Genomic DNA, 138132 nt, shown 5'->3' with positions numbered 1-138132 from the left:
TGTCGTTTGGGTAGATACTTAGGAGTGGAATTGCTGGATCCTATGGAAGCTCTATTTTTAGCAGATTGAGGAACCTCCACACAGCTTTCCACAGTGTTGGACCAGTTTGCACTCCCTCCAGCAGTGTAGTAGAGTTCCTTTTTCTCCTCATCCTTGCCAACATTTGTTGTTGCTCGTTTTTTTAATATGTGCCATTCTCACTCGTGTAATATGATATCTCACTGTGGTTTTGATTTGCATTTTCTGATTACAAGTGATGTTGAACATTTTTTCATATGCCTGTTGGCCACAAGTATTCCTAGTGGCTGCTGGAATGGTGAGATTTTTCCATAAGATTCTCAATTTGCTTTGCCCAGCTCCATTAGGTGAATCACTATGTATGGCTGTTATAGTCTTTCAAAATGTATTTCTAACATAATTAAACCTGAAAGTTGAAATTACACCTTCATCTGTGGGTTGCAAAATGGATGTGTTAGCAGGCATGAAAAGAACGCTATTAATCTCTTTGTACATCTCCCTTATAACTATTGGGTCACTGAGTACATTGTCAAGAAGTAGTAATATTGTAAAATGAACCTTTTTTTCTGAGTAGTATGCATCAACAGTGGGTTTACAATATCCAGTAAACTATGTTATAAACAAAAATGCTGTCATACAGGCTTTGATTTTCCCTTTATAGAGCATAGACAGAGAAAAATTTGCATCATTCTTAAAGAACCTAATATTTTCAAAATGGCGAATGAGTATTGGCTGCTGTAGGGGCAGGAATGGCCACAGAGCAGGTTTTCTGATCCAGCAGAGTGGGTAAAGGAGGAGTCAGAGTCCTCAGTGGCTTTTGCAGGTCTTTTATTGGGATTTAGCAGGCATATGGCAGGCAGGGGTGCTGTGGGGCAGGGAGGCTGGTAGTCCTCCTAGCCCCCAGCAAATCTTCACTCTATCTGGGCTCTCTCTGGCGTTCTCTCTGCTTCTCTTCTTCTCTCGGCTTCCATTCGTTCTTGGCTTCTGCTGGTGTCCCCGTGGTGCTGCCCTTATAAACTCAGTCTTTCAGCCCATGTGTACCCACTCCAGGTGCCTGCCATCAGGCATGCATTCAGGACCACAGGGTTCCCTCATCTATCCTAATGGCGGGAGTGCAGAAAAGCCTGATACTTTTTCCTTACCCTACAGCTGCATATTAAAATCACCAGCTGCATTAGCCCCTAACAAAGTCAGTCTGTTCTTTGAAGTCAGGCATTGATCTCTGCTCTCCATAAAATTTCTAGATAGCATCTTCTCCAATATAAGGCTATTTCATGTATGTTGACAATCTGTTCATCAACTAACTTTATCTTTTGTATAACATGCTTCATGCCCTATATTAGCATCACCTTGCATTTTTATGTTATGGAAATTGTTCTTTTCTTAAAACTCACAAACCAGTCCCTGCCAGCTTCAAATTTTTCTTCTCTCATTTTCTCACCTCTCTTAGAGTTCATTGACCTGGAGAGAGTTAGGACCTTGCTCTGGATTAGGCTTTGGCTTAAGGAAATATTGTGACTGGTTGATGTTCTATGAAGACTGCTAGGACTTTCTTCCTATCAGCAATAAGGCCATGTTGCTTTCTTATCATCTTGTGTTTACTGGAGAAGCACTTTTAATTTCTTTCAAGAAATTCCTTTGCATTCACAATTTGACTACCTGTTTGGCCAGAAGAGGTCTAGCTTTCAGGCTATTTTGGCTTCTGATAATAGCCCTTCCCCACATGAACACGTGGAGGCCATTGTAGAGTGATTAATTGGTCTAATTTCAATATTGTCGTGTCTCAGGGGATAGGGAGGTCTGCAGAGAAGGAAAGAGACAGGGAAAGGACTAATCAGTGGAACAGTCAGAATACACATTTGTCCAGTAAGTTTGCCATCTTGTACAATTGCAATTCCTAGAACCCCCAAACAATTACAATAGTAACATCAAAGATCACTCACTGATCACAGGTATAATAATAAAGTTTGTGTTACATTTTGGTAATTCTCACAGTATTTCAAAGACCCAAAGTGAGCACAAGGTATTGGAAAAATGGCACCGATAGACTTGCTGGGTGCATGGTTGCTGCAAACCTTCAATTTGTAAAAAAAAACTCACTATTGAGAAGTGTAGTGTAGGGTAAGGTAAAAAGTATCAGGCTTTTCTGCCCTCCTGCCATTAGGATTGATGATGGATCCTTGCAATCCTGAATGCATGTGGGCATATGTAGATGGAATTCACCTGGGCTAAGACTGGGGTGATAAGCGTGGCGTCACGGAGATGCCAGCAGAAGCAGAAGTAGAACCACAAGAGAAACAGAGACCACCAGAGAATGCTGGAGAGCCCACACAGCGTGATGACTTGCTGGGGGCTGGGAGGCCCGCCAGTACCTCTGCCTGCCGTGTGCCTGGTAAATCCCAATAAAAGCCTGCAAAAGCCACTGAGGGCTCCAGGACTCTCCTCCTTTAACCCGTCTGCTCAAATCATAGAAAACCTGCACTGTGCCCTTCCTGCTGCTACATGTAGTAAAGTGAAACATGTCAAAATAAGCTTGCCCATAGACTAAAATCTTCAGATTGACTTGAAATTCATAGATCAGTAGAGAGTTTTAAAACATACTGCCTTACTACTTTTAATTATAAACAGAGAGGGTGAGGGCCAAGGAAGCGGGACCTGCTAGTTCTACGTGGTATGAGTTTTTGTGAAACTTCAGTTACATTCCAAATATGTTGCTTTGCCACTTGATTATGGCTATCATTTTGCTTATCTTTTCAACTCTAAAATTAGGATAATTATACTCCATACTTCATTCCTCATTTGGGTGATGGGAAAATAAAACCAAAGAAGTAAATTGTAAAAGTTAAAAAAGAATGAATTTCGTTGTCATTGTTGCTACTTGTATGATATAAACAAGAACAAAAATACTTTCTCCATTTCTAAAGGAATCACATCTGTCTTTTATTGCAGTTGAATCAATTATGACAAGATCAAAGAAATTATAGTTACTGTGTCAGTATTACAAAATTGATATGTGAATTCAAATTTAGTTTCCTACAGCAAATGAATAAAGCAGATTTATAGTGCAAACTTCAGAGTTGTAGAAACAAATCAATTTTCTCAATTAGAATGCTATAGAATTTCTGATAAGCTGCAATCACTCATGATGATCAGATGCAGAATGTCTAAATTGGGAAATGACATTACCCAGTTGACTAATATCTGTAATCTTGGTATCACTGAGGTTCTCTCTCTCTTTTCTTATGGCAAAAAGTTCGTGGCTAGCACAGTGTTTTTTATCCTCAGAGCACTTGTGGTGGTAGAACAGTTCTTATTTTTTTTTAAAGATTTATTTATTCATGCATAAATAAAGGCCAGAGGTGGGGATGGTGAGCGGATTCACCAGACGCACAGTGGGGAACAAAATAGGCAGATTGACTGAGATAAACTGCTGAGGGGAGCAGTGGGCAAAACAGGAGAGGTCTGCTGCCCCATGTGGGTAGTTTCCTGGCCAGCCAGGGATCAAACTCGTGCTGCAGTGGCTGCACATAGCTTCACAGTCCTGTGCTTAACCCCTTATGCCACCAGGGAGGCCCAAAATACACATGGTTTTTACATATCTATTTTTTTTTACTCAACAATTCACACAGTTATGTATTAAGAAGTAAATTGATGTCATCATTTTAATGGTTACAACCTCTTCCATTGTGTACTAATATGTTATACATCAGTCTGGGTCCAATCAGAAGACAGTTTTAACAGGGGAAGCTTGTAGCATTGAACTGTTGTGTCCTTTGTTCATCATAATTATTTTTCTGTATTTCTCCCCTGAAAATGAGAAATTTGAATCTGTTTCATTTCCATATCCAACCCTTGCTTTCTCTCTGGCCTCATCTTCAGGGTGAAAAAGTGCATTTCATTTGGAAACATTTTTGTGCAAATAAATGAGTTTCTTGTTTGTATGCAAATGATTTTGCAAGTGTTAAAAATAAAGTAAAAAATTTCAACAAATTAATTAATGTGTGAAAGTTAATTAGTGAAAGTTACATGATCAAGCGGATGTGATACTGTTCCTTATTTCTGGAAGATTTATTATTCTACATGTTGGCTCATAATCATTGCTGAATTTTTTATTGTTTACAAGGTGCTAGCCATTATTCTAAGCTTTTTCTGTCTGTTCATTTAATTCTACAACAGCCTGCAGAGGGAAAGACTCCTGCTGCCGTGTGTCAAAGTGACCTGAGTGTAATGGTAGAGCTGGGATCCTTAGCACATGCAGTCTGGCTGAATCTACTCTTCTGACTTTAATGATTTTTTTTTTTTTTTTGCAGAGCATTGAGTTAACAGCTGTGGTGACAGGATTTCTCAAAGAGCCATATGAGCAAGTGGCAGCCAATATTGTGCACATGAGAAAAGCTGAGTGGGAGCCCATAATTATAACACTAATAGATGCATTGTGAGAGACCGCTTACTGAAGCCCTAAAGTGTGGGGGGAGGAAAAAGGAAACTCAGACCCCTTTCCCAATTCATTTTCAGGGTGAAAACTATATTGTATCCTTGCTAAGCCTGGATTGACTAAGGTAGTGAAATAGGGCTGCTCTGTTTAGACGATATTTTGGAAATACATTAAATGTAACACCTCATTCTCTGTGGACCAGCAGCTCCCTGTGGCCCAGGACCAAGTCAGTGATGAATAATCTCAGGTCTCCCCAGAGCTACTAAATCTGAGTTTGTACTTTACAACAACTGTAAGTGATGTATGTGCACAGAAAAATTTGAGAAGTACTGAACTAAAGTAAAAATATATAGCCAGCAATTGGATCTTTGACAGAGTTTAGCTAGGTGTGTGCGAGATACTCAGGCTGAGATAATAAAGACAACCTAAGCTGCCTGGAAGGGTAGAAATCCTGTACTAGCAGGGCCTCAGACCTCCTCTTCCACTGCCAAGTCCTGTAGCCACATGTCCTTTGATGAACTCATCACCTAAACATAAAGTTAAGGGAATGAATTGGGGAGGGATCCAGGAAGAGGGGCTTGAGGAATAGCTGAGCCATTCCAGGGAGTATTGCAGGTAGAGTGACAAGTAGGTGTGAAATCAGGAGCTTCTGATTGATGAGGATTTCTATATAGAATGTTAAAATATGGGGCTAGACCAATAGGCAGTGGCCAAATCTTGAATTATTTCATGTGCCATAGTGAAGAGTTTCAACTTTATTTTTTAAATGTAAGGCTTAAACCCTCGAGCTTTTTGAGGGTTGGAGGGATGAATTGCTTTGGGTCAAAATTACACATACTCATTGAAATAAAAAGTACGAAAAGCATATATGAAATCCCACTTCTAAGAAATAACCACTGCCAACATTTTCCAAGCATCCTTCTAGTGTTCTTTGTGCAAGTAAACATACACATAGCTTTACAGATCCTTTTTTTTTTTCCATTCAACAATGTCAAAGGCAGTTTTATGTTAACAAGTACCTATATGTCATTTTAATGGCCACCACATATGCCATTATATGCTAATATGTATCAGTCTGGGTCCAATCAGAAGACACATAGTAATTTAAACAGGGGAAGTTTGCAATTATTCAGCTATAAGAGAGTGACTATAAAGATAAGAAAATAAAATATTATACAAAACTGTAGTTTACAAATCAGTGCACCTACATTGACACATTACTCTCCCAAAGTCCATAGTTGACATTAAGCATGACTCAAGATGTTGTGCATTTTATGGGTTTTGACAAATGTATAATGACATGTATCTACCATTACAGTATCGTACAGTTTAACTCCTCTAAATGTCCTCTCTGTTCCACCTTCTTATTCTCCAACCCTGTTAAGTTTTAGTGCCATTATAGTATGAGATAGACCCCCTTTATGCATTGTACCACCGCCCTTCCCATTCTTCTCTGGTAATCACCATATGTTTTACAGTCTAAAAGTTATTTTTGTAGTATTTTTCTGGAGTTGTCTGATCTGGTTACTTATATTCCACATGTAAGTGACATCATCCTGAAGCAAAATAAGCACAAAACAAAAACAAGATTTCATCTTTTTAGTTGTTGAGTAGTATTTCATTGAGGATATATACAATAACTTCTTATACTAATCAAATATCATTGGGCATTTATGTTGATTCCACATCTTGGTTATTGTGAATAATGCTGCTGTGAACATATTGGGACATATAAAATTTTGAATTATGTTTTCGTATTCCTCAGGTTAATACCTAAGAATGATATTGCTGGATTATATAGCATTTCTATTTTTGGGTTTTTTTAAAAAAGATTTATTTTACTTATTTATGCATACAAGAATTGGGGTGTAGGCTAGAGGTGTGGGGGGAGGGGTGTGAGAGGATTCACTAGAGACAGAGTGGGGAGCAGAACAGGCAGATTAACTGAAATACACTGCCGAGGGGCGCATTAGGCAAAATAGGAGAGGTCTGCTGTGGGTCAGCTCCCTGGTTGGAGATCGAACTCATGCTGCAGTGGCTGTGAATAGTTTCATAGTGCTGCGAGTTAATCCCTTGCGCCACCAGGGAGGCCCACATTTCTAATTTTTAGTTTTTAAGGAATTTTCATACCATTTTCCATAGAGGCTGAACAAAATTACATTCCCACCAACAGTGAAATTAGTGTTCCTTTATAACACAGCTTCATTAACACTTGTTCCCAGTCTTTATTTGTTTTAAAGATTTTTTTTAAAACTTATTTTTGTGTACAAGAATTGGGGTACAGACCAGAGGTGGGAATGGCGGGGTGAGAGGATTCACCAGAGACAGAGTGTGGAGCAAAACAGGCATATCTGCTGAAATTCACTGCTGAGGGGAGCAGCTGGCTAGACAGGAGAGGTCTGTTGTGCCATATGTGGGTTAGCTCCCTGACTGGGGATGGATCTCAGGCCTTGTGGTAATAGTACTGAGACTTAACCCCTAGACCACCAGGGGGGCCCAAGTTCCCAGTCTTTTTTGATATGGGCCATTCTCACAGGGTGAGGTGATATCTCATTGTAATTTTGATTTCCACTTCTCTTATTTTTATTTATTTATAAATTTTTTTAAAAAATTTATAAATTTTATTTTTATATTCCCCATACAGTTGCAACCCCCTTATTTTGACCCCAATCCCTCTTCCCCCACCCCATAGTGTGTCTCTGGTTCATAGTTTGTTGCTTTTGATTTTTTCTTTCTTATAGTTATTCTTTTTCCTGGTCCCTTATTTAAGTTTTCTAGATTCCTGCTATGAGTGAGACCATCCGGTATTTTTCTTTTTATTTCTGGCTTATTTCGCTGAGCATGATCCCTTCCAGCGCCATCCATGTTGCTGCAAATTGCATGTGTTATCTTTTTTGAATGCTGAGTAATATTCCATGGTGTATATGTACCACATCTTCTTGATCCAGTCATCTATTTTTGGGCATTTGGACTGTTTCCAAAGCTTAGCTATTGTAAATAGTGCTGCTATAAACATAGGGGTGCAGGTGCTCTTTGGAGTTGATGTTTCTGTGTCCTTTGGGTAAATACCTAGGAGTGGAATTGCTGGATAATACAGAAGCTCTATGTTTAGTAGGTCAAGAAATCTCCACACAGCTCTCCATAGTGATTGGACCATTTTGCACTCCCACCAGCAGTGCAGGAGGGTTCCTTTTTCTCCACACCCTCGCCAACACTTGTTGTTGCTAGTTTTTTTAATATGTGCCATTCTCACTGGTGTAAGATGGTATCTCATTGTAGTTTTGATTTGCATTTCCCTGATTGCAAGTGATGTTAAACATTTTTTCATATGCCTGTTGGCCATTTGTATTTCCTCTTCGGAGAAGTTTCTTTTTAACTCTTCTGCCCATTTTTTGACAGGATTATTTTCTTTGTTTTTGTTGAGTCTCATCAGCTCTGTGTAGATTTTTATGATCAGTCCCTTATCATTAGTGTTGTGTGCAAAAATTTTCTCCCAGTCGGTGGGGTTTCTCTTTGTTTTGGTTATTGTCTCTTTTGCTGTGCAGAAGCTCTTTAATTTGATGTAGTCTCAGCTGTTTATCTTTGCCTTCACTATCACTGCTTTGGGGGATGTGTCACTTCTCTTATTTTAAATGATGTTGAGCAAGAAATGTTATTTTAAATAGAATCAATTGTGTGACTACCAGAAACTGTTCTGATCACTTTTCTGATATCAGGGGCAAAGTTGAGCTCTGGTTGCCCTCTATGAACCAGAATTTGTTCTTTATTTCTATGCTTTTAAGAATGACAGGGCCTCCCTGGTGGCGCAGCCGGTTGAGCACAGTGCTGTGAGGTTGTCCACAGCCTCTGCAGCTGGGGTTTGATCCCAGCCGGCTGGGGAGATACTCACATGGCACCACTGACCTCTCCTGTCTTGCCCCGTTGCTCCCCTCAGCAGTGTATTTCAGTATTTCAGTCAGTCTGCTTGTGCTGTTCCCCACTCTGTCTCTGGTGAATCCTCTCATACTCCTGCACATCTGGCCTGTATCCTGGTTCTTGTATGCATGAGTACATTAATCTTAAAAAAAAAAAAAAAAAGACAGAGAGAGTTTTCTATCTTGCCCCAGGGAATTTCTACTGTTGTTTCTCTGCTTAGAACTGTTTCTCCCAGGGCCTCCCCGGTGGCGCAGCGGTTGAGCGCTGGGTTGCAAAGCTGCCCGCAGCCTCTGCAGCACCGGTTCGATCCCCGGCTGCTCCCCGGCCACTGGAGGAGGGTCCCACATGGCGCGCAGATCTCTCCTGCCGCCCACTGCTCCCCTCAGCAGTGTGCTTCGGTCCTTCTGCCTGCTCTGCTCCCCGCTCTGGCTCTGGTGAATTCTCTCACCCTCCCGCGCTTCTGACTGTACCCAGTGCTTGTATAAATAAATAAATCTTTAAAAAAAAAAAAAAAGAACTGTTTCTCCCAATGTGGGTCACTGCCTAAATTATTTTATATTCCCACTCAGGTGTCTTCTTATAAGAAACCTTCCTCATCACCTATTAAAGCCCTATTTCCTGCTTTACCTTCCTCCATAGCATCTCCATGGTATAGATTCATTACTCTGTGGTCTTTCTCCCTCCAGGGGAGTGTGAGCTTGTCCACTGCTGGATTCCAAGGGTGAGAGTGTGACTGGCTCACAACATGGCTCCCAATACATTTTTGTTGCATGCATGGAGTTGGAATGTCTAAAAAGACTGGTTTTTAACTAGATAAAAATGCAAAGCATAAGTACTTGATTTTTTTTTGTTGTTTTGTATTTTGTTGTTCTTTGTTCTGCTTCAGGTTTATTTGTACAAATAATCCAGGAAGACACCAGTGCCCCACAGACAGCAGTCTCAGGGGGCTGTCAGTCCCTCACATGGGCAGACAGGGTTCTCTGTTCTGGAGCTTTTGTGGGGACCTGGGCACTGTTGGGAACCTGTGCTGTAGCCACAAACTTGACCTGGGTTTGAGCCTTGGTATTTGGTGGAGAGAACCCGAGGCGCTTGGCAATGTGGGTACTCGCACGTTTCCCGAGCTTAGGTGAGCCAGACAGGCAAGTCAAGAGAGCTTGCTGCTGCTGCCCTCTGGAATGTTATTCCTGACAGTCTCGGGCTTTACAAGGGCCTTGAGAGCCTCGGCATGTGCACTCATGGCCTTGAAATTGTTGGCCTGCCTCTTCTTTAGGCCCTTTTTGCACTTCTTGGCAAAGTGCATTTTCCTTAGGAACTTGGGGTCCACCCTTTTAAGACAGTTATATCTTTGTGCTTGGAGTTTCTTTATTTTTTTAAATTTTTATTTATATATGTTACATGTTCATTTTTTTACAATGTTTGATTTCTCCTCTTGGGTTTTGTCCCTATAAAATTAGCACCACCAAGATATCCATGAATGGGCCTCCCTGGTGGCACAGGCAATTGAGCCGAGCGCTGCGAAGATGTCTGCAGCCTCTACAGTGCCAGTTTGATCACGACTGGCTGGGGAGATGCCCACATGACATGGCAGACCTCTCCTGTCTCGCCTGCTCCCTTCAGCAGTGTATTTCAGTCAGTCTGCCTGTTCTGTTCCCTGCTCTGTCTCTGGTGAATCCTCTCACCCTCCCACATATCTGGCCTGTACCCCGGTTCTTGTATAAATAAATAAATCTTTAAAAACAAAAAGATATCGGCCTCCCCGGTGGCGCAGCGGTTGAGCGCTGGGTTGCGAAGCTGCCCGCAGCCTCTGCAGCGCCGGTTCGATCCCCGGCTGCTCCCCGGCCGCTCCCCGGCCACCGGAGGAGGGTCCCACATGACGCGCAGACCTCTCCTGCCGCCCGCTGCTCCCCTCAGCAGTGTCCTTCGGTCCTTCTGCCTGTTCTGCTCCCCGCTCTGGCTCTGGTGAATTCTCTCACCCTCCTGCGCTTCTGACTGTACCCAGTGCTTGTGTAAATAAATAAATAAATCTTTAAAAAAAAAAAAAAAAAAAAGATATCCGTGAGCCATCACCATAGACTCTTGTGCTCTTCTCTCCTGTTTTTACCCCTATCCTTTTCTCTCCCCTACTGAATGTCTCAGATTTATAGTTTGCCTGCAAGTTTTGTCTTTTTTTCCCCCTGATCCCTTGTATGGTTTTCCTATGTTCCTCCTATAAGTGAAACTGTCCAATATTTTTCTTTCCTTATTTCACTGAGCATAGTCCCTTACAGCTCCACCCATTTTGCTGCAAATGGCATAAGTTTATCTTTTTTGATTGCTGAGTAGTATTCCATGTAGTATAACACATCTTCTTGATCTAGTTAGCCATTTTGGGGCATTTAGGTTGTTTCCATATTTTAGCTATTGTAAATAGTGCTGCAATGAACACAGGAGTGCAAGTATCCTTTTGAATTAATGTTTTTGTGTCCTTTGGATAGATTCCTAGGAGTGGAATTGCTGGGTTGTATGGTAGATCAATTTTTAGTACTTTGAGCGTCTTCTACATGACTTTTGATAGTGGTTGAACCAGTTTATGTTCCCACCAACAATGTAAAAGAGTTCCTTTTTCTCCACATCCTCGCCAGCATTTGTTGTTTTTTTTTTTTTTAATGTGGACCATTCTCACTGCTGTGAGAGGTACCTCATTGTGGTTCTGATTTGCATTTCCCCGATTATAGTGATGTTGAACATTTTTCAAATGCCTTGTTGGCCATCTGCATTTCCTCTTTGTAGAAGTGTCTTTTTAGTTCTTCTGCCCACTTTTTGACTGGATTCTTTATTTTGTTTTTGTTGAGTTGTGTAAGCTCTTTGTAGATCATTGATATCAGTTCCTTAACGTTTTTGTGGAATGCAGATAGTTTTTCCTGTATTTGGGGTTTCTTGATACCATCTCTCCCATTTTTAGGATTTGTAATGCGTGGTGTGGTTCTTGGATTTGACTGCATCTACACAAAGTCCATGGCTCCCCAGACGCCTTGAGCTGGAAGAGCCAGTGTACTTGATTCTTTGGCTTACCATGAAAGATCATTTCTACCATTACAGTTAAATCTTTTAAAGTGGTTAGTTTTCCTAGGTCAGTAGATAATTACCCTCTCAAGACTGAGCGAGCTTTCAAAAGTGCAGGCTCTAAATTGTTTTGCCTATTTAACATCTCTGCTATTACATTATCATTTAGGAAACACAGTAAGGGGGCATGCCTTCATGCAGGGCCTAAGGGAACTCAAGCACTGAGACCTAAAAAACGAGGAATAGACTTGGTGCCAGTCCTAACTTGCCCCACATGAGCCAGAAGGCCTCAGCAAAGTCACTTAATCTCTGTGAGTTTTTTCAACACTAAAATTCAAATAAAAAAAATATGCAGAACGCACAAGTTTCAATTATGCTGATCAAAGGAAAAAGCAGTTCTGGAAGTGGGAGGTATGTAGGTGGAAAGGTGAGTCTCTGGCAGTGACAGTGCTACTCAGAAGTCTCAGGGTCCCAGAGGAGGTGGCAAGGCAGCAAAGATCAGACACATTCTATATGAAAAACATGAAAAAATCATGGAAGCCATGAGAAAGTTAAAGCCTGGAATGCAATTCAATGAAGTGACAACATGAGGTAATGAATGAAGATAAAGTCAGGCCAGGGGGCTGCTTGGGTTGGCTGACCAAGGGGCTCATGGTGGGACCATTGTAAGAAGCAGCATTGACCTTGCCTGTAAGTGGGTTGGATAAGCCCTCCAGTTAAGGTAAAATTTGCCCATCATTAGTATGGCTTAAGGGAGAAAATAAAATTGCATGGAAGACTGGGAAAAAAAGTATAAAATATGCCGGGAAAGCATCATGAAAAAACAAGGTGTTATAATTATGTTATAGTAATAATTGCTCATCAACTTTTGAGCATCTGGTATAACTGGGGGATTCTGCTAGGACTATGGGGAAGTCCTGTCTCAGCTCACAGGAATGCTTTCTGCTCACTTGGAAGAGTAGAGGGCAAAATGTACATTAAAAATTTGCTCTCTAGCTAATAATGCCTTAATTTCTAAAATATGTCTTAGAGACCAATGTAATTTTTTAAAGACTTGGCTGACTCAAAGTGTCTTCTGGTGTGTTAATTTACATCAGGGAAGATGATTAACCTCCTGCAATATACAATATACAGTCCCCATATGGCAGATATTTATCCGTTAGATACCATCCCTGTGTGAGTGTTTGTGCACATGTGTGTCCTTTTGGGTCTTATGCTGTTTTGAAAATTATGTTCGTAATACATGAATATTAAGATTATTTCCACTGGAAAAGAAACATAATATGGAAATACACCAAGGAAAAGAGGAAAGTCTTCTTTCTTTGCCCATCATGTTAGGTTTCTTTTAAAATATAAATGAAGGCCCCCCAGGTGGTGCAGGCAATTGAGCACATGCTGTGAAGCTGTCCACAGCCTCTGCAGTGCAGGTTCGATCCCAGCCCGCTGGCGAAAATCCCACATGGTGAAGCAGACCTCTCCTGTCTCGCCCGCTGCCCCCCTCAGCAGTGTATTTCTTCACTCTGCCTGTTCTGTTCCCTGCTCTGTCTCTGGTGAATCCTTTTACCCTCTCCACTCATCTGGCCTGTGCCCCAATTCTTGCATAAATAAATAAATAAATAAATAAATCTTAAAAAATATATAAATGAGGGCCTCCCCAGTGGTGCAGCGGTTGAGCACTGGGTTGCCAGGCTGCCTGCAGCCTCTGCAGCACCGGTTCGATCCCCGGCTGCTCCCCGGCCACTGGAGGAGGGTCCCACATGGCATGCAGGCCTCTCCTGCCGCCCGCTGCTCCCCTCAGCAGTGTACTTTGGTCCTTCTGCCTGCTCTGCTCCCTGCTCTGGCTCTGGTGAATTCTCTCACCCTCCCGCGCTTCTGACTGTACCCAGTGCTTGTATAAATAAATAATAAAAAATCTTAAAAAAAAAAACACTATAAAAAATATATAAATGAGTATCAACATGGGGGAAATAAACAATAAGAAAAGAAAAATTTTTAAACCGTGAAAGACTATTTGCAGATGTCTATGTAAATCAATTTGAAAACCTAGAGCAAGTTGATAATTTCCTAGGGAAATTTAGATTACCAACATTGAACCCATTACAGTTAAACCATGTAAAGAGACCAATTTCAAAAAAAAAGAATAGGAAATTATTAAGTTAACTACCCCAAGAGCTGCACCAGGTCCAGATAATTTCACAGGGTAATTCTACCAAACCGTTAATATACAGCACTAAAAAGGAAGGAAAACTTCCTAATTTCTTTTATGAATCATGTATGACACTGATATCTAAACTAGATACAGTACGAAGGGAAAAAACACAACTATTGACCAGTATTCCTCATGAGTAGTGATACAAAAATTCTAAATAAAATATTAGCAAAATAATCCAATACCACATTAAGAAATATACCATGGTCAAATGGGATTTATTCCAGAGATGTAAATCTGGTTTAATTTATGGAAATCACTTAAAATGAAGATTATGTTATCACCATAGATTGAGAAAGCCTTTGAATAAGTCATCATTTATTCATCAAAAACAGCCAAGAAGGTAGGAATTAGAGACTATTTTCTTAACTCCTAAAGTTAGTTTCTCATTTAATGGGCAAATGCTGCAAGCAAGTCTTCTAGGATTGGAAAAAAGATAAGGATGTGTACTATCCACTACTTGTCAACATCACACCAGAGGTATTAGCTAACACAATTACATAAGGGACATCAGCGACAGGCTTAGGAACAGGTGAGGAAGAAGTAAAACTATATTTGCAGATCATATGATTGTATTCCTGAAGACCCCAGAAAAATCAGTGATAAAATTAATAAAAACAATAAAAGAATTCAGGGAAGTGAAAACAGGAAGAAAAAAAATTAAGTGAAGTAATGGGATTAAGCATCAACATACAAAAAAAATAACAGCTTTACATACAAACAATAAGCAGACAACATCATTTACCATAGTAGCAAACAAGATCAACTATTTAGGATCAAAATTAACACTATAACAAGAGCTATATGAATAAAATGTTAAAACACTGCTGACAGATATGAAAATCTATTTTGGGACAGGATGACTGCATATTTTAAATATGGAAGTTCTCTCTAAGTTAATTTGAAAATTTAACACAATTCCAATAAAGATAACAGCAAGCTATTTTATAGCTTTATATTATATTTTAATATCAACTTCTCTAAAGTTGATATTAAAGTTAATTTAAAAAAACAGAAATGCAGGACTAGCCAAGAAAACACTGAAAAAGAGAGATTATGTGAGGGGACACTTTACTAGTGTTAATGAAAATAAAAGTCTTAACTATAGTTAGACAAAGAGTTTATTAGATAATCAAAGTAAGGATCTGAACCTGGGAAACAGTGCCACAGAATTTATTGAGAGTTCTACCTGTAGTCACCAGGCTCCATTTAGTTTATATAAGTGGGAACCGTCGTTAAGAGTGTAATTAATCTTGAAAGGACTGTAGGTTAGTTAATAGTATCCTACTAATGTAAATTTCCCAGTTTTGAAAATTGTCTATGGTTATAGCATTAGGGGAAGCTGAGGAAGGCACACAATGGAAACCCTCTGTACTATTTTTGCAAATTTTCTGCAAGGTCAAAATCAGTTCTGAATAAAAAGTGAAAATGAAGTTTATCACCAATGCAGTGAAACCATTTTCCAAATTTAATGTCTCACATATGGAAATGAGGAGGAATAAACTTAAACTGGAGTTGTATTTGTCATTACTACCGTAATTAAATGACAGTAATCAGGATGAAGTGTCACAGCAGAATGTGCATAGATACAAAATGTACTGTCTGCCTTTGGCACAAACTACTTGCTAGGGCATCTGACACGTCATGGATCTTAAGTCAGTGTAGTGGCAGGACAGGGGACAGAGCAGGTTTTTTATGATTCGAGCAGACCAGGTAAAGGAGAGTCCTGGAGCCCTTTGGTGGCTTTCTCAGGCTTTTATTGAGCTTTTACATGTAGAGCAGCAACCAGATACACGGCAGGCCTCTAAGCCCCAGCCAAGTCTTCATTCTGGGATTCTTTCTCCCCTTCCCTCGGTGCTGCCTCTTTTCTGCTTCTGCTTCTCTTGGCAGATATCTCAATACTGTTCCCATGGCCCACAGAAGTAAACAACATAACCTACAACAACTTAACAACTGCAGGTGCCCCATCAGGCAGTGCAATCCTAGTGGTGGGAGGGCAGAAAAGCCTGAAAACCATTTACCATACAGCTTGATATGAAGAGTTTTTTTTTCTTCTTTTTTTTCTTTTTTTTTCTTTAAATTTTATTTTTATATTCCCCATACAATTACAACCCTCTTATTTTGACCCCAATCCCTCCTTTCCCCACCCCCCACCCCCCCCTAGAGTGTCTCTGGTTCATAGTTGTTTGTTGATTTTTTCTTTCTTACAGTTATTCTTTTTCCTGGTCCCTTATTTAGGTTTTCTAGATTCCTGCTATGAGTGAGACCATCCGGTATTTTTCTTTTTATTTCTGGCTTATTTCGCTGAGCATGATCCCTTCCAGCTCCATCCATGTTGCTGCAAACTGCATGTGTTTATCTTTTTTGAATGCTGAGTAACATTCCATGGTGTATATGTACCACATCTTCTTGACCCAGTCATCTATTTTTGGGCATTTGGGCTGTTTCCAAAGCTTAGCTATTGTAAACAGTGCTGCTATAAACATAGGGGTGCAGGTGTTCTTTGGAATTGATGTTTCTGTGTCCTTTGGGAAAATACCTAGGAGTGGAATTGCTGGACCATATGGAAGCTCTATGTTTAGTAGGTCCAGAAATCTCCACACAGCTCTCCATAGTGGCTGGACCAGTTTGCACTCCCACCAACAGTGCAGGAGAGTTCGTTTTTCTCTACAACCTCGCCAACATTTGTTGTTGCTAGTTTTTTTAATATGTGCCATTCTCACTGGTGTAAGATGGTATCTCATTGTAGTTTTTTTTAATTTTTTTAATTTTATTTTTATATTCCCCAAACAATTACAACCCCCTTATTTTGACCCCAATCCCTCCTTTCCCCGCCCCCCCATCCCCCAATAGAGTGTCTCTGGTTCATAGTTGTTTGTTGATTTTGATATTTTCTTTCTTATCTATGGAGAGCTGTGTGGAGATTTCTTGACCTACTAAACATCAAACTTCCAAACTTCCAAATGATCCAGCAATTCCACTCCTAGGTATTTACCCAAAGGACACAGAAACATCAATGGGCGAGGGTCCCACATGGGGCACAGACCTCTCCTGCCGCCCGCTGCTCCCCTCAGCAGTGTACTTCGGTCCTTCTGCCTGCTCTGCTCTCCGCTCTGGCTCTGGTGAATTCTCTCACCCTCCCGCACTTCTGACTGTACCCAGTGCTTGTATAAATAAATAAATAAATCTTAAAAAAAAAATTGACTATTTAAAAAAAAATCTAACAGCTGAATGAAAAAAAGATGCTATAAAGTGTAAAGGAAGTAACTGATCAGAAGAAAATATTTACAGCTTACATAAGTGATGATAGATAAATTTGTTGACTATGCAAATATTTACACAAATCATTGAGAAAAGTGTCTTAATAGAAAAATACCAAACATACAAACAGGCAGGAAATTTTCTGAAGAAAAAAATGCCTGCAAACATATGAAAAGCTGTGCAAATGCAATATAATCTAGGAAATGATGGGTTTGTGGCATTTGGAGCCTTGGTGGATAGTGAGGCAGGTTCACATATAGAGGTGTGAAGTTATACTCCCAAAATATATACTTATGTACTCTAGTGGTGAATCAATAAAACTTTTTAAAAAGTTTATTTTAACCTGTATTGCCAGTAAAGGAATGGCTATCTGGCTAAGCCTATGAGTTAAAATTTTTGTAGCATCTACTCCAGTAATTTTTCAACCTAGCAATATTTCATTTAAGAGAAGTCACTGGATTTTGCTGCTGGGACATCATTGATGACTTTTTAAGATCAAACCTCATGGGAATTGTAGATGTGGCATCAAAAATGAGACTTAAGAAGTGAATGAACGGGGCCTCCCGGGTGGCACAAGGGGTTAAGCCACAACCTATGAAGCTGTCTGCAGCCTCTGCTGCATGAGTTAGATCCCTTGGCCAGTAACCCACATGGTGCAGCAGACCTCTCTTGCCTTGCCCGCTGCTCCCCTCAGCAGTGTATTTCATCAGTCTGCCTGTTCTGCTCCCCACTCTGTCTCTGGTGAGTCCTTTCACCCTTCACGCCTCTGGCCTGTACCCCAGCTCTTGTGTGCATAAATAAATAAATATTTAAAAAAAAAAGAAGTGAATGAATGAAAGGAGGTAAGAAGAACCAAGTGCCAGGTACAATGGAATGAAAATAGACAAGGAACAAAAGGCACAGTAATGAAGGGCTTAGTGCTGTTGACATGCTCAGCTGGCAACATCTGAAAATAAAGGGACTCCTGAATTAGATTGCAGTTAGAATTCACCATGAACTTGGGACTATTTGGGGCCCAGGCATTGGCTGTGTGTTAGGAAATTACTGGGTGAAGGTGAGGGCAAGGAGTCCTGGGTTGACTTCATTTTGCTAAAAAAAAAAAAAAAAAATTGTGGACAAGGGAAAGGAGAATTCTACATAGAAAACCAATACCAATCTTGAATCTGCAGATTTGGACTCAAGTTATAACAAATTCTTACTGATATCTTATTTTAGAAGACAAATTCCTTACCAATAGACTTCTGTAGCCCACCTGAGACAATTCTTTTCATTGAAGTATTGCAAAATAATTTACATATTGGCCTTTGTCCATCAGTTCTTAACACAGAGTCACTAAGACCCTTGTAAACATGCTTGCCAGAATATTTTACTCTACTATTTATTTGGTCTCTAACCCCAATTCCTGACACACACTATATAAATCACTTAGACTTCCTAAGTGGTAACTGTGTCTTTTTTATATTGTATAAAGACATGTGTGGTGGGCTTGTGGATGGGGGCTGGATATTAGAAATTCCAAGCTTGGAATTTCCAGCCTCATTCCCCATTCCTCAGAAAAGTAGTGTGAAAATAAAGGAAAAACACAGAATGGAATTTTCCCTACACAGATATATACAGACATGTTATAAGCTGGTTTTCTGGTTAGTCTGCCTCCCAAGGGTAGCTGGATAGATACACCAATTCCTGTTTTTATTCCTGCTGCATACTTAGCTCTCAACAAAGCTAATTCTGCAAGTCTTACCACAATTCTATCTAGGGCAGTATAGTGCTGCTGCCAGTCCTATAAATCTGACCTATCTGTTCTCTCCTTAACCTAAAACAGGTTATTACTGAACTAATAACATACTCTATTTGCAGGAAGCTGCAAGGGACTTTAATATAATTATTCTCTTTGTAATTGATCTTTGTTTTGTATCTGTCACTTATATGCACATCATAAAGCCTTTGCTTATATCCAAATATTTTCTTGGGTCTAAGGTGACAGTATGGATAATTTTATATTTGAAATGGAGGCCAAAGAGGGGGCGAATGTGTGCTTCTGGAAGTAGTTTGGAGCTTGGAGGTGTAGGGCTGACAGCCCTAAGACACAGTGATCATGTTACACACAGAACTGCACTATTTGGGCAAGTAGCAGGATGAGAACTCCAAGTACCAGCTTGTCACAATGACCAAGGACATAGCCAAGCTGGCCCTAAAGCCCATTTGCTGTGTGAATCTGAATGGAGGAATCTTGATGTTCAGCAGAGAGAGTCAGGGATGGGTTCATTATATGACCCATGAACCAGAACAAGGCATCTTGCTGTTTTGACATTCACTGACCAAGAAGCCAAAAAAGTGAAGCAGGGGAGCCATTTTTTAGCCCCAAGCTGTCCTCACTTGCTACTGTCTTTCTGATAACATTATTAGTTGCCGTCTAGTTTCTCACTTTGAGATTTAAAGGCTGTTCAATACACTGCTTTGCTGCTTGAGCAGAGCCAACAGCACCATGGCCCAGCCAGCTTAGTGCTCTGGGCTGCAGCCTTGGCTGAGTGTGACCGCATAAGCCATGGTTTGCTCTGCATTCAGAGAACACACTTGGCAGATGGAGGAAGCATCTGAGACCAAAACAAGCTGTGACAGGGATTGTGTAAATTTGCTATTGCTTTTTTTACTCTTCCAGGTGTTGTACTATGGTGATTTATGTTCCTATGTATTGGAAACTTTCCATTTTATTCAAGAAATCTGTTCCATGTTGAAAAGTCCTTGATTAAAGAGGAAGATTTTATAATTGAAAAAAGGGGTAATTTCAGCACTAGATATTGTGAACATAGTGTAAAATGTTCTGGAGTCCCCTTCCTAGTCCCTGCGCACCTCTAACAGGCTAGAGGGCAAAGTCATCTGCATAGACTTGAAGTGAGGCAACTATGGAAAAATCTGCTGCCTGAGAGAAAACCATCTTTTCAACCCCCACTAATGACCGAGGAGCTAAATAAAAAAGATCTAACAATTGGTATCCAGCCTACATACCTCCACAGTACATTCTTCGGAACAGAAGAGATTAAAACCCAGAGCATTTGTCTTCCTCTGGGAGTAGATAGCATCAGCATGTCTACAGGTCAAAATAATTTAGGACCAGAAGCACCTGCTATCAAGAACAATTACATTTTTTTCAGGACCTCAGATTTTTTTTAAAGATTTATTTATTTATGCATACAAGAGCTGGGGTACAGGCCAGAGATGTTGGGGGTGAGAGGATTCACCAGAGACAGAGTGGGGAACAGAATAGGTAGACTGACTGAAATACACTGCTGAGGGGAGCAGTGGGCAAGCCAAGAGAGGTCTTCTGTGCCATGTGGGTTGCTCCCTGGCCGGTTGGGGATCGAACTTGTGCTACAGAGGCTGTGGACTGCTTCATAGTGCGGTGTTTAACCCCTTGCGTCACCAGGGAGTTCCCCCAGGACCTCAAATTTTTAATTTTGTCCTTTCATCATTCATGTGAAATGTATTAGAGGAATAACCATTCATTGTTGTTGTTGCTCGATGTCTGTACTATTAGACAAATTTTATTTCAATCAATCCTTTGAATTGGGTTATGGGAAACAAAATTGCAAGCATAAACAAATAATTACATTTTTTACTTTAATTGCTAGTGTAGGTATCAAGTTCCCTGCCCCCAATACATGCAGCTGCCTTGGACTAGCTACTGGGAAGGTAGGATGGGAGCTAAGCTGTCAGATGACACTTTATAACACAGAAGGCAGGAGGGCTGAAAAAAGAGGCGACTTGCTTCCTGATACTTGGGGAAGGAGACTTAGGAGGAGATTTATGGAGGAGAGATACACAGAGACATTTGGAGGAACACTTCAGTGAGAGACATCGGGGAAGGCTTTCCTTGCCAGAGACAATGGCACGTTACCTTGATTTGTACCTTGATTTTGCTGCTTTTGCCCCTGGCCTGTCTTACCCCTTTCTTGTTCCCTCCAGAAGGTGCATTTATAAATGCATTACATTTGCTGCATTTTTTTGTTTTTCGGTAACCCTGCTTTAGACTGGCTCTGTTTGGCTGGGCATTTGCCCATGAGGGGAGGGGAAATTTTCACAGCTTTATTAGGTACAGTTTTTCTTTTTTTATTCCCCTAAAGATTTATTTATTTATTTATACAAGCACTGGGTACAGTAAGAAGCGCGGGAGGGTGAGAGAATTCACCAGAGCCAGAGCAGGGAGCAGAGCAGGCAGAAGGACCGAAGTACACTGCTGAGGGGAGCAGCGGGCAGCAGGAGAGGTCTGTGCCCCATGTGGGACACTCCTCCAATGGCCGGGGAGCAGCCGGGGATCAAACTGGCGCTGCGGAGGCTGTGGGCAGCTTTGCAACCCAGCGCTTAACCGCTGCGCCACCGGGGAGGTCCTACAGTTTTTCTTTTTTTCTGACTCTATGCACACTAATTCTATTAAATATCTTCACACTGAGAGTATGCTTTATTTGTGCACACAGATGGCTGGATCCCTTTCAGGTGAGAATCCCTTACTAGTTTGGGTTCCTGGGCACCCTTCATTCACACACTAATAAAAACACTAGCTTTGATGTGTTCTTTTCACAAGGAAACAAATACTTGTCTTTTGTGTACTCTATCTTGGCAGTGTCTTTTACTTGACCCAGTCTCTTTCACTTGACACCCACCAAGAGAAAGGGCCCATTGAGTTCAGTTATATTAACTCTCTGGCAGGTAGGGACCTTAGATGTGGTCCCATTCTAAGTCGTACAAATTGGGACACATACGAATTGCTTAAGCTAATATGCTTGCATGTGAAATTAGAAAAAACTGGCTCAAAAATCAAACAAAATGAGTGGGATGGGTATTTTAATGGTCCTGCAGTAACTTAAAACCCTACTTGAGACTAGAATTAAGGAAAGCTACAGAAGCTAGCTTAATACCTCAGACTACAGAACTCCTTCCTATATCCATTTAGTTACTCCTCTACTACACCCACCCTTTCAGGACTTCCAGAAGCAGATGTTTTCTTACTGTCTCCTCCCTTAACAAAACCAAAACAAAAGACACCAGGGCAGAAGGCACAGCCTCGCTGCTTCTGGCTTCTCAGAATTTCACCAGCTGCTTTGCATGCTTGTTTCTAAAAGATAAAGAATATGTAGAAGTGAGATCTGGCTGTGTTCTTTCATTCAATCTTCCTCTTGACATTTTGTTTTCAGTATCTCATGTTGTGCTGTGTTTTGTTGTATGTTTGTTTGTTTGTGTGTGTGTGTGTGTGTTATATGCGTAGCTTCAGGTTTGGCTATAAATCCAAGCTTTGGGAGGGATGATCATAGATGCCTCCTACTTCTCATGCATTGTTAAAGATTTCTAATTTGAATTTGGTTAAGGATCTTCTGCCTCAAGGTACTGATCTCTTCTGTTTCATAGGTAGGAAATGTAGGTTCCAAGTTCTTGCTATAGTCCCCTCCCCCGACCACATTTTCCCAGTCTTGAGGACCTAGAAAAGATGCTGTCACCTCTACACTGTGTCTTCTGTGTTGCTGTTATAAGAAGGAAAAAATCTTTGTTTATTCTATTTTAAATTTTTATATCATTGTTCATTTTTAAAATTTATTTTTTATTAATTTAAATTTTTTTTACTTCATTGTTCATTTTTAAACAATATTTGCTCCCCTCACCCCCTCAGGTTGAGTCCCCATAGAATTTCCTTCCCCAATGCACCCGTGCACCATCATCACAATCCCCTGTGCTCCTCCCTCCCTCCTTCTGATCCCTTTCCCTCCTCCTCCTCTGTAGTATGTCTCTGATTTATAACTGTCTGTTTTTGCTTTGTTGTGCTTTGTACTGTTATTATTTTTTTACACTGATGTCTTATTTGGTTCCCCTATAATCCTGGTATAAGTGTAACCATATGATATTTTTCTTTTTCCTTCTGGCTTATTTCACTGAGCATAATTCCTTCTAGCTCCATCCACACTGCTGCAAATGGCACGAGTTTATCTTTTTGATTGCTGAATAATATTCCATTGTGTATATATACCACATCTTCTTGATCCAGTCATCAGTTTGGGGGCATTTGGATTGTTTCCAGGTTTTATCTATTGTAAATAGTGCTGCAATAAACATAGGTGTATGGGCGTTCTTTTGAATCACGGCTTTTGTGTCCTTTGGGTAGATTCCTAGGAATGGAATTACCGGGTCATATGGTAGCTCCAAATTTAGTAGACTGAGGAAACTCCAGACAGCTTTCCATAGTGATTGGACCAGTTTGCACTCCCACCAGCAGTGCAGGAGAGTTCCTTTTTCACCACATCCCTGCCAACATTTGTTGTTGCTAGTTTTTTTGGTATGTGCCATTCTTACTGGTGTAAGGTGGTACCTCAATGTGTTTTTGATATGCATTTCCCTGATGATAAGGGATGTTGAACATTTTTTTCATATGCCTGTTGGCCATTTGCATTTCCTCTTTGGAGAAATATCTTTTAAGTTCTTCTGCCCATTTCTTGACTGGATTGTTTACTTTGTTTTTGTTGAGTCATGTGACTTCTTTGTATATTTTTGTGATCAGTCCCTTATCAGTTGTATGGAGTGCAAAGAATTTTTTCTAATCAGTGGGTTATCTCTTTGTTTCAGTTAATGTCTCTTTTGCTGTACAGAAGCTTTTCAGTTTGATGTAATCCCAGGTGTTTATCTTTTCCTTGATTTGCTTTGCTTTGGGTGATGAGTCTTTAAAGAAGTTACTGAGATGTATGTCTTGTAGTGTTTTACCTATATTTTCAAGAAGGAAAATTCTTAATATGCGATGTGGCTACTGCTAAGGAAATCTGGGAAGTCGAAAGCACAAATTTGGTGGGCATAGGTTATAATTCTGCCTCCAAGGCATAACTGAAATTGTTAATGTATGTTGAATCTTTTTTTCTTTTGTTGCATCTTATGCTGAGAATTCATCTTTACAACAAGCTTTACAAAAGCTATAAAGAAACCGTATTGGTTGAATTCTACTGAATTGGAAAACCTCTTACTTGCTTTCTGAATATATGAAAAGTTCAGAGAACTCTAAGTCTAAATTTCTTATTGGAAAGAGATTGAACTGGGGAAAAAAGTGGAAGGAAGGAATTACACAGAAGTATCTTGGTTAGTCTTAGGGAATTTGAAAGTACACATGAAAGTACAGATATCAGACTTAAAAAATCATCTCTCAACAAAGATTATGGCCTAGATTTTGCAAATTCTTATCAACAAACTGGGTCATTAATATCAAAGATGGCTTTAAAATTACAGTGGCCATGAGAGAACTCCTTTGAATTTCCAAAAATTTATGCTCCAAATTAAAAATCTCAGATTTAAAGAGAAAGGAAAAAAAAATCTGTTATTAGGAAGGTAGAGTCTCCCCGTATAATGCATTTTTTCTGCTTCCATCTTCTTTAAAATCAGTCATTCTTTTAATTGCATAGGCGAAGTATACTTTCTTATCTGAAAATAAGAGAAAGAACCATTTAAAAATTCAGCCAATGAAAATTCTTATGTCTTTACAAATATTGTTAGTCCAATTGATATGTTTGAAAAGCACACATGGGTGGTGGGTGCACATCGGTCACTATGCCTCATGACTGGGTGGAGGGGAGGGGACCCTAATGTTACCTAAATTAAAAAAAAGTGCATTAAAAAGTAATGCACATGACTGAAAATTTAAATGGAAACTAACATGTATGTACATACATGAGACATACATATATGTATATTTGTTTTACTTTGCCTTTGGGGGGCAATATTAGAATTAATTCACACATAACTAACTTATAAATGTACCTATACAAACTACTTTTTTTAAAAAAAGATTTATTTATTTATGCATTCAAGAACTGGGGTACAGGCCAGAGATGTGGGGGGGTTGAGAGGATTCACCAGAGACAGAGCGGGGAGCAGAACAGATGGATTGACTGAAATACACTGTTGAGGTGAGACAGGGGAGGTGTGCTCTGCCATGTGGGTCACCTCCCTGGCCAGGGATTGAACTCATGCTGCAGTGGCTGCGGATAGCTTTGTAATGCTGAGTCTTAACCTCTTCTGCCACCAGGGAGGCCCCTATACAAACTACTTTTAAGCTCAGAAATGTAATAGAAACTAGCTTAAAATTCAATGGTTTAATTTGAAACATGCATGCTTTTAGAATTATAATTGGGTTGTAATACTTTTGTTCTGTCTGTGTTGATTAACCGGAATTAACTTATGTTATCTTGTGAGGTTTGGTAAGTAATAGGAAGAAATAACAGGTCCATGACTGGGGTTCATTTGTGTTATGTCCAAGTCACCCAGCAATGTCAGCAAGTAGTTTCCTGGTCAGATAAACCTGTTAAAAGAAATAAACAGACAGAAATAGAATAAACCTTGCAGCAGGAAAGTTTTTAGAAAGAGAATGGTACAAGGCTACTAAAAAAGGATCATTTCAGACGAAATAAGTACTAGCTTAATTCAAGATTGATTGGGCTGGCGATTCCACAGTTGGAACACAGTGAATCCACAATCTCTTGGATATTGTCTTTTTTTTTTTTTTTTCATGTGAGCTAACATTGGGAAGAACACATTTCCTGGGGTCTCAGGCATCCCTGTGACTTTTAAAGTATTTTCTGCTTCACTTGTTAACTTTTTTTTTAAGATTTATTTATTTTATTTATTTATACAAGCACTGGGCAGAGTCAGAAGTGTGGGAGGGTGAGAGAATTCACCAGAGCCAGAGTGGGGAGCAGAACAGGCAAACTGAGGAAAACAGAGGCGCAGCGGTTGAGCGCTGGGTTGCGAAGCTGCCCGCAGCCTCTGCAGCGCCGGTTCAATCTCTGGCCGCTGGGCGAGGGTCCCACATGGCGCGCAGACCTCTCCTGCCACCCGCTGCTCCCCTCAGCAGTGTACTTCCTCAGTCTGCCTGTTCTGCTCCCTGCTCTGGCCCTGGTGAATGCTCTCACCCTCCTGCCCTTCTGACTATACCCAGTGCTTGTATTAAAAAAAAAAAAAAAGAATTTTGGGTCCATAAATAAAACATGTCTTATGTTAAAATCCATCACAAGTTAGCAACCATTTGTATGTGGCGGCCGTGGGTATGTGTTAAACATAATGCCAAATACTATGGATGGAAGTATATCTTAGTGCTTAACTTCATACTCAACCAGATGAGCGAAGGCAACCTGAAAACTCATTTCCAGGAAGTAAGAAAGGACTGAAGCGAGGCCCTAGGAAGGTGGGCGGGAAGTGGTGTGAGAGGAAACGACCAGAGTCTGAACTAGGGCTGTGCCAACAGGGATAGGAAGAAGGAATCAATTCAGAAGACTGCTGAAGACTGGATCTTCAGGATTTGGCAGTTCATTAAGTGTGGGGGAAAGAGGAGTGAAAAATGAAAACAATGGCTGTGCTTCTTTTCTTAAATTAAAAGCAAAAAGCTGCTTACATGAGAATAGGCAAATTTATAAGAGAACAAATATAAACAGAGGTTATGGGGGGACTGAGGGAAGGAACAATGGAATTCAGAGATTTTGTGTGGGATGATGAAAATGTTTTAGAAATGATTAGGGTTGTGATTGTATAGCAACTTAATGCTCTTGAATTGTACACTTAAAATGATTAAAACACTTAATGTTATATGTATTTTACCACAATAACAATGAGAAAAATAATTGAAAGGAAATACATTTTAGGTAGACCCTCTTTTTTAAAAAACATCTTTAATACAGAATCTTTAATACACCAAAAGTTAACGCATTCATAATTGCAGGATATATTAAAAGCTTAAAGAATTTCCATTATATGAAAATTACTTCATAATTTTCTGACATGTTTTATGTGAACTAACATGTATATTCACCAAATGCTATCATATTCAGTGCTAGATAAAATGTGGTAAAATGACTAGTTAAAATGTGGGAAAATGAGGGCCAATTTCACTTTTTTTAAAAAAAGATTTATTTATTTATACAAGAACTGGGGTACAGGCCAGACGTGTGGGAGGGTGAGAGGATTCACCAGAGACAGAGCAGGGAACAGAATAGGCAGACTAATCGAAATACACTACTGAGGGAAGCAGAGGGCGAGACAGGAGAGGTCTGCCACACCATGCGGGTATCTCGCCAGCCGGCTGGGATCAAACCTGCACTGCAGAGGCTACAGACAGCTTCACAGTGCTGCGCTCAACCACCTGTGCCAGCAGGGAGGCCCCCAGTTTCACTTTTAGAAGTTATTTACTGAGTTTTACTTTATCTCTTTTATTCCCACCAAGACAGAAACTAATTACATTTTTAAAAAGTTAGTTTAGTATAACTGAATTGCTTTAAATAAATTTGGATTTTCTGGTTTGTCATTATAAATGCAAATATGTAGCTACCTGAGTCTTTTTAAAACCCAGTATTGTGTACTGCATCCTTATGTAGGCAGTCAAAGGCTTTAGAGTTTCTACCATAAACACCATATTTCAAAGTTAAATAGTGATAGTGTCTATTCACACCTTTAAATTCTTTCTCCAAATAGAAGAAATAGTGTCCTATAATAAGCCATGATAATTTAAATGTCTTTTAATGAAATTCTTTGGTTTAATTTTGATTTTAAAGGTTTCTTCAAGAAAATGCCTTTCTCTTTTGCCTCTTCCTGTAAATTTTGTGAAATATTTCCATTTTCCCCTTGAAGCTTATATATGCCATAATTCTTTTCAATTAGTTTACTAAACCTGAGAAAGTTCTTACAACTCTAAATAATAGTAAAAATGTTGTTACTCTTACTTTTTTAAAATAGATTTATTTATTTATACTAGAACCGGGGTACAGGCCAGATGCGTGGGAGTGTGAGAGGATTCACCAGAGACAAAGCGGGGAGCACAACAGGCAGACTGACGAAACACACTGCTGAGGGGAGCAGCGGGCAAGACAGGAGAGGACTACTGTGCCATGTGGGTATCTCCCCGGCTGGCTGGGATCGAACCCATGCTGCAGAGGCTGCAGACAGCTTCACAGTGCAAAGCTCAATAGCGTCACCAGGGAGGCCCTGTTGTTACTTTTAAAATCCAGATACATAAAAAAGAAAGTAATATAAAGTCTCTTAAGTATCAAGCTTCCACTTCATGATTAACCATTAACTGGCTCCACCTGCATTTCTGGCAGCTTGGAAAATTGTCTCACATTCTTTTTTTTTTTTTTTTTTAAGATTTATTTATTGCATAAAAGAGCTGGGGTATAAGCCAGAGGTGTCGGGGGGGGGGGGGAGGGGTGAGAGGAGTCACCAGAGACAGAGTGGGGAGCAGAACAGGCAGATCTACTGAAATATACTGTTGAGGGGAGCAGAGTGTGAGACAGGAGAGGTCTGCTGTGCCATGTGGGTCAGTTCCCTGGCCAGAGATTGAACTTGTGCTGCAGTGGCTGTGGACAGCCTCACAGTGCTATTACTCAACCTCTTGCGCCTCCAGGGAAGCACCAGTTGTGTTATACTCTTAATAAAATTCTCTGCATCCCTCTGGGGTTGATAGGAGCATCAGAAACATCTGCTAATTGCTACTGGAAAAGTCAAACACCTTGACTCATTTCACCAAAGCTGCCGGGCACTGCCTCAGACCTGTGGAAACCTGTTCTTCCCTAACATTACTTTGTGCCTTACATAGTCCCAACACTCCCACAGTTTAGGGATCCTGACTCTCTTGATAGCCATCTCAAATAAACCCCTTTGTAAAGACAGTTTAGCTTTCTGGGTATGAGTGAAAGACCTGGCTTGCTTGTTTACAGTGTTGGCAGTATGGACAAAGACCATTTAAAAAGAATGAGGAGGACTCCCTGGTGGCACAAGGGGTTAAGCACCACACTATGAAGCAATCCGCAGACTCTGCAGCATGAGTTCGATCCCCTGCCGGCCAGGGAGAAACCCACATGGCGCAGCAGACCTCTCCTGTCTTTTCCGCTGCTCCCCTCAGCAGTGTGTTTCAATCAATCAGTCTGCCTGTTCTGTTCCCTATTCTGTCTCTGGTGAATCCTCTCACCCCCTGCATCTCTGGCAAAAATAAAAAGAATGAGCAATGTTATTTTTAGGAAATAATTTTTTTAATTTAGCATGTGCACTTTTGAAAATATCAGTGATTAAACTTACTTATAACATTCATACATGTTATGATTCAATCATGTTATGACTTCTAGCTAGAGGATTTTGAATTTTAATGCTTATTATAAATTTAATGCTGTAAGAGGTCAGACATTCCCACGGAGTTATTTTTACCATCAGAACCATTTAGGCGCAGTTTGGTAAGGCAGCCACAAACCTTGAGGGGTCAGCTATTGTTTTATGCATGTTAGGCTTAAAAAAACATGTAATCTATTACAATGTGCAAATTTGTGGAGGCAGAAAGATTTGTGGGGTCTCCCAGGTGGTGCAGCGGGTTGAACGCAGCCCTGTGAAGCTGTCCACAGCAACTGCAGTGCGGATTTGATTCCAGGCTCCCCAGGGAGATACCCACATGGCACAGCAGACCTCTCCTGTCTTGCCCACTGCTCCCCTCAGCAGTGTTTTCAGTCATCTGCCTTTTCTGCTCCCTGCTCTGTCTCTGGTGAATTTTCTCACCCTCCCGTGCCTCTGGCCTGTACCCAGTTCTTTCATAAATAAATAAATCTTTTTTAAAAAAAGAAAGAAAGATTTGTGGTTACCAGGTGTAGGGTAAGGTAAAAAGTACCAGGCTTTTCTGCCCTCCCACCGTTAGGATTGATGATGGATCCTTGTGGTCCTGAATGCATTCCAGGCGGGCACCTGGAATAGGGTGTGGGCATATGTAGATAGGATTCACCTGGGCTCATACTGGGCTTACAAGGGCAGCGTCACAGGAACACCAGCAGAACAGAACTATCAGAAGAAGAAGAAACACGAGAAGAAGCAGAGGACGAATGGAAGAGCAGAGCAGCCGAGAGAACCATGAGAGAAGCAGAGAGAATGTGAGAGAACGCTGGAGAGCCCAGAAAGAGTGAAGACTTGCTGGGGGCTAGGAGGCCCGCCAATTTCCTGGCCCCCCAGCACCCCTGCCTGCTGTGTACCTGGTAAATCCCAATAAAAGCCTGAAAAGCCGCTGAGGGTTCCAGGACTCCTCCTTTATCCGGCCTGCTGGATTAGAAAACCTGCTCTGTGTCCATTCCTGCCATTATACAAGGTGTAAGGTAAATGGAATCAATCAGGTTTTTTCCGCTCTCCCGCCATTAGCATTAATGATCAAAACTTGTGGTCTTACATGCAGGCTTGATGGCAGCTCCTGGAGTGTGGCATGTGTGTGTGTGTGAGTGGGCGCACCTGACTTGGAGACTGGTCATATAAGGGTGCCTGAAGAGGCTTGAGGGGCAGAGTGAAGTAGAACCAGAGAAGAGACCCTGAGAGAATGTCAGAGAGCATAGAAAGTAAAGACTTGCCAGGGGGCTGGGATGCTGCCAGCCTCCTGCCTGCCCTGCACCTGGTTGCCTCACTATAAATGGTGTAGAAAGATCATTAAAAGCCTGAAAAAGCCGCTGAGGGCTCCAGGACTCTCCTTTAACTGTCTGCCTGAATCAATAGAGAAACTGCTCCATGCCTTGCTGGTAACTACATAGGGCCTAGGAAGTGAGGGGGAGAATGAGGAGTAACTGCATCATGAGTATGGAGTTACTTTTTTGGAGTGATAAGACTCTTCTAGAACTAGGTATGGTGATAGCTACACAACATTGTGAATGTACTAAATGCCACTCAGCTGTTCACTGTCAAAGATTCAACAACAAATCTTGTTATAGGTTTGAGCTCCATTTGTGAGTTAATTATTCGGAATGAAAAATGGAAGTGAACTGATTAGTGCTTACCAGCACCAATCAGAAACTTAGGATTACCATTGAAAATTGTCCAATCAGGATTATAGGGTAGCGGGCCCTGAAAGAGGGTATAGGGCAGGGCAAGAGCCAGCTTGATTCATTCTGCTTCCTGCCTCCACAGAAGTAGGACTTGGCAGAAGACATCAGAAGACCTCAGAAGGAGAGGCATTGGGAAGAAGAAGCATCAAGCAGACAATCTTGGGATTCAGCAGACCTCCATAGACCTCCAGCAATCTATACCCCTTCATAGACTTTTGTGGAGAACCAGCCAATGCACTTGTTCCTGCCCTGCCTCTGAAACTGCAAGCAAAAACCACTGCTGGTCCAGCCCACTGTCTCAAAAAGAGTTGGTTGCTATTGGCTTCTGCCAATAGCTCACAAAGAGCTATTTGTTGTTGTTATAGGTCAACAACTCATGGAGAGCTATAACACTGGTGTCTCTCACATTGCCTCCTGGTGACCATTGATGGCCAGCCCCACTGACAAGTGCTTACCAGCACTATTCACAGGTGTGACAGGTGACTGACACTCTGTTTCTAGCCACCTTTGAGAGCTGTCCATCACTTCTGATAGTTCTGATCGCTCCTGGTGCTTCATTGTGCTCTGGTCTGGCTACTGGTGCTGACCAGTCCAGTCTTCAGATTAGTCTCCAGCTGTGGGCTGCTGCAGCATCACTTCAGTGACTCCATTTTGATCATCCCCATCTGCCACTGTGAGTTGGAACCTGGTTCACTGTTGACCTGGTGCACGTGTTCCCCCAGTTACAGGCCCTTATTCACAGGATAGCGCCATCTGGCACAAGTGGCCTTTGTTTGGGACAGTGGGACACGGCGGAAACTGGGGTGAGACAGTCAATCACTAGTCTTAGAAATGTTTTGTTTCCCCAATCTCCTGTTTGTTAAATAAACCCCATTGTTGTTCCCTGAGCCTGAGTGGTTTTGAAATTGCTAGTGCTCCCCCACCATGACACTGTTCTTTGGTGCCATTTTATTTTAAAGATTTATTTATTTATTTATTTATACAAGCACTGGGTACAGTCAGAAGCACGGGAGGGTGAGAGAATTCACCAGAGCCAGAGCGGGGAGCAGAGCAGGCAGAAGGACCAAAGTACACTGCTGAGGGGAGCAGCGGGAGGCAGGAGAGGTCTGCGTGCCTTTTGGTGCCATTTTAATAGAACCAGTGTTGCCATTTGGATGATTACCTTCAGTTGTGTTCCTAAGTGGGCAGTTACATTTCTGTTTCAGTTAAGATGTATTGGTTGCAAGTAACAAAAAAATAGGAAACCTAGTGTCTTTTGAAAACAGTGGACAGAAATGCAGTTGGGTCTCACAAAAGGCCAGAAGTCACTGTGAGGGAGATAAGTGTTAAGGGTTGAGCAATCAGGAAGTGCATTCCCAGCTCTCCCCTCTGTGGGGACTATGGGTTGGATTTCATCTTTGCTCTCACATTATCTTTCTTCACTTCTCTATCCACATGACAGATTGTTGCCCCCATAGCACCTCAACTTATCTGCCAACATTCTAGAAAAATAGCTGGCTCTCTCAAATCCATCCATCTTTAAATTCCACTTATTGGTATAGCCAGGGGAGTTGGGTCAGGCAGTATAAACAAGAACAAATTCAGATCACTAGGTTTGAAATTTTCTGAGGTATCTTCCAAGATGTCATCAGCTTTAGCTGTTTTCCAAGGCATAAGAAAATCATAGCGCAAATAACAGTTTATTCTGAATATGTAAAACATACACATATACTTTGGGAAAATTTCCCTTATTAGAAAATATTTCACATCCAATTATAAGAATGGGTGTGATTTTATGTATGTTTGTGTAGATGCATGTATCTACGTGGTCAAAGTTGATGTGTTAAATTGTGCCAAATTGTGTCAAATTCACTTAGGACCTCGATTTTGCATTCAAATGGAATGCTCTAAAATTATTTTTTTTCTTAATTTCTTTTCTGCGTGAAGTTCAGGAAACACTTAGAATGCATGTTCATACAAATATTTCTTCAACAGCATGGAGAGCTTAAATAAAAATTCTTTTTATTTTATTTACTTAAAGGGACAATTTGGGATTTTGGTAAAGACAGCTTTATTAAAGTACAACTTGCATACATACAAACAAAATTCTCCTGTCTTAAGTGCAAATTCAGTTTGATAAATTTACAAGTTGTACACCCATTCAATCTCGCTTTAGAGTTTTCCTTCAGCCCAGATGACACCTCTATGAAACTGCAGTCAATCCTGTTTCTACTTCCTGTCAAAGGCAACCTCTATTTTATGTCTCTTAGATTTGTAAAAGGGCATTTTTATACAACAAAAATTGTATAGTTTTTGTGGAGACCTCACAGAATTTTCCTATGAATAATGTCTAATTTTATGTGTGAGAGAAAAACAATATAGATATTTTATTGAACAAACTGTTTTTCAACTATTTTTTGGCCACCTGGGTTGTCCCATCTTTCCCTCGTCAACTCTGTCTTTTCTATCTTCCAGTTGCCCTCCCAACCTCTGGACTCCTGAGTAGGGGGCTACCATATGGTCAAGGAGACATGAATGAGTGCTTGGATTATTGCACAGAAGGGGAAACATTCAAAAATATGCATGGAATATTATAAAGCCATTAACAAAGGAAATTACAAAGCAGTTAACAGGTCTCCTCCTATACTTCCCCATCTCCCACTCCAGTGCAGGGGATCCAGCAGATGAAGCCTAGTTCTTAGGGGCAATATCCTAACCTGAAGTTCCAGGTATAAATACTCAAGAAATCCCTGTCACAGGAACTTCTCTTTTCTGCACTAGTGCCTTGCCTCCCTGCCATTGAGGCCTTGTTTTTCCTATGGAAGTTCCTCTTTCTAAATCCTATCAATAGGTGTCCCATACTTCTGCCACTGATCAAGAAACCCTCAGCTCTACACATAAGGCTTGGTCTTATCTAAGATCCACTCTTTTCACTTAGCAGTGTGAATCCTCAAGTATGAATTATTCAGTCTAGATTACAATACCACCCCAAGGGGACCTAGAGAATAAGGCTTGGTGGTGGCTCTGCACGTCCCACAGAACACATGGGCATGGGGAGTCAGGGCAGACAACCTTGCTCCAAGTTTCAAAAAGTAGTTTAGAGTAATTGTGAGTGACTTAAAATCTGCTACTCTTGATATCGTTCTACCATTGGTAATTGAGCACTGGACTGTCCAGGCTAAATACATAATCATGTTCATCACACCAATTCCCAAGAACAAACTTTAATTCTCAGAAGTAGTGCGATAAACCCATGAGGAGGAAGATAAGTATTTCCCTATTGACTCTTTTTTTTTCACATTTTATTTAAATTTTATTTTTTATATTCCTCATACAATTACAACCCCCTTATTTTGACCCCAAGCCCTCCTTTCCCCGCCCCCCACCCCCCTTAGAGTGTCTCTGGTTCATAGTTGTTTGTTGATTGTGATATTTTCTTTCTTATAGTTATTCTTTTTCCTGGTCCCTTATTTAAGCTTCCTATTGACTTTATTTACTTATTTATTTTTTCCCAGAAGACCTGGGGTATTGGCCAGATGTGTGGGGGTAGGGAGATGCGGGAATTCACCAGAGACAGAGTAGGGAGCAGAACAGGGGGATTTGCTGAGATACACTAATAAGGGGAGCAGTGGGCAAGATAGGAGAGGCCTGCTGTGCCATATGTGGGTTAGCTCCCTGGTCAGGGATCAAACACAAGCCACAGAAGTGACAGTGCTGAGACTTAACCCCTAGGCCAGCAGGGAGGCCCTTGACTCATAATTCATAAGCCGCTTCCTGATGAATGGAATTGGTACTGAGCATTATTTACTGTTAGGATATGAAGAGTGTGGGTTCTTTTCCCTCCTTCCCTCCCTTCTCTGCTCTCTACTTTCAAATTATAACTTCTCAGGTCTTTTAGGAAAGCAAAGCAATCCTAATGTTATCCCATAGACTCTCTTTTACTGGGTTCCCAGGTATAGCTATTATTTGACTTTGTTGAGGTTGTAAAATTAGTGCTTTTAAATTCTTGATCAAATTCAGGTCAGACTCTGCCTTGAGAAGGTCAGACTCTGACTTGGGAAGATGGGAGATAATGACTTCATCTTTCTAGTTAAAAGCACATAAATTATTATATGCTCTAAATCTACAAGCTCCTGCTTACTCTATTTACTAAGCAACACACAGCTAATGGTATTGTGTTAGTCCTGTTAAGTCATGGCTCCCAGATGTCACCAACATAATCTATTAAAGACAAAGTTGAGTTTATTGCTTTGTAAGGTAGAACCACGTCTCCTCCTGGTTTGTTGGTGTCATAACAGAGTTTCTAATTTTATAGGTTGTGGGTTGGCCCAATATTTGCATTTCTATCAAGTTTCCAGGAGATGCTGATGATATTGGTCCTAAGAATTAGGCTTCATCTCCTGAATCCCCTGCACTGGAGTGGAAGATGGAGAAGTGTAGGAGGAAACCTGTTAACTGCTTTGTAATTTCCTTGATTTGAAAGTGAAACACATCACTTATGATCACATTCATTGACAATAACTTGTCACATGACCCCAGTTACATATATGGAGAGGGCTAGGAAATGTATTCATTAGACTGAAAAAGAACAAACCTTTTGTGACCAGTTATCCCAAGCTTATCCTCTAACAACCAAATCTCTAAGGACAGCCTTCTTCACACATGTGGAACACACTCAAATCCTCCAAAGATTCCTATACTTAACTACATTCAGGTGATATATACATGGTCCTCTTTACAAAGCACAAAAGTGGCTTCCCATGGTTTAATATCTATAAACCAAGTCTGCTCCACAATATGCAATGGTGGAGCAGGGAAAGAATGAAACACCTATTCAGACAAGTAAACATGGAGACTTGCAGTAGTTCCTGGTCCCAGGCTATGGCAAAGGTCAGGCATTGAAATGGGGAGGGGAAGCAGTTCATAGAGTTTACTTCAATTTTGCTGTCTAGAAGGAACTTCCTTTGTCCTGGTTCTCCATGACACCTTATGGTCATGAATTCTTTGTGACTCTTAGTAGGCTTCTATCCTGTATTCATCCAGGCCCTTCAATAAGTCTATAGCAACATCTTGGGTAGAATTCAGAAGTCTAATTATTTCTCTGCCTTTCTGCCCCCCTATTGCTTTCATAATAGGGACTACATTAAAGACCTTTGATAAATAAGTGAGAACATAGCATTCTTGATTTGATTGTGGCCTTAGACATACATTTTGGTGCCCAAACCTCTTGTCTTTCATCACTTACAACCTACAAACAGTCAGCTTTTGCAATTGTTAGAAACTCCAAATGTTCGAGTTTTTTCTATTACTTTCATTTCTGCTTACAAATTGGCCAGTTCTTTCTTGAAGTTCATCTCTTTCTTGTAATAACTCCCTAAAAGCAGAAAGTAACATGCTATCTCATTAACTCTTTCCAACAATTTACCCCAAATCTACTGACTCAGTTGACCTCTGGTATTCTTTCTAATTTATCAGGTAGACAGTTTTGCCAAGTATCTCATGACTCTCTAACACGGATCTCTATCTACACAAACTTTGCTATCAGTTTCTTTACTACTTCTACCTGACAACTGACTCCACTTCATGTACTGTAAATTTTTGTCACATCAGCATCTGCGTATAATTAGTACTTCTGGTACTAATTTCTATATTATAATTTCTATATTATAATTCTTGTTGCTGTAACAAATGAATTATTATTTCTTTTTTTTTCCCCAAAGATCCACCTATCTATTTATACAAGCACTGGGTATAGTCAGAAGCGCGGGAGGGTGAGAGAATTCACCAGAGCCAGAGGGGTGAGCAGAGCAGGCAGACTGACGAGGTACACTGCTGAGGGGAGCAGCGGGCGGCAGGAGTCTGCACACCATGCGGGACCCTCACCCGGCGCAGCGATCGAACCGGTGGCAGAGGCTGCGGGCAGCCTCGCAACCCAGCGCTCAACCACTGCACCACTGGGGAGGCCCAACAAAGGAATTTTTAAAAAGCACAATAATTCAGATATGATAGGTGCTTATTTCTCACATACAGAAAGTTTGATGATGCTCTTAATGTTTGGCAGCTTCCTTCTTTGTGTTGATAGAGGGGCACTACCTCCTTCTAGGTTGTGGGTCAGCTATTTCCTAAGGCCTCAGTGTCATTTATTTGACTTTTTGCATCCCTCTCCTGTTAACATTATTGGTCTTTAAATAGCACATATAATTTCTATTCCCATTTCCTTACTGAAAACAAATCGTGTGGCTATGCCCAGATGTAAGAACTGAGAAAGCAATAGTTTCATTTGAGTGGTCATTTGTGGAAAGGAAGCACCAATCTCTGGAAGACATCTAGATGTGCCTTACCAGACCATCCTATCATTAGGGCCATCCCGTTGGACTCTAACTTGGAGTTGGTACTGTACAGTTAGGAGTGGCTTCAGGATAGTAGTGATACATTCTAGAGATAAAGGTAACAACATTGAAGAGTACTTCTTTCTCCATAAAAGATATCCGGGATGAGGCAGTGTTGTTCTATCAGCACTGACTCAGAACCTATTTGTTTTTCTGCTTTATTGTCCTTAAACCTTAGTTTTTATTTTTCAAAATGGATGCAGAATTCTAGATGTCACATTCACATTTCAGGCTGAAAGAGAGAAGGGTTGAAAAACTGAAGGGCGTGTCTTTGGAAGGGTTTTCCCTGAAATTCCACTTAATAACATTGCCACAACCACATCTAATTTTATTTTATTTTATTTATTTATTTTTAATGGTAACCTAGCACCAGTTCAGAAAGGTCACACTTCAGATACTTTACTTCAGCAACTTTTTTTTTTTTTAAAGATTTATTTATTTATACAAGCACTGGGATACAAGCCAGAGGCATGGGAGGGTGAGAGAATACACCAGAGACAGAGTAGGGAGCAGAACAGGCAGAAGGACCGAAATACACTGCTGAGGGGAAAAGCTGGTGAGACAGGAGAGGTCTGCCACGCCATGTGGGAATCTCCCTGGCCGGCCAGGAATCTAACCAGTACCGCGGAGTCTGTGGACAGCTTCATAGTGCTGAGGTCAACCCGTTGTGCTACCAGGTTGAGAGAATGGTAACTATGGCATTTTAGGTAGGCACAATGATTCCTCAACAACATAGGAACTTTTTATGAAGAAAGAAGAGGATAATAATAGTTACTTGAGCAATCAGTTATAAACGGTCACTCCTAATATAGAAAGAAGTGACATGTAGCTTCCTGCTACTTTTCTTCCTAATAATGGTTTAATGTGGCACCCTGGGTAATAAGCAAGGGACTGAGCTAATGCAAAAACAACAAATATTTTTAGAGTCTGCCCTTCTATAAGAGTCATTTCCCAATTTATAAACAGCCTAAATAGTTACCGATTGTCAACCCCATTTGTGTGTTAAATACATTGTCAGCCCCATTTGTGTGTTAAATGTGAAATACACATTTTCATAGCTATATCACACATAATCACTTATGAATTTAGTCATTTAGAAAATATTACCTTAACCCTTATGATATGCTCTGTAACTTTAAAGTTGCTGGAAAAGATGAAAAAGAAGCATAGGACCTAAGGACAGGGACAATCGCATTGGAGACATAAGATCAAATAATATTCTAAGATATTTCAAGAGACATAAAAGTTTTGCAACCACTTAAACCTGTCAATTCTGCTCAGAAAAATAAAACCTGAGGAAATTATCATGGTTGCATGCAAAGATTTAACTACGTAGATGGTCATTAAAGCATTACTTAGAAATAAAGCAAACTAAAACATTGCAATCACAGTAACAGGGGGATTGCTCAAGAAGTTATAGTGTTTCATGCAGCAAGTACAATGACATTATTCAAGAAATATATGAAAACAGAAATTATATGAAGCATCTTTGCTGATAACTATTGTATAAAGCTAGAAATTGATGACAAAAAGAAGCTCAGAAACATCCCAAACATATGGAGACCAAGCCAAAATGCTTTTGAATAATTCTTATGTCAAAGAAGAAGTTACAGAAGAAATAAAAATATTATCTGGAGAGGCAGCACCGCACACCCCAGCAGCAGCAGCCCATCAAGCCCTTTTCCTGAAACTGTTTCATCCAGGCTGTATGAACAAAGTTGGACTTAACAGGTCTGCCATCAAGGTAAACCATGGGGGCCTCCCCTGGTGGCACAGTGGTTGAGAGCTGGGCTTTGAAGCTGCCCACAGCCTCTGCAGCGACAGCTCAATCTCCAGCTACCGGCGAGGGTCCCACATGGCGTGCAGACCTCTCCTGCCACGCCTGCTGCTCCCCTCAGCAGTGTATTTCCTCAGTCTGTCTGTTCTGTTCCCTGCTCTGGTGAATTCTCTCACACTCCCGCACTTCTGACTGTACCCAGTGCTTGTATAAATAAAAAAATAAATCTTAAAAAAAAAAAAAGGTAAACCAAGGACAGCAGGAAGGCATGATCCCTGAGCCATCAAGGGAAGACAGGGACTCCCACAACCACCTTCTAGATTGGAGAGAGGGAGGGCCCCTAAATGGGTTTGTTAGGGAATTGCACACTGAGCAAAACTGCTGAAGGCTTCTGGCTCCTACCCACCTGTGCTTTGGAACCGAGTTGAACTAGGGCACAGGATCTGCCATCAAAGTGAACTTCAGGCACCACCCAGGAAAGCACAGCCTCTGTGCATTGTTGGAAAACAGGGACCCCACAATCCCCTTTGGGAAGTGAGAGAGGGACAACTCTGCAAATGAAGCCAGGGATCCCAAGATCCCCTTGTGGAACTGAGTAAATACAGAGGGAGGAAATCCTCAGACACATCACCCATCAACATACCCACAATATCTACCTTGTGGAGTTTTGGTGTAACAGTGCTGAGCTTGGTCTTGCCAGAAGGACCACTCCAAAGAGATGCCCAGCAAAACCAGTAGCACAGTGTGCCAACACACAGAACAAATTAGAAAACAAACATCAGGGAGAAGAAAAAATACAAGCAACCAAGTAAGCCCTCAGGGGAAGAAAAGAAACCACCGCAATAGAAAGAAAACCAACCACCACAACCCAAAAACAATGGCCTGGAAGAACTTCTCAGCCTGCCAGATAAAGAATTTAAAATAGCCATTATTAAAAAAACTAAGAGAAGATGAAAAGGAAAAGAATGATATGAGAAAAATAATCAATGATCAGAAGAATGAAATTGAGTCCCTAAAGAGGGAAGTGAAAGAAACACAGGAGATTAAAAGATTAATAGAGGAACTAAAGAATTCTGGGAAAAGCAATGAAACCAAAATAGACAAAATGGAAGAACAAGTAAGTACTCTCTAAGATACAGAGAGTAAAAAAAAAAAAAAAAAAAAAAAACAGAAAAGGAAAGAGAAGTATGAAGGAAAAAGAATGAAGAAACACTTTGACAACTATCTGACTCCAAGAGGAAAAGAAATATAAGAATAACAGGAATCCCAGAAGGAGAGGAGAGAGACATAGGAACAGAGAAACTATTCAAGGAGATAATCGAAGAGAACTTCCCAAACATGAAGAAGGAGATGAAAATAGACATACAAGAAGCAAGAAGAACACCAAACTTTCATGATGAAAGGAAAAACACAGCAAGACACATAATAGTAAAGCTCCCAAGAGTCCAAGACAAGGAAAAAATAATGAAGCTGACAAGAGGGAAGAAACGGATAACATATAAAGGAAAACCAATCAGGCTGACATCAGACTTCTCCAAAGAAACACTATGAGCAAGAAGAGAGTGGAGGGACATAGTCAACAAACTCTACGACAACAAATTCCAACCAAGAATGCTATGTCCTGCAAAGTTTTCTTAACTCTATGAAGAAAGAATAAGGACCTTCTCAGACAAACAGAAACTCCAGAATTTCATTACGACTGAGCCCTCACTCCAAAAAACAACATAAGTCCTAAGGCCAAAACCAACAGACAATGAATGAAATCAAAAGACAAACAAAAAGGCAAATACAGATGCCAACATATCAGTATTAACTCTAAATGTAAATGGACTAAACTCATCAATAAAAAGACACAGAGCCGCAGGCTGCATTAAGAAACAGAACCCAACCTTTTGCTCTCTTCAGGAAACACAGTGGGCTTATAGAACACGGCATCCCCCAAAATCTGAGTACACATTTTTCTCAAATGTACATGATTCATTCTCCAGGATTAATCACATATGGGACACAAGACAAACATCAACAGATAAACCAAGATCAAAATCATACCAATTCTGATGCCATGAAGGCATCAAACTAGAAATAAACCATGAAAAGAAAGCAAGGAACCCTCCTACATCATGGATATTGAAACCCACACTACTGGAGGGTCGTTAGATCAGTGAGGGGATAAAAGAAGAAATTAAAAAATACCTTCAGATGAGTGATAATGAGGACACAACTCTCCAGAACATATGGAACACAGCAGAAACAGTTAAAAGAAGAAAATATATAGCAATTCAGGTTCACATCAAGAAACAAGAAAGAACTCAAAGGAACAACCTAATCTCCCACCTAAAAGAACTAGAAAAACAACAACAAAACCCCCAAAAGCCAGTAGAAGAAAGGAAATAATAAAAATAAGAGAAGAAATAAATGAAATAAAAGTTAAGAAAACAATCCAAAAGATCAATGAAACTAAAAGTTATTTCTTCCAAAAAATAAACAAAATAGAAAAACCTCTAGCCAGTCTCACAACAACAACAACAAAAAACTACAAGACATATGAAAAGAAATAAAAGAAGACAAACAATGGATAAATATTCTGTGTTCATGGATCGAAAGGACAAACATTGTTATAGTGGCCATATTAGCTAAAGCAATTTACAGATTCAATGTAATACAGGTCAAAACCCCAACGGCTTTTTTTAAGGAAATAGAACAAACAATTCTAAAATTTATATGGAACCACAAAAGGCCCCAAGTAACAAAAACAATTCTGATAGAAAAGAAGAAAAATGGAGATATTATACTCTTTGATTTCAAACTCTACTACAAAACTATAGTAACCAAAACTTTATGTTACTGAAACAAAAATAGAAACCAATAACAATAGAATAGAGTCCAGAAATATAACCACATTTACACAGACTTGTTGATCTTTGACAAAGGGGCTATGACCATACAATGGAGGAAGGAAAGCCTCTTTAGTAAATGGTATTAGGAAACTTGGACAGCCCCAGGCAAAAAAAAGAAAAGAAAAGAAAAGTAACTAGATCATTACATAACTTCATACACAAATATTATTTCAAAATGGGTTACAGACAGATATTATGACTGAAAGCCACAAGATTTATAAGGGAAAGCACAAATGATATACTCCTGGAAATCAACCTGAGAGGTGAATTTTGGGATACAACTTAGAGACAAAGGAAACAAAAATAAGCAAATGGGACTTTATCAAACTAAAAAGCTTTTGTATTGAGAAAGAAATGACTACAAAATAAAAAGGCAGCAGTGTATGGGCTGGGAAAAGATATTTATATATCACATATCTGACTAGGGCTTAATTTTCAAAATATATTAAAAAACTCATACAATAACAAAAAATTAACAACTCAACTAAAAAAAATGGGCAAAAGATCTTAATAGACTCTTTTCCAAAGAAGATATTCAGATGGTTTACAGGCACATGAAAAATTATTCAGCATTACTTACTATAAAGGAAATGCACATAGAAACCACAATGGCCTATATGAGAATGGCCTATATAAAAAAGAATGGAAGCAACAATTGTTGGAGAGTATGTGGAGAAAAAGAGCACTCGTTCACTTTTGGGGGTTGGTAGAGATGATTTTGGAAAAGAAGGTGGAAATATGTAATTTTGCGTGGCCTCTGTGGAAATAGTGTGGATATTTCTCAAAAAAAAAAAAGGAAATACTTTATGATCCAACAAAACTGCTTCTAGGTATTTACCCAGAGAACACAAAAAACATTAATACCAAAAGATTTATACACTGTCATGTTCATAGCAGTATGATTCACAATAGTCAATTCATGGAGAGATGACTGAATAAAGATATTGTGGAATATACACTTAATGGAAAATTACTCAGCTACTTAGAAAGATGAAATAATGCCTTTTGGGATATAATGGGTGGAAGTTGAGATAATTATGTTAAGTGAAAGTTGTCAGAAAATGAAAGACGGTGACTGGATGATTTTACTCATTTGTGGAATATAAATAACTAAAGAAAGCAGACTGGTAAAATACAACAATAAAAAATAATTCTTAGACTGTGTAAAATATGGTGATGGGGGTAGGGGATGAGAAGGGAGAAAATGGACGAGGGAAGGCTGCTGGGTATTGATTGGCACTGGATCTTTGGTGGAGAGTTTGTGAAGCATATATACATATGAAAGTGTAAAGTTGTAGTCCCAAAATTATGTAGTTGTGTAAAAGATTCACAAGTCAATTAAACTGAAAAAAATAAAGTAACCAGGACTGTGGAGACATTCAGGTAAGGCATATTACACTAATTGATTTTCATAATAATACTCTGGAGTGATCAAAAAAGAGAAATGCCATTAAGTTTAGGAAGGGACCAAAACTTTAATGTTGTTTAGGGACCAAAACAAAAGGTGTAGTTTACATATAATATGTGAAAAATAACCAGGGGTACATATGTTATTCTCCTAATATTGTAAATACATGTATCACCAGAGAGAAGTATAAGATATACACCAAAGTGTTGGTATTGTTATTTCTAGGATTGTGTTAGTTTTATGTTTTACTTGCTTGTCTCTATTTTATGATTTTCGGGAACAAACGTGCCTCATGTGGAATAAGAGCAATAAAGTTGAAATGAATGTGGTGACATTGGGCAAGGCATTTTTAAATATATCCATGTACAAAGTTAAAGCTTTTTTAAAAACCCTTAAAATGAGGGCCCTCCCCTGGTGGTGCAGTGGTTGAGTGCTGGGCTGCGAGGCTGCCAGCAGCCTCTTGCAGCAGCCTCTAGCAGCGCCGGTTTGTTCCCCTGTGAGGGTCAAAACAAAACCAAAAAAAAAACTCTTAAAATGAAACCAAAAAATGATGTCACTTAAGCCCCTGATAAAGAATGCATATTAATGATTTGTTCAGTTGAAAACATACATTTTAGTGAAAAGGATGTACCTTTTGCAATTTCAATATCATGTAAGCCATCCCCCTTTTCTCTGAGAACTGTCTCTCATATGATGGAGACCCCAATCCATTTTGTTACTGTTGGATTGTATCAGCTGGTTGGACTACCTGACCCAAACTGGCTAATCAAATTCTGCCTCTTAGTACTTTTTTTTACTGAAATAATACTGCATTATAACATTATATAAGCTTTTCAAGTATGCATCATTAAACATCAAAAAATGTACACATCACATGAATTTAATCACTAAAAGTCTAATTCTACCTTTTAGTAATCTTCAGTTGAGATTTGCAAATGTCAGTCTGTTTCTGCGGGAAACTTGAACAGCATAAATAGCCAAGTGGCTGTCTACAATTGTATACATTTAGCCATATACATGGAGAAGCAAAGAAGAGTGTCTATGTAGACAAGAGAATGAAGGACATCTGAAGAGAAAGGATATGTGTCTGCAGGGAGTTTTGATGTCTAGTGCTAGCTTTTAATTCTGACTTTGGAGTCCATTAGACACCTGTGTTCGTTTTAATAGTTCTGTCTTTGTTCTCTAAACTGAACTGACAGGTGTATTCGTATTTGTAACTCTAGTTTTGTTATAGGACAGGGAGAGGGGCAGCCCAAACCCCGCAAACCTGCCTATTCTAAATGGGTTCTGCCATCCGCCGCAACAACACAAAACATAGGAGACTTTAATGGGAAGGAACTTTAATAAAACTAGGAAACAATACAGGTAAGGCAAAGAGTCTAGTTTCTAAATGAAGCATCCAGAGTTACCCGTCCCCTCGTGGGTAAAAGTCCATCCAAATGGGATTGGCCCAGAACAAGGCCCCAAAGCCTGCCATGAGTCTAAAGCATCTTCCAGTGGGGACCCACAGAAAAGGGTCACAAACAACCGGACAAGCCCGGAAGGAAAAGAGCAAAATCAACATCAAGATAAAAGCTGCCATTGTCACCTCCTCATGGGTCTCACCCACATCTGTGTCACCTAGTCCACGACCAAAAGACAAGCGCAGTTTCTTCACGTGTCTCTAGGCTCCATGCGCCTCCTCCAGGTCTCCTTCTGGCTCCATCCAGCTTCCTTCCTCAGTCTCCTCTGCAGCTTCTCCTCTTCCTGCTCAGCTCCACCCTTCCTTGGGTGGGGCAGGGAACCTGGAACCTCCCCCTTTCCTGGGGACCACCCTGTTACAGTTTGATTACCTTTTTGAAACTAAAAGACCTATTTCTAAGGAAAAAAAGCAATACTATCATTGCTTATTATGAGGTATTTGGGCATTTATGGCAGTAGATATGGCAAATCAATTCTAAAAATTGTTTCCTTATTTTTTTGACTTGATGGAATTCTCATGGACAAGGTCCATGAAAAATATTTTGGAGAAGTGTCTTTTGGATAAAAAAAATGTATATAGTCTGTGCAAATAATTTCCCCTAGATTTCTGTCTTTGTAAGAGGAATTTTTTGGAACCCAAGTTTGAGTTTATTGCCAAATACAACATTGAGAAAATAATTTTTTAATGGTAAAATGTCTTTTTGCCAATCTCAAAATAATCAGTCATTTTAATCTTAGTTCATCTGCCTCTATTTGTATAACTATATGTGTACTTTTAATCAAAGACAAATCATTTAAAAGGACTTGTGTTCTGCTTAATCTCCCAAAGTAATTAGAAGATTTTATCTAGTAGCTATCCAGCAGCTTCCAGTGTTCTTATTAATAGTGATTTCAAAGTGAAAACAAATCTTGCTTTTTAAATTCAGACTTTGTTACCTTGAAACTTTAAAATACATTTAAAATGACATAACATCTCAACTATAGATCTTTATCAGAGGAGGTTTATGTTTTCAACAGTTGGAAAGACTATTGAGATAGTATTGTATATATTGTGAGGTGGGTTTTATAACTCTCAGTGTTAGTTTAGACTATATGTGGGCTGTTGACTATGTCTGGGGCAGAACAAAGACATGAAAATAGGACCCACACACTTGAGTTTCCTAGTTGCATTAAAATGGAGCCAAACAAGTAGATCTTGATGACCTCATCTGTGCTCCTGGAATCACCCTCAGCCCACTTCACACATTCTTGGCATGCTTTTCATTCTCTTGTGGCAGAGAACAAGTGGAGTTGCCGGGTTACTGTTGATGAAGAGTAATTTTTAGAAGCAGAAATTCAGTGTCCTGGTTCTGAATGATACATCTTGCACTCTGGGGCATGTAATGTTAACAATAACTATTAGTTGATGTTTAATCTGTTTGACCTTGCTTAACCAATAATTTGCATGTTCATGATGTATATATCACTTTTTCCTGTCTTTCAGTGATAAAATAGATGGGTTATATTTCCCTTCCGTGATTCAGAAGTATATGGTACAATCATTTGGAATTAAATCACAGTAACAGAATGTTTACTAAGTGAAATGACAGATGCACTTTGAGCTTTCCACATTAACAATTTATTAAAGTATCAAATAGGCTTAACCCCTGAAGTCTGAGCATTTTGAATATGAGAAATGGGACTAAGAAATGTTGGGGCTCTATTTTCAGTTCTCTCTCTGTTCAGCAGATCTAAGAGTTATAATCCATAGACAGTTTTCAGTCATATTCCAAGGATTTATGGGGTTATATGAATTTGTACATACTTCGAGTTTCCTCATCTGTAAAATGGGAGAAATATCTATCTCACAGAGTTGCTGACAGTAGAAAGTGAAGCATCCATCCATATATGTATATCAGATATATGCCATTAGTACAGTAGGTGTAGGGTAAGTGAAAAAGTATCAAGGCTTTTCTGCCCTCCCACCATTAGCATTGATAATGGATCCTTGCTGTCCTAAATGCATGCCTGATGGCAGGCACCTGGAATAGGGTGTGGACATATATAGATGGGATTCACCTGGGCTAATACCTGGGCTTCTAAGGGCAGCGTCACGGGGATGCCAGCAGAAGCAGAGGCCACGAGAGACCCGCCAGAGAGCCCAGAAAGAGTGAAGACTTGCTGGGGGCTGGGAGGCCTGCCAACACCCCCTCCCTGCCCATGTACCTGGTAAATCCTAATAAAAGCCTGCAAAAGCCACCGAGGGCTCCAGGACACTCTCCTCCTTTACCCTATGCTCGGGTCATTCCTCCCACTACTGTAGGTCTTCAGGAATATCAGCTATGTACTATTTAAAAGATACTTTCATTTAGCTCAATGTTCAAAAGTTATAAATTGTATCTTTTGAAATCTTCACTTTTATTTCTTCCTTTTCTTGAAGTTAACCTATGCATAAGAAAGTAACTGTTTCTTGTGCATATTGCTAGAGATATTTTGTATAGCTGAAAGCAAAAAAATCTTCCTCACTTTACTCTAATGAAATGTTATTCCATGTTTTCCTTTTATAATAAAATGTATCAGAAATTGTTCTTATCAGTGAAATTTATTTTACAATCGTGACTAAATTAATGTAGGCATATTTGTATCAGAGAGGAGGAACTACTTAGCTGTTGTGCATTTGTGTTCTGATGATCAATGGCAACCTTTTACTGAGCATTCATTCGTTCATTTATTCATTCAACAAATACTTATTGAAGACCTACCACAAATCAGGCTAGGCTCTGGCAATACAGTAAAGAACCAAATAGTCGCTTCTGTTACAGTCTGGGCTACATGAGGTTGCCTCATCCTCTGCTGAGGACTGCTTCCAGGTCTCCGCGGGCCCTGGGTGGGAGGCTGTCAGGCTCGGGCTCGCTCCATCGTCTTGATCCCTGTCGTGTATTGGGGTCCCCGAGTGAGGGCCAACAGGCGAAGTCTGGAATGGCCAGAACCCTCCGGGGCGCTCGGGGTCCCTCCGGACGCCTGGAAAGAGGCAGCACAGGAGTAGGGGTGAACGAGCTGGGTCGGCGGGGAGTGAGGGCGGGTTTCCTCGGGGCGACTTTGGGCATTCGACCCCAGGTTGGGAGCGAACACAGGTCTGCGTCCGCATCGCCCCAGCACCGAGGAGCAGTACACCGGGACCGCCGCAGCACTTCCTCTGCCCTCCGCTTTATAAGGCGGGTCACTGAGGCCCGGGGGAGGCGATACGGGGGCGCGGACAGGGTCAATTTACAGCGAGTCCAAGAGCTGCAGGCGGAGGCCAATTGAGAAACGAGGCACCTCTCGGGGATCGACTGGGAACTCGTGAGAGCGGGCAGGCCTCGGCCGGGGAGCGCGAGCGGCGGGAGCCAGGGGCGAGTCCGGCAGCCGGGGTGTCAGACCTTTAAACTCCCGGCGCGCGGGAACCGCCGCCCAACAGCTAGAGGCCGGCGGCGGGGGCGGGCGCGCGACCCCGCGGCCCAACGACCGCCCTCGGCCCCGCCCCGCCACGGCGCCCCTCCAATCAGCAGCTCTTCTCCGCCCGTCCCCGCCCCCGCCCCCGCCCCCTCCCCTCCGCTCCCCTCCGAGGGTCCGCAGGGGCGGGGCTCCGCGCGGGTGTGTCTGGCCGGGCCCCTAGTCCGGCGCTTCCCGGGAGCTTCGAATGCAGTTGGCTCCCCCGGCAGAAAAAAATACAAGCGTGGCGGCCAATAGCCTGGCGGAAAGGACGCGCGCTCAGGCCCGGCCCCGCCCCATTCGGCTAGAAAGAAGCTCGGGGCAGGCCATTGGCTCGCGCCGCCCGTCACTCGCCGCGGCGGCCAGCGGGCGGGGGCCTCGCGGTGATTGGTTCCGCCCAGGCGCGAAATGTAACGCGGGAAAAGTCGGAGCAGAGACCTCAGCGGCAGGTTGTTATTTTCGGGGGCTCGGCGCCGCGCGTCCAGCTTTGCTGTCACCTCCGAGGCAGTCCGCCCTCTGGTAGCCGCCGCCGCACCCTGTGTTGGGAAGCACAAAGAGCGCAGGGCGGGCTCGACCCGGGGTTGGGGTCCGGCCCTGGCCTCCGGTGCCGGCCGAACCGCTCCGCTCAGCTCCTTCGCTGGCCGCGGCGCAGGAGGATTCCGGGAAACGTCCGCCCGCCATGAGCCGGCGGGACTGAGGGCCGGCGACTCGGAGCGGCGCGGACGTGCGGAGCGAAGCGCCAGACCGGGCTCTGGAAGTGCGGCCCGCAGCCGCGAGAGCCGCGGATCGGGGCCGGGCGATGATCCGGGGCGTAGAGGCGCCGATGGCGGACAACCCGCCGCCGCCGCCGCCGGTCATCTTCTGCCACGACTCCCCGAAGCGGGTGCTGGTGTCGGTCATCAGGACGACCCCGATCAAGCCCACGTGCGGCGGCGCGGGGGAGCCGGAGCCGCCGCCGCCGCTCATCCCCACCAGCCCCGGCTTCAGCGACTTCATGGTGTACCCGTGGCGCTGGGGCGAGAACGCGCACAACGTGACGCTCAGCCCGGGGGCCGCGGGGGGCGCCGCTTCGGCCGCTTTGCCCGCCGCCGCCGCCGCCGAGCACCCCGGGCTTAGGGGTCGGGGCGCGCCCCCGCCCGCCGCGTCTGTGGCCGCCGCCTCGGGAGGTGAGGACGAGGAGGAAGCGAGCAGCCCGGACAGCGGCCACCTCAAGGTGAGCGGGCGGGGCGCGGAGCCGCTGGGCCCGTTAACGGCGCCGCCCGGGAGCCGGCAGCGCCCGCGGACTCGGCGGGCTGGGCGGGGCCGAGTTTGAAACGCGAGGTCGCTGGGCCGGGCGGGGGCGGGTGACAGGACGCTGACGTCACTGCCGCGCGCCAAAAAGTGTCCCTCCCCCCCGCCCCCGCGAGGGTAGGGCGGCGCGGCGGTCTGGTGAAGCCGGCCGGGTGTCCGCGCTGCTGACCCGCGACGTCCGCCCGGCAGGTGCCGTGGGCAGGAGCGCAGCCCCGCGGGGAAGGGGAGGTGGGGCCCGTGTGCGTTGCCGCGGCTCCGTACCCGCCTCGAGCGGTTCTCTGGGTGCCGGAAGGGAGCAAGCACCAGTGCGGTTTCTGCTCCCTCCCTACAGGTAGCCTGGCTCTGCTAATCACGCCCGGCGGAGATAGCTGGCGAGCTACCTGGAGGGGCTTCGGGAACTTTTCCCCAGCGGCAGTTGAACCCTCCTTGTCTTGCATTTATCTCGCGTACGACTTTGCTAGGTACTCAGCACAGGGTAACGCTGTTACCACTAACCTCGAATTACTCGCAGTCTCGAACTGTTTAGAACTGGGATGGATGTGACTAGCTGGTTCAAAACTACGTTTCACACACCAGGCAACTGACACATAAGGGCCACCCCCAAGGTCATCGCCAGGTAGTGGGAGAGCTGGGACTGTGGTAGATTTTCTGTGGCTTCTAGTCCCGAAATATGCGGTTGGGGGTGGGGGTGGGGGGCCGGGGGAGTACATGTCTGGTGGCACATACTTATCTCTGTAGTTTCTAAGCCCCAGGAGAATCGGGCCGTTTTTTCTGCAGGTACACTACTCGACTTTAATATTTTAGACTGTATAAATGCTGAAATATAATGCTCAGCAAATATTTGTGCAGTGAATGAAAGGTGCTAATGTAAAGTTCTATTCAGCTTTTATTTCTTAAGTGACTTTATTAGACAAGAGGCTTACTAAAGATAAAATATGTAAATCACCTAGTGGATGAGTGCATCTGTGCTGGCAAAATACTGTATTTGTAAATTGAAACAAGTTTGGTCATTTTCCATGCAATCTCAAAGGTGTTGAAACTCCTCGTTTGAACCCTGATTAAATTGATATATTTTATGTTACTAATGGCATTGTTATTAAAGAGCCAAAAAGTTGTAAAGCTGCTTTGTCACACTTCAACTGCTGAAGCAGCACCTCATTGCAAATTTGAAATAACAAGCAATACAAATATTCATAATGTTGCTGAGAGAATTTTGAAGGGAACAACCACTGTTCATTGTCTCTGGGTAGCACTAAGTAAGATGACTGGGTAGCTTAAATATTAAGTGAATTGACTTACACTTAGCTGTTCATCAGTGCAGCAATTTATAGCTACCCAAAATGCATTCATTTAGCTTCCACATCTTTAGGGTGGAAAGTCTGAAATCTACTTTTAAAGGATTACCTAGTTTGTTTTAAAGAATTACCTAGTTTGATTTGTCCTTGTACTGTCCTTGTACTCCCTATGGTTAGGGAGACCTGGCTTGCTTTGTTTTGATTCTAAAGTACTTGTAGTTCTTTATCTACATGTGCATCATGGGTGAATCATGCTAAGTCTGCTCATTTTTAGGGAAGATGGGATCTAAGTTCGTAATATAGCTGGTGCCAGTAACATGACCTCACTCATGCCCCTGTTATACAAGTCAGAGGCAATAACAACTGTTGGTTTAGGAGCATTTGTGTTCATTTACAGTCTATTTATTGACACTGTTCCCAGGGGAGTTTTGTCATCTAAGTCCTCACACCCGCTGTCTGCTTACACTTGATTTCATATTTGTTCCTGTCCAACACTGCCTCCTCTGCCTGTGGGGAGAATATTCATCAGATACCACCTTATTTGATCCTTCACCACAAGATTGTTTGGCACTATTGGGGTATAATTATATGTTAGCTTGTGGAATTCTTGAGGGGAGGAAGCAGATCTAATTTACCTTCACTGTAGAATATTTCAAACCTTCCCACTTAAGTCCTTGTGCCCTTACATTCTTTTTTTTTTTTTAAAAAAGATTTATTTATTTATACAAGCACTGGGTACAGTCAGAAGCGTGGGAGGGTGAGAGTATTCACCAGAGCCAGAGCGGGGAACAGAACAGACAGACTGAAGAAATACACTGCTGAGGGGAGCAGCGGGGCACAGCAGGAGAGATCTGTTGTGCCATGTGGGACCCTCACCAGCGGCCAGGGATCCAACCAGGTGCTGGGTGCTGCAGAGGCTGCGGGCAGCTTCGTAGCCCTGCGCTCAACCACTGTGCCACCAGGGGAGGCCTTTGCCCTTACATTCTTTTTTTTTTTAAAGATTTATTTATTTATTTTATACAAGAACCGGGGTACGGGCCAGATGCGCGGGAGGGTGAGAGGATTCACCAGAGACAGAGGCAGGAAAAGACCAGGCAGACTGACGAAATACACTGCTGAGGGGAGCAGCGGGCAAGACAGGAGAGGTCTGCTGTGCCACGTGGGCCCCTCGCAGGCTGGTATCGAACTGGCACTGCAGAGGCTGCGGACAGCTTCACATTGTGGCACTCAACCACCTGCACCACCAGGGGAGGCCCTTGCCCTTACATTCTTGACTGTACATCCATGAGGTTGATTCTCCACTGTGGGATGAACTTGTGTGTTCTGGCTTCTCTGTGCATAGCCTCAGAGAACCATTTTACTCTTCAGGACCTGGTAATTGCCTACCCTATTTCCCCTTTTTATCACTTGAACACTTGAAGCATCTAAGTTTCACATAGTTTTCTAAAACCTGATTTGACCACATATGTTAGCATAGTATCCACTGTTTATTTTGCCAGATTTATGTTAAATGGTGGGAATTCTTTCATTTAATCTTGATAAATGAGGAATTAGAGAGAAAATTCCCCAAATTAAGTTTAATTGAACTCATATGGTGAGTGGCAGAACAAATGGCAACCTTTCAGAACCCTTGCCTCTTTATACCTAAATATTACTCCTGTATATATCATCCATGAATTGATTTTAGGAGTTTATTTTTACCTTTTTTTTTTTTTTAAAGATTTTATTTATTTATTTATACAAGCACTGGGTACAGTCAGAAGCACAGGAGGGTGAGAGAATTCACCAGAGCCAGAGCGGGGAGCAGAACAGGCAGACTGACGAAATACACTGCTGAGGTGAGCAGCGGGCATGGAAGGAGAGGTCTGCGCGCCATGTGGGACCCTCACCGGCGGCCAGGGATTGAACCGGCGCTGCAGAGGCTGTGGGCAGCTTTGTAGCCCAGCGCTCAACCACTGCGCCACCAGGGAGGCCCTATTTTTACTTTTTAAATATTAAGCTGATGCAAGTAAACTTAGGATATTCACACTATACCTACCTACTTTTCAATTGAGATGCTTTATATGGGCACATGCAATACAATAAGTTCAGAGTAAGACTTGGAAAGTTATTCAAGGTAGGGCATAGACATAGGAAGCAAATATATGAGCCATAGAAATTTTGGATCAAAATATGAAATTGAAAAGGGAAATAATGATCAATTACATTTTTTCATTTTATCAAAATACATACACCTCCCTCTGAGACCTGTTTTTCTTTTCTTTCCATAAAGAATTTCCAGGATTTTTAGTTAACACATGAATCCCATGTTTAAATATAACTTTTTCTAAAGCCTAGGTAAATGTGTGCATTATTCTATGTGAATTGAGAAGTAAAACAAGTTTTATATAATAACTTAAAATAACTGTCAAAACTTACTAGTATTGAAAACTCAAATAAAAGTAGTATTATTTCTAGTGGCTTTATTTCCTAGCAGTTGCCAAATAACAATAAAATGTTAGAATTTCTGTTAGCTTTACATTTTCTTTTGAATCATTGCGCAGTTCTTGACAAAATTTGTCTCTCATACTATAGGTATACTTGGTTACTGATGAGTAGTTGCTCTGTAATTGTCAAAATGCACCTGGATACATAGCATTATTGCTAAGGCCCAAATGAAAAGCATACTCTTTAACACTGTTTATTTTTATATGTAAGGTTAAAAGATACCCTTTATTTGTTTAAGGCATTAGCTGATTACCTGCCTTACATGAGTTGAAAGAATATACTTAGTGAAACATTACCTGTATCTGACTAGGATGTTGGGCTATACTGTATTTTTAGTTCTCTATTTCTTGTTTGGAAAATGTAAATGTATTGTTTGTAACTGAGACAAGGTCTTAAGAGTTGGCTGGGAAACAGCTAAAAGATTAACTTAAAAAAAGCTCTCCTGCTATTAACCTTGTTTGTTAATTGTTTTTACCAGAACTCAAGAAAATAGTAATGGACAATCTTAAACTTTTTATGTTAAAATACTAATAAGTTCTTTAAAAAATAGAGTCAATAATGTTTTCATGGATTCAAAACAATATTAGGAACAGACTCCTTTATGACAGAAGAGTTGTATCACTAAAATTTTTCATTAACCTGATTTCATGTTCCCTTTCTTAACAGAATCACCTGTTACTTCTATGGCTCATAGATTTTTTTTTAAGATTTATTTTTATTCATACAAGTCCTGGGGTACAGGCCACATGCGCAGGAGGGTGAGAGGATTAACCAGAGACAGAGTGGGAAACAGAATGGGCAGACTAACTGAAATACACTGCTGAGGAGAGCAGCAGGCGAGAAAGGAGAGGTCGGTCACGCCATGTGGGATTCTCGCTGGCTGGCGAGAATCAAACCCGCACTGCAGAGGCTGCTAACAGCTTCACAGTGCGGCACTCAACTGCCTGCGCCACCAGGCAGGCCCAGATGTTTTATTTATTTACTTAATTATTTATTGTTTTAATCATAAGAATGAAAACAATTATTCACAATAGGACCATAACCAGCAAGAACCAAGACAATTTTTGCCACGCAATAAGTGATGGCACTGAATTCTTTAATTTTACTCCTGACTAGATCCCTCTTTGCTAACTCTGGGTCAACAATTTTAGCTAACTGGTTGGTGAGAATTGTAGGCAGGGAGTAAAGATGGGGAAGATGAAAATATTTAGCCACCACCAATAATTGCCGCAAGTTGACATGCAAATTTGGATTTAAATATAAATAAGTTAAAATTCAGCTGGATCCTTGCCAATTCATAGTTTCATTATAAATATTAACAATGTGCGTCAGTTAGTTCACTTAGGCTGATACATGCTGTAGAATGAAAGCTCAAAATTTTAGTTTTAACCTAAATATGTACAATGTTACATGACCTGTTAGAATTGATGGCAGGTATGCTCCTTGTCTTGTTTTGCACACACATATGGGTCTTTGCAGAAAGAAGAGTTGGTAGAACCATGTGAAGGCTGTTAAAGCTTTTGGTCAGAAGTCACACATGTAATTTCTACTTACATTTTATTGGCGAAAGCAAGTCATATGGCCAAGTTGACCTCATCAGGATCCACAATGAGGAGAGGAGCAGTGAATATTTTTTGCAATGATATAAAAACACATAAGAAAAATTACCAACATAACCATTCTTCAGTGTTAAGTGTGTGCACGTTGAGGGCAGGAGGGCAAGTAAATCACTCCTACTGCTTTCAGTTGCCTTTCTCTTGATTCATTGTTCCCTGAGTTGCTATAAATCTGGTTTTGTGACAAAGCTGATCCTGACAGTCTGTGGAGGTATGGGCCTTTGGCGCTACCTACTTCGCCATTTTTGCTGATGTCACTCAAGAAAGACTTAAAAATATATTTATTATGAATTTTTGCATTTATAAGTAGAGTCCAAAACATTACATTAATGTTTATATATTGTTAACAGGATGGGATCCGACGTGGTAGACCCAGAGCAGATACTGTCCGGGATTTAATAAATGAAGGAGAGCATTCATCTAGCAGAATTCGTTGTAATATCTGTAATAGGGTATTTCCACGAGAGAAATCACTCCAGGCCCACAAAAGGACTCATACAGGTAAGTTGAGAAAATTTTAGAGAATGCCAGAAATAATACTTAATTGAAAGTTGATTTGATACTTGGGCTCATAAATTTTTTGCCTTATATTTGCCATATTTCCTTATTGTGAAGTTTTCTTTGTTTTTTTTTTTTTTAATAGAGGCATGTTTATTTATTTGTTTGTTTGTTTGTTTGTTTTGTTTGTACATGCACTGGGTACAGTCAGAAGCGCGGGAGGGTGAGAGAATTCACCAGAGCCAGAGTGGGGAGCAGAGCAGGCAGAAGGACCGAAGTACATTGCTGAGGGGAGCAGCGGGTGGCAGGAGAGGTCTGCGGACCATGTGGGACCCCCCCTCCGGTGGCCGGGGAGCAGCCGGGGATTGAACCGGCGCCTCAGAGGCCGCGGGCAGCTTCGCAACCCAGCGCTCAACTGCTGCGCCACTGGAGAGGCCCTTGTTTTGTTTTTTAATGGGCACTGTGTAGTCAACTTCTTTTTTGGTGGGGAGGGATTGTTTTCTGAACACAGTTACTATGTGACTTCTAAAGTTAGCATGGCAATTAATATAGTTGTTACAGAAGTATTGTTAAATCTACTTCTGCCTTCTGTCTACCTGAATTTTACTTGATACGACCGTAAGTTGTTTGTGTAATTGTTAAAACTAATTGTAGGACAAATAATAAAATAGTAATCGTCAAGTTTTTAATAGAATTTCTAGAATCCTCAGTGTACGACAGTGTTTTACCCTGTTGTTAAATCTAAGGTGAGAAATAATTTTTCAGAACTAAATGTATTATAGATAGTTATAATAATAATCCTACAAATATAGTTAATAATTCCTTAGATTATATACATCTGTATTTGTATAGAGTTGAATTTTAAATGCCATATAGAGAGCTAAATAATATATAGAGGGCTTTTGTTCTTTTCAAAGAGAAAGTTAGCCCCAGGAAACAATCATTATATTCTTTAAGTTTTTGAAAAAAAATTCATACAATTTTTCATAACTAAACCCCTGAAAAGGGTAAAGTTTTAATTGGGAACCCTAAAAAATAAAGTGACCAAGAGGTTTTGACTTTTAGGTGCCATTCAATAAAACTATTACTTGATGAAATGCCTGATTTTGAATTTTAAAAAAATTTTTCAATCTAATTAAATGCAAAGATAGCCACATAACTGGTTTGCAAGACACATAGTGCGTGTTGCTAGTATAAAGGTTGAATCCGTGGTCTAATGAAAAGATCCCTGAGTTCCTGTCACAATCTACTAGGTGTCACTGGATACAACCAGTCCTTGTCCTACTGTACTGTATCCAGGGAACAAGCCCAAGATTGCCATGGTATAGTTAGTTAAGTTCTAATATTATATGCTTTGTAAAAAGCTTTCCTTTTACTGTTTTAAATATCTCCTATCATATCCAGAGTCATTAATTTCTGTCCAACTATCAAAGTCATTTTTAAATCATGAGAAAATTCAAGAAGAACTTGTTACTTAATTCTTTGAGTCATATGGGAAACAACAGTGCATAATTATTGAACAAAGAATGTTTTATCAAGAAATACTGAGTTTGATTACAATTGTACAACATGTTTGAACACTTTCTTCAGCCTAGCACTGTGAGGTACTTAAAGGGAGTTGGCAGTAGAAACATCTGCAAGAGTAAGTACAGCTTTTAGCGTAGGCTTTTACTTTGTTTAAGAATTGAAATGGGGTAGAAGGCATTATGAATCTTTGTATAAGGAGAGCACCATGTTACATAGACAACATAGTGGAGGCACAGGCACAGTGCTCAATTACTTGGAGGTCATGGGAGATAGGAGGATTTGCTCTGAGAGCCTGAGGGATTGGAAGGATTTATTTTTTATTTTTATTATTTTTAAAAGATTTATTTATTTATGCATATAAGAACTGGGGTGTAAACCAGAGGTGCTGGTGATGAGAGGATTCACCAGAGAGAGTGGGGAGCAGGACAGGCAGATCTACTGAAATACACTGCTGAGGGGAGCAGGGGGCAAGTTAGGAGAGGTCTGCTGCACCATGTGGGTTAGCTCCCTGGTGGGCCTGGGATGGAACTCATGCTGCACTGCCTGATGATAGCTTGATAGTGCTGTGTCTTTAACCCCTGCGCCACCAGGGAGGCCTGGATTGGAAGGATTTAAATGAACAGAAAAGATAGGATTTTTAAGGAGTAGTATAAGATCAGGAACTGCCTTATGACTGGAATGAATCTCTAGGAGGGAAATAAAGATAAAAACTGCCCCCAGCCTTGTTACTATAGTGCAGATTTTAGAAGATCATTTAAAGGTCAGCAGATAATTTTGTGTTGTTTCAGTATAGTAGGGTTTGGGATGACTTAAAGGGTAGTTGGTATGATAAAAGCTGTAGTTGTGTGCCAGCCACTCCAGAAGTGCTGTGACAGGGAGACTGGAGACTAAACAGGATGATGCTGGAGGGTTTGTTCTTGGTGGGAGGGACTGCCAGTCTGATAGGGGGGAGCTGCAGTGGGAAAGCAGGAATGGGAGACATCTTAATGAGAGCTAGTGGTTTAGATTATGAGGATAAAAAAAATATTGACAAAAAAATATCACTCAAGGATTTGAACCTGAGTACCTAAAAGCTCAAAGCCTAAAGAAAATATCATTGTGGTGATAAGTGGACAGCTGCTTGCTGTCATTGAAGTGCTGTCATTAGCATTTCCCCTTACTGCTCTGTGGAGGCTGTGCTGTGTTTTATTGTTGTTTGGAGTCATGACCCATTGGCAGGTTAATTCACTTCTCCCGCCACCCCTTCCTCTGCTTACATATTATCTCAGAAATGATATATTACATCTGTCTACTTAGGTGAGAGGCCCTATCTGTGTGACTATCCAGATTGTGGAAAAGCCTTTGTTCAAAGCGGACAGCTCAAAACACATCAGCGTCTTCACACCGGAGAGAAGCCTTTTGTTTGTTCAGAAAATGGTATGGTGATAGTGTTTAGAGTTACGTTTCTGGGCTGTTGGGAGTTAGAAGTTAACATATCTTTAGCTTGAGTTTTGGGGAAGGAGAGATGAATTTTGAATTTTATAAAATACTGTGAGCTTTAATTCTTGCTAATTGTGACCCAAATTTAATTTCTGGGAAATGGCCATTTTTTAAAAAAGAAGGTATGCTTTTTAGATGAAACTCTTAAAGGGCAATTAAAATGCTATATCCATATGTAGGCAGTAGGGTAGTAGGAAAATCTATGAGTAAATATAGCTTTTGGAGTAGGCTTTTATTATATTTTTAAACTTATTAACAATTATCTTGAAGGAAGTATCTAAGTTTCAGTAAAAGGGAGGAGAATTTTAGCACTGCCACTGTTAAGTAATTTCTTATCACTTTTCTTAAGTGCTTTTCTTAATCTCTTAACAGTTTCTTAAAATGTCTTGTGCACATTTTTACACAGTTATTGGCAATTCGGTGCAGTTTTGTTGCTCTGTGGCTGTCTTGATTATTGTCAATTGCTACAAATGTAACATCTAGGGCCTCCCTGGTGGCATAGGGGGTTAAGCACAGCTGTGAAGCTCTCCGCAGCCTTTGCAAAGCTGTCCGCAGCCTCTGCAGGTTCGATCCCAGCCAGCCAGAGAGATAACCCCGTGGCGTGGCAGACCTCTCCTATCTCGCCTGCTGCTCTCCTCAGGCAGTCTGCCTGCCTGTTCTTTTCCTCATTCTGTCTTTGGTGAATCCTCTCACCCTCTGCACATCTGGCCTATACCCCTGTTCTTGTATGCATGAATAAATAAATCTTTAAAAAAGAAACAAATGTAACATCTAACAAATTTGGTTAAGCATCTACAAAAGAATGGCCTCACTCTTGAATATTGAATCATTTGTTTTTAAAATTTGCTTCTTAATCAACAGTGATGAGGGCATGTTTTCCTAATTAAAGCTTTTGGGGATTTTTTTTTTTTCTATTTCCAATTTATTTTTTTTTAAAGATTTATTTATTTATGCATACAAGAGCTGGGGTACAGGCCAGAGATGAGGGGAGTGAGAGGATTTACCAGAGACAGAGCAGGGAACAGAACAGGCAGACTGATTGAAACACACTGCTGAAGGGAGCAGTGGGCGAGACAGGAGAGGTCTGTGGCTTTCTCTCTGGCCAGCCGGGGATTGAACTCGTGCTGCAGAGGCTGCGGACCACTTCAGAGTGTGGTGCTTAACCCCTTGTGCCACCAGGGAGGCCCATTTGGGGATTTTTTTTTTTTTTGACATTTTAAAATAACAGATTTATAAGGAAAAGGAGAAAGGCAAAAAGAGAGACACCTGCATAGTCACAGGTGGGTAGGGAGGGGGTATTTATGATGGATTCCAAGAATTGAATTTCTGAGTCAGGGTTTGAATATTTTTATGATTTTTGCTAATAAGACACTTTCTAGTGGGTTTGAATGCATTTACATTTCGATGACCATGAGGGTCAAAGAACCATCTTCTGATCCCCCTCACTAGCATTGACCATACTGTTGTTAGGCTTTTTTTTTCCTCCTCCAAGATTATAGAATATTAAGTCTTATTGTTTGAATTTACTTTTCTTGGATGCCACTGAAGCTGAATGTTGCCCATGTCTGCGGATGTCCAGATTCTGATAAAGGTTCCCTCTGTGTTTTGAAGGCTGCTTGAGCAGATTTACTCATGCTAACCGCCACTGTCCGAAGCACCCGTATGCCCGACTGAAGCGGGAGGAGCCCACAGATGCTCTCAGTAAGCACCAGGCTGCAGACAACCAGGCTGCTGCAGAGTGGCTGGCAAAGTAAGGCTGTCCCTGGACTCCCTTGCAGAACACTGCCTGGTGTGTGGGTTGATGTTGAGGACTTTGACAGTTTTCTCATTTTAAATAAGTTGCTTGTATATATACAATAAACTTGAAGGTATACTTTATTTCCTTAAACCACAGGATAGTTAGGAGTAATAATAAGATTATGTGTGATAGAAAACTACTATATGATATTAGTCTGAGTGCTCAGATAATATTTTTTTAAGCAAGAATTTTTCCCATTTTTTTAAAAGAGTATATTTTTCTATTTCATTTGTCATTAATGCAACCCTTCTTCATTTTCTTTAGAGTTAAATATGTGCTAATGTTACAAGGGTTAGAGGCTAGATAGAGGCTTTATTTTATTTCTAAAATAAAGTGCCAAAATGCACCCAGTTTAATGGGAAGTATTTTCTTTTTTTAATGGCAAGTACAAAAAATTTCTCTAAGACTATTTTGATTTAAGGATTTTTGTATGTAAGCCAGTAGCAGTCATTTGTGTCATTCCTTACTTCATGGGCTTCTTCTGTAGTTAGAAGAAATTCTAGAATGCCTAATGGCACTGCTGTACCTCTGCCTGTCTGGCAATGCACCTGTGTCCAACCACTTGGGTTTCTTGCTTCGCAACACCACTAGCACTGTGTCTCCAGACCTTTGTGCTCATTGCTTAGTCTTTGAGCTTCCCTCTTCATTTAGCTATTCTGCTCATTTCTTCATTTCTCACTCAGGTTAAACATCACTTCAGAGAGTTCTTCCTTAAGCTGCTCAGTACCCCCTCCCCCCAAAACAAGGTTACACCCACTTTATAGATACTCTTAAAACACTGTATTTTCTCTTTCAAAGCCACTGCCACACACTTCAAAGTCTATCTTCCCTACTGTACTATAAGCTCTACAAGGTGGGGTTTATGTTTATCTTACTCATTACATCACTTCCTCTTTCTCTATTCCCTTTGCCACATTCTAATTTTGCTCAAGCCAGAAACTTTTTGGTCATCCTTGTCTTTATCTTCTCTTATCTGCTCAGAATTCTACTTCCGGGCCTCCCCGGTGGTACAGTGGTTGAGCGCTGGGTTGTGAAGCTCTCTGCGGCACTGGTTCGATCCCCAGCTGCTCCCCGGCCACCGGAGGAGGGTCCTGCATGGTGCACAGACCTCTCCTGCCGCCCGCTGCTCCCCTCAGCAGTATACTTCGGTCCTTCTGCCTGCTCTGCACCCTGCTCTGGCTCTGGTGAATTCTCTCACCCTCCGGCGCTTCTGATTGTACCCAGTGCTTGTATAAATAAATAAATAAATCTTAAAAAAAAAAAAAAAGAATTCTACTTTCTTACGAACTCTCAAATTCAGCCACTTGAACCCTCTCAATGCATTTTTAACTCTGTTGCCAGAGGGGTCTTTCCAAAATGCTGATACCATCCTCCATATTAAGTTGAAACCTTTTGCTGTAGCATTCAAAGCCCTTCATTACTTGCTCCCTGCTGACCTTGTTAAACTTGTCTTTTGCCATTTTCCTTTTCTAGTTGTTTTTTAAGTAATATTAAACTACTTGCATTTTTTTTTAAATCTCTGAGTATTGCCAGACCTTACCCTCTTTGAGAAACCTGGATTTCCTGAAATCTAGTATACTAGAAATCTAATATAATTTCTATAATATAATCTAATAATTTCTATAATATAATCTAATATAATTTCTAATCTAGAAATCTAATATATTTCTTTGTATGTAATTTTTTTTGTATGTAATTTTAAAAACCAACTTTACTGAGATATAATTGATGCAAAAGCCTGTATATATTTAAAATGTACATTTTGATAGGTTTTGACATGTATACACCTATGAAACCATCACCAAATCAAGCTAGTGAACATATCTACCATGGAAGCTGAACAAGGACTCATTGTTTGATGCACATAGAAGCCAATGATTATGGCACTGACTTTTGGGGGAAGGAAAAGTTAGTTGTACTGTGAGGTTGAGCAGCAAAGAGATAGGAGGCAAGGCTCAAATCTGTCTCCTTCATAGGCGCGCTAGGCCTAGTTTTATAAGAACATGAAGGGGGAAAAGCTAGAAATGTAAAAGTTATAACCTTGGCAAAGTCTGATTGGATAGTTACACATCCATGCATATGGAAAGGGTGTCTGGATTTTTGGGGTTTTTTTTTTGATGGATTCCTTACTTCTAAGTGATGGATGACCTATTCCTTTTGAAAATTGTCTAGCTGTCCCTTTTTACTGATTTACTGTTGTGTGGGGACAGTCTCTTAGTTCTGGCTGGCTTGGAAATTGGATTATATGATTCACATAGAAGCATCATGCTCTTACCTCTGTAAAAGCAAGCTCGAAAGGTAGTTAAACACAAATAATGATTCAGGGGGATAGTTTCCTCTTTTCCCTTTGTAGTCATCACTCCCATCAGCCTCTGTGTCCTCTTCCTCCCTAAACAACACGATCTGCTTCTGTTGATATAAACTAATTTGCTTTTGCTACAGTTTTATACAAATGGGGTCATATAGCATGTACTTCTATTTGTGTGGCTTTTTCTTAAGGTAATTATTTTGAGATTCATCCACATTGTTGAGAGTGTATCAACAGTTCATACTGTTTTACTGATGGGTAGTAATCCATTCTGTGAATACACTTCAACTTATTAGTTTATCTGTTGATGGGCAGTTGGGTTGTTTTGGGCTTTTACAAATAAATCTATCGTGAAATACTAATTTATGAACCCTTTGTATGGACATTTTTGTATATGATGCTACTGTAATTTATGTAGGCATTTCTTTAGTTTAAAAAACTGGCGGCACATTTGTATTTTCTCCTGTGAATTATCAGTTGGATAAGTAATAGAATAATGGCACTCTTAATATTTTGCATAAGCTCTAAGTATTACAGATGTTAATCCATGTCATATTTTGTGAGTTTAAAGTTTACTCTGTCAGAAATCACCATCTCTCTGTAGGGATAAATATGTTTCTAGTGATTATTTCTATATTTTTCTCTGGTTCATTTCACATAATTCTTACGGCATTTTCATCTTCGCACAATGTATGCATTTTCGTTATGGTTATATTCCCCATACAATTGCACCCCCTCCCTTATTTTGACTCTAGTCCTTCCTCTCTCCGCTCCTCCCTCCCTCTCCCCCAACCCCGTTGTGTGTCTCTGGTTTATAGTTGCTTATTGATTTTGATTTTTACTTTGTATTGATTAGTCTTTTTCTGGTCTCTTATTTAAGTTTTCTAAATTCCTGCTATGAGTGAGACCATCCGGTATTTTTCTTTTTCTTTCTGGCTTATTTCGCTGAGCATGATCCCTTCTAGCTCCATTCATGTTGCTGCAAACTGCATGTGTTTATCTTTTTTGATTGCTGAGTAATACTCCATTGTGTATATGTACCACATCTTCTTGATCCAGTCATCTATTTTTGGGCATTTGGGTTGTTTCCATATCTTAGCTATTGTAAATAGTGCTGCTATAAACATAGGCATGCAGGTGCCCTTTGGAATTAATATTTCTGTGTCCTTTGGGTAAATACCTAGGAGTGGAATTGCTGGATCATATGGAAGCTCTATGTTTAGTAGGTCAAGAAATCTCCACACAGCTCTACACAGTGGTTGGACCAGTTTGCACTCCCACCAGCAGTGCAGGAGAGTTCCTTTTTCTCCACAACCTTGCCAACATTTGTTGTTGCTAGTTTTTTTAATATTCACATAAGATTTTTAAGACAGTTAAAACTTAATGACAAACACAAGTTTAGAGTGGTATGCATGAGACCCAGAACAGCTTTTTAATTTTAGAAATTGAGCCATTCCCTCAACTTCTGAAGCTTGAGTTTTTCCACTGTTATCAGAAATACATGATTAATATATTAATATAATAATAATTTTGTAAATCAAAACACATAAAATAATACTGTAGAAAAGAACCTTTTTATTTAAAGAAAATACATTTGAGAATGTCATCTACATTATGAATAATGCCTATGTATTTATACAGGTATTGGGAAACAAGAGAACAGCGGACCCCCACCTCGAAAGGAAAGCTCGTTCAGAAGGCAGATCAGGAGCAGCAGGACCCTCTGGAATACCTTCAGTCTGACGAGGAGGATGACGAAAAGAGTGGTGCCCAGCGCCGGCTTCAGGAGCAGCGGGAGCGCCTGCATGGAGCCCTCGCTCTCATGGAGCTGGCCAACCTGGCAGCGACTCTCCGCCAGTAGCCTGAACACTGACTCTTCCACTGTACAGAAGTACTGCCCAGCATACTTAAAAAGTAGACCCTTGGGCATAAGCTAAGCACCTTATTTGCTTATCATAGGCTGCTATTCTGTAGAAAATTTATAAAGAATGTTATTGCCCCAGAATATGGGGTGAGAGAGAATTGCACTTTTTTATATGGTAATAAATTTGTTGTAAAGTTTAAAATATTTTGTAAATATGGGACTGCTAGTACAGGGTAGTACTACATATTGTGGGAAGCTAGATTTTGCAAGTTTAATGCATTCATTGGAAGCAGTTCTCACAGGAAGCACTTTCTGAATAAGACACTTGTTTCAAAAAAACAGAATGGTACCTTTAGCCAAAGAAGATTAAAATAGATTATTTATAAGATCATTTTAAAACAATGTATATTAGTATAATAAACAATACTGTAAACACTGAAGCAAATAAGAAAGTATAAGATATGTAAGATATATATTTTTAAATCACAAAATGGTATGCCTAATATGACTAGAGAAATGGAAATCTGTTTTGAAAGATGTTGTAAGTTGTGGACTTTGGAAGAAAATAGATACTTGAGGGTTTTGATAAGATGCATAATAGTTTAACATTTTAAAAATTGGACTAAAATCAGTCTTATTTTGTCTTTCTGAGGCTTTATAAAACTCACTATGATGTTAAGGTTTGAAAAGCATTTCTCATCCCTGACATGTTAACTTGGGAACTTTTGCACATTTCATATTTCTCATTTGCTGAAGTTGAGTGATTAATCTTGCAAAGTCTAGGTGACTTGGTAATTGGTATTTTGTTTTAGTATTATGGGCCCTGTAATGAGATTTGGCACTTGGATGTTTTAATAAAAGGGACAGCTACAGGGTTGTTTCATAGTGAACTATTTTAGATCTATTGTTAGCAAACACTAAATTTTAATTGTACTGCTTGTTTAGAATTGTTAGCAAGTGGAAGCCTCCTATTTATATTTTCAGTGCATAAAGCCACCTTCTTGCTTTACTTCCGAATAACATGCTAAGCTATTTTGTGGTCACTAAGTTTAGCTATCAGTTAAACACTGCGGAAAATGTTAGCTGCTCAAACAAGTAGGCTTTTGGAATAGTTTTAACTGCAAGTATGTTAACTTGTTTGGTGGTTTTAAACCATTTTTCCAAATAGATGAAGTGTTTTAAATCCCACTTTATGTACTGAAGCATGAATAGAAAATCACGAACTGAGCAGTTCACCTCCTTTATGTAGACATGACCATCCATCATTTTAACTTTTATATTTTAAGCAGAAACTGAATAACATGCATAACATGGTAATTTTGTAGATTGCTTAATTGAAGTAAATCTCAGAATAACAGAGGGACATATGGGCTCTTCAGTGCCTTTTTTCTCTTTTTTGCATTGAACTAGTATCCTACAGGTATAGTTTAAACATTATCCAAAATACAGGCTTCTTTATCCAAAAATCCCAATGTGTTCCAGTACATAAATATTTTAAAATATGTAGCCATGGGGAATGGGACATATGTAAATGTCTTCAAAAGGAGCAAAAAATGATAGTAATAAATGATGTGTATGATGAGGACATACTTTAAAAATGTAATTCCTCTGTATAGTAAATTACAAATCTTGAGGGGATTTTTTTTTTTGTAATAAGAAAATTTATATTTGTAATGGTCTATTTGTTTGTAATCTGGTATATAGAATTTTAACCTGGAGCACTTAATAAGCACAGTAAGAGAGACTATAGCATCTAAATTTACTTGGTGTTTGTGTTTTTCTAGAATTTTTTCCTCTCAAATATGATTTAAATGAATTAAAAAACAATGCTCATCAGTCTTGGGAAATTTAAACTTTGATGAATTTTAAGAAAGAAGGGCAGTAACAATATAAAAAATACAAATATAGTTCACAGATAATAAAAGTTAAGTCCTTCAAAAGTGAGGGATTTTGTTTCTCCAGTCAGCTTTTGTCAGCTGTAATAGTTATATTCAAAAACATTTTTTATTTGTATAATTGGAAGTTTAATAAATTACTACAACTATTTTCTATAGAAATATTTAAAATGTTTTTTTTGGACATAAGCTATATCTTGGACAAAATACATTGGCATCTAAAATTTGAAGTGTGTTAAGACTGCTTTTTGTTTTAAAAATGTGGTTTACATTCAAATTTTTGAAGTGTTTTATGCTTCATATGGCTAAGTTGTAGTTTGGCAGAGTTGACAGCAGGAATAAACATGCTGTAATTTTAAAAGATGCTTTGAATAAAAATTTATTTTCCTTTACAGTTTAAAGTACATGTTTATTCTTGAACCTTTATAAATTGATTTCCTATCAAAAATGTTACCATCATATAAAGAAATTAAGAAGATAGAAATGTTGCCTGTAGTCCCACATTCTTCAACCATTATTATTGGTGCATTTTACTTTTCATTTCAGTCTCATTTCAGGCCTTTTTTTTGCATAGTTGGAACCAGAATGTGAATTCCTTTTTCTTACTTAAAAAGCATGCCCTTTTAGATTATAGACATTCATTTTAACTTTCTCATCTGTTCATTTTTGCAGTGTGAAAAATGCACTGGTGTAAGTATTAAACTATTGCTGATCTTACGCCAGGCTTTAGGGTAATTAGGAACTGGGACTTCATCCCACTTAAATACATTCAGGATGTATTGAATCTGGGGTCACCTCCCCAAGAATTCACTCAGGGCCTGTTCACTTTTATGAGTTGAGCAAATTGGTCTAATTTTTTCTTTAGTTTGGTAGGTTTTTTTGTTGTGTATTTGCAATGTCAAGAATTTTGCAAGAAATTTTTTTGTGTGAGTTCTGATTTAAACAGTAAGGACTTGAGATTTTGACAGACCTTTAAGGGTCTGGAAATATATATATAGAAGCAAGTGCAAATTTGGTTAAGGCTATCATTAAAACTGACTTCAAAATACTCTTTCATGGTCAAAACTTGTTTGGGGGCTCATTAGCAAAAATCTTTTAAATTGCCAAAATGATTGTAAGTTCGATTTTTTGGTTCAACCTAATTGAATTCATTTTCTATTTTAAAATGGTCTTGCTTGTGTGGTTTTGTTTTTGTTTTTTCTTTCTTTTTTGGTACTAATGTGTCAAAATTTCTGCTTATTTTTTTATTAATCAGTGCTGAAAACATTCTTGATTTTTCAGTGCCTACATTAGAAAAGCTGTTGTATAGTATGGTATACTTAAATCCAAACATCCATTTAACTTGAAATCTCCAGCTTTTCTAAGATAAAATTTGAGACATTTAAAGACTATTTAGAATGAAAGTATGGGACACTTGAAAAAATAGAGCAGGCAGGCTCTGGTCAGAGCAGGCAATTCTGGTCTACTTCCCTTCAATCACAGTGAACAACAAACACTGAGGCTTGCTTACTATCCATCTAGAGAAGTCGGCCCTCGGGTAAGGGGAGAACCTGCCCTAAAGTAGTCTCAGGCAAGAAGAGCCTTGAGACTGCACCCGTGTTATCCCTTGCCTCTCCACTCCTCGGTGTCAAAGAAGATAAGTAAAGACATGAGTTCACAGACGAGCTTGTACAGGACCGTTCTTGGATGCACTTTTTATAGTAGTCCTAAAGTAGAAGCAATTAAGATCCCATCAGCTGGTGAATGTAGAAACACATTGTGATACAATTAAATGGGTGAGTCACAAAAATGAACAATGAAAAAAAGCCTTAATAGCACATACATAAAATATATGAAAAGGCAAATCTAATTTACAGTAACGTACATCAGAGTTCCATGGTACTGTGGAATTTGACCTCCGCCGGGCACAAAGGGCAATTTTGGGGGTACAGGAAATGGTACATGTTTTGAGCGGTTGTATTTGTCCAAGCTTTGAACTGTGGACTCGTAAAATCTGTCTTGTATTCTGCGCAAATTACACGTTAAAAACAACCACCCCCACGCCCACAAGATAGCAGGGGGAAAGCAGCCTAACAAACCCTGAGAGTTAACTGAAGTGTTTTCTCTCCAAGAGCTCAGTCTGGGCGCAAGTCAGCCTTACTCTATTCCCAACCCCGTTCCTATATTCCCTTTAGGGTCAGAAGGAGGTGCTAGGATCCGTGGTATTTCTGCGAGCCAGCTCCAGTCGCACCGGATCCTCGGTGCCCGCAGCTTTCGGGGCCTCCGGGGACTGGGGTGGGGGGCCCGCGGGCTGGTGGGGTTGGCGCCCAGGCCCTTCCTGTTTGGGCCGCGCCCTCCACCGCCGGGACCCGGGGCGGGGACGCATCCGGCGGGGCAGGGCCGAGCGAGGCTGCGGCGGGCGGCGGAACATGACGGCCGGCTGCCAGGCCGAGGGCCCCGGCGGGGTCCCCGCCTCCGCGCGAGCGCCCTTGCCGGCGGCCCAGCTGCTGTCGGCCTTCTTCTACGGGACCTGCTCCTTCCTCCTCGTGCTGGTCAACAAGACGCTGCTGACCACCTACGGGTGAGCCGGCCGCCGGGGCTCCGGGCGGGGGCGGTGGGCAGCGCCCGTTCGCTCCGCGGCGACCTGTCCCGGCACCTTCCGCCTCTGCGCCCTGCGCGGGTCGGGGCTGGCCCGACCCCCGAGGCCCGGGCTGGGCCGCCGCGGAGCTGCCACAGCCCTCTGCGCGCTTCCACCGCGCCCGGGGCCGCGGGCGGACGGGAGCCCCGAGCTGGGCGCCTCGGGGACGCCGGGGCCCACGTGGATGGCCGAGCGCCACGTTTACCAGCACTGCAAAGGGCCGGAACCCCCGCAGGCTTCTAAAAACCCAGTCACAGTTTACCAGAGTCGTTCTACTTGGCGAGAAAGCAGCCACACCGCACCCCTACCGCCACCGCAGGACGCCCGCCTGGCTGTGCTTGCGGAGCCCATCCCCATGCCCGCAGATACCCTGGTGAACAGAGACAAGTGACCGAATGTGTACTCCAAAGATGATCTGGGCTTTATACACCAGTCTAGATGTTTAACAAGCACACGAGTCCTGATCGTATACGTTTGTTTGTATGGTTTCATTCTAAAATTACCAGCGGATTCATGGATAACTGAAGAAAACAATCACAAGTTCAGATGATGCGCTTTTTCTAGTGAGTGCATAGTAAACCAGCAAGAATGTGGTTCCTTGAGCCTATTCCTAAGGGCTAGAAAACCCTGCTTAATTCTGCTTTCCTGTAGCATCATTGAAAGTGCTGTGGACTTAGACCCATTTCCACCATTTCATCTTCTATAGTTCTCTTGGGCCAGTCTCAGACTAAGCAGTTTTGTCAGATGTAAGAGTTGGATAATTATAACTCTGTTAATTCTCTCCCGGAGTTTTTCTCTAGCTGTCATAGATGAGGCTCTTTGTGAAGTATACTGAATGTAAAAATAAGAATTTTATAATGAACCCAAAGAGATCTCAGACTATTTCCAGGCTTCTTATTTTATTCTTGAGAATTAGCTCTACCTCCATTAGGTATTTACTGAGCACCTACTATGTGCCAAGCCCATCACAGACACTAGAAGAGAGGCTGTGAACTATACAAAGGCTCTGAGCCAGTGATTTCACATCAGTGGTGGAGACAGAAAATAAACAAGTAGGTTCCTGAATAAGCAAGGTGATTGCAGTGGTGTCTTGTGAGAATGCCTGGGTGTGGAGTAGTTGGTGCTGGAGCATGTTAGGCAGAAGGGAATGTACTGAGGAGAGCATGAGGTTGGACTGCTGGGGGAACAGAGAGAAAGTTACTATGGCTGAAACTGAATAAGCAAATGGAAGAAGATAAGAGACAGTTGGGGGGGGCAGTGTGGGGGTATAGGCAGGGAAGACAGGATCAGATCCTTCATTTAATAATATTTATTAAGCATCAATTATATGCCAGGCACTAGTCTAGGCTCATGGGAGACAGAAACGAATTAGGCAGATCAACATCCCAAACATCATTACATTCAGTCTTCTGGAGCTTGCATGGAGTTTTCTGCTGTATCAATAAATAAAGCAAAGAATTTATTTTATGTCAGATGCAACTATGTGGTCAGGAGGAAAAAAAAAGGCAGGAAGAGAGTGTCAATGTGGAACAGAGCTTACAATTCCAGTGTGATCACTGAAGTCTCACCTTTATTTTTTATTTTTTAAGATAGATTTATTTATTTATTTATTTATTTATTTATTTATTTATTTATTTATATGAGCACTGGGTACAGTCAGAAGTGCGGGAGGGTGAGAGAATTCATCAGAGCCAGAGCGGGGAGCAGAGCAGGCAGAAGGACCGAAGTACACTGCTGAGGGGAGCAGCGGGCGGCAGGAGAGGCCTGCATGCCATGTGGGACCCTCCTCCAGTGGCCGGGGAGCAGCCGGGGATTGAACTGGTGCTGCAGAGGCTGCGGGCAGCTTCGCAAACCAGCGCTCAACCACTGCGCCACCTGGGAGGCCCTGAAGTCTCACTTTTGAGGTCACCTCTGAGTGAAGTAAGGGAGATGGAGGAAGAACATGCCAGGCATGGCACTAAATGGGGAATGGCATTAAGTGGGACCCCAAGGTAAACAGATTGCTAGATTATATAGGGCCCTTTGGACCACCTGGAGGTGCCCTGAAGGAGATGGGAGTCACTGGAAGGAGAGAAGCAGAGGAGTGACATGGTCTAAATCACCCTGTCTTGAGAGCAGATACTAGGGGACTAGGGTCAAAACAGAGAGACCACGACAAATAGTTTAAATATTAGCCCACATGCAAGCCTTTCCTTGGAAGGATTTAGCAGGGGGAGTCACGCGCCATAATTTGTGCCATTAAAAAGATTTCTTTGGCTGGTAATCGGGTGGAGAATTGATGGTAATGGAAACAGGGATGGAATTAGGAAACACAATATTCTAGATAATTCTAGGATGGTTGGTCTGGACTGAAGGGGTTGTAGCAGATATGGAGGGAAAGTATAGATGTGGGATATTTTTTGGTGATACTATGACTGTTGATATTCTTTTTTTCCCCCCAAAGATTGATTTATTCATGTATACAAGAACTGGGGTGCAGGCCAGAGGTGCGGGAGGGTGAGAGGATTCACCAGAGACAGAGTGGGGAACAGAACAGGCAGACTGACTGAAATACACTGCTGAGGAGAGCAGCGGGCGAGACAGGAGAGGTCTGCCACACCATGTGGGTAGCTCCCTGGCTGGCTGGGATCGAACCCACGCTGCAGAGGCTGCGGACAGCTTCGCAGAGCTGTGCTCAACTGCCTGCACCACCAGGTTGGCCCGACTTTTGATATTCTTTAAGAGATTTTTACCAGTGTATTGCAGTGTGTTTGCTGGTGTCCATGGGAACCACAAAAACTTCCTCAAGGAAATGAGAATGAGCATATAAACCAGGATCATTTAGCACATACAATGCAAGCTAATGAAAGAAAAAGAAAATTCAAATAACCCCCAAAAAGAAAAAATAAGCGAATGCCATTAATGGTCTTGTTTGGGAGTGTCTAGCAGTTATGGCAAATGAAGCTTGAAGATAAGTCTACTTTCTTTAGTAGATAAGACTTATCTTGAGATAAGTCAACTCACTTGAGTGAGTGCTGTGCTCACTGGCCATAGCAGTCATATCACCTCTTCTTGGAAGCAGGGTCCAGAAACACTGGTTATGTGGTAGGCAGGTGGAGGGCAGTGTCCAACAAGGAAGAATTATTATACAGGACATCTCAGGTCCTAGCCAGTCTATCTTTAAAATTCTGAGTTCCATCATTGAAAGAGCAAATCAAGTTTTTGCCTTAGTAAGAAAGACCTTTAGAACTCATAAGTGAACACATTTCCGTAATGTAATATTTTATACAATTGGAGAACCCTGTTCAAATAACATTGTTTATTTTTGCATCTGCAAATGTTGTAAGAGCACATTTTTGAGGGAGGAAGTTTGGAGTGATTTGGTTACAACAATAAACCACAGAAATCTGACCCAGCATTAGTTATTTGAGGATGGGTTGTTGTGTTGTAGGAAGAAGGAAGGACCTTACTATGATTACCTAATTTACAGAATCTTGAGAATGTAACTCTGGGGTGTTTTCGCTCTTCCATTTTGAGCAGATTGTTTCTTGATGGGGTTACAAGACTGATGAGTGATCTTAGTTATTTGTTAGTTTTAATTCATTGTAATGCTAGATTTACCTGGATTGGCAAAGAGATCTTTGAAGGTCTTGCCGTGTAAGGGAAAAACAAGGTAAACCTGCTTCTTTGCCAATTGGTTACCCCTGGGCTCCTCAGATTGAGATTCATGAGGGTTGTCCGAGTTTGTTTTTGTTGCCATTTTGATACTGTTCCCTGTGTCATGCAAGAATTTACTAATGATGCTTAATAAAAACATAGAACTTAGTTGTATACAGTTCAACAAGTATTGTCAGTATTTGCTGTGTGAGTCTATTTTTTTATGCCTCCCAAGGCTTTGGGATACTTTGACACAGTGGTTTCCAATCTACTTTGGCAGTATGAATTGCTTGAAAAGGTTTTTATAAACATGATTCAGTCTCCAGTGGTGGAGACTGGAAATTTAAAACAGAAACAACTCCTGGTTTTCTTTTACTGTGATGAAAACCTGCTTGCTCCTGAAGACACCTCTCTCCCTGACCACTAGGATGGACCTGGACTTTAGCCTCACCCTGCCCTGGTGAGGCCAGGAGGTGGCTTCAGACCTCCTCACATCATCACAGTGCCCCTGCTCTGTGCAGACTCTGGACTTCACCCCTCCCTTACTGGTTTCCTGTAGGGGCTCCTGAGCCTCTGTGACTCCTTCAGTGAAGGCTTCAGTCTTCCCACCGGGACTCACTTGAGCTGCTGGGAACCTCATGGTCTCTCTCCTGGGACTTGGCTCAGCCCTGCCTCCTGTGGTCACTGCAAGGGCCACATCCATCTTTGCTCCACTCTGACCAGGGGGTGTTCATGCCCTGGACCACCTTTGGATTTTTTTGCTCCAGTCTGCCTTCAGGACATCCCTTCCCTCTTGGACCAGGGGAGAGCCACTGACCTACCTTTCCCACCTTGTGTGATGCTCACCAGACATGGCCCACCACCTTCATCCTTCCTTTAGCACCTGAGCTGCTCTGACTATTGTGGGAGAAAAACCACTTCTGAGCAGGCAGGGTTGACTTTAAAATTGATGACTACAGGCCTCAGTTGGCAGCCCTGACTACCTACTAGTTTCTTTTGGGGCTTGCTTTTCTGGTCTCAGAAATGACTTGTGCCTTCATCTAAACCCCTCTCCCTGTATCCTCCAACCTCCTTCTCTTATACTTGATTGAGAAAATAGAAACTATCAAATTGTAACAGGGTAGTCTCCATAGAAAGGGGAGGTTCCAGATCCCCTGCTGTAACTGAGAAGGGTAGCTGAACATTGAGGGGAAGCTAGGAAGGACTTGGGGAAAAAGAAAGGAAAGAAGAGGACCAGGAGAAGGCCTGGAGAAGCAGGCAGAGCAGACAGACTTGTGAAGAGGCTGCACTTGCTCGTGGCCTTGGACTTTCACCAGGGGCTTGAGGGACATGGAAGGAGACACTTGAAAGAGACATGGGTGAGAGACCTGTAGGGAGGCTGACAATGGCAGCCTTTGTCTTGACTTCAGTTTTGCTTTTGCTTTTTTCTGTCCATACTTGTCTGGCCCCTTCTTTCACTTTGCTATGGTCCCCGCTTGAAGGTGCCTTAGATCTGTGGTGAGCTTTTGGGCCTCAGTGGTTCTGTTTTGGGCCAACTCTGTTTGGCTGGGCATTTACCCGTGAGGGGATGGGTAATATTGGTTGTTTCATGGGGAAACTATTTTAACTACATTCTCTTCTCTCTATTGCACACCAACTGTATTAAAGTCCTTTTCTATTGAAGGTTTTATGTACTCAAAGTATGTTTGTTTTTATGCAGTGAATGGCAAGAACCCATTTAGAGCAAGCAGGTTTGGGGGTTCTGGAGTGTTCCTCATCCTGCCCACTAACAAAATAAGGCCCCTCCATATCCTTCTGCTCAAGTGGAGGGACTACTTTGTTTCCTCCAGTAATCAGGGCTCTGCTTCTCTCTCCAATATCCTTTTCCATTCTAGGCAACATTTCTCCATCAGCTTTAAAACAAGTTTGGGTGTCTCAGGCAAAACTAACTCTCCCTTAACTCTACCTGGACTCTCATTTCCCTGTTCCTTTCAGAGTTGTGTGCATACACTTTCTACACTTCTTGGCTCCTCTCCTATATTAAGAATTCAGTGAAAAGAATTAGGGGTTGTTTAAATACACAAATGTACAAAGACAACAATAACAATTATCTGTCCATAACTAGACTCGATATCTTGAAATATTTTTTTTTCAAGAAAAATCATTGTGTTGTGATCATTATGAGGAATTCACACAAAAACTGTTATTGGGTTAAATGTTTTAAACTACTATAATTAACATTAGGGAATAATTACAGACATCTTTTTAGATAGATGGATGGATTGGAGATATATATATATACACACATATGTTGAAATGCCTTTGTATTAATCGGTTCATATTACGTATGCTAATTATTTACTAATTTATTTAAAAAACAAGTGGGGGGAAGGGATTTCTATTTAATTTTTTCTTTTTGAGGCTAACCTAGGTCCCTCAACAACTTTTTATTATGAAAGTTTTCAAGCATATAGAAAAATGGAAAACAAAGTACAAGGAACACCCCACTAAGATGTAGTGGTTAACATTTTGCTATTTTTGTCCTTCACCCCACCATTGGAAATCAGTTGCAGAGGTGCTCCTGTGCTCTGAAATATGTGATCGTGCTCCCCTGAAATAGGGATATTATTCAACATACTGTCAGCTAAAAGAATTGTTACATTTTGAAGAAATTTCACTACAAGAGCTTAAAAATCCCTCTAAGATTAAGAGATCACAAAAAACATTAAGGAGTTTATTTTGTGAACATGCTTCAACTGTTGATAGTGTGATCTTCCTGCTCTGAAAGTTGAGGATTCTTGCATACTTGTACACTTTACCCTGTCTTCCCTCCCCTCTTCTTTTGTAATGTTGCATCCAGTTGTGTAATTATACTTGTATTGTTGTTGGAATCTGTTCTTGTTTAAATGCATACAGTAATCAGCAACAGCCCTTTTACCACAATGTCTCCATCCCTGAGCTCACTATGTTGATTTGACTCCTAATTTGTGGATTCCATTGTCAGGCAGTTTTTTATGGCAAGTTCATGGCTGTGACTTTAATCATGTTGAGATTTTCCTCTACCAGTGTGCAGATGTGAAGATTGTTTGTTTTCTCCCCCGTCATGTCAAGCAAACGAATTTGTCTTTTATTCTTCGGATCATTTCCTTTTCTCTTTATTGAGTTTGGCATAACAGGCACAGCAGTTAACTCTGTATGGTGGTGTTTATATTTCGTATATATTTATCTTTTCGACTTTATCCTTTTCTTCTGCATTCTCTGAAATTACCTACAGTGTTGGTAATTCAGTTTTAGCAGTGGCCATTTAGTTCTGTGCTGTTTCTAAATTAGTCATGGGAGTTAAGTTGCTTGGTCCTCAGTTAGTGTCTTTAGATCTGTATGTGCCCTTTTCATCTCCTCCAACTGTTTTGTCATCTCAATTTTGAGCTCTTGTTTTATTGGTGTCTTCTTTATTAAGGTGTTCTGTAGCTGGAAGCAATTATGAAGATTATCTTCTATTATATTTTCTTCTAGGGCAGACTCTGTTTACTTTTTTGTAAACTTTCAGTTGTTCTTTTACAATGTGTTGATATTGTCTTATTTATTTTATTTTGTTTTTTTTTTTTTTGGTGTCATAGGTTGTATTCTCTGGGAAGCAGACTGACGTGTGGAGGAAGTATCTTGGGGCAGGCTCTTGGAAATCCGTTCTGGTCAGGGGGTGAGGTGGGCAGGGTTAGGCAGAGAGGAGTTGAGCTGTGCTGCAGTCACAACACAGCCTGATCTAGGGGCTGTGGAGCTGGAAACTGCAGAGTTGTTCTGAACTGGGGGCAGTTAATATCCCCAAGGAAACCAGTGATTGAAATACAGCTGCTCTCTGGGTGGGAGGGGTGCTATTGGCAAGGCAATGAGGAAACCTCTAGGAGGGGGTAGGTGGGTGGTACAACCTGGCTTCCACGAGAGTTAACTTTATTCTCACACTGGTACCAGATTGAAGGCTGAGAAATTTTTTTGTGATATCTCCCTCCCTATTTTTTAGTAGCTTGAGATAATGACTGGTGCCGGGGACCAGCCTCCGGCAAAACGTCTTGTCAGGGGTTCCTGAAAGGATGAGACGGCCTAGGCGAAAACGAAAGAACTGAAAACTTAAGGGCTGAGGGGAAGGGGAATGAGGTAGAATGAGGAGACACTGACACTTGGTGAGGTGCTAGTATCTTCTGCCGAGAGACTCAGCAGGTCTTTATTTATTCATTATTAGTAATAATAATAAGAAAATACATTATCAAGTGTAAAGCATAAACAATTAGTATATTATGTTTCCCATAGACTACTGGCCCCTACAGGTCTCAGCTAGACGGCAGCTCTCAAGGTTAACAGATAATAAACCAAACCTAACATTAAAGCTACTTATTTTTTCATTTAGACAATTATTGAAAATAGTGAATAACCGCCAGTGCATCCCTATCAGCTAAAGCCTAAGCATCAAAGGACTATTCTATTCACATGACCTTCAGCCGGAGACCAGCTGCTGCTCAGCTATCAGAACTTTTTCTACCTAGAAATTCTTTAACTCAAATAGCTTCATATTAAAAACTTTCCCAAGAAACTTCAAGAGAAAACAAAATAGAAGGACCTACTACAATTGTGCTGAATTGCTTGTCAGGCATGCACAACAAACCATCTTCCATTGTCAAGTGGGCCAAATTGTTTAATAATTAGTTTCTAATTTTCCATGCCGTTTATTTGCAATATACTGATGCATATAATATAGTGCCTAATATACTTTTTTGGGAAATTTTTTCTTATTTATGACCAAGAACAAAAAGTGAAGGAATGTTAAATCTTCATCCTCACGGTGTGAGGCACAAGGAATCTTCAGCCCCACGGTGTGAGGCCCTTTAGCTTCGGCCCCACGGTGTGAGGCCCTTTGGGCTTCGCTGCTTGCCAGTGTCTTATCTGGCTGGGGCATCAAGGCCTCCTGCAGCACCTCCCCCTTTTTTGTTTTTAGTCATCATCTGTATAGTTTTTAATTCAACACGTGACTGATTGATAGCATGGAAAAGCAATTTAATAAAAAATGGGAAGAGTATCAATATAATTATGGTGACAAGCAAAACAATACCTAAAGTAATAAATGATGGGAACCAGGTGGCCTTAGTGGTATAATGTTGCAAGGAAGCCAGGAAGGAAGCGGCAACTTCTGCAGGTGTGGATGAGGGGGCATGAGCTAAACTAATTGCCTTAATATCTTTCTGCAGAGCAGTAAGGTCCAGGGAAACGTTTGTATTATTCCAAACACCCAGTAAATGATTTTTGACATTATTCCAAGAAATAGAAGAAGAGTTATAAACATGTGGAGTGACACAAATCTATTTGTAATCAGAATGACATTTGGTAGTCAAATGCGTTTTTATGTGTTGAATTTGATTGCCAATATGTAAAAGTGATTCCTCAAGAACATTTAAACGAGCTTCAAACTTATTATCAACGTGGTCTTGGATAATCAAAGCATGTGTGATGTTACGAGACAAATCATTAACATGGGAGGCAGTATGAACTTGTTGTACGAGAGCAGTAGTAGAAACAGCAACAGAACTAATAATAGCAATAAGTGCCGTAATACCCAGTATAAGCGCCGCTACAAACCTTTTGGAGCGACGCAGTCCCTGTCCCACAAGCTGAAGAGTATACAGTCCAATGTCATCATACCACGGCTGTTGTAAGCTTACAGGGAGCATGACATAAGGAGGCTGATGTAAGATAACAAAAGTAGCTTTAGACAATGAGCTAACAGAGGTAATACAGTTGGTGAGAATACAGCCAGTACAATTAACATGAAAAGTATGGTGATGATAAGTAATGGTTAAATGTCCGGGGCCCTCAATGAGGAGGGCATGAGGGGGGCCCACACAAGCCCGCACGGTGACAGCATGAATAGAATGTCCAGGTCGGCGAAAAAGCACAGGTGAAGTGGCGGCAAGGAGGCGAAATAAGTCCGGGTATGCACGGGAACCATTCGAAGTGTTGATGATGTAGGTGGGAGTAATCCATCCCGCTGAATACCATCGAGTGATAGGTTCAAGGGGTGGGATGAGGCGATTTGACCGGTTGTAGATGAGCGCATCCTGCAGAAGAAACCTATAATCCTTGGGGACATTAGTGGCAGATGTAACTGCTCCAAAAACTGAAAAATCATAAATAGAAAGATTAGTCTGGTAAGGCTGGAAACGAATTCCTGCAGAGGGAAACCTACAATTATGCCAGGTGGGAAATCTGTGATTTGTGTTAATAATATTCTGGGAATTATCTGAGTTATAAATTGAACAGGCTGGGAGAGTGGAGGATACTGAAACTCGAGTTATGTTTTCATTAGTGCTGCGAGGACCAAGGAGAGATATAAGTAGTACCCATAAATCACGGTTAAGTCCGGAGGAGGAAGGCTTTGAAGTTGCTGTCAAAAAATATTTATCGTTAATAGGTAGGCAGCCAGGTAGTTGAGACTTCATATAGATAGGATTGGATGTAAAACACATAGGAGGTGAATCCATGTGTCCCTGAAAAGAAAAGTTATTAGTGCTTTTAAATAAAACAAAAGAGTCTGAATCTCCACCTAGTAAATCAGAATAATTAGTGTACACACGGGGCGAGGGAAATCCCCAAGGAGTGGGATGGAAAAAGGGGGGATCTGGGATGTAAGCCCAATAAGAAACAGAAGGCATGAGAGGAGTAGGAGAAGTTGGGGATATTTTACATGATAAGATTGCTAGCATGGCAAGGAACATGGTTTCTGGGGTGATGTGTGTGTTTTGCTGTACAAGTAGTTGTCGAGCGTTGGAGGCCAGGTTTCTGAGCAGATCCCAATTATCATGATGAGATGTCTCACGGACCCGAAGATGGTGCAGAGAAGAGGACAATCTTTCAACGGGGGATCTGGAGCGATGGCTTCTTGGTGATGAGGGATAGGGTCCCGGAGGACTGTGCCTATTTATTCTAGGGCAACGGTTGTTCGACCGGGGGCGTGTCCGTGAAGGCTCTTGAGACATGATGTCGGATCAGTCTGTCAGGAATCCAAACTGGGCTGTCCGAATCCTGTGGAAAGATACAAGCATAGCCTCTCCCATTTGCTAATAACACATCAGGGCCTTTCCATGTTCCGGAAAGGAGATCTTTCCACATCACTTGAGGTTTAGGGGCCAGTTGGTCAGGATCCCAATGTCTATTAATTGGTGACATTCCTTGAGAATCACAATTTAAATAATTGATGACAAACATTGCATGAGTTAAAATATGATGAGCTGAACTATGTTTAAAATCAGATTGTTGTAGTTTATATATCTGAGACTTTAAAGTCTGGTGGGCTCTTTCAACAATAGCTTGCCCTTGTGGATTATAAGGAATTCCTGTAGAATGAGCAATTTGAAATGAAGCACAAAATTTCTTAAAGGCAGAGGATGTATATACAGGAGCATTGTCAGTTTTAATAGCACGAGGTTTGCCTACGTAGGCAAAACAAAACATTAGGTGTTGAGAGACATCTTTAAAAGCTTCTCCTGTCCGGGCAGTAGCCATAATAACATGAGAAAATGTATCTATGGAAACATGGACAAAAGTGAGTCTCCCAAAACTAGTAACATGAGTGACATCCATTTGCCAGAGATCATTTGGTCTGAGGCCTCGTGGGTTCACCCCCATCGGAAGTGAAGGGTGAGTGGTGGGGCAAACCGAGCATTTGCGAACAATTTCTCGGGCTGTTTCTCGAGTTAGATGAAACTGTTTCCGCAATGAAGCGGCATTTTGGTGATGAAGGGCATGATCATTAATTGCCTCCTGTACTGTGAATACTGCTGCTCGAGTCAACAAATCGGCCAGTTCATTCCCACGAGCTAGAGGACCTGGTAATTTAGAATGACCACGAATATGGCCAACATACACTCTGGATGTCCTAGATCTTATTAAAGTTTGCAGCTCCAATAACTGTGGAGCAATGGTAGTTTTAGCATCAGCAATTATAGCAGTCTCAATATCAGGAAATAATCTGGTCACATATTGGGAATCAGTAAAAAGGTTAAATGGCTGATTTTGTAAAATTTTAAATACTGTGAGAACTGTAAATAATTCAGTTTTTTGGGCTGAGGTTTCTGTTGTCTGGATGGACTCTGGTTTGTCATTGATAACGAAAGCAGCTCTACCGTTGGAGGAGCCATCCGTAAACACAAGTGCAGCAGGTTCTGGCAAAGGCACAGCACTAACAATGGTTGGAAAAATAAAAGCCTGTTTCTTAAAGAAATGAAGCACAGGATCGGGAGGCAAATGATGCCCCAGCCAGATAAGACACTGGCAAGCAGCGAAGCCCAAAGGGCCTCACACCGTGGGGCCGAAGCTAAAGGGCCTCACACCGTGGGGCTGAAGATTCCTTGTGCCTCACACCGTGAGGATGAAGATTTAACATTCCTTCACTTTTTGTTCTTGGTCATAAATAAGAAAAAATTTCCCAAAAAAGTATATTAGGCACTATATTATATGCATCAGTATATTGCAAATAAACGGCATGGAAAATTAGAAACTAATTATTAAACAATTTGGCCCACTTGACAATGGAAGATGGTTTGTTGTGCATGCCTGACAAGCAATTCAGCACAATTGTAGTAGGTCCTTCTATTTTGTTTTCTCTTGAAGTTTCTTGGGAAAGTTTTTAATATGAAGCTATTTGAGTTAAAGAATTTCTAGGTAGAAAAAGTTCTGATAGCTGAGCAGCAGCTGGTCTCCGGCTGAAGGTCATGTGAATAGAATAGTCCTTTGATGCTTAGGCTTTAGCTGATAGGGATGCACTGGCGGTTATTCACTATTTTCAATAATTGTCTAAATGAAAAAATAAGTAGCTTTAATGTTAGGTTTGGTTTATTATCTGTTAACCTTGAGAGCTGCCGTCTAGCTGAGACCTGTAGGGGCCAGTAGTCTATGGGAAACATAATATACTAATTGTTTATGCTTTACACTTGATAATGTATTTTCTTATTATTATTACTAATAATGAATAAATAAAGACCTGCTGAGTCTCTCGGCAGAAGATACTAGCACCTCACCAAGTGTCAGTGTCTCCTCATTCTACCTCATTCCCCTTCCCCTCAGCCCTTAAGTTTTCAGTTCTTTCGTTTTCGCCTAGGCCGTCTCATCCTTTCAGGAACCCCTGACAAGACGTTTTGCCGGAGGCTGGTCCCCGGCAGACTGGAACCAACGGACAACAAGTAAGCCGGAGGAGGTGTAATGCTGCCTTGTTTAGTATGTGTGAGGTAGGGTCAGGAGTCAGTATCCAAACTAGCCAGTGTCATTTGTTGAAAGACTCTGCTCCTTCTCCCCTTCTCCTTACCACTACTCTGCAGTGTACCTGTCTCCATACCCTCTTCCATTGTCCTGTTTGGACTATGGTTTTACAAAAAAACACAGTGTCTCATTCATTGTAGCTTTAAAGTGAACCCTAGCATCCAATAGTCCTTCCTCCAATTTTGTTCTTCTTCAAGGTAATCATGGGTAATTATTGCTCTATGTTTTCCATTCAGTTTTTGATCAGGTTTTCAGTTTCTGTAAAATACTTGCTGGTATTTTTACAGAGATTACATTGATTTTATAGATCAGTTTGAAGATAATGAACCTCATTACAATACTGAGTTTCCAATCCATCAACTTTATTTAGGACTTCTTTCATTTTTTAGATATTGATTTCATTAAATTTGTTCCTGGGTATATTATTTTAACAAATAGTATAATGAATTGCTCTGTATCCATTATCTGGTTTCAACACCCTTTTTGCTCTTCTCCCCTACCTTTTATATTCCTCCTCCACTCAGTTCCACCATTTTCCCCTAGATTGTATTGAAACAAATTAAAATTATATCATCATATGTACTTTGACCTGCACTTATGAAAGATATGGATTCTTTTCTTTTAAATAACATTACCCCAATACAATTTTATACTTAGAAAAGTAAAAAATAATTCCTTAATATTATAAACTATGTACTTAGTGTTATTTGATGTTTTTGTTGGTATTATAAATGATATCTTTAAAATAATTTAAAATAAGTAATATCTTTAAAGTGAATAAATCTTCACTTTACTTGATTCTTGCTGGCATATAGATACAAATGATTTTTTCATGTACTCATCTTTTATCCAGTAAACTTGCTAGAGTTATTTATTAATTCTAATAATTTAACCCAGATAATTTTTGGCTTTCTACATATACCATCATGTTTTCTACTGATATAAAGACAGTCTGCTTCAAACAGCAGTAGGAAATTACTAAGCTTAGCAATGATCCCTTTTAAAAAGGAAAGGACATGAAAAATCAACAAATTTGATATTGTTTTCATTGTCTAAGAGTGTAAATTGCCCAAGACTTTAAAATAACTTTATCATTGTATAATATAGATTTTTTCAAATTTTTATCAGTTGCTAAAAATACTTGTTTTTCTGTGTTCTTTGTAGCTTCCCGTCACCGATTTGTCTTGGAATTGGACAGGTAAGTGGAAAAAAAATTAAGCTCTAAATAAGCATCAGTATATATGAGAAAAATGTGCTGTCTTTGTTTAAGACTTATTCTACAAATGTATTCTGCTGGCAGACACAGGGGTATCATGGATTTTTTTGTGAAATAAGGTGAAATAGTGAGGTACACTTTATTTCATTCTGTGATTTAGGAATAGCTATATTTATAGGGAAAAATGACTACTTATTTTAACTTTCCTAATTGAATTTAATTACTGTCAAGCATGGGCCCAGCAGACTCAAAACCTACGATGGCTGTTGGGTAAAAGTGCATGGGTAGGGGCTGGTGGATGGCAGGGAGCATGGTTACCCCCATCCTGGAAGTGTGCACTGGGTACTTGGTTTAAGCAATTGTGTGTGAGAGGAAAAGGTTTGGGGAGATGAGACAGCACCTGCTATGCCCTTATTATAGAATTTCAGAAAGTTTTCAAGAGAAGTAGGGAATTTTAATTTTTACATCAAATCTAAATTTAAAATTTATTTATGCATACAAGAATTGGGGTATAGACCAGAGGTGCTGGGGTGTGAGAGGATTCACCAGGGACAGAGCGGGGAGCACAACAGGCAGATCTACTGAAATACACTGCTGAGGGGAACAGCGGGCGAGACAGGAGAGGTCTGCTGTGCCATGTGGGTATCTCCCTGGCCAGGGATCAAACTCATGCTCCAGTGACTGGCCATAGCTCGATAACACTGAGACTTAACACCTTGTGTCACCAGGGAGACCCAAAAATCTAATTTGTAAATGCTGGTGCTGGATTGAGATTTCTAGATAACTCTTATAGGCTAAGCAAAGAATGTTTGCAGTTTGCTTCCTGCAGATTTGTTTTCAAGTGTAAGGATGAGCTTGGATAAGTTGTCAGATGAACTTCATTTGACCTTTATTCTGAAATTCCCCATTAATACTAATTTGCCCCTTGTTTATTATTCTGGTGATATGCTGATGATTTCCAGTAGAAAAGTGGTAACAGGCATGGTTAAGTTTAATTTATGGGGAGAAAATTTAAAATTATGAAAATTAACTAAATTTAAATTGTGCATCTTGAAATAGCTGCCATTTGTATGGTTAAACATGATTTTTATTAAGTGTTCTGCTAATAAGTCCCTCTTAGCAACATCATTTTAGAGAAATGAAGGAACAAGGAAACTGTATTTCCTTAAGGTCAAAAAATATATGATCTTTATATACTAGTGTGAAACTCTGTAGAAATAAGTACTTTCAATATCAGAGAATATTTGATAATGTGTCCTTGGTAATCTGTAAGGCAAGTAAATTTACTGGTGTGTACTCAGTAAAGGTAAAGACTTTTTGATTGGCAATTTGTTTGGGGAAGAGACCAGCAGACCTAATTTTAAAAGTTTGAATTCAGAATATTTTAGATAAGTGCTAGTACATTTCTGAAAGAGTTATAATGCAAACCATAAATACAAACTGCAATTATAATCTGGAATGGACTCTAGTTATGTAGAGTCTATCCTAAGCATTAAGTTTTTAAACTCATTAGAGTCAAAATTTAGGATTGTAATAATGTTGAAGTCCTTAAATTTTTGCATTCTAACATGAAAAAAATTAAGTAAGTTCTAACATTTTCATTGGAAGATGATATTCAATTGTTTATTTTGGGATGATAATCTGGAGTATTTTTAATATCCCTGCTCTGCTCCAGATTAATAGGATTTGAATGAGATTTAAAAAAAAAATTTTTAAAGTTTTTTTAAGATTTATTTTTTATTTATACAAGAACAGGGGTACAGGCCAGATGTGCTGGAGGGTGAGAGGACTCACCGGAGACAGAGTGGGGCACAGAACAGGCAGACTGACGAAATATACTGCTGAGGGGAGCAGCGGGTGAGACAGGAGAGGTCTCCTTGCCATGTGGGTTGCTCCAAGGCCGCGGGGATCAAACCTGGGTTGCAGAGGCTGTGGACAGCTTCATAGCACTGCGCTCAACTGCCTGTGCCACCAGGGAGGCCCAGGATTTTTTTTATAATACTGGCTAGTATGCAATAAATTCCTTTCAAAGTTTTTCTCTTAATTTATTTTCTGTATTACAGAAATACTGGACTTTTCAAAAAGTATGTTTATGTGTGGTATTTCCTCCCCCCTTCCACTTCCATACCCACTCTATGGGGTAAGGTAACCGTATGTGGGAGTATGGTTCAGGAACAGTGATTGACCTCACTTATTGTATGGTCACCTTTGGGAACATTGTTCTGTTTTCTATGATCGTTCCTTTAGCCCCTTGAGATAATATGTATGTGTATGTCTGTTATACCTGTGGTTTTAATAGAATCCATACAGTGGCAAGAAAAGTGTTAATACTCCAAGAAATCATTTTTTAGACCCTAGAAAAGTGAATTTTGGGGATGTATTTTTTTTGATGGATCTGTTTTCTTTAGGTGATGTCTTTGTGCCTGAAGCCACCTTCCCAGATATTTCGCTGAGGTTTCTCTCTCCCCTTTTCTTTAGATGGCAGCTACCATAATGATACTGTATGTGTCCAAGCTAAATAAAATAATTCACTTCCCTGATTTTGATAAGAACATTCCTGTAAAGGTAGGTAATGAAAGTACATACAGTTGTGATGGAATATATGAAAATGCTTTAGAATGACAAATTGATCTTAGAGTACAAGGTCTGTTTTCATATACACTATGAAACTGTACTGTGAAACTTTTGTCTAGGGTAGAAACTTCTTAAGGAATATTTTATATCATTGTAAGCATTTTAAAATTGTGAAATGTGATCTATGTATAGGGAAAATATATAATACACAAATGTATACTTGAATAAATAATCAACCCTGTAACTATTACCTAGGTCATCAGATGGAATCACAAAATCTCATTCATTATTCTGATTATTAATATAATAAACATTGATAAGTAATTTTCTTTATTTCCTTGTAATTTTTCTAAATTTGTATGCATCCCTGAATAATATAATATAATTTGGGGGGGGGGCTACAAAAATAAAAAGTACTGCGCTGAACATATTTATACTTGGATTTCAGGTAGTATTATCATGACAAAATAGATTGTTTTGTTTCTTAAACAACGGAAGTTAATTTTTTCATAGTGCTGGAGGCAGGAAATCCAAGATGGAGGCGTCCGCAGGCTTGGCTTCTGATGCCAGTTCTCTCTCTGGCTTGCAGACAGTGGCCTTTCACTGTATGAGCACATGCTTTTTCACTGTGGAAACACAGCCCTGGTATCTCTTTCTCTTCTTATAAAGACACTCGTCATTTGAAATAGGCCCCACTCTTTTGTCATTTAGCCTTATTTACCTACTTTTACTCCCTATATCTAATTATAGCCCCATTAGGGGTTAGGGCTTCAAAATAGGAATTTTGAGAGGACACATCCAGTCCCAAACAACACAGTGTGAATGAGTTTCTTGGGGGTAGGGGGGTAGCAAGAAGTGGAACCTCTGCCTCTTAGGGCGTGCTTATCTTCAACTTGAGTATATCATGTCAAGCTGTTTCCAAAGTGATTGCACCAGTTCACACACCTGACAAAACTGCATAAAGTGTCTGTGTTGCTCTAGATTCTTGCCAGTCCTTGGTGTGCCACTCACTTTAAACCTTACTAATTTGGGGAGTATGTAATGACATCTTTTAGCTTTAATTTGCATTTCTGGTTACTAATGAGGTTGAGAGTCTTTTCACTTTTTTAGTGCCCATTTGGATATGCCCTTTTTTGAAGTACCTCTTAAAACTTTGGCCCACTTTTTTTTTTTTTTATTGACTTGATGTCTTTTTCTTACTAATTTGCATAGGAGTTTAAAAAATATATTAATGATAGTCCTCTTTTCAGTTAATACAGTATTATAAATGCATTTTCCCTCTCTGTGTGGTACCTTTTTCTTTTCTTTTTCATTAATGTGTAAAGTCATGAGCTGCATAATAATGTTTTGGTCAACAGCAGCATATACATGGTGGCCCTTATAGGTAATAGTGTGTAACAGGCTATGTCATCTAGGTTTGCATAATTACACTCTGTGATATTCCTCCAATCATGAAGGAACCTAACAAATTATTTCTCAGAATGTAGTCCCATCATTAAGTGATGCATGTCTGTATTCCTTATCATAAACAGGAATTTTAACTTTTTATTTCCTTTTTATTTTTATTCCTTTTATTTCCTATTTATTTTAATTCCTTTTCATTGGAAATTAGTCAAAATTTTCAGTCTCTTCCTTTATAATTATTGTTTTACCTACTTAGAAAATCCTTTTTTATTCTGTGGTCAGAAAGATATTTTTCTAGATGTGTTAGGCTTTTAATCTTCTTGGATTTCATTTTGCGTATGGTGTGAGATAATGTTTTAATTTTATATTTCCCCCCAAATTCTCCAAGACTTTTCCTTTGTCCATTAGTGTTTTCTGTACCATTACCACCCAATCTTAATTATTTCATGCTTCATGAAAAGTCTTACTATCTAATAGAGCAAGTCTTTCTTCTTAGTTCTTGGTTCTTTACATTCCTCTATGACTAGAAACAGCTTTTCAAATTCCAGAAAAAATAATGATCTTTTAGGATTATTTGTGATTGCGTTGAAGTTTTAAAGCATTTTGAGATGAATTAACATCTTTCAAGTGTTTAATCTTTCAATCCATGAGCATGGTACACATACTCTTTAATTGCCCTCAGTAAAATTTTATAAGGTTTCTTTTTATAGTTCTAACATTTTTTGTTAGATTTGTTCTGAGGTACCTTTTTTCTTGCTGTTGTGCTTTAAAAAATGACATTATTTGAAAAACAATGTCCATGTTTTATACTGTTTTTATATCTGCAAAAGTGTGGAATATTAATTATAATTTAATTGTAGTTACTTTTGGATTATCTATATTCATAATCAGTTCATCTGCAAAAAATGACAGTTTGTTTTGATTTGCCAACATTCTTCTATTTCTTTTACTTGCTTACTGCATAGCATAGGACCTCCAGTTCAGTGTTGATTGAAATGGTACTACTGGGTTGTAGGCTTAATGTCCTTGATATCTATGTTGGTTAAAAAGTTTAGTTATCACATTGTAGGGTAAGGAAAAATGTCAGGCTTTTCTGCCCTCCTGCCATTAGAATAGATGACGGATCCTTGTGGTCCTGAATGCATGCCTGATGGCGGGCACCTGGAATAGGGTGTGGGCATAGGTAGATGGGATTCACCTGGGCTGAGACTGGGCTTTTAAGGGCGGTGTCATGGGGACGCCAGCAGAAGCAGAAAGAGAAGCTGAGAAAGAAGTAGCAGAAGCCAAGAGAGAAGCAAGAGCTGCAGAAGCCGAGAGAAGGCTGGAGAGCCCAGAGTGAAGACCTGCTGGGGTCTGGGAGGCCTGCCAGCCTACCAGCCCCCCAGCACCCCTGCCTGCCATATACCTGGTAATCCCAATAATAAAACTGCAAAACCACTGAGGACACCAATTCCTCCTTTACCCGGTCTGCTGGATCATAGAAAACCTGCACCATGTCCATTCCTGTCCTTACACACATGACCTTTGATCTCAAAGGGAAACTTAACATTTCACCATTAAGTATGTTATTTGCTGTAGGTTTTATTGTAGATACTTTTTATCCATATTCCAGGTGACTTGTTGCATAGCTTAGTGATTCAGAACATTAATCATTGTATTTCTCAGAGGTACTATGATTACGGAATTTGGGGAGGACTCATCTAGGCAGTTCTAACTTAAGGCTCTCAGGTAGTTGCCCACAGACACCGGCAGAGCAGAAACAATGACAGCAGATTAGTGCAAATGGGAGCTGCTCACACATCTCTATTCAGTAACCTCAGGCTTCTCTGTGTGTTTCCCCATGTAGACTAGTTTGACTTTTTTTTTTTACAAAATGACAAAGGAGGAGAAGAATGATTACACGGTAGCTGAAATCTTCTAAGAGTGAGCGATTCAAAAAGCAAGGCCCAAACTCTGTTGCCTTCTATGACTTATCTTGGGAGGTCACATAACATCATTTCAATTGTATTCTATTTGTTGAAAACAATCCCATCCAATTTTAAGGAGGGGGGGAGTGTCAAAGTCACATTTGAAGAGAATGTGGAATAGGAGATATTGTTATAGCCATCATCTGTGAATTTTTCTCTTTCTCTTGGTTATTTCTGTCCAATTTTTTGTTTTCTTTTGATTTATTTATTTTGAGGCTGTTTTATTAGGAGCCTAAAAATTTGATTATTAGTTAATTCTTCATGGTAGATTATAAAGTCTTTACTTACATGATATGAACCTCTTCTGATTCAGTTCATCCAGTGTTAACCTGGGTGTGATAGCAGGTATACCTAACTTACAAGTGCTGAAGTTGATTGTGAAGTACCCTCCCCCTCAGCAGTGTAAAGTCTTTCACCTATTTACCCCTCCTCTCTTCTTTTATGCTCTTGTCAACAGGTACTTTAATACTTTACCTTCATTTAAACCTTATAATACATTAAAATTTTTTTAAAAAGGAATGTTTGATTACATTTTCACACATATTGCTTCTTTTGTTTTTCTTTCCTTTTTTCATATCACATTTTCCATTTTCCTCCTAATTAAAATATCTACTTCCTTTATTTTTTCCTTATTTTTAAATTTTTAAAAAATGTATATATATTTTACATCATTGTTCATTTTTAAACAATGCTTACTTACCCCACTCAGGTGTAGTCCCCCTAGAATTTCCTTCCCCAAGGTACCCGTGCGCCTCTCCCCCTCCCTCCGATTCCTCTCCCTCCCTCTTCCCTGCAGGATGTCTTTCAGAATGTATGGATACTCTACTGATGGTGAATTTCTTTAGTGCTAGTTTGAAAAAGTCTGAAATTTCCCCTTGGCTTTGAGAAGTATTCTTGTTGGTAGAATTCCAGTTTGGCAGAAGGTTGAAGACGTAGTTCTGTCGTCCTCTGGCATTCATTGTTTCTCTCTGGGATTTTGTTTTCACTTCACTTTTAGTCTGGGGATTCTTCACTATTTTCTCATTTCTTTCATGCTTTTATGCTATAAGTTATTTTACCTAGCACTTTAAGTTGTTTTCCACAGAGAGACTAGGGCAAATAATCTAGTGTACTTTTACTGGAAACCACAAGTCATTATTGGTCTTATTTTGATTATATATGTGGAAATGGAGGCAACTGATTCTTTCAATGCCTTAAAATCCTGAAAGTTCTAATTTCACCCACGGTGTTACTGTCGAATCAGGTGTAGGTTGTTAATCTGAATGTTGACAATAAGGGGAAGGTCCTGAATCTCTTGGCCTCTCTTATATGTTTGGTTTATTTTTGAGTAAGTCTCCAGATAATAAAATTGTGTAACTTTTTTTTTTCTTGCACATGACACTGAATACTTCAAAATCCTTTTAAGGATCGTAGTTGCACGCTTAATGTCCTTGATATCTACGGTCTGTTATGCTGGTTAAAAAGTTCTTATAAAATATACATTAAAATATATAACATTATAATATATGATAATAGATATTGTTTTCTTATGAAATTTACTTATGGAAGACTAGATCTTACATTTTGTTTGGTTTCTTTTGTATGTTCTGAATATTTCTGCTGACAATTAGAAAATAATTCAGGAGCTCATAAACCTAGTTTAAGTACTTCTGGTACATTATTTGGCCTTGGTAGATATTTAATCATTTGGGGCCTTTAAAACAAATAAAGTAACTCCCAAAAGTGTGCCACTATATACAACTATTTATGTGACACCTACCTTGTGACATGCAAGTGAGAGACAAAAACTTTTGCCTTTGTTTAGAAAGTGACATGTTCATGTTAACAGAAATTTTTTTTTTTGTAAAGATTTTATTTATTTATACAAGCACTGGGTATAGTCAGAAGCACGGGAGGGTGAGAGAATTCACCAGTGTCAGAGGGGAAAGCAGAGCAGGCAGAATGACGAAGTATACTGCTGAGGGGAGCAGCAGGCAGCAGTGGACCCTCGCACCATGTGGGACACTCACGCCATGTGGGACCCTCCTCCGGTGGCTGGGGATTGAACCAGTGCTATAGAGGCTGCGGGCAGCTTAGCAACCCAGAGCTCAACCGCTGCGCCACCTGGGGAGGCCCATGTTAACAGAAATTTGCACACCTTTCACCAACCTTCTGAGTCTCATGCATACACTATAAATATCCATCCTCAACTCACTACCCCAGCCAGGGGTCTCCACTCAAGAGAGGTGCTTGTTCAGAACCTTACTTAATCTACTAATATGGTTAGGGTCATCAATTCCATTTCTATCCAGTTTCTCCTAGCCTATGATTATGAATATCACTGTCCATCTGACTATTTTGATCATATGGAGAAACTCATGGGTATGTTTTGGATGCTTGAAAATTTGCAGTCATTTCAGGAAATGGAACTCTGATTTATTTACTGATGGGGAGTTCATATTATTTTGCTTTATATATGAAGAGATATCCATTATTGAAGTTCTAACCAAATATTCTTTCTTTTTTTTCATTGAAGCTGTTTCCTCTGCCTCTCCTCTACGTTGGAAACCATATAAGTGGATTATCAAGCACAAGAAAATTAAGGTAGAGTGGATGATATTGGTTGATGATTCTTCACTTGTTTGCTTCTGGTGATATAAAGACCAAGTTTCATTTTCATGATGTCACTTGAGTTCCATGTAAAAGACAATAATTAATAATTCACAAAAATAAGGTAGAATTTAGAATTTGATAAAGTGTTTAGAAATGTAAAAAAGCTAATATTTTTTCCCTGATATTCAAGATTGAACATTGAATATGCAATAAACAAGTTATGGTTTATCCAGAGAGTTTCATCCATTTCAACATAGTTCTGTACAACTTTTGATATTGTTACAGTTTTAATAAAATCAGGGAGCATTATTAGATCTGGTCTAGTTCAAGGTGGTGCAGGGAAAAGCAAATGACAGATGCTCTTTTCATGTGATATATGCCTCTGAAATTTGCATTTGCATTCATTATGGGGTCTGTAAAAAATGAAAATGAAAGTGTAGGAAAGACCAAGCCATCTCCCAAATCAGAAAACATTCTGAGAAATATGTAGCCTAATGAATACACATGAATAAATACTTAAATAGTGAGAAAATTAAGTCTGTGCAAAGGGAGACAAAGCAGAGGAAAACCTGTTTGTAAAGTGGGAAAATGGAGACAACAAGGAGAAGACCCAGGTGGGAAATTAGGCTATTACCTTTTACTCCTGTTTGGATAGGAAGGTAGTGGTTGAGAAAAACAAAATGTAAAATATTATTTTTAGGTATATATTTTAGTTGGTTTGTTTTCTTCTTGGATAGGACTGTCAAATTTTCTTAATTGCCTCAAATTTATTTTGAAGCTTCCTGTGGTAGATGCTACTGCTGTGTCACCTTGCATCCCCCTGGCCTGTATCTCTGTTCATCCATAGCTGTGGGGTACAGCTTTCATTCACAGGGACAACTTCTCACCTCTCACATTGGGATTTCTGCCTCTCAGATGAGGGCTTTGTTTTTTTAGCCATTTTAGAAACATCTTTATTATGAGTGTCCTCAAACACTTTTCTACCTGCATTGCAGAATAGGTATTACTTCTATTCACTAAAGTAACTCTGTTTTGAATGTAGTAAGTAAGTTGTGTTCTTAGAAACATTTTTATTGCTTCTTTAGGTGCCTATCAGATGTGGTAATATTTAGTCTTCTTAGGTGACATGGGGATTTTCTGGGAGAAGAGAACCAGCAAATGAAATTGAGGGGGAAGAAAAAAGGATCACTTTTACATGATCTAAGTGTCATATGCTCCTCTCCTCATATTTTCCATAAAGTGTTACCTCTAATGACTTGATCAGATTCAATTTTTCATGCAAGATTTATTGGTGATATTTGCTTCTTTCTGCTGCAACATGGTGTAAATGTTGTACCTCCCTCTGAATGGCATTAAATGGATCAATTTCACTTTTTAAAATAGTTTTGGGCTTCCCTGCTGGCCTAGGGGTTAAGTTTCAGTGCTATGGTGACAGCTTAAGTTCAATCTCTGACCAGGGAGTTAACCCACATATGGCACAGCAGACCTCTCCTGTCTTGCCTGCTGCTCCCTTTAGCAGTGTATTTCAGTAAATGCACCTGCTTAGTTCTTCCATGCAAAAATAAATGAAACCTTTAAAAAATTTTTCTATTTTCTGTGGAGGTTCAGCAGTAATAGGGATTGCACAAATGGTAAAATTCTGAGTCTTCCTTTATCTTACAATTTCTGTTACACATGGACTCTTGGATAGTCAAATTTTTCCTAATATATTTTTTAAGAGAGAGAAAACATATGGCAATATATTAGTATCAATAAAATCTAACTGGTGGATAAAAAAATAAATACATTTCTAGTTTCTTCTTTCTTTCTGGTTACTTCTCCCTTCCTTCTCTTTTTTCCTACTTTTTCTGCCACTAAACACACTGCTTAGTCAATGTTGAATTTTTTGGGTAAATATCAATTGACATTTTTTTTTATATTAGTTTTTTTCCACCATCCCCGTAATTTCACCCTCTCTCTCCCCTCCCATCTTAACCTCAGAAACCTCACTTCACTTATTAGTATCAGCTAATTTTTGTAAGTATTTTGAATCATTGATGCACCTATTATGCATGTTCATATTTGTTTTTGTCATACTGATTTGTTTTACTGCACAAACTCCTATTGTGCTATAAATGATAACATTATTGTTTTTCCTTACGTCTGACCAGTATTTCAGTGCGTGTATACACCACATCTTCTTGTTCAGTCTTCTATCACCAGGCACATAGGTTGTTTACACAACTGTTGTAAATAATGCCGGAGTAGACGTTGTAGAACTTAAAATGATTTTGGCTGGTTGTTTTGCATTCTTTGGATAGATACTTGAGAATGGGATTGCTGGGTCATAGGCTATACTTTCATTTTGTTTTTTTAAGGTATAGTCTGATCATTTTCCAAAACGACTGAGCCAGTTTACATTCCAACCAACAATGCATTAGGGTTCTTCTCTCTTCTCATCCTCTCCAGCACTTGATGTTGGGAGTCTTCTAAATGTTGCCATTCTCATAGGTGTGAGATGATGTCTCATTGTGGTTTTGACCAGTATTCTCTCTTATTAAAAGTGACGGTGAGCATTTTCCCATATATCTGTTGGCATTGTAGATATTCTCTTTTGGTGAATTGTCTGTTCAGATCTGCTGCCCATTTATTAATTGGGTTGTTTGTGTTTTTGTTGTTATTGTTAAATCGAATGCTTTTTGTATGTCTAGTATACTAACCCCTTGTTTGTTGTGTAATGTGTGAATATTTTCTCCCATTTTGCAGGATGTCTTTTTAACCTTCTTGTATTTTCTTTCACTGTGTAAAATTTTTAACTTGAGGTAATCCCAATTATTTATTTGAGCTTTTTAACAAATATTTTATTTTATATAATTCTTACATCATTTTTCATTTTTGCACAATGTATGCATTTTCATTTTGGTTATATTCCCCATACAAATACACCCCCCCCTTATTTTGACCCTAATCCTTCCTCTCTCTGCCCACCCCCCCCCCAGTAGTGTGTCTCTGGTTTATAGTAGTTGCTTGTTGATTTTGATTTTTCTTTTTTATAGTTAGTCTTTTTCCTAGAAAACCTAAATAAGGGACCAGGAAAAAGACCAATTGTTTGAGTTTCATTTCCCTTGCTGTAGGGGTCAAGTCTTCAAAGACATCTTTATCACTGATGTCCTGGAATGTATTGCTAATGTTTTCTTATGTATATTTTATTGTTGCAGGTCTTAAATCTAAGTCTTTAATCTGTTTTGAAATTATTTGTATGCATAGAGTTAGACAATAATCTAACATCAATCATTCTTTTATATGTGACTGTCCAGTTTCCCCAACATTGTTAAAGAGACTCTATTCATTGTTTAGCTGTAACTCTTTTATAATAAATTATTGATATATGCATGGATTTAATTCTGGGCTTTTGGTTCTGTTCCATTGATTCATGTGTTCATTTTTATTCAAATGTCCTATTAATTACTATTGTTTTATAGTATAAACTCAGGTAACATGTAGTAATACTCATCTGAAGTTTTGATCTGTGGCTTTCTTTTATTGTGCTGTCTTTAATTTTGCTGTTAGAGAAATGTTGGCATCATAGAATGATTTAAGGAGCTTTCCTTCTTTTTAGATTTTCAGAAATAATTTGAGGAAGATGGACATAAGTTCTTTAAAGGTTTGACAGAATTCAGTTGTAAAATTGTTTGGCCTGGGCTTTACTTTTTGGGAACCTTTTTGTTACTCTTTCAGTTTCCATTATTGTGATCAGTTGATTCAACTCTTCTATTTATTTCAGGTGTGGTCTTGATAAACCATATTGTTTTAGAAATTTTCCATTTCTTTAAATTTATCAAATATTTTGGCACATCATTGGTCGTAGTAATCTCCGATCCTTTTAGTTTCTATATCATCTGTGGTAATTTCCCCTCTTTCATTTCTTATTCTGTTTATTAATGTTTTCTCTCTTCTTTGTAAGTTTAGCTAAAGGTTTACCTACTTTATCTTCTTGAAAAACCAACTCCTAATTTCACTTATCTTTTGTTGTTTTGTCCTTTTGATCTCCATATTGTTTTTTGTGCCCTTGTTATAGCCTTCTTTCTACTAAAGTTTGGTTTTATTTGTTCCTTTTTTACAAGTTGCTTTTGGTTTAATATTGTTTATTTGGGGTTTTTCTTACTTAATGTGGGCCGGTGCTGCAATTATCTTGTCTCTCAAGACCAGTTTTACTAGTATCCCATGAATTCTGACAGCTTGTGTCCTTAGTTTCATGGTATTTTTTGATTTGTTTTAATTTCATCTTTTAGTGATATCAAATTGATCTTTTTCACTTGTTAATGATGCTAAAGGGTTAGTCTGGTCCCTTCAGTAGAAATTTGCCCATCAATCTGTCACCTTACTGTTTTGGCATCCATGATGATGATCACCTAAATCCATTGCTTCATTACAAATTACAGAATGGTGATTTTCTAATAATATTACCCCCTTTGCATGTACTATTGACCCTGGAACAATGCAGGGGTTAGAGATGCTGACCTCCTGTACAGTAAAAAATTCACATATATGTTTTGACTTGCTGAAAACTTAATTACTAATAGCCTGCTATTGACCTGCAGCTTTATAACATAAAAAAGGTGTTGATTAACGCATACTTTATAGTTACATGTTATATACTGTATTCTTAAATTAAGCTAGAGAAAATAAAATGTCATCAAGAAAATCATAAGGAAGGGCCTCCCCAGTGGCCAGCGGGTTGAGCGCAGCACTATGAAGTTGTCTGCAGCCTCTTCAGCATGGGTTCTATTCCCAGCTAGCCAGGGAGATACCCACATGGCGCAGCAGACCTCTCCTGTCATGCCTGCTGCTCCCCTCAGCAGTGTTCTGTCCATCTGTCTGTTCTGCTCACTGTCTCTGGTGAATTTTTTTCACCCTCCCATGCCTCTGGCCTGTACCCCAGTTCTTATATAAATAAAACAAATCTTAAAAAAATCATAAGGAATAAAAAAAATATGCTTTCAGTAAGTACTGTAGTATATCAATGTGAGGTTGTAGAGGCAGGACTGGACACGGGGCAGGTTTTCTAGGATCCAGCAGACCAGGTAAAGGAGGAGTCAGAGTCCTTAGTGGCTTTTTGCAGGTCTTTTTAGATTACCAGGTACAGGGCAGGCAGGGGCGCTGGGGGGCTGGCTCCCAGCCCCCAGCCGGTCTTCACTCTGGGCTCTCCGGCCTTCTCTCAGCTTCTGCTTCTCTTGCTTCTCTCTCGGCTTCTCTTTTGGCTTCTCCTGGCGTCCCCGTGACGCCGCCCTTAAAAGCCCAGTCTTAGCCCAGGTGAATCCCATCTACCTATGCCCACACCCTACTCCAGGTGCCCGCTATCAGGCATGCATTCAGGACCGCAAGGATCCATCATCTATCCTGATGGCGGGAGGGCAGAAAAGCCTGACATTTTTCCTTACCCTACAGAGGTTATATCATATTTTTACAAGAAAACCTGTATGTGTTCTCGTATTTTGAGATCATGTTGTTCAAAGTCAACTCTGTTGTCTAAAATTCTTTAATAAATACAACTTTTCATAATTTCACACAGGAAAGGTAGGATAAAAGTTTCATTTTAAATGTTCAGAGTAATAAATTAGTATCTTGTCACTTCAGTGGTCACCATTTAAAGTATTTTTTTTTGTTTGTTTTTTACTATCATTGTGAGCTCATGAACTTCATTTACTTAGTACAAGTCTTTCATCAGATATGTGCTTTGCAAATATTTTCTTTCATTCTTTGGCTTATCTTTTCACTCACACAGTGCTGTTGTTCTGCAACTATCCCAGGTCCGGAAGGTTCATTGTAGGTTCAGGCAGCTTGAAAGAGAAACTTGGAGCCCTTGGCATCATCCCCACAGATCAGGGGAAACAAACTAGGATGGAGATAGCAACTTGGGCCCCCCTGTGAATCCCTATATGCTCGTGCTCTTTCTTCTCTCCACTGCACTCTGCCGCAAGGTCCTCTGCTGCCCCTGTCCTCTGCTGCCGCCCGTATATGCTCGGTCTCCCTGCTCAGGTGTGCCCACTCATGCACGTGCACACCACACTCCAGGAGCCACTATCAGACCACATAGAAGCTAGTGGATGGAGGGAGGGAAAAGCCTCATAACTTCCATTTACCCTACACCTGTCTTTTAGAATAGAGGTTTGAAGTTTTAATAAAATTCCACCATCAATTTTTCAGTTCATTGATCATGTCTTAGGTGCTGTATCTAAAAATCCAAGATCACCTAGATTTTTCTCCTATGTTTTCTTCCAGAAGTTTCATAGTTTACATTTTACATTTAAGTGTTTGATCCATTTTGAGTTAATTTTTGTGAAAGGTATAAGGTTTACTGCATTCATTTTTTTTTTGTTTTGCATGTAGGTTTCTGTTCTTTGATCACCATTTGTTGAAAAGACTATCTTTTTTCCCCAATTGAATTGTGTTTATTCCTTTGTCAGAGATCAGTTGACTATATTTATGTGGGTTTATTTCTGGACTCTTCTTTTCCACTCATCTACTTCTTTGGTTTACTTGATGTTTTAATTCATTCTATAAATATTGGGTTGTTGGAAAGGTCATGACACTTTTTGTTTGAAGAACATAGAAAAAATGCGTCATGACTTTTCTGACAACCCAGTAATTTTTGATGCTTAAATTGTCCCATTTCAAGCTACAAGAGGCTCTTTGTATTGGTTTCCATGTTCTAGGGCCCCACTTTTCTTGCAATTTCTCCAAGAATCCCTTAGTTATTTTTTAATGTTAAAGAATATGTTGAGGCCACACTTTGGGTGCTGTACATATTTTAAAAGAAGGATCATTATCTTGATGACTATCATATAAAGTGTGAAAGAAAGAAAGGGGACAGAGATGACTTTGTGGTTTTGGCCTAATGAAGTGGAAGAATGAGATTGCCACTGATTGGGTCTGTAATTAAAACTGTTAGGTGGTCTGGCCATTCTCTGTCTAACATGTTAAGGAACAGCCAAACTCTTTTCCCCATTGGCTGCACCAATTTACATTCCAGGAGTAATATAATGGTTAGATTTCTCTGCATTCTTGTCAAATTTGTTTTTGTCTGTCTGTTTGACTTGATCTAGTAGTTGTGAAGTGGTATCTCATAATGGTTTTAATTACATTTCCTTTGTCCGATGATGTTAAGTATTTTTTCATGTACTTATTGGCTATTATTTCATGTACTTATTGGCTATCTTGTGAGAAATACCTATTCAAGTATTTTGCCTATTTTTAAGTTATTTATCTTTTTATTGAATTACAAGTTTTCTTTAAATATTCTATTCCCTTATTACACGTGATTGCAAAATTTTCTCCCATTCTGTTGGTTGTCTTTTTACTTTACGTTGTATTTTAAAGCACATTTTTTTTTTAAAGATTTATTTATTTATTTATACAAGCACTGGGTACAATCAGAAGCATGGGAGGGTGAGAGAATTCACCAGAGCGGGGAACAGAACAGGCAGACTGACGAAACACACAGCTGAGGGGAGCAGCAGGCGTGGTGGGAGAGGTCTGTGCGCCATGTGGGACCCTCGCCAGCAGCTGGGGATCAAACCAGTGCTACAGAGGCTGCAGACAGCTTCGCAGCCCAGCGCTCAACTGCTGTGCCACAGGGGAGGCCCTAAAGCACAAAAATTAAAAAAAAAATTAAGACATGAATTAATTAAGGTAAAATGTGCATAACATAAAATTTATCAGCTTAACCATTTTAAATATTTTAAAATTGTGCTAAATATACATATCATGAAATTTGCTATTTTAGTCATTTTTAAGTGTACTGTTAAGTGGCATTAAATATTTTCATAATGTTGAACAATTCTTAGTTACCTATTTCCAGAACATTTTCATCATACCAAAGAGAAATTCTGTACCCATTAAATAGCAATAATTCCTATTCCCCTTTGTTCCAAGCCCCTGGTAACCTCTGTTTTACTTTCTGTCTCTACAAATTTGTACACTCTAGATATTTCATACAAGTGGAATCTCACAATATCTGTCCTTTTATATTGACTTATTTTATTTTTTTTAAAGATTTATTTCTGCATACAAGAACTGGGATATAGGCCAGAAGTGTAGGAGTGGGTGAGTGGACTCACCAGAGACAGAGTAGGGAACAGAATAGGTGGATTAACTGAAATACACTGCTGAGAGGAGCAGTGGGTGAGACAGGAGAGAGGTCTTCTGCACCATGTGGGTCACCTCCCTGGCTGGGGATTGAACTGGTGCTGCAGTGGTTGTGGATAGCTTCATAGTGCTTGCGTCTTCACACCTTGCACCATTGGGGAGGTCCCTACCTTGACTTATTTTAATTGTCATAATGTTTTAAAGGTTCATCTATGTTGTAGCATGTTATCAGAATTCCATTCCTTTCTAAGACTAAATAATGTTCTGTTGGGCCTCCCTGGTGGCGCAAGGGCTTAAGCACCACACTATGAAGCAATCCAAAGCCTCTGCAGCACGAGTTCAGCCCCCGGCCAGCCAGGGAGCAACCCACATGGCACAGCAGACCTCTCCTGTCTCACCTGCTGCTCCCCTCAACAGTGTATTTCAGTCAGTCTTCCTGTTTTGTTCCCCACTGTGTCTCTGGTGAATCCTTTCACCCCCCTCCCATCTCTGGCCTGTACCCCAGCAAGTTGTATGCATAAATAAATAAATCTTTAAAAAAATAAAATAAATATATGTTCTGTTGTATGTATATATCATATTTTGCCTGTTCATTTATAAAAGCTTTAGAATTTGACCAAGTCCACCAAACAATTTAAAAATGAACAGAGGCACTAAATAGACATTTTTCTGAAGAAGTCATCCAGTTGTCTAACAGGTAGATGTAAGGTGAAATTCCCCTCATGAAATCCCTAATCAAGGAAATGTGAATCAAAATCATGATGAGGTATCACCTGTCACCTGTAAGAATACTTACCATCAAAAAATGTGACAACAAGTATTGCTGAAGATATTAAGAAAAGGGACCACTTATGTGTTTGTGGAATTTTAAACTGGTTCAGCTACTATGAAGAACAATATGGAGGTTCCTCAAAAAATTAAAAGTAGAGCCATGTTTGATCCAACAGTTAGTTCCACTACTGAGTATCTATCCAAAGGAAATGGAAACAGATTATAGAGGAGATATATGCTCTTTTTAGCAGACTTTGTCGGTCCATAGCTTTCTGGTCACCCTTGCGCTGCTCTGTAATCCCATGTTTCTCCTCTGTATTGAAGCTCTCACCTTCCTGGTGTTGGGGTTTACACAGCTTCTTGAAGTCAGCATCAGTGAGATGTTTTGGGATTTGTACCCTACCAACATCAATTTTGGTAGAAGTAGCGATGACAGATTTCTGGTGTATTTTACACAGAGAAACTTAATTGAAGGACAGGGGTCCAGTCTCAAGTAAGAAGCCTCAGCTGCTTCAGGAAAACCACCCTCCTGCCTCTGTGGCACCTGGTGAGGGTGAGCAGCATGGTCCGAGCAGCGAGGCAGCTCGCGGGTATCTTTCCTGCTGACTGAAGTGTTTAGCCGTGGCTCAACACCTTTTGAGGCCCCTTTTCAAGGGGATACAGTTGGGCATTTGCGAAGGTTAGCCTCTCAGGTACTGCCATTCTTGTCACCACCCACTGGTTTTGTGACAATGCAAGAACCTTCTTTTTCTTTTCAATCCTGGATTTAGCTGCTGAGTACTTACTTCCTCTTGCACATGGTCTTTCTGATGGGGGATATTTGCTGTTTGCTCTGACTAGGACTGGATTTTGGATTTTGGCTGCAGTGGTCTTCTCCTTCATAAGGATTTTGGCCTTGGCCTACTCAGCCTTGCCACGAGTATCAGCCTGCTTGGCTCAGATTTCTTCTTAGTAGCCACCTTCTGAGCTTTTTCACCTGCCATCTGGCAAGAAAGGAAAGTGTTAAGTATCTTACAAGGCATTAAATGTAATCTCATTACATAAAATTTTGGGGAAAAACCACTCCTTATTTTGACATCTAACAAACTATTTTAAATACTCATTTTTAGTCTTTTTCTCTGTACAGAATGCATATTGTTGCAGTTATAGACTGCATAGTTTTGTATCCTCCTTGATTTATTTAATATTCATATTCCAATGATGATAAAGTTTTGTGTGAGTTATATGTATAATGTTCCTTCATGTGGATTTATCATAATTTATTTAATCATTCCCTTGTCTGACCTTTAGGTTGTTTTTCCCAAATGTGCTACTTCAGTGAACTTGTTTGTGCTTTTTATATCTTTTGGATTATTACCTTAGAATAAGGTTTAAAATAAGTAGTAATTAGGATCAGGGATAGGGCCAATTGTGGTTGCGTATACCTAGTCCCTCCTTAATGTGCCAGAGGCTGTCTGGGGCACATTGTATACAGTCTATTGTACATTTAGCACTGTCTTCTAAAAGGTGGATTGTATGATGTTTTATATAGCTAAAAAGTTAAAGTGGGATGAAATTATTAAATGTCCATTTCTTTTTATTAATGTGATTTGTTTAACCATAAACAAATGGGAATTAATCTAATTCCTTATATTTGATCTGCAAACTTAGTGGGTTTAACTAAAAATGTAAAAACATGTTAAAATTCTTAGTATCTGATGTTACTTACTTGAATCTTTTCCTGACAGCTTGCCGATGTTCACAGTGCTCAGGAAATTTACCATTCCACTTACTTTACTCCTGGAAACCATCATACTCGGGTGATTTTTTCCCCTCTAATCGTATGGTATCCTCTCTCCTTTTCCTCCACTTTGCTTTTACCTAGCAAATTCTCAACATCTAGTCATCTTTCCAAATCATTTCTTTGAATTGCTCATAGCAGTAATTTAAGGACAGATGGTTTATTCACTTAAAAATAGTTGTCTGTTTCCATGTTTCATTAAGAACTTAATGAATAATTTTTAGTAATAATTTTACATTAGACAAATGATACATGATTGTCATAGAAAATTATTAAAAATCTAACAATCCCCAATCAGATATAAATCTGTTTCCTGGAGTCAAATGGAATATACACACATCATGGAGTACACGGGAGATATTATCCACATAGAGAAGTGCAGAAAATCAGAGAAATCCATTCTGATGCAGTAGTTATGATATATTAGAATAAACTAAGTTTTATAATGTTGGCTTAAAATTCTTAATTTTTCTATGAAGATTATTTAGCAATGGAATTTGGATGATGGCTCAGTGCTTGAAGTCCTATTGTTGAATTGTATCTTAATCTCTGGTTGCTTGGTATAAGCACCTGCCAACTAGATCCACCAGAAGGAGCACTTCTATATTTTGTCCCAGTGTTTCTGTAGTAAGAACAAAAACAAGCTCATAATTAGATAAGGACAACTGCTTAAGGAAAAAAGTAAATTTGTTCTGAATCACTAGTTCATTAAAGATGCTTTTAGTGCTCTCTCTGCGTCAACCTTTATCTATCTATCTTTATCTATCTATCTATCTATCTATCTATCTATCTATCTATCTATCTACCTACCTATCTATCTTGTAGGTAGCTAGCTAGCTGGCATTTCATTTCATTTATCTATTATTTATTTTTCTATCTATTATTATTTATTATTTATTTATTTATTACAGGAAACAGTATTCCTTGAACATCATTGTCAGTGTGTTTGCTATCATTCTTGGTGCTTTCATCGCAGCTGGGTAAGATGTTGGACTGTTTCTGCTGAATAACTTCTTTGTGTCCTTGACAATAGGCCTGGCCCCATCTTAATTTTTCATTTTCCATCTGGCTGCAGTTGAATTGAGCAGCCAGGACACAATTATGTTGATGTTAGTGGAATTTCCATGTGTTCTGTGAAAGCCAAACCAGATTTCAAGTTAGTCAGAATGATTCTTAGAATAAATGAAGAGAGCATAGCAAGATACAAATACAACCTTACTTATAAAAAGGAATAGGGAATTGTATGGGGACTATAACCAAGATGAAAATGTACACATTGTGCAAAAATGATGTAAAAAATATATAAAATAAAAAAACTAAATAAAATAAAAAATAATTAAAATAAAGAAGTAAAGCATTTACAAAAAAATTGTTTACTTATATTACTGAATGCCTGTCTTTAATATAAAATTTTTGCTTGAAAATTTCTTAGGCATTTCATCAAAAAGAATAACAAATTTATAAAGCCCGCATACACTGACTTGTTTTACCATACGTGATGCTATAGGAGTCAGTATTTTCCAGGTTAGAATACTCTCATTAAATGTTCATATGTTTGGGACATACCTGCAATACCAGTGTATGACTATCTTATTCATTAATATCTAAGACTAGGAATGAGGACTTGAAGTTTGTATTTGAAAGTGAGCACTCAGACTCTAATCTTTTATAGCATGGTGATTAAATCATGTGTCTACAATTATATTCCCTGGGTTCAAAATTTAGCTATGCCCCTTGTCAGCTTTTTCTTAGCCTCTCTATGCCTCAATCCCTCACTTATAAAGCAAACATAATAATAGAAAAGAATACTTACTTGGATGAGTGAAGGAAAGAAAAGATTGGAGTAATTTCATTTAAACTGTTTAGTTCCCTTAACTCAGAAGTGTGAGTTCTGTTTCAATTAAAATAAATAAGGGTATGGACTGTAGAGCCTGAATATTTGGAACTTTATCCCACTCTCCTAATCTATTAGCTCTGTAAGCTAATTGCCTTGGGCTCCCGTTATTTCAGCTGCAAAATGGAGATTAGACTAGCATCCCCCTAGTGGCGCATTGTGAGAATGAAGTGAGGTTACCAATAAATAAACCAAGGTTTCCAAAAATGCACAGCCAAGTTCAACTGACACATGCTGAGTATTTACTGTATTTTAGGCATTGTTCCTGATGCTGAGGAATCCAGCAGGTAACAAAACAGACTAGAATCCTTGCCTTCATGTAGCTTCCATTATAGCTGGTGAAGACAAACAATAAGCACAAGCTAGATTAGAAAATACAGCATGCCAGAGTGCGACATATATATGGCAATGATATTATTGTTTACTATTGTAGATATATTTAGTTTCTTACCCAGAAGTGACATGTGTTACTTCCTCTCATTTTTTTTTTCCTTTCATGTGGAAAGAAAAGTTGAAATAGGATATCTGTGAACAACCAGAGTTAACCATGAATCTGCTCTCACTTATAAACCCAGTTCATTCTTCTTAAACACCTTTACTTTAAACTACTGACTTAAGCCAATGGGGACCATATCCCTTCCCTCCCTAGCAGGAGGCCTTAGAACACTGGAAATTTCCCTAGTGGCTCCTGGGGAGTGAGCAGGCAATTTCCCACAGTCTGTGCCCCTGAAAGCCCCACCTCATTCATGCAACTCTTTGTCATTTTAGGGAACAGCAAACCTCTGAACACTGACTCAAGTGTGGGTCAGCAAGCAATTTGGAAGACTCAATTTTAGATTTTATTTTTTGGAATGAGCCAGAGCATTCTTCCTTATGAAGATTTAAAACTAATTTACATTTTCACAGATGTATTTGTAGACAATGCCAGTGGAAGCCTCAAGCAAAGTCTGATTTAATTTGCATTCATATTTTGTTGCAATTTTTGCCTATTTATTTCTCTTTGAAATAAACTTATTTTGACATTAAAGGGGATCAGAATATGGCACCCTAAAATATACCACTTTGGCGTAAGCATTATGCCAGCATTAAGCTGAAGGCAGTTGAGCATCAACAATACAGAAAGAGGTCTCTGCCCTTCCTTTCCTGACAAGAAACAGGCCACTTATTTCCCTTAGTGAACATGATATTCCGTTTTCACCCTCTCCCATGAACAAACTTCACCTTCCATTAGATTCCCCTCGATATTTCCAACTTCCTTACCTATAATTTGTCCCTCAAAACACAACCCTTTTCTCTGCTAAAATATTGTATAAGCCACAGACTCTAGTCACTTCTTTGAGTTTCACTTCTATAAACTCCTATGCGTGTAAAATATTTAGCATGATTTGTATTCCTTTCCCCTCTGTTTAGCTCTCTGTCTATTGTCAGTTGAGTTCACAAGCCACCAGTTACTGAAGCTGAGTGGGCAGGGGATATACATCCTTGGTAGTGTCTGCAAGATCGAGTGCAGGTGGACACATCCCATTCTGGCTCAGCTGTTGCTCTCTCTCCTCCTGGTGCCATATCCTGCCCCGCCACTAATATTTTTATACCAGCATTATTTATTTAAAACTGAAATTAAGGAGAAGGTTTCAGAAGAACTGGTAGAAGGGAGCCTTAGAGGGATTGCAGAAAGGGAATGGGCCCCCTGTCCTGCCTTTTTGATGGACAGGTAGTGGGGGCCCGGGTGGGGGCCTTAGACACCAGATGGAGGTGTCAGTTCCTCTTTTGACCCCCTCTTGCCCTAGTCACGGCCCAGCTGTCCCTACAAGGCTGTACCCTAGGGATGGCCCTATTTAGTCCAACAAGCAAAGCCACTGGGTGAATCGGACAAATCACTCCCGTCAGAGAAGCTGGGCTTGCCAATTACTATGCTGCACTATTAGTTAGCAAGAAGAAAGGGCTTTGTAGTGAAAGCAAGTCCCTCCGATTTTAAGTCATTTGTGATGAAATTGAAGCCACCTGATGGCCTGGTTTTGTTTTTGACTGGAGCCAAAACAGAGGAATTAACCATTTATTACCACAGAGGGGAAAATGTGTCAACAAGAAGGTAGACTAGCATCACAAATGAATTTGATCAGGGAAAGATTAAACAGTTGACCTGGAGGCTCAGTTGTGAGTTTCTGACTAACCATCCTCTTGTGTTCTCCCTACTAGTTCTGACCTTGCTTTCAACTTGGAAGGCTATGTTTTTGTGTTTTTGAATGATATCTTCACAGCTGCAAATGGCGTTTATACCAAACAGAAAATGGACCCAAAGGTACAAGATCTTACTTCTCTGACTTCTCGACTTTTTCATCTGGGCCCTGAAATGACACGAAGAAAGTAAACCAATTTGCAAAGTTGGCATGTAATTTAGTTTACTTAATATGACCTATGCATTTCTGATGTCTTTTCAGTTACCTTACTTGTGTCTTGCAGTGTTTTGGGTGAAAGATAGGATGGGAAAAGATGCCACAATCTTAGATGTAAAGTCAGAATATAGAAAAAGGGGGTGATTTTGAAAGGCAAATTGAAAATACAAGAAGTTTTTTTTTCCAATTCATCATCAGTGATGAAGGCAAAGTCAGGGATTTGAGAGCAGCTGTTTTTTTTTTTTTTTTTTTTTGGTATTTTCTTTTTTTTTTTTTTAATTTTTTTTTTTTTATAGAGGCATGTTTTTTATTTATTTATTTGTTTGTTTGTTTTGTTTATACATGCACTGGGTACAGTCAGAAGCGTGGGAGGGTGAGAGAATTCACCAGAGCCAGAGCAGGGAGCAGAGCAGGCAGAAGGACCGAAGTACACTGCTGAGGGGAGCAGCGGGCGGCAGGAGAGGTCTGCGCGCCATGTGGGACCCTCTTCGGGAGGCCGGGGAGCAACCGGGGATTGAACCGGCGCCGCAGAGGCCGCAGGCAGCTTCGCAACCCAGTGCTCAACCGCTGCGCCACCGGGGAGGCCCGAGAGCAGCTGTTTTGACAGTGTGCAGACCTGGGTTAAAAATCAAAGTTTGGGCCTCCCCAGTGGTGCAGTGATTGAGCGCTGGGCTGCGAAGTTGCCGCAGCTTCTATAGCACTGGCCACCGGGCGAGGTTCCCACGTGGCGCGCAGACCTCTCCTGCCGTGCCTGCTGCTCCCCTCAGCAGTGTATTTCATCACTCTGCCTGTTCTGTTCCCTGCTCTGGCTCTGGTGAATTCTCTCACCCTCCCGTGCTTCTGACTGTACCCAGTGCTTGTATAAATAAATAAATAAATAAATCTTTGGGGAAAAAAAATTAAAGTTTGCTGCTTACTGGACATTGTGACTTTGAATTTCATCTTCTCCAAACCTCAGTATTCTCATCTGGGGAATGAGATGATTGGAATGGGTAATTGTAAGGTCAGCCCAGCAGTCTTGGTCTCTCCTGATCTTAAAGGGCTGGTGGGACAATGAGCTTTTCTTCCAAGTGGCTGCATCGGTGTGGAGGCCCCAGCCCTCATCCCACCCCAGCTGTTCCCCAAGCAGGAGGATGAGCCAGGCATATGTTTCTTTGTTCCTGGTTCTTTGTGTTGTGTGAGGGAGTTCTCTCTGACAGACAGGCTTATTTCTATGCACTGCTTTTCATCTGCATTGTTGGCTTTTCTGTATGGCCATTTGTTTTTTCCTGGTAGCAGTTACAAAAACAGGTTGGTTGCCTTCTGAGAGTCACACTGTCACCCTTTATGGAAAAATGGTAAAGAAGTGGCGTAACCACTTGCATGTAAAGTAAATTTATACAGGGTTGGAAAAATGGGATACCTGATGTTTTAACCCTGCTGCTTTTTAATAGAAAGAGCAGATGTTCTTAAGAAGTCCTGTTTATATTAACATTTTTAATGTTCTTTATTCTGTTCCAGATTTCCCATTTGAATAGCATGCCTTAAAATAAAAACCAACTAGAATGTTAGAGATGAATGGAATCTCACAGGCAACCCATCTCCATCTGTTTTATCTTTCATGTTTGTGTAAAACAAAAGTTTATTCTGAAATCACAGAATATTGAAATGAAGCATTTGTGTCAGAAATTTGCTGTAAATATACCAATATATGGTTGGTCAGAAAGCATATTTTAACTCTGCTTAAATACGTAGTTTTAGGAATGGCTCTAGAAAAATCTGATGCTTCTTATTGCTAAAATTAAATGGGGTTTTCTTTCTCTTTGCAGGAGCTAGGGAAGTATGGAGTGCTTTTCTACAATGCCTGCTTCATGATCATCCCCACGCTTATCATTAGTGTCTCCACTGGAGACTTCCAACAGGTGAGCTGGTGAGGGCCTTTACATTCTTAGCAGCCTTTAAAAAAAAATGTTAATATTGAACCTTTGCTGCTTTCTGAAACACAAAGTGTAAAGATAGCAGGAAAGGTATATGTAAGGTGTATGAAGACCCCAGCTATATCTCTGACTTGTTCAGTGACATTTATCTTAGTGTAATGGTGGTGGGGGGTGTGTAATGTGTAATGTGTGTGTGGGGGGGCAAGAAGTAGTCACAAGAAATCTGCTCTTGAAGCTTTTTAAAAACAATAGTAACAATTAAAACCAATAGTAACAAACAAAAACAACAATAAAAATCTGAATTTAGGCCTTACTTGCCTCTTTTGCTGATACAGGAATCTTGGGGAAGCTAATTAACTTACAAGATGATTTCGATAGTTTTAAAGAATGGATCTATTTACTACCTTCATTATGAACATTTTAAAATATACACAAAGTAGAGAGAATAATTTAAAGAATTATCATATACCCATTACTCAGCCTCAACACTTTTTGGAATTTTGCAATGCTTATTTCATCTATTATTATCTGCTCTCATTTTTTCACCCTGGAGTACCTTTTAAAATTAAAATGTATAAATAACATACACCATTATTTTCAATTCAGGTGTACAACAAAATGAGTCAACATTTGTATATTGTGTGAAATGATCACCATAATGTCTATTTACCATCTTAGCAACTTCAAAATTTGTGATACCATATTATTGAATATAGTCCCCATGTTGTACTTTACTGTTGTACTTTACTCCTTGACTGCTTTTATAATGACTGCTGTCAGTTTGGTGCATTCTGGCCTAACTACTATGGAAAGCTGTCTGGAGGTTCCTCAGTCTACTGAAAATAGAGCTACCATATGACCAAGCAATTCCACTCCTAGGGATCTACCCAAAGAACACAAAAACAGTGATTCAAAAGAATACCTGTACTCCTGTGTTTATGGTAGCACTATTTATAATAGATGAAACCTGGAAACAACCCAAATTCTCAAAAATAGATGACTAGATCAAGAAGTTGTGGTGCGTATACACAATGGAATACTATTCAGCAATCAAAAAAGATAAACTCTAGGGCCTCCCTGGTGGCGCAGAGGGTTAAGACACAACCTATGAAGCTGTCCACAGCCACTGCATCATGAGTTTGATCCCCGGCCAGGGAGATACCCTCATGGCGCAGCAGACCTCTCCTGACTCGCCTGCTTCTCCCCTCAGCAGTGTATTTCAGTCAATCCGCCTCTTCTGTTCCCCGCTCTGTCTCTTGTGAATCCTCTCACTGGCCCCATACTTCTGGCCTGTAACCCAGTTCTTGTATGCATAAATCATAAATCTTTGGAAAAAAAGATAAACAATTGCCATGTGCATTTACAGCAACATGGATAGCGCTGACTTATTTCAGCATAGTTCCTTCTAGCTCCATCCACATTCTTGAGAATGGTATTAGTTTATCTTTTTTGATTGCTGAATAGTAATACCTATGTTTTCTTCTGGGAATTGGATAGGTTCAGGTCTTATATTCAGATCCTTAATCTATTTTGAGTTAACTTTTGTGAATGGCGAAAATAGTGTTTCATATTCATTCTTTTGCACATAACTGTCCAATATCTACAATACCACTTATTGAAGAAACTGTCTTACCCCATGAATTTTCTTGCCTTCTTTGTCATAAATCAACTGACCATATTGCATGGGTTTATTGATATATATGTATCTCTGTTTTTATGCTAATATACTGTTTTAATTACTATGACTTTATAACATAGTTTAAAACCAGGGAGTACAAGCTTCTACGTTTGTTCCTTTTTCTCAAGATTGTTTTTGCTATTTGGGATATTTTGTGGTTTCATGAAATTTTAGTATTGTTTGTTGTAATTCTATGAAAAATGTCATTAGAATTTCAATGTGGATTGCATTGGATGTATAGAGTGTCCTGGGTATTATGGACAATTTAACAGTATTATTTCTTCCAAACCATGAACAGGGAATATCTTTACATTTCTTTGTGTTCTTTAATTTCTTACATCAATGTCTTATAGTTTTCATCGTACAGCTCTTCTACTAGCCTATTTAAGAAATTTATCCCTATTTTATTCTTCTTAATGTGATTCTCGATGGACTTGTTTTTTTAAATTTTTCTTTCTGATAGTTTGTTGTTGGTATAGGAATGCAGCACATTTTTTTATATTGATTTTGTATCCTGCAACTTTGCTAAATTTGTTTGTTAGTTCTAATGGTTTTGGGATGGAATCTCTAGGTTTTCTTTTTTAACTATAAAATCATGTCATCTACAAAGAGTGACAGTTTCACTTCTTCTTTTCCAGTAGGATACCATTTCTTTCTTTTTCTTGTCTAATTGCTCTGACTAGGGCTTTCAGTGCTAGGTTGTTTAAAAGTGGCAAGAGTGGGTAGGCATCTTGTCAAATGCTTTTTCTGCCTCTGTTGAAAGGATCTTGTGATTTCTATGCTTAATATTATATAGCACATTGGTTGTTTTGAGAATAATGAATCATCTTCTGGACAGTACAGGGTTGTAGGGCAGGGGCAAGGTGGGGAAGCACTAAAATGATGCCCTCCAGCTTTAACTGTAATAAGGAGAGTATAAGCACAAAAGTGCCTACCTGTACATTCATCCCTGTCTCCTGGGAGATTGAGAATAACTAATGAATCTCTTTCATGTATGCTTTAGGTGCTTTTCAAGTTGTAAGTTTTCGTAGGTCCTAGGTATGAATTTGCAAGCTTGCCTCTTAAGAGCAAACTTTGGTCCTCTTGGGTTTCCTGATTGCAAGCCCTCTGGGGGAACCAGTCTCCCCTGTGCAGATCCCAAGGGTCGGGATGCCTGATTTCCCAGGAAGAAGTTCCATATTTGTGAGCTCCCTCCCAATTGTGGGCCTTTGTGTTGGGGGTGTTTCTTTGTGAGACAGTGTCTCTGCCTTTCCTGCCCATTTCACTGCAATCCTTTTGTCCCTCATGGAGGAGTTGTCAAGTTCATTTTCAGATATTTTTTGGGAAGAATTGTTTCGTAAATGACTGTATATTTACTGTATCCGTGGAAAGAGGTGAACCTTGGCTCTTTCTATACTACCATCTTGAACTCCCTCTTTTCCTAGTGTATTTTAAAGACATCATTGCCTTGCCTCTAAATATTTCAGGATCTACACTTGAATTTTGAGAAGGTAGTTGTCCTGCACACCCTATCTACTGCATACTCATGAGAGACAAATAAAAGGGTAAATTAGCAGAAAGAAACAAGGTCCAACTAGAAAGAGAGAAGGCCATGTCTCTTGGGAAGGATGAATGTCCAGGCTCACAGCATCACAATGGTCACTTTGAAGTGTGAGACTCCTGCCTAGCCTCGCTTCATCAGAAGTTGTGAGCCATACCACTTGTAAGAAATTTGCCTGTATCTTAAGGGGGAGAATTGAAGTTCATGTGAAATACTAGGTGTACTAAGCAAAATCGAGGTCCAGGGTAGCCTCTGCCTACAGAATTAAGCTCTACTTGTCTGGGGGCTAACCTCATTGCTGGATGGGGGTGGGGCTTCAGAGAGGCCAGTACAGAGCCATACCCACCATAGGACAGCATTTCTGTATTTAATAATCAGCAAGGAGAGTGATATTCACAGGTTGAGAGTCTATCTCATCTGTAGCTTCTCAGAGCTTTGAATGACTTTAGGGATACTACAGGTCTGGTGGGCTGATGAAGTGGATGTCAGGGTTTGTTGTTCTTTCTCAAAACTATACTTTCTCATTTTCTAAGAATAAGGGAACATCAAAAGGGCATAACAGCGACATCCCCGGGGATCAGCAGCCATTTCCACGTGTTTATATCAAAGCCCACCAAGAAACACTAGAGCTCTCTTTGTGTGTCCTGTTAATTCAGTTTTGGACAATAGGCAACCTCCCACGCCTCTCTAGTAATAATAAGCAGGGCATCTCAGCAAATAGTATTTATTTTTCAGCTACCATCAATTTAGTATCAACAACATTATATATACATAAGTGAAATTATGAAGTCTCAGTGAAATTGCCCTGTGGCCATTCTCATATCATTATCATAGAACGGCATTTTCCTTTTGAAGTTAGTGGAGTTTATCTGTTCTGAAATTCTGGTATTTTCTAGCTGTTTCAATCATATTTATATTTCTAGAAATAGAGGTCTAGAAACTTCCAGAGACGCTCAGGACACCTGATTGAAACTAAAGGCATATTCTCTATAGGATCTGAGTTATGAATGCAAAGTGACAAGAAACTGAATTGTAGGTACCTTATAGTTAGATAGAAGTATCATGCCAATAATTTATAACATTGGGCCTTTTCTGGTGGTGCAGGCGGTTGAGCGCAGTTCTGTGAAGCTGTCCACAGCTTCTGCAGCGCCTGTTTGATCCTGGCTGGCCACTGAGGGTCCCACAAAGCGTGGCAGGCCTCTCCTGTCTCGCCTGCTGCTCCACTCAGCAGTGTATTTCATCAGTCTGCCTGTTCTGTTCTCCACTTTATCTCTGCTGAATCCTCTCACTCTCCTGCACATCTGGCCTATACCCCAGTTCTTGTATAAATAAATAAATCTTTAAAAAATAATTTATAACATTGTTTCAATAGGAATATGTGTCCCCACATCCAAATCATTGATTTATAAGCTTGTAGCTTGGTGCTTTCGTAAGTTATCACCTATCTGTTATTATACTTTCTCATCTAATAATAACAATTATAGCTTATACATCTGTTATAAGTAAAGGCTGATTCTGTCAGACATCACTCTCTAATAAGCATTGTATGTGAACAATGCTCAGACAAGAAGGTACTGTTTTTAACTATTCTTTATGAAAGGAATCTAGGGCACCTTGTTTAAGTAATTACCTGAAGAAGGAGGTAATAGGTCCAGGGGTTCTGGCTCTGGGAAACATCCTTTGCAGTAATCTCTATGATTTTATTCATATATGAAATGTGTTTTCTTGTTCCTTCACAGAGGGAAAACCATAACCTCTCACTTATCTCAGAGACTATGAGGCATATAATATACTTTAATTTATTAAATCCTGGTATTCTAGAAGAATACTATACTCCTATTTTGGTTGGCAGTGCTGGAATATCTCAATATTTACCCTATATAGCTTATTACATTCGATTCCTAATATTTCAGGCAACTGTTTCATAGGTACCTTAGAACCCCAGCTATGATTACTATTTAGAGAAATTTATGATGCATCAGAATTAAACATATAGATTTATGTAAAAGTCTATAAGAAAAATTACAATTAGAAAAATATTTCAGCTACCACCAAATTGATTTTATTTATTTTATTTATTTATTTTCATTTTTAAAAAAGATTTATTTATTTATTTATTTATACAAGCACTGGGTACAGTCAGAAGTGCGGGAGGATGAGAGAGTTCACCAGAGTCAGAGCATAGAGCAGAGCAGGCAGACTGACAAAGTACACTGCTGAGGGGAGCAGCAGGCGGCAGAAGAGGTCTGTGCGCCATGTGGGACCCTCACCTGGTGGCCAGGGATTGAACCGGCACTACAGAGGCTGCGGGCAGCTTTGCAACCCAGTGCTCAACCGCTGTGCCACTGGGGTGGCCCCAAAATTGATTTTAAACCAATCTAGTGTCAGTAACAACTGTTCATATTGTTTTTTGCTAATGCTACCTATACAGCTGTATATATAACTGTAAGAAAAGTCATTTTATGAAATGGCAAAATATAAAACTTAGAAAGTTAAAAATTGAATATATTTTGATTTAAAAGTATTTTCTAATAAATACAAAAAGACATGGAACACTTACTATAATCAATAATAAAAGCATTCTTTAGGAACAAATGAGATTTTTTTTTCACTACTAACATTGATCTCAGTGTTCTTTGACTTAGGGCAAACTTCTTCCAGTTGGTTACTTTTAAACATTTTGGATCGAAAATCAAATATAATAAGGAAGCAAATTTGTATAATTAGGTGTGGCAGTGGTCTGCAATATAAAATTACATTTTTTTTGGCCTAGTTTGGTTTAATGGTACCACAAGCTGATTGATGAATTCTAGAGTAATATGTTACCTTCCCTTGTTAATGGAAGGAGTGCTTTCCCGGCTGACTGGAGAGGGCCAGAGATTGTGGGCAGACTAGTGAGTGTTGTTCACAGCTCTGGGTTTCACTCCTGGACCTTGGCCTTCCCTTGTTAGTAGATCTTTTTATCTCTGCGAACAAAGTGGGCAATGCCAGCTCCTCTGGTTAATAAATTAGGCCCTGGAAAATACTAATCAGGTATCACTCTAATAGCTTCAAATTACATTCAAGTATTACAGTTAATAAATAACAGGACCTTTTTTTCAACTGAAAAAAAGCCATAAATGCATGATGAAGAAGATTCAGACTCAGACTATGACAGAAATAAAAAGCCTGAAGGAAGAATTACTTTATTATTATTTGTCTTTCTTTTCTCTTAGAGTAAATTATGCTACCAGTATAGTCTTATCATTATTAAAAGAACAAGATAAAACTAAACTCTCTCAAAATTTTGGTTGGCAAAGAAGCCAAATGTTTTCATGAAAATTACAAAATAGCCGTTGGAGATTTATATGCTATTGGGGATATATAGATTTTACTTGCTGGTTGCATAAATATTTTCATCTTCCTGAGTAAATAAATGTTTTCTTCATTTGCTTTGATGTTTGGGGTGGTTTTCTTTTATTCTTAATTCTAATATCAGACACTGAGACTTCTCCCCAGTATTTATTTGGTTTTGTGTTTTTCATGCCTTACTGTAAACTTTCTTGGATGCTTTCTGTACTGCCGATGGTCTTGAGACTTGCCAGTTAGACAGATTTATATTATGTTTTTATTATTTTTATTATGTTTTTATTATTTTTATTATGTTTTTTTCACAAGTAAGCATTAAAAAAAGTTTTATGATGGAAACTTTCAAACCTTTGCAGAATGAGGGAGAATAGTATACCCATAGACCCATCAGCCAGCTTTGGCAATCATTGACATTCAATAATGTATACATTATATTCAGACACTGGCTGGTTTAAAACCAACTGGTTTAAAACTAGGAAATAATGTACACATTCAGATATACATTAAGTAATATATGTCTTTTTGATAAGAGAGGTGAGGGGTGTGATATGTAGCATGCTGTCTATGCGGTAATACTGTGTTATGTATTTGCAAGTTGCTGAAAGAATAAATCTTTTTTATTCTTATTCTTGTCCTTAATGGGGGGATCTGTTTTATTTAAATTTTTTTCTATTTCTCTCTCTCTATTTTATATCATTGTTCCTTTTTGTACAGCTTGCTTTCTCATTTCAGGTATAGTCCCCATAAAATTCCCACCAAGTCACCTATGAACCATCACCATAGTCTCTTGTGCTCTTCCCACTCCTGTTTTAATCTCACCACTCCCCCTCCCCTGCTGAATGTCTCTGATTTATAGTTTCCTGCTAGTTTTGCCCCCACCCTTATTTGGGTCCCCCATATTCCTCCTATAAGTGAAACCATCTGATGTTTTTCTTTTTCCTTCTGATTTATTTCACTAAGCATAATCCCCTCCAGCTCCACCCATGTTGCTGCAAATAGCAGGAGCCTATCTTTTTGAATTGCGGCATAGTATTCCATTATGTATATATACCACATCTTCTTGATCCAGTCATCTGTAAAAGAATAAATCTTAAAAGTTCTCATCACAAGAAAAATATTGGTCATGGGTATCACCTAGACTTGTAATCTTTTTGTAACGCATGCATAGATCACATCATTATGTTGTGCACCTGAACCTAACATATTGTTCTATGCAAATTATATCTTAATTAAACAAAGTTACAAAAGGGAAATGGGCTGAGTATTCCTTGTGAAACTGTGACAGTAGATAGAGTATGATGAGGTTTTATTCATTGGGGGAGAAATTGCAGTCTAATTGGTTTAAAAGTGTTGAATGATAAACTAAAAATGATTTAAATGGTTTTAAATATAGAAAGTTAGGAAACTTAACTAACAAAATATTGCTTAATAGAAAATGAATAGAATTTGTATTTAATCACATATACACAGTCAACATTTGTATAGTTTTGAGTTATCTCAAGCTTAGTTTTGGATGTAGGCAAGGAGAAAATCATGCATTGAATATTCCTTTTAATCGCTACCTGTCATTTAAAAAGGGTTAATTTAATTTTCTCAGCTGGGTATTATGAGCAGACTGTCTAAAACTTCTCGGTCTACTCACCTACTCTAATCACATGATTTCTTTGTGAATAGCAAATAATAGTTCATGATATATCCTAAGCATTTGCAAATTCTTGAAAATATTTATGAACTTAGTCTTGTCAATATTATTAATTTTTATTATATAGTTAATAAAAATTAATAATCTAAGATTATTTATAAAAATCCAACTCTGATTTTTTGACTATAAATTAGTAAAGATTTAGTAACAGTCACAGCATTAAGTTTGTTCTTGCCACCTGCAAAATTCTAAAAACAATGTCATTAAAACCTCAGCTTGGCCTTTTGAGGAAGTTAAAACAAATAATGCCCATTTTGTAAAATGAACCTGAGGTTCAGGGAGGAAATAAAATTTGCCCAGTGTTATCTGACTGCCATCACTTAGGATTTATTAAATCATGTTTTCTGTTTGGAAAAGTGGCTGTTATACTGAAACACATTTTGCCAAGATCATTAGTTGGTAATATCACTAGATTTAAACTGCAGTATTATTAATTTAACCATTCATTTTCTTGCTTTTTTGATAATAGGCTACTGAATTCAACCAATGGAAGAATGTTGTATTTATCATTCAGTTTCTTCTTTCCTGTTTTTTGGGGTAAGAAACCATAGATAAATAAGTACAAGTTTTGGTCTGTGGTATCCCTTCACAAGTCAAAATCTATGCTGCTCCAACCTTCTCTGGCATGTAGTTCTGCAGCAGTAGGGTGGAGCGAGGACACCTGGGAATAAACCCTGAAAGACTGGGAGTAAGGAAAAAACCATTTCTTTTAAAAAATTTTATTTATTAATTTTTGTGTAGAAGAACTGGGATGTAGGCCCTAGATGTGGGGGTGAGAGGATTCTCCAGAGACGGAGTGGGGAGCAGAACAGGCGGATTGACTGAAATATACTGCTGAGGTGAGCAGCGGGTGAGACAGGAGAGGTCTGCTGCGCCATGTGGGTTAGCTCCCTGGCCAGGGATCAGACTCATGTTGCAGTGACTGCCAATAGCTTGATAGTGCTGAGACTTATAACCTCTGTGCCACCAGAGAGGTCTAGATTAATCAAGTTTCTTTACTCAACTTTTTTTCTGTTCAAATTTTACACTTCTAGTGGCTACATTTAAATTGTTACAAACATAATTAAACAGCCTGGTCTGCTGCAGGAAAGGAGCCCAGGTGCTTGCCCAGATAAAGGACAAGTTTCCAGAAAAAAGGCAAGGTGTGTGGGCAGACCAAGGACCTAAGTCTTGCAGCAAGGGGAGGAGTGGGAGTGATAAGAGTAGGGGAAGAAGATGCAGGGGAAAGAGAGGGTACGCAGGTGGGTTGTGGGTGGGAGGGCCACACCTAAGGGGAAGAAGAACTATAGGGAGTTGATCCACAATATAAGAAAATAAGTCAATAAATAAATTTAAAAAGTAAACTCCTATTAGAAAAAATTATTTTATTTTTAAAATTTATTTAATAAGACCTAGAGCTAATCAGTATCTCTATCTCCCTCCCCCCTTTTATTCTAAAAGATTTGTTTTTATTTATTTATGCATCCAGGAACTGGGGTGTAGAGCAGAGGTGTGGGGGGTGAGAGGACTCACCAGAGACAGAGTGGGGAGCAAAACAGGTGGATCTACTGAGGGGAGCAGCAGGCGAGACAGGAGAGGTCTGCTGTGCCATGGGGTTAGCTCCCTGGCAGCTGTGGAGGGCTGTGGTGGTGATAATCTGAGATTTAACCCCTACCAAGGAGGCACAAAAACACTTTTGATACTGTTGCACATTCTACTTCAAAGTTAATGTTGCCTATTGATTTGTGGAAGTAAGTCTTGAAGTCAGCTGATGTATCAAGTAAGTACTATGGTTATTGTCTTTGTCACACTGTCCCAAGTTTTCCAAGATCCCCAACTCACATAAATATATATAAATGACAACCATTTTCTATACTATTGGGCCTACTATATTTGGGAAATTTCTGGGGAGATTTGTTGGCCAATGTTTTGACCAAGAAACTGGCTTTTCTTAAAAATTTCCTTCAGTGTATCTTCCTGTTGAAAAACCATGTAGTTTGTGTCTTTTTAAAAATCTTCCCAAAACTTGAAAATTCATTTTTATGGATAGATAATATATGCAAGTAGGAGGCAATCTAAGCAGTGCAGAATACACAAGGAACCTAGGCCTTGCCATCTGCTAAGCAGCCTCCTGTCTGCAGGCAAGATCTGGGTGAGTCTCAGGTCCCTTGCTGAGCTGGGCACCTGTGGACACAGTACCTGTGTCTTATCCTATATTGAAAGGGCCTTTGAATTAACGCCCTCAGGGAATTACTTATCAAAAGATTTTGCTGAAGGCCTCCCTGGTGGCATAGGGGTTAAGTCTCAGCACTATCACCACCATGGCCTGAGTTCAGTCCCTGCCAGGGAGCTAACCCACATGGCACTATAGACTTCTTCTGTCTCACCTGCTGCTCCCCTTAGCAGTGTATTTCAGTTGATCCACCTGTTCTCCTCCCCACTCTGTCTCTAGTGAATCTTCTCACCCCTTGCACCTCTGGCCCACACCCCAGTTCTTTTACGAAAAAAAAAAGAGACAGATTTTCCTGAAAAGGAAGATGAATTTCCCCCACATTTTTTGTTACTAATAAAGCAGAACTCATGGTCTCTTTGAGGAATACTCTTCAAATCTCGAACTTGATTTTAAATGCGATGGTGTCATCAAGCTTAGTGAAAATATGTCTCTCTTCTGTTCAGTAATTCTTTCTTTAGTTGTATCCGATTTAACCTGTTTAACTTGGTGATCTGCTTTTTGATTTTAGCAATTTCTGTTTTATTAGTAAAAGTTCCATAGTTTTCTCCCCAAACTTATCTGTTTATTCCTAACACTCTCTCATTGGTGACCTTTGTGACTATGATTCCTTTTATTTTTTAAAATGATACACACAGTGATTTTGTATTTTGTATGCAATTAGTCTATTTAATGTCATTCTTAAAAATCCAAATATATAGTTTGTGCCTAAATAAGTAATTTTTTAAAAATATTTATTTATTTATTTATATAAGAACCAGGGTACAGGCCAGATGCGTGGGAGGGTGAGAGGATTCACCAGAGACAGATTGGGGAACCAAACAGGCAGACTGACAAAATACACTGCTGAGGGGAGCAGCGGGTGAAAAGATCTGCCGTGCCATGTGGGATTCTCGCCGGCCAGCCGGGATTGAACCGGTGCTGCAGAGGCTGTGGACAGCTTCACAGCGCTGTACTCAACCACCTGCGCCACCAGGGGAGGTCCTAAATAAGTAATTTGTGACTGTCATCTTGGCTTGCTTTCCTGTGTGTTTGGTGATCTCTGATTGTGAGCGTATTGCTTACTCTTAATCAGTCCCGAGGGAACATGAGGACCTTTCCTACAGGGACAAATTGTTTTGACTCCTGCTGGTAGGTAGGCATTGCCCCAACATGGACCTCTTCAGGGTCTGGACTCAGTGTGTTACAATGTCCTTCCTTTCCTGGAGCTGGTCCCAAGGCTGCTTTCTTGTGGTCAATGCAGCATTGTTCCTTATGGCCTCCAACCTGAGTGGACCCCATCCTGTTCTGACAGCTGTTGTGACTCCTGCCCGGCCCAGACCTCTATCCCTCCATACCAAGTTCCTCCCCTTTTCAAAGGGCGACCTTTTGTTACTCAAGGCCAACAACTGCTCAGATAATAAGTCCTTTCCAGGCACTGGTTGTTCTGCAGTGGAAGGGTCCTTTAGGGTTCTTACCCAGCCTCTGTTGGAAACATGAAGTTAGCAATATATTTTTTGTTTTTCCAGTTGTTAAGGACTTTTCAATTTGAAAAAAAAAATGTGCTTTTATTTATTTATTTATTTTATTTATTTTATTCATGTTTGTAAGTTGCCTTTTGTCAAACCATCTCTTCCTCTCTCTGATTAAACCAACAAACCATATTACACAGCATTTCCTTGGCTCAGCCCATAATCACCTTTTAGCAGTAGAGAAAAATTTCAAACTCTCCTCATTTTAAACTTGATAAGATATTGTTTTCCCTCCCTCCCTCCCTTCCTTCTCTCCTTCCCTCTTGCACGCCATCATTTCATGATACCTTGTAGAAAATCAAGAAGTAACCCCTGACCTATCCTTAGCACGTGATGTGGTAATGTGGTAGACACACCTGGATTCACACTCCCTCTGGGCTTGGCCTATCTGTTTACCATTCTGTACATTTTTTTTTTCCATTTTAGTGATGTGCTTCATAGAAAACAAATGCTCTTGATATAGTATCAGTAGTTACTTTGCAAATGAAAGTATTATAAAAACATACATAAATAAATCAGTAAAAATGGTGGAAGCATTAACATTCCAGGTTTCATCCCATTTTAAGGATGAAAACTGATAGACTTCAATTTTATAAATGGGTCTTTTGAGGACACTGTAGTCATGGTGTTGTTTCAACAGTTAAAAGCCTGAAATCTGGAATCAGATGACCTGGGCCTGAATTCTGGCATTGCCACTTATTAGCTCTGGCTCCTTGGGCAAGTTATCTAATCTCATAGAGGGTCTTTATCTTTAAAGTGGGGATGATGAGCTAAAGTAATAGGCTGGTGGGCTATGTGGATTTAATGAGTTTTTAGTAGTGGTAGACACATAGAATATGTGTTTGATTGTTGTGTTTGATTTTTAACAATTTATATTTTATACTTAGAATAAAAGAAAATAAAATAAGTTTTATTTATTAAAAAATTTAAAAAATAGAAAATATTTCTATTTCTTCAGGTCATCCTGTTCTGTTTGTCTTCTTTTCATCCTACACAGATTTGGTTCTACCTGTAGTCCTTTACTTCAACAGTGTTCCTCCTGTTACAAATACTTTACCTTCAAAGGTCAAATTTTAATTCTGAAACTGCTCTGGAAGGAAGCTTTCATTTTGGCATGGTGAATTTTCAGAATCCTGCTTTCTCGTAGTTTTTCACTCTAAGAGTTGGGCCAATTGCTTCTTTTGAGTAAACTCTTCTGAGCACAGCCTTGGTTTTCAGAACAACTGGGCTGACACTTCTCTCTGCTCCCTGCTCAAGGATCAGCTCCCACTTAACACATATGCATCCCAACCCCTGACTCCAGGACTCCAGTGCTCAGCTTCTTACTGCTTTCAAGTTTGCATTTCACACTTGCTTTTTCCACCAACCAAACCTCTATCCCAAGCTGAAAATATAATTAAAACATTGTAACACACTTAAAAAGTATAGTAAGATGGCACTAGAGTGGTGAAAAGAATAGACTTTAAATTTTCTTTTGAGTTATGGTAAAGGATGCAGATTTATGAAATTGTGCTATTTGTAATCAGGAGTTTGACAATAAAGCATTTGATGGAGTCCAGTTGTGTCAGGAAGATAAACTGGATCAGGAGAGCTAAAATAACTTGAAACAGGCAAAGATAAAATATAGCCTGGGATTTAAGGTGACAAACTAGATTTTACAAAGCTAGCTCTGCAGGTCTCTTTAATTTTTCTGAGAAATGACAGGGTCTGGTTAACCAGCACCATCCCTGTTGTCCTGGAGGCAATTATCCCAATGAAGCTGTAGTACATTCTTTAATAAAAGCACAAAAGTATCAAATTTTCCCTACTTATAGCATAAAAGATGCTTCATTTTTTGAACCTGCACTGATATTGCTGAGATGCAGTGTCTAGGAGAAAAAGGGATACTATAGATTATGGCAGAAATTTTAAAGAACACAGATATTCTCATTATTTTTCTACCAATCAAAGAGTATAGCATAAAATTGGTGCCTCAGGAAGATGGATCATATTTGTCCCATGGTCTTAGCATCCCTGGCACACCAGCGATGCCTTGGGTAGAAGCAAATTCTTACCAATGACGGGCAAAATGAGATTAGTTAAAATTTGTTGAAATCTGGAATTATAAAAGAATAATGTGCTTGGGTTGTGGTTGTGGTTGTTGGAAGAAGTGTAAAAGTAACCTTTTATTTTGACCACTTGTGCTGAATAGGTCTTTATATGCTCTTGCATGGAACGGCAATTAGCAACAAGTTATAAATGAGGTCATTTGAGTTCTTTTGTGACTGTCACGAGCATGCCACACAACCTTGGGTAAATTGTTTTTTATGTCATTATCAGAAGCTGGGAGGAATCTTTGGGCAGGGGTCCTGGGGGTTTCCATCTGAGTGTCTCCATCCCTTTGGGCCCTTGTAAGGCAAAACATGCAGTTGGCATGTTGGCTAAATATACGTATATGTGTGCTATTATTTTTCAAATGTATACATATCATATATAATTTAAAAAATTCAGAGTGGCAAAAACGTGACTAAGAATTCACAATGCTTTTCAATATCGTTGCATTTTATTAATCCACAGATGTTAAAGTTAAAATTAATCTCACATGGAGGTTGACATTTTTGGTGTTAAAAGTGATGAGGTTTCTCTTATATTGAGTCAGTGGAGGTTCTTTTAGTTCCTTGGTCTTAGGAAAAGGATTGCCTAGTAATGTATTTGCACATAGAAACAGACGATGTTTTTTTGAAAACAATTTTAATGCACTGTGATCCTAGTGGTTTTATCTTCATCCTCTCTGTGGTGATATGAAGAAGTGCAGCCTTCCTATTTGAACAGAAAGTGAATGTTCTCTTACTAAGACCCCATCTGTCACTTGGAAAGACTGATACTAATCAGACTTGTTCTGGGACATTGAGGAAGGTAGCTAGCTCCTCCTGTCACTCAGCCTAGTTGGTGAGTGTCCTAGTTGGTCATGCTTGTGGTAGGGGGATACTGGGATCCTAGGGTGTCTGCCAATTCTGAATGTAAATCAAGGTGATTTTACTAAAATGTAGGATGACGAAAATGTTGCATGTTTAGGACCGTGGACTTGGATTTTTGAGCAAAAACAAAAAAACCCCCACCAAAACAAAGCCATGATTGATTTGTTTAAGGATGCACTCAAGTTTAAGAAGCTGCAGGAAGTTTTTCTGTATCCCGTGATCAGGTTGGGCTCCTTCCCTGAACTGTAATCTCTGTTATTTGGTTAGAACTTGTGCTTCCCCAGGAGAGATGCCATGGATTATGTATCTGTCACCCAGGGTGAGTGGTGTAGGCACCAGTAACCTGAGGCTGAGTTTTTAAAATCTTCTTATTGTGTGCATGGATAGAATTATTTGCAGTTCCCCAGGACTCTAATGCTGAATTTATTAAAATTGTGATCCTTTAAAACTTAGATTTTTTTAAAACCTTTAAGTTCAATGTACAAATACTGTTGCTCTATTTATAAAGTTAGTGGGTTTTGCTTTTACATAAAATCATTTACTTTCATTATTTCATTAATGGTTTATTAACTTCAGTTTAACTGATTAAGATCTCCTAGAGAATTTACTGTAAATTAGTCCCATTTACAGCCAAATTAAAGTGTTTCAAACATTTTAAACTGCATTTGTAAATATGAGTTACATCTTTTTTTTCTCCAGCAACTTTTTGCTCTAATAAGACTCCAGCAAAGCCAACAAACCAGACTGCTTTATACACCTGTTCAGCTCTTTGAATTCTAATAAGCCAAACCTGGAAATGCAGTAAATCAACTTCTTCTAAATATTCAAATACTGTGTGCAGACTCACTCAGATTCTCTTGATAATTTCAAATGAAAATTGCAAGTCTAATATCAATTACACATTTCAAATTAAATCATAAAGATAGGATTTTTTCTGACTTGTCGAATTGTTATCACCTTAATAACAAAGACATTTTAAAGATTATAAAACTTAAATTTGAATTAAGCTTATTCCTCAACTTAATGTAAAAGCTTGATGCACTTTGTCTCTCATTTTTCCCTTCTACAGCTCTGGTAATAAGTTACTGTGTTGAAGACTTGTCCTGAGTCTATTACTAACAACCATAGATTTGGGCCTGGATTGGAGCCTGGGCAGTAAGCCCAGAGACACAGTGTAGAGGGCAGGACATGGGCACAGTGCAGGTTTTCTGATCCCATGCAGACCGGGTAAAGGAGGAGTCAGAGTCCTCAGTGGGTTTTTTGCAGGTCTTTTATTGGGGTTCACCAGGCATATGGCAGGCAGGGGTGCTGGCTGGGGGGCTGGGAGGCTGGCAGGCCTCCCAGCCCCCAGCAAGTCTTCACTCTATCTGGGCTCTCTGGCGTTCGTTCTGCTGCTTCTCGGCTTCTCTTTCGGCCTTGGCTTCTACTGCTGCTGCTGCTGCTGCTGCTGGCGTCCCCCCGTGACGCCGCCCTTAAAAGCACAGTCTTAGCTCAGCTGAATCCCATCTACCTATGCCCACACCCTATTTCAGATGCCCGCCGTCAGGCATGCATTCAGGACAAGGATCCATCATCTATCCTGATGGCGGAAGGGCAGAAAAGTCTGATATTTTCTTTACCCTACACACAGGCTGAGCTCTTTCTTAGAATCTGGGTCCCTGTTGCTCTGTCAGTGGGGGTCCAACAGGCTCATACCTTTTAACTGAGATTTAGCTTTGAATTGCATGCATCTTATGCTCTCTCTGTATCTTTCCAATTCCATTTCAACCAGTTTTGATTGCATTTGGGTTCAACACCTAGTCACCTGATTTGGGTAGATAGAATTTGTACCCCACTTCAATAGGGGTTACCTTTCTTTAGATTGAACTTCACTTTCTTTCTTGTCTGGGGCTTGGTCACAATTCTGCAGTCATTTTATTGAAAAGTAAGTGTCAGTGCTCACTGGTCAGTGTGAAATGCTCGTTGAGTGCTGAGGAAATTTGGTTGTCTGGTACAGGGGTGTTATTGCCATGTGGAATCCCAATTTCAGTCCAGAGCAGCAGCTCAGCTACTTTTACCTTCTGATACCTGTGGTTCTCAGTGCTGTGCACAGTGGAATCATCTGTGGGGCTTTTATACACAGGGCCGGGGCCCCATCTCAAACCGATTGATCTTTGCCAGGTGACACTGTTTTCAAGGTATATCAGATGATACTGATATGCAGAGAGAATTAAAACCACTGTTTACCATAGCTCTTCGATGCAGGATTTCAGATCATTAAAAAGGTCTTTTTCTCCACATCCTCACCAACATTTGTTGTAGCTAGTTTTTTTAATATGTGCCATTCTCACTGGTGCAAGATGGTATCTCATGGTAGTTTTGATTTTCATTTCCCTGATTACAAGTGATGTTGAACATTTTTTCATATGCCTGTTGGCCATTTGCATTTCCTCTTTGGAGAAGTTCCTTGTTAGCTCTTCTGCCCAAAAATAGATGACTGGATCAAGAAGATGTGGTGCATATACACAATTCAATATTACTCAGCAATCAAAAAAGATAAACTCATACAATTTGCAGCAACATGGATGGAGCTGGAAGGGATCATGCTCAGTGAAATAAGCCAGAAAGAAAAAGAAAAATACCGGATGGTCTCACTCATAGCAGAAATTTAGAAAACCTAAATAAGGAACCAGGAAAAAGACTAAATCAAAATCAATAAGCAACTATACACCAGAGACACACTACAGGAGTGCGAGGGGAAGAAGAATTAGGGTCAAAATAAAGGGGATGGGAATTGTATGCGGGAATATAACCAAGATGAAAATGCGTACATTGTGCAAAAATGAAAAATGATGTAAAAATATATAAAATAAAAAATTAAATAAAAAAAAGTCTTACTGTTCTTGCTCCTGTTTTGTGGAAGCATGCATGGGAAATGCACAGAAAAATGAAAAGAATACTTAAGGTAGACTTGTTGGCTATGCATGATTCGCTCCATTTTCTTGTCATAAGTCAGAGTGTAAATGATGTTTTAAGTTGTAGGTTATAAAGTCCTTATGGTATGATTTCTTTGGTATTTGCTTGAAGCACTGTATGGGGACTGCTGACTCCCCATCTGTCATTATGAACCAGCTCAGCAGGGCACTCACTCCTTGCTCCCTCACCCCAGGTTTCTGCTGATGTACTCCACTGTCCTGTGTAGCTACTATAACTCGGCCCTGACAACTGCGGTGGTTGGAGCCATCAAGGTAAGTGGAGCAAGCCTTGGAAGGAACGACTGAATGGTGGAGTCATCTGCAAATCCAGTCTTTGCAATAGAATCTGTTTGGTTTTGTTATTGTTATCAGTGCTATGGTAATCCTTACTTCTGATCTCCTAATTCAGAAAACAAGGTTAGATTTACAAAGGAGACAACTAGTGATATTTAAATCGGGGGTGATGGGAAGAGATGGTCTGGGAAAATGAAGTAAAAAATGCTGAAAGTTTCTTTGCTCACCAAGAAAGCTGATTATTTACAATTTGGTTTTCTGACCCTATAAGAAAGGGAATCCCCCTGACCTATTTCAATATAGGTGCAGTTGATGAACAACTTGGGGCTTTAGGGGCTGGGTGCTGAACCACTGCACAATAAAAATTTGAGTGTTTCTTATAGTTGGCCCTCCAAATCTATGGGTTCTGCATGCATGATGGATGTAACTGACTGACGGTGGTAGTGGTTTTATCCATGAATGTGGAACTTCATTATGTGTTTGTGGCAAAAGTATATATTTTCATGTAAGTGGAGCCTTTGTTTCTGAAGGTTCAATGGTATATTCTCAATTATAATAAATTTGTAGATTGATCTGTAGGTATGTTTTTTGTTTTGTGTACATTCACTTGAATATACTCACATAAATACACAAAGGAGTACAGTTGCTTGGTTTTTCTATTCATGTGATCTCCTGAATGAGGGAAAAGAACTGCCTACTTCCATGTAGACCTGTCTGTGGACTGCCCAGAGACCTCCTAAAGTACTCTGGACAGAGTACTTCTTGGGATTAATTTGATATCTCTTATTTGCTTAAGTTTAGGATCAAAGGGATTAAAATTTACTATCCAGTGATGGTAAAGAGATATGTGCTGGCATGTAGATTACGATCCAACTCTTACATCTTTTTCCTGTATATAAACTGGAAAAGGGCATGAAAAATGCAGTTTTCTGTGATTATGCCACAGTGTACTTCATTTCTTTATAAAGCCATCTGCAGTGGGTTTTATTCATTCATCCTGTGAACTCCCACTGTGTACAAATATTTGTGCAAAGTAACTAAAATATTTATTTTCAGATTTCACTTACATATATGTATTTCTCTCTTATTTCTAAAGTAATTAATTCTCATCCTCTTTTTTTTTCTTGCAGAATGTATCCATTGCCTACATTGGGATGTTAGTTGGTGGAGACTATATTTTTTCTGTGTTAAACTTTGTAGGATTAAATATTTGGTAAGTGAATTTTTTTTAATGAGCTCATTTTAGTAAAATAAGAATTTTAAATTGTCTGATTAATATATGTTAAAGAGGAGTGGCATTGACATTGCTATTTCTAAGAATATCCTGCTTAAATGACTCAATTTATTTATTTTTATGACATATTCCCATATACCCTCTGTCCTACGGGGATATATGTAATGAAAAGCCAAGGGACCAAGATCTGAATTTAATTCTTGTGTTTTCCTCTCAGAAAATTCCCTAAAATTAATTGTCTCCCCCTTTTGAAAGTGGCCTGAGTGAGCATCAAAGGATATTGGAAAAATTGACTGCCACAGTTGTGAAAGCATATTGGGGTGCCAGGCAGGGGTGTTGTTTTCAGACAGTGATATATAGAGTTTATTCAGCATTAACCTGGTGCTTATCTTCTCTCCAAGATTCTATTTAGATTTGGTGTATTCTTTTTCTCCTCCGTAAGATTTGTAAATAAAGGTGGCAGTGTTTATTCTCAAGTAATTCACAAACTGCAGGAGAAAAACTGGGAGCTTGAAAAATGTCCATCAAATTAAACTGACTGTATTTACAATGAGGTCAAGAACTTATGGTGTATCACCTACAAAATTTACTTAAATTTTTTTTATTGAATCTATTTTTATAAGCTTAAGGTATATATCATTAAAAATCAGCATGTGTGTATACTACATTAAGTTCACCACTAGAAGTGGTGGTGAAGTTCGACACTTCACCATAGAATTGGCCCCTTTAACATGATTTCCCCACCCTGCCCTCTCCCCACTAATTTGGTCTTATAGTCTAAAAGTTGACATTTGTTTTATTTAGTTCATCCTTTTGTTTTGTCTATATATCATGTATGAGTAAAGTCATACTGTGTTAATTTTTTTGTGTCTGAATTATTTCACTAAGCATCATGCCCTTGAGGTCTGTTGTAGATGGTAGGACTTGATCTTTTTCTTTTTTTAATAGCTAAGTAGTATTTCATTGACTTATTTTCACCATTTTTTTCCTTTCAGCATGGCAGGGGGTTTGAGATATTCCTTTTTAACTCTAAGCAGCCAGTTAAAACCAGAACAACCTGTCGACGTAGAAAACATCCCTCCGGATTTGAAGAGCTAGAATCCCTGGCTGAGTTGTGGACTGACCTGGAGTCTGGTGGAGGGGGGTGAGCGTGGAGGGGCTTCCCAGGCTAGGACTGTAAAGTCAGAAGTTTGGAATGTGGGACACCCACTCCCCTGGTTAAAGCACAAATAGGAATGTCTGGAAAACACAAAGAGAATCTACCTCATGTGCTACCCACCATGAGCCATGATGAGTGTCTGGCCAAAGCCTTACCAGCCCAAAGTGAATCTTTTCTAAGTAAGCCATTGGTTAAAAGGATGGTTTTCAAGAGGAGAACCCCGATTGGTAGGGTGCACATCCACTTTCCGTGCTGCTGCTTGCTGATATGTGTCCCTAACAGGGAGTTAAAGGTGGATGCTGTGATGCTATTATTGGCACCTTGGCCTTAACTTTAAAGACCTCCACTAAAACAGTGTCAGCAGGAACATTTTTTTCTGTTTAAACAAACATGTCTTTATTTGAATGAAATTAACCAGCTAAGTGCCAGCAATTTGTTAGCATCGATTTAATCTTACATGTTGTTACCTTTTCCCAGTCATCAAAGTAAAATAAAAAATAATTTAATGCATGCTTTGTACTATGATATTATCATAGACAGGCAGAAAAGCAGCAAGTCAGTTATTCACTCTATTTTGAAGGGTGACATGTCTTAAAAGCTCATGGTGGGGAAAGATTACAAAATAGCTTAGTCTGTACCACCAGTATTAAAGTAGCTTACATTTCTTTTCTCATTGCCCTCCAGGTTTGTTTTGGGGGTCTTTGAAATTCAGCTCATGTGGATTTAACCACAGCTACATTTGCCCTCAGGCTTTCCTTCCAGATCAACTGTGTGCCTGTGTAGGCAAGAGTATTTGTTTTCTCTGCACACAGAACACTGCGGAATGTGTGGGTTTTCTTCCCTGACTTAAAATAATTCTCCAGCTCTCTGAACACCAACTGGGTGTCCTACAATTGAATTCTGACACTAACAAGTTAAAACTGACCCTACGAAGTTTAAGGGCTTAATCCTTTAAGACTGTTCTTTACTTCAGAGGCCAATCCCATGGCCCAGGTTATAACCAGTGTCAGGGAAGAATCTGGGTGTAGGTGGAGGGGAGGTGTGTGGGTAAAAGAACTCACTAGAGACAAAGTGGAGAACAGAACAGCAAATTTGGGAAGACAGGAGGGGTCTGCTGTCCAGAAAGTGAGGGTCCTGAAGTGCTATTTATACCCTAGGCACCATTGGCTAGTGAAGGTAACTAGTCTTGTCTGTGTCCTGACTGATGATCTGAAGTAGCATAGCGGATCATCAGGTCTTCAGATTATCAGTTTACTGTCCAGGTTCCCATGACAGTTCCTTCCACTCCCTTTATTCATTCATGCTTCCCAAACTTGCCTGCTGGGCAAGGAATAGGGGCTTTTTAAATTTAGCAATGATACCAGGACACATAAGTAGTTAAATGATGTCATCTCTCATCTATTTCTTGGTCATTGCATAGCTCCTTTGGAGAAAATGTCTATTCAAATTCTTGCTAATTTTTGAATTTTTTTATTGCTGAGTTGTAGTTTTTTAAATTATTTTATTTTTTAAATCTGAAAATTAATGTTAATGAAAGTAATACTGCTTTACAACACTGTGTGTTTCAGGGGTACAGGTTCACACCTCTACAAATGTATGTTAGCACACTATACCCATCACTGAGGTTCCAGTGATCCTCCACCTTTGGGCTCCCTCCCTACTTTTCTCCCATCTCCACACCCTCCTCTTCTGGGTAGCTTCAGTTCTATAGTCAGATTTCAAGCATATGTTTCTGTCTGTTCCTTTGCTTTTTTCTTTGTATTCCACATGTGAGTGAAACAATCCAGTATTTGCTTCCATGTTCTGACTTATTTAGTATAATCTCCTCCAGCTTGATCCATGTTGTCTCAAATTGTAAGGTTTTATTTATTTTTAATCACTGAGTATTACCCCATGAGGTACATATATAACACGTTATCCCCTCATCTGTGGTTACACACTTAGGGTATTTCCATAACTTGACTAGTGTAGGTAGCACTGCAATGAAAGTAGTGCTTAAAAGTAGTCTTTTTTATTCTTTATCACTTAAAAGTAATGCTTTTTTATTTTTCAGGCAGATACCTAGGAATGGAATGTTGGATCATTTGGTAGATATATTTTTTTTATTATAAATTTTATTTTTATATTCCCCATACAATTGCAACCCACTTATTTCGACCCCAATCCCTCCCCTCCCTGCCCCCTACCCCCTATAGAGTGTCTCTGGTTCATAGTTGTTTGTTGATTTGGATTTTCACTTTCTTATAGTGATTCTTTTTCCTGGTCCCTTATTTAAGTTTTCTAGATTCCTGCTATGAGTGAGACCATCCGGTATTTGTCTTTTTCTTTTTGGCTTATTTCACTGAGCATGATCCCTTCCAGCGCCATCCATGGTGCTGCAAATTGTACATGTTTATCTTTTTTGAATGCAGAGTAACATTCCATGGTGTATATGTACCACATCTTCTTGATCCAGTCATCTATTTTTGGGCATTTGGGTTGTTTCCAAAGCTTAGCTATTGTAAACAGTGCTGCTATAAACATAGGGTGCAGGTGCTCTTTGGAATTGATGTTTCTGTGTCCTTTGGGTAAATACCTAGGAGTGGAATTGCTGGATCATATGGAAGCTCTATGTTTAGTAGGTCAAGAAATCTCCACACAGCTCTCCATAGTGGTTGGACCAGTTTGCACTCCCACCAACAGTGCAGGAGAGTTCCTTTTTCTCCACAACCTTGCCAACATTTGTTGTTGCTGTTTTTTTTTTAATATGTGCCATTCTCACTGGTGTAAGATGGTATCTCATGGTAGTTTTGATTTGCATTTCCCTGATTACAAGTGACATTGAACATTTTTTCATATGCCTGTTGGCCATTTGCATTTCCTCTTCAGAGAAGTTTCTTTTTAGCTCTTCTGCCCATTTTTTGACTGAATTATTTTCTTTGTTGTTGTTGAATCTCATCAGCTCTTTGTAGATTTTTGTGATCAGTCCTTTATCATTTGTGTTGTGTGCAAAAATGTTCTCCCAGTCTGTGGGGTTTCTCTTTGTTTTTGTTATTGTCTCTTTTGCTGTGCAGAAGCTCTTTAATTTGATGTAGTCCCAGCTGTTTATCTTTGCCTTCACTATCACTGCTTTGGGTGATGTGTCTGTAAAGTGTCTTTGATGTGAATATCACATAGTGTTTCACCTATATTTCCTTCTATATATTTTATGGTTTCAGGTCTTATGTCTAGTTCTTTAATCCATTTTGAGTTGGTTTTTGTGTATGGTGTGAGGTAGTAGTCAAGCTTCATTCTTTTGCATGTAGCGACCCAGTTTTCCCAGCACCATTTATTGAACAAACTTTCTTTGCTCCAATGTATATTCTTTGCTCCTTTGTCAAAGATTAGTTGACCATAAATTTGTGGGTTTATTTCTGGATTTTCTATTCGATTCCATTGGTCTGTGTGTCTGTTCTTGTTCCAATACCATGCAGTTTTGATGATTATGGCTTTGTAGTATAGTTTGAAGTCTGGGAGTGTGATGCCTCCATTCCCTTCTTTTTTTTTCAAAAGAGCTTTGGCTATTCGGGGTTTTTGGTGATTCCATATGAATTTCATCAATAATTGTTCTATTTTTTTGAAGAATGACATTGAAATTTTGATTGGAATAGCATTGAATCTGTATATTGCTTTTGGTAGGATGGCCATTTAAATAATGTTTATTCTTCCAATTCATGAGCAGGGGATGTCTTTCCATTTCTTTGTATCTTCTTCTATTTCTTTTAACAGTGTTTTATAGTTTTCTTTGTATAGGTCCTTTACCTCTTTTGTTAGATTTATTCCCAAATATTTGATTTTTTTGTTTCAATAATAAAAGAGAATTTTTTTATTTCTTCTTCTTCAGATTTATTGTTTGTGTATAGGAAGGCTATTGACTTTTGCGTGTTGATTTTGTATCCTGCCACTTTACTGAACTGATTGATGAGTTGAATTAGTTTTTCTGTGGAGTTTTTGGGGTTTTCTATGTACATTATCATATCATCTGCAAATAGTGATAGTTTGACTTCTTCTTTTCCTATTTGGATTCCTTGTATGTCTTTCTCTTGTCTTATTGCTCTGGCTAGGACTTCCAGTATTATATTGAAAAGCAGTGGTGAGAGTGGACATCCTTGTCTTGTTCCAGATCTTAATGGAAATGCTTTCAGCTTTTCACCATTGAGAATGATACTGGCTGTTGGCTTGTCATATATGGCCTTTATGATGTTGAAGTATGTTCCTTATATCCCAAGAATTTCAAGGGCTTTTATCATGAATGGGTGTTGCACTTTGTCAAAAGCTTTCTCAGCATCTATTGATATTATCATGTAGTTTTTATATTTCTTTTTGTTGATGTGTTGGAGAACGTTGATTGATTTTTGGATGTTGAACCATCCTTGTGTCCCTGGAATGAATCCTACTTGGTCGTGGTGAATTATCTTATGGATACATTGTTGGATTCCGATAGCTAAAATTTTATTGAGGATTTTTGCATCAGTGTTCATTAGGGAGATTGGCCTGTAGTTTTCTTTTTTTGTGTTGTTCTTGTTCGGTTCTGGTATTAGTGTAATGTTGGCTTCATAGAATGTGTTTGGTATTATCCCTTTCTTCTCCATTTTTTGGAAGAGTTTGTGAAGGATAGGCACTAATTCATTTCTGTATGTTTGATAGAATTCATTTGTAAATCCATCAGGTCCTGGGCTTTTGTTTTGGGGAAGGTTTTTGAATACCATTTCAATTTTGCTGCTTGTAATTGGTCTGTTTAGGTGTTCTATTTCTTCTTTATCTAGCTGTGGGTGATTATGTAGAGTTGTAGGAATTTGTCCATTTCCTCTAGATTGTTGAACTTGTTTCCATATAACTGTTCATAGTAGTTACTGATTAGTCTTTTGATTTCTGCTGTGTCCATTGTGATTTCTTCTCTTTCATCTATGATCCTGTTTATTTGTGCTTTCTCCCTTTTTTCCTTTGTGAGCCTCACTAGGGGTTTGTCTATTTTATTTATTTTTTTCAAAGAACCAGCTCTTGGTTTCATTGATCTTTTGGATTGTTTTTTTAGTTTCGATTTCATTTATTTCTGCTTTGGTTTTTATTATTTCTTTTCTTCTACTGGTTTTGGGCTTTTTTTGTTGTTCTTTTTCTAGATCTTTGAGCTTCGAGATTAGGTTGTTTCTTTGAGTTCTTTCTTGTTTCTTGATGTGAGCCTCTATTCTTATATATTTTCCTCTTATTACTGCTTTTGCTGCATCCCATACATTTAGGAAATTGGTGTCTTCCTTGTCATTCAATTCAAAGAATTTTTTAATTTCTTCTTTGATCTCCTCGTTAGTCCAGTGGTCTTTCAGAAGTGTGGTTTTCAATCTCCATGAGGCAGGAGAGTTCCTTGCCTTCTTTTTATGGTTTATTTCTTTTTTTTTTTTAAATAATAAATTTTATTTTTATATTCCCCATACAATTGCAACCCCCTCATTCTGACCCCAATCCCTCCCCTCCCGCCCCCCACCCCCCAAAAAGTGTCTCTGGTTCATAGTTTTTTGTTGATTTTGATTTTCACTTTCTTATAGTTATTCATTTTCCTGGTCCCTTATTTAAGTTTTCTAGATTCCTGCTATGAGTGAAACCATCCGGTATTTTTCTTTTTCTTTCTGGCTTATTTCGCTGAGCATGATCCCTTCCAGCGCCATCCATGTTGCTGCAAATTGCATGTGTTTATCTTTTTTGAATGCTGGGTAATATTCCATGGTGTATATGTACCACATCTTTTTTTTTTAACATTTTATTTTATTTTATTTATAGAGGCATGTTTTTTTTTTTATAAATTTTATTGTTATATTCCCCATACAATTGCAGCCCCCCCATTCTGACCCCAATCCCTCCCCTCCCGCCCCCGCCCCCCTAAAAGTGTCTCTGGTTCATAGTTTTTTGTTGATTTTGATTTTCACTTTCTTATAGTTATTCATTTTCCTGGTCCCTTATTTAAGTTTTCTAGATTCCTGCTATGAGTGAGACCATCCGTTATTTTTCTTTTTCTTTCTGGCTTATTTCGCTGAGCATGATCCCTTCCAGCGCCATCCATGTTGCTGCAAATTGCATGTGTTTATCTTTTTTGAATGCTGAGTAATATTCCATGGTATATATGTACCACATCTTCTTGATCCAGTCATCTTTTTTTGGGCATTTGGGTTGTTTCCAAAGCTTAGCTATTGTAAACAGTGCTGCTATAAACATAGGGGTGCAGGTGTTCTTTGGAATTGATGTTTCTGTGTCATTTGGGTAAATACCTAGGAGTGGAATTGCTGGATCATATGGAAGCTCTATGTTTAGTAGGTCCAGAAATCTCCACACAGCTCTCCACAGTGGTTGGACCAGTTTGCACTCCCACCAACAGTGCAGAAGAGTTCCTTTTTCTCCACACCCTCGCCAACATTTGTTGTTGATAGTTTTTTTAATATGTGCCATTCTCACTGATGTAAGATGGTATCTCATGGTAGTTTTGATTTGCATTTTATGGTTTATTTCTAGCTTGATGCCTTCATGGTCAGAAAAGATGGTTGGTATGATTTCAATCTTGGTGTATTGGTTGATGTTTGTCTTGTGTCCCAGCATGTGATCGATCCTGGAGAATGATCCGTGTGCGCTTGAGAAAAATGTGTACTCAGATTTTTTTTGGGTTTAGTGTTCTATAGATGTCTGTTAAGCCCAAGCACTCTAAATCCTTATTTAGAGCTTTAATATCTTTACTTACTTTTTGTCTCATTGATCTATACATTGCTGACAGTGGTGTGTTGAAATCTCCCACTACGTATGTGTTTTCTCTGATGTCTGTTTTCAGAGATGACAATAGTTGTCTGATATATTTTGGTGCTCCTTCGTTTGGTGAATATATGTTAATGAGTGTTATTTCTTCTTGAAATATTGTCCCCTTGATCATAATGTAGTGACCATTGGAGTCTCTTTATCTTTTTGAGTTTGAAATCTGTTTTATCTGATATAAGTATAGCTGTTCCTGCTTTCTTTTTTGGTCCATTTGTTTGTAGGATTGTTTTCCATCCTTTAACTTTGAGTCTATTTTTATCTTTTGTAGCTAAATATGTTTCCTGGAGACAGCAAAAAGGTTGGATTTTGTTTCTTAATCCAGCCTGCGACTCTGTGTCTTTTTATTGAAGAGTTTAGTTCATTTACATTTAGAGTTAATAGTGATATGTTAGCATCTGTATTTGTCATTGTGTTTATCTTTCCTTTGATTTTATTTATTTATTCTTTTAATAACTTTTTTTTCCTTTGGCCTTCTTTCGTTGTTATTTGTCCCTCTGAGGTTCTGGCTTTAGGACACCTTGTAGTATTTTTTGGAGTGGAGGTTTAGTCGTAATGAAATTCCAGAGTTTCTGTTTGTCTGGGAAGCTCCTTATTCTTTGTTCATAGAGGAAGGAGAGTTTTGCGGGATAGAGTATTCTTGGTTGGCATCTGTTTTCTTGGAGTCTGTTCACTGTGTCCCTCCACTCTCTCCTTGCCCATAGTGTTTCTTCGGAGAAGTCTGATGTCAGTCTGATTGGTTTTCCTTTGAATGTTATCTGTTTCTTCCCTCTTGTCAGCTTCATTATTTTTTCCTTGTCCTGGATTCTTGGGAGCTTTACTATTATGTGTCTTGCTATATTTTTCCTTTTGTCATGGAAGTTTGGTTTTCTTCTTGCTTCTTGTATATCAATTTTCAGCTCCTTCTTCACGTTTGAGAAGTTCTCTTCAATTATCTCCTTGAATATTTTCTCTGTTCCTACATCTCTCTCCTCTCCTTCTGGGATTCCTATAACTCTTATATTTCCTTTCCTCATGGAGTCAGATAGTTCCCGAAGTCTTTCTTTGGTCTTTTTCCTTCATACTTCTCTTTCCTTTTCTGTTTTGGTTCTTTTTATTTCTGTGTCTTCAAGAGTACTTATTCATTCTTCCATTTCATCTATTCTGCTTTCATTGCTTTTCCCAGAGTTCTTTAGCACCTCCATTAATTCTTTGATCTCCTGCATTTCTTTTATTTCCCTCTTTAGGGACTCAATTTCATTCTTCTGCTCGTTGATTATTTTTCCCTTATCATTGTTTTCCTTTATGACTTCTGTCAGTTTTTTTAATCATGGCAATTTTAAATTCTCTTTCTGGAAGGCTCAGAAGTTCTTCCAAGTTACTGTCGTTGCAATCTGGGGGGTGGTTTTCTTTTTTTGGTGTGCTTTTTTCCTGAGGATTTGCTGGGTTGCGTGTGGTTTTTCTACTCCCTACTGTCTGTTTTCTAATTTGCCGTATGCATTGGGACACTGTGTTGCTGGTACTGGCCAGCATCTTGGTCGTACTTCCCAGCACACCTCTGGCTCCCCAGGAGCCATTTGCTGGTTTCAAGCAGGCTTTACTGAAGAAAGGTCCCTGTTCTAGAAAGGCAATGCTGGTTCGCACTCCTCTGCGTGCCCGGTCTGCCCCAGTCTTGTGTGCCTGCTCCCCTTCTGGGCTCGGACTGCAGGCCAGAAGGGGCCTGGCGTGGCGAACTTCTCAGCTCACCTCTGGCTCCTCCGGGAGACTTCTGCTGGTTTCAAGCAGTCTTTACTGAAGAAATGTCCCTGTTCTAAAGTGGCGATGAGGGATGTACTCCCTGCGCACCCGGTCGCTCCCCCTCTCTGGTAGATATATTTTTAATATTTTGAGAAGCTTCCATATTGTTTTCCACAGGGGCTGGGCATGTCTACTTTCCCACCAGTGGTGTACAAAACTTTCATTTTCTCCACACCTAGATGACACTTGTTTTTTCTGGTCTTTTTGATATGGGCCATTTTCACACTTGTGAGGTGGTATTGCGGTGTTGATTTGCATTTCCATGATCATACTAACAATAAGGAATTTTCTTTCATGTGCTTGTTGGCTGTTTGTATGTTTTCTTTAGAGAAGTGTCTGTTTAGGTCCTGTGCTGAGTTTTTAATTGGGTTATATGCTTTTTGAGTTTTATGAGTTCTTTTTAGATTTTGGGTGGAAGTCCCATGATGGATGTCTGATGTGCAAATGTTTATTCCAATTTTGTGGGATGTCTTTCTGATTTGATGATAGTTTCTTTCACACTACAGAAACCTTTTAATCTGATGTAGTGTCATTTGTTTTTGCTTTAGGTAAACCAAAGATATCCAGGAGCCAATATCACAATGTTTTGCCTATGTTTTTTTTATTAGTAATTTATGGTTTCAGGTCTTACATCCGATATTTGATCTGTTTT

The 138132-nt window shown here is 39.6% G+C and overlaps 2 protein-coding genes across 3 annotated transcripts; both read left to right on the top strand.

The window, feature by feature from the left end:
• Positions 1 to 48890: 48890 nt before the first annotated feature.
• On the top strand, positions 48891 to 64250 carry ZNF367 (zinc finger protein 367; the record flags this gene model as incomplete). Its single annotated transcript, XM_084238189.1, has 5 exons — positions 48891 to 49304; positions 55130 to 55280; positions 58101 to 58220; positions 59895 to 60033; positions 64031 to 64250. The coding sequence occupies 5 exons, from the start codon at positions 48891 to 48893 to the stop codon at positions 64248 to 64250; spliced, it is 1044 nt and encodes a 347-aa protein (XP_084094315.1).
• A 4306-nt stretch (positions 64251 to 68556) lies between these two features.
• SLC35D2 (solute carrier family 35 member D2) lies at positions 68557 to 128985 on the top strand (the record flags this gene model as incomplete). 2 transcript variants are annotated; one of them, XM_084236631.1, is made up of 12 exons in its annotated part: positions 68557 to 68708; positions 82842 to 82875; positions 85372 to 85458; positions 91354 to 91421; positions 102056 to 102127; positions 103020 to 103088; positions 106199 to 106301; positions 108204 to 108296; positions 117049 to 117116; positions 126405 to 126483; positions 127635 to 127717; positions 128734 to 128985. In XM_084236631.1, 12 exons carry the CDS (start codon positions 68557 to 68559, stop codon positions 128834 to 128836), a joined length of 1011 nt encoding a protein of 336 aa, XP_084092757.1. In that variant the 3' UTR covers positions 128837 to 128985. The 2 variants fall into 2 exon arrangements, with proteins under 2 accessions (XP_084092757.1, XP_084092758.1); XM_084236632.1 differs by lacking the exons at positions 106199 to 106301; positions 108204 to 108296; positions 117049 to 117116.
• Between the last annotated feature and the right edge of the window lie 9147 nt (positions 128986 to 138132).

The sequence above is a fragment of the Talpa europaea genome, assembly GCF_964194135.1.
Source record: "Talpa europaea genome assembly, chromosome: 7".
NCBI lineage: Eukaryota > Metazoa > Chordata > Mammalia > Eulipotyphla > Talpidae > Talpa > Talpa europaea.
Note: the sequence above shows the minus strand (reverse complement) of the source record. Positions and strands in the feature narration are given on the sequence as shown.